Source organism: Elgaria multicarinata, chromosome 5 (genome assembly GCF_023053635.1).
Source record: "Elgaria multicarinata webbii isolate HBS135686 ecotype San Diego chromosome 5, rElgMul1.1.pri, whole genome shotgun sequence".
Taxonomy (NCBI): domain Eukaryota; kingdom Metazoa; phylum Chordata; class Lepidosauria; order Squamata; family Anguidae; genus Elgaria; species Elgaria multicarinata.
The window spans coordinates 126,142,313-126,272,339 of NC_086175.1; the positions used below are offsets into that span (position 1 = coordinate 126,142,313).

At 44.2% G+C, this 130,027-nt stretch overlaps 1 protein-coding gene across 1 annotated transcript; it reads left to right on the top strand.

The window, feature by feature from the left end:
• Positions 1 to 7,608: 7,608 nt before the first annotated feature.
• Positions 7,609 to 120,213, top strand: ME3 (malic enzyme 3). Its single transcript, XM_063127193.1, has 15 exons — positions 7,609 to 7,687; positions 7,864 to 8,090; positions 49,210 to 49,343; positions 50,779 to 50,928; positions 67,601 to 67,676; positions 73,584 to 73,745; positions 84,720 to 84,823; positions 101,736 to 101,845; positions 108,306 to 108,403; positions 111,112 to 111,225; positions 112,319 to 112,424; positions 115,152 to 115,294; positions 115,476 to 115,649; positions 119,144 to 119,242; positions 120,029 to 120,213. The coding sequence occupies exons 2-15, from the start codon at positions 7,899 to 7,901 to the stop codon at positions 120,188 to 120,190; spliced, it is 1,824 nt and encodes a 607-aa protein (XP_062983263.1). The 5' UTR covers positions 7,609 to 7,687; positions 7,864 to 7,898; the 3' UTR covers positions 120,191 to 120,213.
• The last annotated feature ends 9,814 nt before the right edge of the window (positions 120,214 to 130,027 follow it).

Here is a 130,027-nt window from a genome sequence, read left to right on the forward strand (position 1 = left end):
ACCTCTAGGTAACCCGATTCGTCTGAAATATCGTGAGATTTCCTATCGTGTGCAGCCAAAGTTGTGCTACAAAGCACCCACTAGAGGAGGCTGTCCTATTCAAGGCTATGGGCACCAAGTGCAGGGGAAGTTTTCAATTACAGACCACGTGATTGCTCCTCTCTGCCCATGTAATGCAACCAATTACAACTGCACAAGAAAAGCAGGAAGCAAAACCCTGGTAAGGCAACGCAAATTCCCCTTAATCCCCTGTGAATGTACTGCCTTATCTACTGAGGTGGTGATGATGATAACATATGATCCATATGGGAGATGATGCCATGTCAAAAAGTATGGCTCTTCCAACAGCCATGATAGTTAAGTGTCTCACCTTCCAACTACAGAAAGCATCGACCTTAGGCTATGACTTACTCAGCAAAAAAAAAAAAAATGTTTCAGGTTTATTGCATGCCACAATGCTTTTTCAATGAAGGACTAATTTGCACAATTTTTGGAGATGTAATACATCTAATGCTTCTTTAACTCAAATGTTTCAGCAATGTCCTGTAGTTGTCCTTTTTTGGGAGGAGGTTATGATATTCTCCTCTATCATCTCACACTATTGCCCCGCTCGCGCTCTTCGCTCCTCTGATGCCATGTTTCTCACCTGCCCAAGGGTCTCTACTTCTCTTGCTCGGCTTCGTCCATTTTCTTCTGCTGCCCCTTATGCCTGGAACGCTCTTCCAGAACATTTGAGAACTACAAGTTCAACCACAGCCTTTAAAGCTCAGCTAAAAACTTTTCTTTTTCCTAAAGCTTTTAAATCTTGATTTTGTTCTGACTTTATACTGTTAGTTTTACCCTACCCAGTGCCTGTTTACCCTACCCTGTGCCTGTTTGCATTCTCTTCCCCTCCTTATTGTTTTATTATGATTTTATTAGAATGTAAGCCTATGCGGCAGGGTCTTGCTATTTACTGTTTTACTCTGTACAGCACCATGTACATTGATGGTGCTATATAAATAAATAAATAAATAAATAATGATGATGATAAACTTCGTATTGAAACAATCTATAATGTGGAACGATGTGCACGTCCTCCTAAATTTTGTTGTTGTTTATTCGTTCAGTCGTTTCCGACTCTTCGTGACTTCATGGACCAGCCCACGCCAGAGCTTTCTGTCGGCTGTCGCCACCCCCAGCTTCCCCAAGGTCAAGTCTGTCACCTCCAGAATATCATCCATCCATCTTGCCCTTGGTCGGCCCCTCTTCCTTTTGCCTTCCACTTTCCCTAGCATCAGCCTCTTCTCCAGGGTGTCCTGTCTTCTCATTATGTGGCCAAAGTATTTCAGTTTTGCCTTTAATACCATTCCCTCAAGTGAGCAGTCTGGCTTTATTTCCTGGAGTCTGGACTGGTTTGATCTTCTTGCAGTCCACGGCACTCTCAGAATTTTCCTCCAACACCACAGTTCAAAAGCATCTATCTTCCTTCGCTCAGCTTTCCTTATGGTCCAGCTCTCGCAGCCATAGGTTACTACGGGGAATACCATTGCTTTAACTATGCAGACCTTTGTTGTCAGTGTGGTGTCTCTGCTCTTAACTATTTTATCGAGATTTGTCATTGCTCTCCTCCCAAGAAGTAAACGTCTTCTGATTTCCTGGCTGCAGTCAGCGTCTGCAGTAATCTTTGCACCTCCTAAATTACCTACTGGCTTATTGGAACATATGGTCAATGCAGATGGATCTTCAAGGCTCTCAAGACAGCCCAAAATCTTATATTATCACATTGGAAGGACAAATGCTCACCACCCATAATGCAATGGACTGAGGACCTAATAACACTAACAACTTTTGAACAGGTGTTATATAGGCGTAACTTGCAAGTGGATAAATACCAGGATATCTGGTCTGCTTTTCTTGAAACTTATGTATAACTCTCTCTCTCTCTCTCTCTCTTTGAATGAATGGTACGCATGATGGGAAATGATGTTTCGGGTCTATTGGACTCCACAACGCCTTTTCAATAAGGGTTTGTCTAACTTGCATAACTGTTGGAGATGTAATACATCTAATGCTTCTTTAACTCATATGTTTTGGCAATGCCCGGTAGTTGCCCTCTTTTGGGAGGAGGTTATAATAAGGATGAACTTTGTACTGAAATAATCTATAATATGGAATAATGTACATCTCCTCCTAAATTACCTACCGGCTCCTTGGAAGTTAACACATGGTCAGCGCAGATGGATCTTCAGAGTCCTTATGACAGCCAAAAGACTTACATTATCACGTTGGAAGGACAAATTCACACCTCCCATAATGTAATGGATCAAGCACCTGATAACATCAACTTCTGAACAAGTGTTATATAGACGCAACTTGCAAGTGGATAAATATATGGATATTTGATCTGCTTTTTTTGAAACCTTTGTATAACTCTCGCCTTTTTTGTTTTAATGGTTCATGCAATGGAAATGATAATTCTATATACACAATGTATGCCCCCCCCCAGTTTTCACGGTGTATTTTCTGTTTTGTTTGTTGATATTTGTACCCCAAAAAAAGTTTATTTTTAAAAAAATAATAATGTGTGAAATGATGTATAAAATGCTATGATTAGGATCAGAGAGAAGCAGGGAGGGGTGTTGTTTTGATCCACTTGATGGATATTTTTATCACTCTTATTTGCTCATTCTTCAACTGAAAGGGAAGGAAGATTAAATGTATAATAATTATTATTATACAGCATCCAAAAGAGCCAGGAAATGGGTCTTTGAGTCTAGCCAAACCACTTTGCTTAATACTTACAGATGTTTTCTGTCTGTATAATGAATACGTTGGCAACTACTAAAACAACTTATCTAGCAAAGATATCCAAGACATCCTCTATGAATGAAGGACTTCAATGACATAAGTATGAAAATGGGAGAGGGACTCTATACAAGATTTATTCCTGGCTTGGATGTTCATTTCATCTATGACCTTGAACATGTTCCCTAATCTCTCTGCATCACATCACGCCTCATGTATTTCCTATTGGAACCATACTTTTCCGTATCACAAATTGGATTCTCATGGCAAGCTTTAAATGCTGAGAATACATTGGAGGAAATAATCACTGGATATTTATGGCATCTAATAATCTGCTTATTTATAAAATGTCGAGTTTGAGCAGGACTGCACGCGATATACGTGTCTTAGTGAAAACAATGTACAAAAATGCATTCTATTAGGGGAAATTGCTTGCACTAATGCACATATTAGGAAAAATTGCATTCAAAAATGAGTATGAATTTTCGTGGGGACTTTTTTTTAAAAAAAAAAACATACAGTTGTAAAAATGAGAAACTGAGCAAAACTGAAATTGACATTTCTTCCTGTTATGGAGCTGCCACAAAAGGTTGGTGGCACAGTTCTTAATGAGCTCAAAATGATGAAAAATACTATTTCCCTTGCTCGGCTTCGTCCATTTTCTTCTGCTGCCCCTTATGCCTGGAACGCTCTTCCAGAACATTTAAGAACTACAAGTTCAACCACAGCTTTTAAAGCTCAGCTAAAAACTTTTCTTTTTCCTAAAGCTTTTAAAACTTGATTTTGTTCTGACTTTATACTGTTAGTTTTACCCTACCCAGTGCCTGTTTACCCTACCCTGTGCCTGTTTGCATTCTCTTCCCCTCATTGTTTTATTATGATTTTATTAGAATGTAAGCCTATGCGGCAGGGTCTTGCTATTTACTGTTTTACTCTGTACAGCACCATGTACATTGATGGTGCTATATAAATAAATAATAATAATAATAATAATAATTTCCCCAACCCCACACACAATTTCCTGCAAGCCCCGGGCAAGTAAGCATGTTGCATTGAAGGTAATTAGGAATCCAGAGAATTAAATAAATAAGTTAACAAGTACCAATAGAGAAGACACAAGGTAGTTCACAATGAATTCTGGGTAATTGGCATAAAAATAATGGTTAAGTTGACCTGGATGTTATCCAAAGAAAAAATGCTGATTTAAACTCCTATCACTTGGGCCAAAAAGATAATTGAGTAATGAACAGGTGTGAGACTGTATTATTCCAGGTCAAAGTGTACTTAAAGTTTCCACTTATCAGTTAATGAGCACAAAAATATTGTGTACGGTATACACATCAAAAAGCTTGATATACAGATGTCTAGAAAAATTCATAGACTTAAGTTTAATTGGCAAATTTGAGTAAGGCGTTATCTCCCCAGAGGTATAATTCAAAATTGATCTTATCTAGCCTAAAAGATGTACATATAAATCTTTTATATATGTTTTAATTTTTAACAATAACAATGAGATAATTAAGACTGTGAGCCCTACTTTTTGAGACAGTAGATAATATTAGTAATGAGGTAATTTCTACACACAAAAAAGGTATAAAATGTGCTCATTTTAGAATGTGGGAGCTTCTTATTAGAAACTATCCAGGCATAGAGTCATAGAATAGTAGAGTTGGAAGGGGCCTATAAGGCCATCGAGTCCAACCCCCTGCTCAATGCAGGAATCCATCCTAAAGCATCCCTGAAAGGTGGTTGTCCAGCTGCCTCTTGAAGGCCTAAAAAGAAAATCCAGTGGACTACAGAAGGATTATTTGATGGACTACAGAAAGAAACCAATTCTCTACCTGTACCAACTAAGTGTTCCTTCGCCCAGCCTTACCTTCTGCATAATCTACTGTAGTTGTTCTTAGGAAAACAGGTTCACAGCAGGGCTAAGGGTTTGTTTGTTTTGGTGGCGGGTGAACTTGGCAGTGGACACTTGTGCTATGCTGCTTTGGCATCGGTTAATGAGCTTGTATCTACAGAAGTGAGGCGCAACCTGTGGAGAAGGAGTTGGAGGAGAGAGACCATTTTCCCCTTGTACACATAATATAGGAAGAACCCCAAATGTAATGAACATAAAATAAAGTTTAACCTGGAGAAGAAGACCTCTGATGACCTCTGACATAGGGTTACCACCTTTTTTCTTTTACTTGATTCTGGATGGTGATTATTATTATTATTATTATTATTATTATTATTATTAGCAGCAGCAGCTTGTTACACAAATATGAGCTGTTGATAACACTTATCTCCATGCCATGAAAAACTTCACTTGCTGATTTCGGCGGATGAAGCTGCTGTTAAAGGCACTGAAGAATGTGAGCTCATTTTTTTCCTGGTCAGTTGGCAACCCTACTCTGCACCCTGAAGCACCTAGTCCATTGTTGACTGGAGAAATGAAACTACTCCTCTCAGGGATGCCCCCTCCCAACAGAATAACCCCCGGTGTTGTTTTACTTTGCCTCTGTGGGCCTCAAACCTTCACACCATATTATTGCCAGCCCGGCCCTTCCACTATCCCATTGCACCGGTGTGGGAATGCACAATTAAGCCCACAGCACCACCAGTTCTCTGCCACACTTCTTCCGTTGCTTACACGAGGCCTAACAATTACAAGTCCTGACAATCCAAAAGGCAAATCAGCCCAATTAAAACTAATTAACAGGCTCAGCAAAAAGGTATATTGATGAGGACTGACCAAGCAGCAAAGTGAACAGCTGAGCTTTCCCTCGACCTCCTTTGGAGGGATGAAAGCTGTTTACATAAAAATTATTTCAGTCATTCTGAGGAGGTTTAACAAGTATCCCACTCCAATTACTGCAGGGGCAAGAAAGCAGTGAAATAAATCACCCCTTTCCCATTTCATTTCCCTAGCAGAAGTATCAACTCAGTGCTACTGCTTTCCTCAGTCTTCCCAGAACATGGTCAGAAACTGATATAACTTCTTAATTTATCTATCACAGCCTTGTGCTTAAGCACCAGCTAGTAGCTATAGGCATCAAGGAATTGTGTAGAGGTAAGTGCATGGAATTCCCTGTAGCTGACCAGATACAGAAGAGGGCAGGGCTCCTGCAGCTTTAACTGTTGTGATGAAGGGGAATTTCCCCAGGTGCCGCACGCATACAAATAACACCTTCTGAAATTCCCTTTTCTATACTAGTGTTAAAGATATAGGAGCCCTGTCCTCTTTTCCATATGGTCACCCTGTGTAATAGTATCCTGGAGGAAGACATGGCTGGCTGGGGCTCTGAATAGGAGGAGTCTTATTATGGGGTGAAGATATACTGCAACCTTGTGTTGGAGGCCCCACTTATTATATCAATGACTAAATGGAACCACATCTAAAGTGGGGAGGTCAGGCAGTCCTCTGTTTGAAGGGCAGTCCATTCCAAACCCAGTTTGAAGACAAAGAGCCATGCAAAGGAAGAGCTGGGTTTTGAAGTTGCCCATCAACAGTACCTGGACAGTCACAGTCTTCCACCCTACGGTGAGATGTAAAGCTTCATCCCACGTACCTGTTTCCCTCGAATTATCCCCTACAGTGCTAAGCTGGCGTTGTTGTTGTTGTTGCTAAATCACACCCCAGGCAGAAGCACGCCTAAGGTCCTTTGCAAAGGGTTTAAGGGGGGAAATGTAAAAAAATCATTAAAAAATCAACAGATGACCCAATCTGATTCAAATTTGGTATGCTTAAAACTCTCCTTAATATCTATTACTGTGCCAATTTTGATGTCATTATCTTTAAAGCTTATGCAGATGTAAGCATTTGTTTACATTTTCTTTAAACATCAAATCCTGCTCCTACGCCCCAGTGGCCGCTTGGAATAAAACAAATGATTCGCTCGAAAACTACTAGCAAAATACCTCGATTCTTTTCCCTTTATAGCACAATTAAAGAAGGATGCATGGGAGTACTTCACAGCCAAAGCAGGCTATAAACTGGAAAACTTCAGAGTACTTCACAATAAACGCAGATTATAAACTGGAAAACTTCGGAGTCCTCTGCACGCAATTCGCAGTGATTGCACAGTATAACGCTGGTGTGATAAAGCTAGTATTGTATGTTGATTTAAATTATAATAATTTCTAAATTGGCATCTATGGATATAAATTAGCACATGCAAACGTTAGGCAAATGGATCAGGTGGTCACTTTGGGTGGGGGTCAGGTGGCCATTTTTGAATGGCCAAAAAAAGGACACGTGTCACCAAAACAAAGAGATGCCAAAAGGACACACCTATGTGACGTGTTGTTCCCTCTCTGTTTTTGGCGATTCATAAGCGGCCACTCTAAAGGCAGGACACCTCCCAGTACCAGATACTGGGAAGCAGCAACAGGTGATGCCCGCTGAGTACCACTGGCATCCAGCTGACTGCTATCCTGAATGCAAAAAAAGACTGGACCAGAGGCTCCTTCGAGCAAGGCAGGTCTTTCCGGGTGCAGCTCTGCCCCCCCCCCCCGCAACATCCCTAGCCACTGAGCCCCCAGTTTCTCATCTTAAAGCCGCAGCCTTGGAGACAACGCCAGGTTCGATGGCTGCAAAGCTCACACAAACGCGGCTTCTCATCTCTCTCTGCTCCAACCGAGGCGGAGGCAGCCCCAGCGAGACCAAGACGCAGAGAGCTCCTGAGATGGGGGGGGTGGAGGAGGGAGAGAGGGGAAAGGGCGGGGGGGGGGGGCGGAGACGCCGTAGTTTCGCAACAGCCAGTCTCCGGGTTGCAAACCTTGTCACTCGATCTGCTTCCTGGGGTTTGCTTTCGTTTTTCCCAGGGTCGCCTCCTCTATGCGCTGCTGCTGGGTGCAATTGCCGGCTGATGAGCGAGGCACCTTGATCTGAGCAAAGGAAGCGCGGTAGAGCCTAGTAAGCATCGCCTTTTTGTTTCCAGCCCTTGCCAGGGGCCAAGGATCCAGCGGGTTTGGGGGAAGGGGACCAGCTTAGCCCTGTTACAGAGAACCCCCCCTCCCCATCTCTTGGTGCTGGCAGGACCCCGCCTGGCTCAACGCGCCCTTTCGCATGTGTGCCTTGTTTCGAAACAGCTCAGGTGAAGGATCTCCTCCAGGTGAAGGAAAGGATGCTGATGCCCGTTTGCAGGAGAACCGGGAGCCACCTTCTTCAGATGGTGGGGGCCACCAGCACAGTCCAAGGCCTCCGCTTCCCCCAGAATAGATGCTGCTACTCGAGAGAATCCTATCCTTCGCCCACGAAAGCCACGGGGATTAAAAAGAGGGGCTATGACATCACCAGGAACCCCCAGCTCAACAAGGTTAGACAAAGTCTCTCTGTTCTTGCCTGAAGGTGATGGGAACCAAAAGTAGTCACCACGAGAAGAGTCGTTTATTTATGTGTTTATTTCCTTTAGCATATTTATAAATCACACATGAAATACTCATACCTGTCTTTTGCGGACTGTTGCCTAGGGTGACCATATGAAAAGGAAGACAGGGCTCCTGTGTCTTTAACAGTTGTATTGAAAAAGAAATTTCAGCAGGTGTCATTTGTATATATGGGGAACCTGGTGAAATTCCCTCTTCATCACAACAATTAAAGCTGCAGGTGCCCTGCCCTCTTTTAAATCTGGTCACCCTAGTATAGCTCCTGCAGCTTTAACTGTTGTGATGAAGAGGAAATTTCACCAGGTGCGACATGCATACAAATGACACCTGCTGAAATTCCCTTTTCTATGCAGCTATTAAAGATACAGGAGCCCTGTCCTCCTTTTCATATGGTCACCCTACTTTTGCCTCCACTTTGCACCTCAGGGCATGTCTACACCATGCCTCCCCACCCCCACCCCCAATCGTCCCGGGATCTTCCCTGTGTATCCACATGATGTACAGGGGATCCCAGGAGCAGGCAGGGACAGTCCCTCCATTTCCCTGGGATTTCTGGAACCATTTTTCCCCTGGGGTTTCCTGCCAGGATCTCTTCTCGATCCTCCCAGAGTGCAGGACACTGAATAAAGGGCTCAAGTTAAAGAAAGCCAGATTCCAGCTGGATATCAGGAAAAACTTCCTGACTGTTAGAGCAGTACGACAATGGAACCAGTTACCTAGGGAGGTTGTGGGCTCTCCCACACTAGAGGCCTTCAAGAGGCAGCTGGACAAGCATCTGTCAGGGATGCTTTAGGGTGGATTCCTGCATTGAGCAGGGGGTTGGACTTGATGGCCCTGTAGGCCCCTTCCAACTCTGCTATTCTATGATTCAATCCCGGGACAATCCCGAGGAACTTGGGCGGTGTGGGCACCCATCCCAGCTTCTTCCCTCCTCACCGCAAGTAGTGGAGGTCAGTAGAGGGAAGAAACTGGGCTGGAGGTTGTCCAGGGACTTACTTTTTCGCTGGAGCGCATGTGTGCTCTGGCTCCTGTCTTTTTAAAATAAAAAAAAAATGGCGGCCATGATGGCACAATGTCCCTTTTCCTTTCCATGATGTCGTGCTTCGATGTAGACAGCCAGGGATGATCCTGGAAGCAGGTAAGTCCAGGATCAACCCCCTCCCTCTACACCCTGTGGTGTAGACACGCCCTCAGTCTGGTTTCCCGGGATAAGACGGCTTTTTATGCTTAAGTCATGGCTTAATTTTTAGACTACGATTCTTGAGATTGGTCTTATCAGTGGGTCTGTGTTATTCATGATGGCTATGTAGTACCGCTTGCTGGGGAACAACAATGGAGTGAACTAGCACCTTTATGTCCTATTTGTTGGCTTCCTAGAGGCGTGTGGTTGGTAAGTAGCAGCTAGGCCCTTGGTCTGATCCAGCAGGGCTCTTCTTATGTTCTTATGAGCATGCTATTCCCACATTACCTTAATCGTGCAAGCTGACCCTGAATTATGATCAATAATTTGTGCAAGCGAGTCAGTTCTGTGTTTCTAAGAACCCAGTGTGTTCCTTCCTAAATTAGGGCTAGTACACAAAAAGTAGGGTGACCATATGAAAAGGAGGACAGGGCTCCTGTATCTTTAAGAGTTGCATAGAAAAAGGAATCTCAGCAGGTTTCATTTGTATGTATTGGGAACCTGGTGGAATTCCCTCTTCATCACAGCAGTTAAAGCTGCAGGAGCTATACCTGAGTGACCAGATTTAAAAGAGGGCAGGGCACCTGCAACTTTAACTGGTGTGATGAAGAGGAAATTTCACCAGGTTCCCCATATATACAAATGACACCTGCTGAAATTTCCTTTTCAATACAACTGTTAAAGATGCAGGAGCCCTGTCCTCCTTTTCATATGGTTACCCTAACAAAAAGCAGCAGATGAAGTGTTAAAACTGTTCCTGGGCTGTACTGCTTTCAACTGCAGCTGTGAGAATCACATGATCTGATGCCTTTCCTTGAAACAAATGCACTGCGCATACAAAACAATCTAACCTATGAAGCAAAAAGCTAGGCTGGAATCCTTCTCTCCAGCATTCATTTTACTATGGACAAGGGATTTTGTTTCTTGAAGAATCAGACAAGCTACAGTTTGTTTGTCCAACTGCAAGACAATTTGCAGCTAAAGCAACAAACCATGGCTTAGCACTTCATACAAATGCAGCCGGTGTGTGTACAGATCAGCCTTGTATTTAAGTCTTAGCGTGGTCACCATAGGTGACAAGGAATTCCATGCAGGCGAGTGAGCAAACTGACAGAGGAGGGATGGTATATTGTACCCAGCATAGCAATGCAGCCAACCACTCTTCACCCTTCCTTTGCCAACTCCTGACAGGCTTGTAAAACTTTTTTTTTCTTTTTGCTTGCTAGTAACTTTTGCGGGGTTATTTACAAGGCCTATATAATTGATTGCAGGAGGAATAATTTAACGTACTTTGGAGTGACGCTTTCCCTATCTTTTGGAGAAGTTCCAGTGCAAGCCTTGCAGCTCTATAGTTCAGTCGTCAGCAATTTTATTTTGTTTTGAAAGAACTTGACAGAATATTGGCATAATAGTGGCTTGTCAGCTCTTTCAAATGGGTCCGTGCGCAACTTTTCTGAGTACTGCAGCAGGCACACGGCGTAGAACTGCAAATTAGAAGCGCGTCGTCTTCTGAATAATCGGGTTTTTTCATGTGTCTGTGTTTCTGTATATTTATTCATATTCCACTCGAGGTGGCTGTCAGTCTAAAGACCATCCATGCAGAATCGAACGAAGGCAACAATGAAGTAAAAATATGTTATTGAGGGTTTTAATCTCAAGATCGCCACAGTTCTGCAGCCAGCACTGAAATTCAAATTGTTTATTATGAGTTTAAAAATCCTCTTGAATGTGCACCTGAATGCATGATGGGGAATAAACTATCCATCTCAGCAGAACTGCAGACTTTGGCTTACTTAGTGGACGTGCGAATCCATACTGAGTTTGACTATGGGAGACAGATTGGAAAGCTTTAATAATGTGGCTATGGAATTATGGGGGCACTATAGTGGGGGCAAACCCCACCCCTCACTTCTAACAGCAGGTGCCACAATCTCTACCAGATGGAACACCATGCCAGGATGCGGGGTGGTGGTCGTTTGCATTAATCTTTGCAATATATAGACCCTCCCCAATCGTTTTGCTAAAGTATATCAGCAGGTATCTTCTTATCTAAGAATACAGTAGTGTAAGGCTTATTATTCAAGATCTGCCAGACCGATTTTGCTCGTTTATGTATTAAACTGAAGCTTAAACAGTGTAGATGTGCAGAAAAATTTGAAACTTCATAAAAGTTCAAAGCTCGGCTTGGGAAAGGAAAGGGATGAGGCAAGGGGCTTATGACCGTGGCTTACTTGGAAGCAACAAACGAGGGCCTAATCTACACCAAGCAGAATATTGCACATGAAAGCGTTAAATAAAAGGCAGGAGCCACACCAAGCAGGATATAGTGGTGTGAAAGCGGTATATGGTACGTGTCAATAGGCCTAAACAGTTTTCAGTGCACTTCAATATCTCTATAACACAGGAGTGTGGCTCCTGCCTTTTATATACTACTTCCATGCCACTTCCATAGTGCAATACCCAGCTTGGTATAGATTAGGCCCAAGATTCCAGGTTTATATGTCACAATAAGTGGTGGGAGTGTGCTGTTGCACCATGTCCTGCTTTGTTGGTCCCCGGTTGACAGCTGGTTGGCCACTGTGTGAACAGAGTGCTGGACTAGATGGACCCGTGGTCTGATCCAGCAGGGCACTTCTTCTGTTCTTATAAGCTATCTGCTTTAATTTAGTTCTAGCTCTTTTACCCAACAACCAGACAGAAACAAAACAACAACAACAGAGGTATACTTTAGCTCTTGTTTCCTGATGGTATTTTTTAACAAAATGGGCCTAATGAAAAGAAGCCCGCTAAAACCAACGTGAAATATATAAATAGGGCAGAACATCCTGAAAATACTTCGACAGTGCAGTCCTATACATGTCTACTCAGAAGGAAGAAAGGAAAGCCAAATGAACATGTAAGTATCTTGAGATTTAGCATTTGTCCAGAATGCAACCAAAAAAATCCATTCCCCTGCAAGTCTTTTCAGTGTATTACTTTAATATGCTGTAGTTTCTTGTATTTTATTTAAATTTTTCTATCTTATTTTTCGTAATTCACCCAAAATGTTTTGCTGGTGATGAGCAGTACATAAATACAATCTTTTGAAAGTTGTACCAAGTGTGTGGCAGACACAAAAGACGTTCAGTTTGTTCTCCAGGAAACCTGTGTCGTAGTGTTTAGAGAGATTATACACAGTATTAGCCTGCACTGTGCAGTGGTGGAGCCGTGAGTAAATGGATTTTAAAAGTTGTTTTAGAGAATCTGTGGCTTCAGTTACAGGGGCTTTCCTTATGTAAGCAAAAGCAAGGTAGCGTGTCAGGCTGAATAACTGAATTGTTCTGAATGGCCATTCGCCGCTTTCTTTCCCCATTCAGGGATACGTTACCAGTGCAACTATCAAAGACTAATAGATCTAGATCTACAGCATTTAAGAACTGCTGCTAACAAATCTTGCTCTCCACTGCTCTACAATAATTTTAATAACTATGGGCTCACTGCAGCTTCATATCTGTATGCTTTAACCATTCCCAAGTATAGGAGAGCATTTACCCTCGCTCGCTTTAATGTGTTGCCATCAGCATTACTAGAAGGATGATTTAGTAAGATCCCGGTTAATGAACAGATATGTCCCTGTGGTTCTGGAGCAATTGAATCTGTTGAACGTGTCATTTTGCACTGTTACATGTACGAAGAATGCAGAAAAAAGTTAATCTTTCCTTTATTAACAGCCTTTTCTGGATGTAGCCCCACAACGTTGGTATTAATCTGTTTAAGGGATGTGTCCTCCCATATTACTGAAAGGGTCTCTAAGTTTCTCATGACCTCAATGCAAATTAGAAAAATAACATTGCAATCCTTCTGAGAGAAGCAACTCACCAAGCTGTATTTTGATTTTATGTCACTTTTTATCTATCCCTTGTATGTTTTGGTGTTGATTTTGCTGGTCTGTGACCATAATAAATAACAATGAATGAACTATCAAAACTTGACCATAGCTGCTGCTGAGATGCTTTCAGCCTCTCCTTTGGAAGGGGTTAATTTGAGGACAGCCCCTAAATAAGGACAGTATGGACAAGGCTAGGAACTTTGCAAAGGACTGTGCTTAGTAAGTTGGAGAAGGCACTAAGTTAAAGGAGTGCACAGCAACAAGAAGGTTGACTGAGAAATTTATCCGAAGGGAGGGGAGTTTGTACCTTGGGTGAAAAACAGGAGAGTAAATTGGGTGTGGGTGGGTGAAAGAGAGAGAGAAAGAGAGCACAGTCCAAGGGCCTGTCTATACGTTGTCTTTGCCCTGGGATCGCTCTGAATCTGTGCTGTGTTGGTTATATGATGCAGCCACTGATTCGGAGCCACCCTGGGGCAAAGAGCCAAAGATCTGCAGCTGAAATGTCAGGCACTTACCCCAACTTTTTCTGCCCATGTGAAGTCTCTTCCGCCATCTGCCCTCACTCCATGGCCAATCCGGGAGGGCGGTCCTGGCGAATGGTGACCAGCGATTGGTTGCTGGAAGCCAGGAAGTGGGTGGAGGGTAGCTCTACTTCCTGCATAACTGCCAGAAACCCCACGCTATCTCTTTGGTGTTGGGATTAGCAAGTGTAACCCTATAGGAGAGAAACCGCGGGGTTTAGGGGGAGCACAGTGCCAATACACCGCTGTCAGGGCGGCCCCCAGGGCACTTGGCAGCCAAAGGTGCGAAATCCAAATGGGTTCCTCCATCCACACACATAAATAAATAACCAAGCATTTTCCAGCCTTTATTGGCACCCAGTGTTTGATGCTTCCTTGGATTTTGAGGCCGTTTCTACACCTGCCTTTTTCCCCATTTGGATGCCCAGGATCATCCTTGAGCATCCAGATGACACACAGGTGATCCCGGGAGCAGGCAGGAACGATCCCTTCGTTTGCCTGGGATAATCCTTAGGTGTAGAAAGGGCCTGAAATTGCACGGATTTCTGCCTCCTTGCTTTCAAGCCTATCTTCAAAATCTTAACGACTAGTACGTTTGAGATTATATTTCATTTTGGATAGCATCCAAGTGACAATGGCTAGCATCCTAAGAAAAGAGGACAATCCTGTGGAATTAATCCTTGTTCTCAGGGGGCTTCTGTCTTTCCGAAGCACGGCCAGCAAGATCCAAGCAGGGCTGGAGGAACGAATGAGGCTTTGACATCCTCTCCACCCTCCTTTGTTGTAATTTGAGCTAGACGGGCCCCTGAGCCTGTCTAGCTCACCTACCTGGCCGGGGATGGGAACAGAGGAAAAGAGGCTTGTGCATCCAGTGGATCCGCGGCTTCTTCCTTCCCCGTTTTGCCTCCCTTAGTTGTTTCTCATCGTCTTTCAAGGCTGCAACAGCAATATCAGGAAAGGAGCTTTGCACGGTGTCTGGGAGGAAAATCAAGCGGGGATTTCCCCCTCTGAGGCTACAGCTCTCTCTACAGTTCTGGAGGGACTCCTGGCTCTCTGGAGATGCTTTTCTGAGGTTGCAGGTGGCTGCAGAAAGAGGAAAGGTTGGGAAACATTCCTGCCGCAAACCGCCTTATCTCCTATGGCTCCCAGGGGGCTGCAAGCGGGGAGAAGAGGGGAAAGACTAGGGCACGCTGGGAGTTGTAGTACATTCTGTCTAAACATGCATATAATTGTGTTCTCACTAATCTTAAGATCCAAGCCATTATGCCTTGGTTGCTATAAAAAAAAACAAATATCTACTGCTCAGTTAATAGATGCATTTGGTATGTGCTTGCAGTATTCTTTTTTTAAAAAAAAAACTACTGTTGCTAGATTGAACATTTTTATTATCTCATTTTTATTATCTCAACTTACTCCCTTAACATGATTTCACTGTGCAATTTTAAAAATTGGACTAAATGATCCATGGAGTCCTTTCCTTTCCAAGCTGCTGGCAGCGCTCATGATGGATGAATATTGGCATTTCAAAGAGGACTCTTGCTACAGCAGGTCAGGACTGTGGTGACTCAGAGAGCATCTTTGAGAAGCATGGATTGAGTTGTCGTAGATGGTACACAATAAGCGATCTGTTCTTCTTGCTGGAAAAGAGTTGATGGGATGATAGAAACGTTGGAACAGGATGGCCACAGATTGGACCTTGCTCCAGTGGGATTTTATCTGAACCCTGGTAAACCTACCAAATTTTAATCAAGGCATAATACTACATTTGCTCACAGTTCCACTTGTAATGAAAAGAAAGAAAGAAAATCTTTTCAAGGTGTAAAAACTAGAAAAAGTCTAGTTATTCTATATACCAAACAGGCCTGTATACATTTAATAAACAGCATACAGAACAACTATGTAAGTTCACACCTGACCTGACTCCTCACCATTTCTTCTGTTGTCAAACTCACTACACCATTCTATGCCCATCAAGCAGCTTAGTCTGCATGGAGCTGTTTTGGGCTAAACCTCCCCCCCCCCTTTTGCGTTTTTGTTCTAAAGATTTTTTGTACGTTTGCAGGCCATGGTATTTCCCCAAGCCTGCTGATGCCTCCCTCTTGTACATGGGTAGTGCAGTTTTGGCTACATAAGGATCATGATTAGTATATAGGATATGCCTATGTATATATTACATGTCTGTTACATAAAAAAATCCAAAAAAGAGAGGGGAGATATAGACCTGGTTCACACATAACGACAACCCCTGAATATGAGTTATTGTTGAATCATAGTTTAAGAACATAAGAGCCATGCTGCATCTAATCCAGTACTCTGTTCATACAGTGGCCGACCAGCTGTTGACCAGGGACCCACAAGCAGGACACAGTTCAGGGTTTGCATGTAACAACAATACTGTTAGCTACTTTAATACCTTTTCTTCTGATAAGCAGGTGGGATATAAATATTTTAAATAAACAAACCAGAAGCTAACCACCATATCTTTAGCACAGTGTTTCTCAAACTGTGGGCTGCAAACCACCAGTGGGTCTCAGCTTATTTTCGGGTAGGGCAGAGTGCTGCAGCCCTCCCAGTACCTCTAGCAGGAGGGAGGCACGAAAGAAATCTGCAGGATAGGGGAAGAGGTTATTAGTTGAGCGAGAGAAGAGAAAGGGACAAGAAATGACAGCAGAAGAGTCAGAATACTTTGAGAGTTTTCCTCTTTGAGCCTCTGGATCAGAATACTCTGAAGTGAGGAGGCTGTCATGATACCTCCAGAGCCCATGTCTCTACTTCACTTCAGGAAAGTTGAGTTATTGAACAACTTGCTTCAAGGAAGTCACTGTGGCAAAAGATTTAGCCATTTCCAAAGTGGGATTACAGAGCCGTATAAAATTATATCAGTTATTTATTTATTTATTTTATTGCATTTACATCCTGCCTTTTTTCCTGCAAGGAACCCAAGGTGGCATACATAATCCTCCTCCTCTCCACTTTAACCTCACAACGACAACCCTGTTAGGTGGGTTGGGCTGAGAGTCTGTGACTGGCCCAAAGTCACCCAGTGGGTTTCCATGGCTGAGTGGGGATTAGAACCCGGCTCTCCCGGCTCCCAGTCTGACACTCTAGCCACTACACCACACTGGCCATTACACTACAATCATTGTGAGTGATTGTGCCAAACTCTGCCTCCAAACTCTGCCACCATTTTGTGTCTGGTTCTGCTATCTTTTTCAGCTCTCTCAAAGGGTCCCTCAGGGTAGAAGGTTTGAGCGCCCCTGGACAAGATCTACACTACTGCCTTAAAACGGTTTATAACAGTAGTGACAACTGTTGGGGCCCATGACACACTCCATATACAGTTTTCAAAATGTTTTCAAAGTGTTTTATCCTGCTTGATAAAACAGATCTGGCCCTGCTGGTCTAGGAATCAAGTGTGAAAGCTCTGGCCCTGCTGGTCTAGGAATCAAGTGTGAAAGCTGAATTCATATTTTATTGTGCTCTGTAATGTTTTCCATATCACCGTTATCCAACAGTTTTTCTTTTCCTCAATAAATTCCTCTTGGTTAACTATAGTTCAGTGTGAAATGTTGTGTGGTTAATGAGGTGAGGACCTGAGGTAAACAGATCCAACTTTGCGGAGTGCTGTCTCCACAGAGAGCAGCTCTTTTCTTTTACATCGCTCAGAAGATTTTAGAGCAGGAATAGATGTAGCTCCCCAGAGAGCAGAGGCAAAAGGCACTTGCATCTCCCTGACACCGCATGGACAAGGATTTTAAATTAAGATCTTTGAAGATTTGTTGCACAAAGCTCCCTGGGTCTCTGTTTTGCACACCCTAACCTGGAGCATCTTTTTGGTATGAGTAAATGAGGAAGGCATATTCTAATTAAGTGTAGTAATATACTAATGAACAACAATATCTGTGGCTAGGAAATTAAGCCCTGTGGATCACATATGCTGATATGTGGAGGCATTTAGATAATTAGTTACTAATAGTAGCAGGATGAGTAAGGGCCCCAAGATACCACTGTAACAAGATCATTTTATATATTGGGTTTCTGTGTGATGTTTACTATCTTGTTCACTGGCTGTCAAGCAGTCAGCTTTGCCTGCGTGGATGTAAATGATATTTAGTTCAGTGTTGCAAAATATGTTCCCAGGCGATGCCATTAAAATATATATATGGGGGTAGCCCCACGTCAAGCACGTTGCAGTAGTCTAACCGTGATGTAACCAAGGCATGATCAGACTGCAAGATCAGACCAACTCAGGAATGGTCAGAGCCAGTGCATGAAAAATAGTTGTACGAATGCGCTCTTCGCCACTGCTACCAGCTGAAGATCCAGAGACAGCATAGGCTCCAGGAGCCCTCCCAAGTTATGAACCTGATCTTTCAGGGGGAGTGTGACCCCCTTGCAGAATAGGTTGAATGCCAGTTTGCGAGCCAGGTTTTCTACTGTCCAATTGGACCTCTGGTTTCCTGGATTTAAGCTCAGCTTGTTTAACCTCTTCTGATTTAGGCATCGGGTTTAGGCAGCAATCAAGTGTGTTGAACACTTCCTTGGAGTCATGTAACAAAGAGCAATAGAGCTGAGTGTCATCAGTATTTTGATGGCATCTCACTCCAAGGGGGGATCTACACTATTGCTTTTAAAGCGCTTTAAAGCACTTTGAAAATGTTTTGAAAACTGTATATGTAGTGTGTCCTGGGCCCCAACAGTTGTCAAAACTGTTATAAAGTGCTAGCGTAGATCCCCCCCAGAGCATTGGATACCCCTCCCAGTAGTTTCAGGTAGATGCTAAATAATAAAGGGGACAAGCCAGAACACCTCAACACCAATCCCTGATGCCAAATATGCCCCTGTGGTTTTTCTTCTTTGAGTGTCTTAGGAATTTTTATTAATTCACTCACTCGTTTCTGCCCCTCCCCCCAGCATAGTTTCAGGGAGTCCTTAGAGGAGATTCCGGCAAATAAAAATGGACAATAAAATGCCTTTCTGTACTAAAAACCATTAAAATCCCAAAACAACGAACCATACAAAACATAAAAGCAGCAGTAAAATTAATCACAAATCACTTCCCAGCAGCTGATAAAGATTCAATTCAAACCAGATTCCTGTAGTCAGATGCCTGCTTTCTTGTACCAAGTTTGTCTTTCCAAATAACTATTTCATTGTGCTTCTCAGGTTGGAGACATTAATCCAACAGCAGCATGAAAGAACCCAGTATTGCCCGACTGGCTTCTGATATTCCTTGTCTGCAAGACTAGAAGTGCAATCCTGTACATGTTTAAACAGAAAAAAAGTCCTACAACTCCCAGCATGCCCCCAGCCCAGCATGCTGGGAGTTGTAGGACTTTTCCCTCTCTAAGCATGCATAGGATTGCGCCCTAAACCCATTTATAGGTCTGAGGTCTCTTCGTTCAACTGCTTGGGAGAAAATGGGGCCACACCTACACCCTACAATTGAATAAGCTTGTTCAATATCCCTAGGGAAGCAGCAGTTCCATAATGTGGGTGCCACCACCGAAAAGATTCTGTGTCTTCTTCAAGGCAGTCTGATATTGGGTAAAGAAAGGACTCAGAACTGAGTCTCTGCTGCCAACAGTACCATATGGGGGGCAAGGATCATATGCAAGCACTTTTGAGGAGAAAATCTTGTTTGGGATTTTTAGTCTGCCCCAGTCGCTGGTGCTACGTGTTAAATGGGGGCCTGTGGTCAAACTCTGGCAATGTTTGCACTAGTCCATCTTGCTCTCTCTATGTTAATTCCCAATATGTGCTTATAAGAGTGTCTGGTTTTCAATACATGTGAGCTTGAATGGAGAAGACCCACCTATGGAGAGTGCCAACTGGCTCACACACACACACACACACACACACACACACACACACACACACCCTCTCTAATCTCTTTTTTAAATGTTTGATTTAAAAACAAAACAAAAGGGAAGGGAAGTATACTTGAATAAATGGACAAAGGGCAGTTTTTAAAAAGTGAAGGCAGTTTTTAAGACAGTTTTTTTAATAGGGAGGTCAGATTTTGGCTCAGTTCAGACTGTAAAGGAGACTGGACCCAGCCAAGCTGGCCTTCCACTGGATTTTGCACAGATCCCCAGAACAAAACGCACACAGCTCACAGTTTGGAGGTTTAAGCCCAATTTATTTAGGAAAGAGGCAAGCAAACAGGATTAGCAACTAAAACTATAGATACATGCAGATATATATTGAACCCAGAACCAAGCAAACTAAAAACTAAGTTACAATATCATACGTCACCCAGCCATGGAGTCAGCCAGCTCAGAACAAAAACCCCCTTTCAAAGTATACCCTTTATAGATACTCTTTCCACTCCTTTCCCCCTCCCTTCGGCTCTCCCTGCGATGATCTTTCACACCTCTCCAGAGATGTTAATTTCTCTCAAGGTCAGCCGGCCTGGCCCCAAGCGGTTCCAGGAAGTACCAGAACGCCCCCATACATCTGGCCGGTTATCTACTCCACTCCTAAAACCATAACAATAGAATTTATTTATTTATTTATTTATTTATTACATTTTTATACCGCCCAATAGCCAAAGCTCTCTTGGCGGTTCACAAAAATTAAAACCACAATAAAACACCCAACAGGTTAAAACACAATTACGAAATACAGTATAAAAAGCACAACCAGGATAAAACCACACAGCAAAGTTGATATAAGATTAAAATACAGAGTTAAAACAGTAAAATTTAAATTTAAGTTAAAATTAAGTGCTAAAATCAATAGAACACTTTAACATATTTTAAGAACAGCCATTCCATGTGTGAATTTACCCCTTCCTTACACAGACAACATGTTTTAACTCCACCGTTGTGTGAGTGTGAGCTACCATGGAGTTGAGTAAAAGTCAATGCAACATTTGATTGGCAGTTCCTCCACCCCAGTGGTTCTCAACCTTCCTAATGCCACGACCCTTTAATACAGTTCCTCATGTTGTGGTGACCCCCAACCATAAAATTATTTTCATTCTTCTCTACACGATCCATTGTCATGGGATGGTTTGCTAATGAAAATAATACATAACAATAGCTTTAATAATACAAAAGATGATACATGACATAGTTAAGTCAATACAGTTTCCTAAGACCATCGGAAATATGTGTTTTCCGATGGTCTTAGGCGACCCCTGTGAAAGGGTCTTCCGACCCCCAAAGGGGTCCCGACCCACAGGTTGAGAACCGCTGCTCCACCCTCTCTCCTCCAGCAGTCCTCCCAATGGTATCCCATCAGCCATAGCTGAGGGGAAAAACCAATCCTGGCGGCTTTCCTAGAGCAGCACTTGCTCCTTTGGCCGCTCTTGCCAAGGAACTCTGTAGCCAGTGGGGAAACCCCACTCAGTGCAGCAGGAAACTCCACGGAGCCCTCAGGACAACACTCAACACAACGGTTGTGCAGGAACTCTCCTCTGCACATTGTGGGTATTCAGGGTGGAGTGTTTTTCAAACAAAACTCCATCGTGGGATGGAGTTTTCCCTCCAGACAACACATTTCTCAGTGTTGGTGTAACAACTCCACAGTGGAGTCCTAAAACCACCATTGAGAAATGTGTTGTCTGAACTGAGCCTTTAAAAAGGGAACCCAGATTTTAAAAAGGGAAGAGAGTTTGGCTGATGGCTGACAGCTGAGCCAGTGTTCCCTTCACTGGGAAGTACAATTACGGTGACCATATGAAAAGGAGGACAGAGCTCCTGTATCTTTAACAGTTGCATAGAAAAGGGAATTTCAGCAGGTGTCATTTGTATATATGGAGAACCTGGTGAAATTTCCTCTTCGTCACACCAGTTAAAGCCGCAGGAGCCCTGCCCTCTTTTAAATCTGGTCACTCTAGTATAGCTCCTGCACCTTTAACTGTTGTAATGGCGAGGGAATTTCACCAGGTTCTCCATATATACAAATGACACCTGCTGAAATTCCCTTTTCTATGCATCTTAAAGATTCAGGAGCCCTGTCCTCCTTTTCATATGGTCACCCTAAGTACAATGGGTTTGCAGACTATAAAGCTAGGAGGTCATCTGCTGTGACTCTTCTTCCCTTTTATATTGCATCTGCCTTCATTCAGCCGTTATCATTTTTTTTAAACCTTAATATTACCATCTGACTTGAGAGGCATGGCAGAGGGTGCAAATGCTAATAATGTCACATTTTTCCTGGAGCTATTTGTGGAGCAAGACAACAATCCGAAGCTCCCAGAAGACACTGTTCTTTTTTTTAATTTTTACATTTCCTTTAACGCAATGACCCTTCTTTAGCATCCTCTTCCTCGCAGATCTCTCGTGATGTGTCATTTCCACACCCACCCCATCCCCACAGCATCTCTTTTAAATACCAAGAATACATTCATTTAGAACATCCTGTTCTATCCCATTGTGTTATCTGATAGTCCTTTCTCCCCTTTTAACTTGTGTTGGATAAGTTTCAAATTTACAGCTATTTTTCCTTGTGAGGACATTCACCATAAGCTTCTGGCGCCATTAAGACATTTCAGAATTTACAGGTTCCCATGCAGGTATCACATAAAATGTGTATTTGCATTAAAGGTGCAGGTTTTGTTTTGTTTAAGGTGCAAATAGCATCAGCAGAAGGGGAATTCCTTATTATTGGGGTAACAGCAGACATGGAGGAGGGATGCAACCCAATTTCCATTGGGAGGAAATCCCCCTTTAACTCCAATGGGGACAGTGGAAGCTAGTGGCTCCAATTTCAGTGGGGCTGAATTTCCATTTATTTACTTATTCATTGCATTTCTATACCGCCCAATAGCCAAATTAACCCACGGTGGGCTGTCGTGTTGTTCAAACTAGCCCTATGTCTCTTTTGCCTGCATCAATAGAACACTTCAGGAGAAGAAGATGGCCAGACTTATGTTCAAGTAAGTTCAAGACAGATGTGCTCACCAGCCAGCATGAGAAATATCTCAGCGTATCGAAACATGCATAGGATTGTGCCTTTAGCTAGTAATCCACATTAATGTTAACTGGGCTCTCTAGACAATAGGCGTGTTCTTGGATTTGCTTCCGTTAGCCAAAAGTGTAGAAATCACATCTGTTATTAGGCAGTGGGATATAATGCTAAATTCCAGACTCAGCAAAATTCTTTTGCAATAGGATGGCCTAAAGTTCTTATTCTTTTTGGTTTGTTTTCCTGAGTTAGCACTGAAGATACTTTTTGACACATCAGCTCATTCATTTTTGGGATTTTTAAAAGGGCCAGTCATTTTCGTGCATGAGGGAACCCCTAAAATATGCATGACTCAAAGTAACCCTTGTGAATTTCCTTGTAGCCAGTTCATTGGAAGTGTGTCTCGAAAATCTATTCTCACTCCCAGAATTGTAGTTCTTAACGCCATCTATTTAAGCATCATGCAGAATGAACCCAGGTGTTCTGAGTTGTTTGGGAGGGACCTTACAGTGCAATCCTATACCCGCCTACTCAGAAGTAAGCACAAGCAAGCTCTCAAGTAACTGTGGGTCCTATTTTGTAATCTGCTTTAAAGGGGGGCTGTCTGTTTTACAGAGTCAATAAATTTTGGAAATAGGATGTCAACCTTGACCAAGGGCTTTATTGTATTAATATAGAGGACATAAATTAGACTTAAAGATTAACAAAAGAACCTGCAGCAAAATATTGCAGAGTGAGTGTTCCTGTCCAGTCAGCCAGGTAGCCAGCATAGCCCTTTCTAGGATATTCCATTACATTTCCCTGGTTTTCTCTTTCTCCCTCCTAACAAATGCTCAGTATTCCATGGCTGCTAAGCTTGCTCATTGCTCATTGGGGTGTTTTTGGGGGGAGGCACTTGCCCTTTAGGCCTTTTCTTTAAGGTGGGGGGGAAGAAAACATGTACTTCTGCAACCCTTGGCTTTTCCCAAACCTGCTGAGACCTTCCTTGTGCATAGATGGTGCCATTTTGGATGTACACGTAATGGCACTCACAGCCTGGACATTGGAAATAGAAGAAATGCTGAAGTCATCGAGGTCACCTCTGAGCATAGTTCTTTATATATGCCTGAATTTAGGGGAGAAAGGGCTTGGAGGCTGGAGGCTGGACCCCCTCGACTCTTCCCTTATCTGTTTAGAAATTAACCTCTGGGTAACCCTCAGATGATGACACCTCCCTTTCCCCATTCTGTCCTCTCTGCTTCCAGCCAAACTTTCCAGGCAAAATAGGAACAACTGGCTACCCAACAAATCCCAAACCCCCCAACTTGGTTTCTGTCCATAGAACGTTGGCTAGCCAAGCTGACTCTGCTATATTCAGAATCCACCCAGTCTCTTAGCTATTCTTCCCATTCCCCAGGCTTGGGAAGGAAGTATTTTAAGATGGAAGAAATCCTCTAAAATGTGGCATGTTAGTCTCATTGCTCCACCTTTCAAGACTCAATAACTCTCTTAGATTAATGGTAACAAGTAAGTGTAACATAGAGGTATGATGATGATGATGGTGATGGTGGTTTTAAACTTGATTTGCTATGAGAAAAAATTACTCTCATTATGGAGTACTGTGAGGCAGAGATGTTTCAAACCTTTTTTTTTTTTGCATGCTATTTTTGTGTGTTAAAAAACCAAGACATACTTCAGCCTTATTAGGTGATCCTACTGCAGGCCAGAAATCTAGTAAATGCAGAGTTCCAAATTACTGAGCTGTATCCCAGAGGGACTTTAGTTAGTCCCCAGCTGGGTGGGAATCTCTTTAGTAAGTTGGTGAGGAATGTCACGGGGGTCAGTGGAAGTGGGAACGGAGTGTGGGGAGAAATGCAGTTGTTGGTGTGTGTGTGTCTTTAAAAAAAAACAGGAGTTTATAATATGAAACAACAATGATTTGGTTTTTTGCTTTGTACATTTTATGTATGTCTCATCGGTCATGTTCCCCTTCTCAAGTTTAGGATTGAAAGAACTGATGTAGCATTTACTTTCTATGTGACATGTTCCTTGTATGAAGGGATGATTCTCTCAGAGCAGTTTTATACAGGCGAGATTCAAAATCAGGACTTGAAATGTCCAGTCGTTGGTTGTGCCCTACTTTGGGATTCTTTTATAATGAAAAGTGGGTAATACATTTTATAAAGAAATGATAAATAAGTGGGTTTCTGGTTGCAGTTTGGAGGCAAAATTTGTTTGTGTAAAACCCGTAGGTTTGTCCAATTCCAAACCATAGGTTTGTCCAAAATATATTTTGTGCAAAACAGGAAGGGAGGAAGGGAATTGGAGCAGGAAGAAATAGTGCCGGCTCTTGGGCGAGACACCCTCAATAGGCCCCCTACCTCAGTGAATCCACCTTCTCGTTGTCATTGTCACCAGCTGCTATTACTCCACCTTCCCTTTCCCGTCATTGCCACCGCTTGCTTGCTTGGCAGGCAGAGAGCCAGTGAGCTATTTGGCAGGGGGATCTACTGCTTTTCCTCCTCACTATCTCCAGCATCTGGGCCAGAGCGAGAAGTAGGTAAAGAAGCAGCTTGCAAGGCTGAAGAGGAGAAGCAACTCCAGCGGGCTCTTGAGGTCCATCAGACAAGTGTTTTATTGCACTCTCGCTACTGCCCACTCACAGTTTTTCACACATCCTTTAGACGACGCCATCCGCCTCCTGCTCCTTCTTGCCTTTTTTCCGTCACAAAATGGACCCCTTTTAATCCAACTTTCTTTTAGGAAACAGAATGTGCCGCCATTTCCTGTTGTGTGCAGGAAAAGCGGGGTGATAAAACCCGCCCGTGAATGGGCCACGTGGTCTTTGTTTACTTCCTCTTTGTTCCCCCAGGAAGAAAGAGGAAGTATGATGGGACAGGAACGGGGGTGGAGAAGTGACGGTAGGGAACCGCAATTCTCCCCCCTCCCCATCTGATGATGCTACCTGTCAGTGAGCCTCTGTTGGAGTGTAGACCCTTGGCAGGTGCCCAACCATGCGTACCGTTGACGCTGGCCCTGGGAAGAAACACATGAGAATTAACCCAATTCACAATTGCCAAAACATTGGTTGACTGTACATCAGGACACATTAGGCCCTCTTCACCTAAGAATGTTATCTTAACAGAAAAAAAGGCTAGTCTTTCCTGAGTGTAGAAGAGAGCTCACGGACGGTAAGCTCTAGAGTAGGAGTTCATATCCTGCGGCTGGCATGCAGTTGTCTTCAGTGCTCAGAGGACCCTCACCAGGGAAAAGACCATTGTTCTGCATTACTAATGGCCTACCCAGCCAACCCAGTGATCTTGAGATGGATTGTTGGAATTGCAGCAAGGTGTGTGTACATTTCTGACCCTCAACCTGCCACCCGGCCTCAAGCCGTGCATCCCTGCCTTTTCGGAAAGCAAATCTAAAGCAACATTAAAAATAACAACCACTTTTCTGTTCTCTTTTAGTGCATGATGTATGTTTTGCCTTGGCAATAGTGCCCCGTTCTGTAAAATCCATTTTGCAAGGGCGTTGCAAGAGTTTACTGGGTGGTAATGTTATTCCTTTCTTAATATCTGGAGCATGGGAAACATTTTTTGCAGGCTTGTGTACTGGCGATGCTGTTTCTTCTCCCTCACATGCGAAAGAGTCACATCTCTAGGGATTAGTCTTGTGAGTTCCAGACCCATGCGCTTGAACTTCACGTGGCTCCTTCTCTCTCTCTCTCTCTCTCTCTCCACACATCATTCTATGTGAGGCCATTATAATGGAAGCAGTCCATCACAAGAGCGTCCAATCAGGGGTACCCAACAGCACTGAGCAGCCTGTCACTCCTCTGTGGTCTGGATTTGAAGCCAGCCCAGAGGGGGGAAAGAAAATACTTTCTTAAGGAAAGTGATGGGTGGAGTAGTTTCACTGTGAAGTTTCCAGAAATCTGAAGGAAAGAATTTTTCTTTTTCCTAACCCTCTTTTTCCCACCTCTCTCCAAATGGATCAAGAATATTTTCTTTAGGGTTTTTTTTAAAAAAATTACAGTATTTCTCTCCCATTTTTACCCTTTTGGGGTCTCCACACTGGCTTACCAGACAAATAATATAAAGCAACACAATTAAAAACCCAAATGAAAATGGAGCAATTGAAATTTACAGCGAAGTGGCCCAGTGCTCCCAACACCTGAAAAACAAACAGTTTTGTGTTTGTTTTGGATTCCTTTTTTTGCATTTTAATGACCTGGGAGACCACTGGTGTTTTTAAGTGACATCAGAAACTTAACAGAGTGGTTGACTGCGGAAGGTATTTCAAAATCTGGAAGGCCCTGCCTCAGCTGGAAACCCACCTCACTTCTGAAGGCGGGGCCACCCAAATCAAGCCACTGCAAATGATTCATTTTTGTATTTATACCCCGCTTCCTAGCCAGAATTCTTGAGATGGTTTATCATATCCAGGTAAGAATACGGTAGTGAAAAGCTTATTACTAGAGCTGTACCAAACCGATTTTGCTCATTTTTTTTTAAATCTGAAGCCATGCAGAAAATTGCAAAAGTTCAAAAAAGTTCGAAGCTCAAGCTTTAATAGCTAAACTGTACGTTTCTGAGCTCTGGCCAGGAGTCTGAGGCAATCGGGAACAATAGCTCCACATCGCGTAGGTGTGCAGGGAGAAAGCACAAAGGCTGGGACAGAGGGAGGTCTTTGGACTTTGCAAGTAGAGCCCACTCTTGGAGCGGCCGTATTGGCGGCAGGAATGGTGACAGAGGTGGTGGCGAATGCTCTGAGGTGGCAGCGGAGAAGAAAAAGGAGAAGCCCTACAAAAAGCCGGGGAAGAGGGAAGGAGGAGGGCTTGAGACCTGAGGGAAAGAAGCAAATGTCATTCAGCAGTGATGGGTGTGAGGAAGTGAAGGCTGTATTGAAAAAAAGTCACCTCCACAGCTTCTGGAGCACTGACACAGTGGGAGTCAAGGAACAGGAAGTTTCACCTTCACATTACAAGTCTTGGTGGCATTCTAATATCTATGATAACAGAGGATTTGTGTCAGTCCGTCTGTCTGTCAGCGCCATAGCACCAAGACCATAAAACCTAAACCCCTGGAACATGGCATGTATACTAAGGGAACCCTAGGGGTGTGCACCTCAGGGTTATTTTGTTTTTAAAGTTCGTTAATTAATTGATTTTAATGTGTCCATGTGGTTGAAGCCTGCAGTAACATCCTCAACTGCTAGGGGCAGATTTCCCTAACCGGCACATGGCTTTGCAATCCATACAGTTTGAAGTCAAGGAGATGAGAAGGCCAAGGGACAATTAAATGCCTGCACTCTCCCCATTGTTGTGGGGCAGCCCCTCCTCAGGGAAGTGCAGCAGACAGACCACTCCCTCAGGAGGTATAGGGGTGCACCATGGCAGGGGCCATGCCTAGGGGTGACAGTGGCATGGCTACACTCAGAACAGCCTAATGTGTCCAGGTCTGGCTGCTATTTCCACCCATGCAAAGCCGAGTGTCTTTGCTAGTTTAATATATATGGAGGGAACAGGAAGCTTCCAAAGTGCTCCAACCCTTCCAAAGCAGTGAGGGGGGCATAGATATTGCCATGTCCATGCTATGCCAAAGGCCTTACGCTGCACGAGGCAGGTTGCTTTAGGCCTCAGCTCACATGCCCAGCGGCCTCCATTGAAGAGCTGATGTCATCGCTGGATGGAACAGATCCAATCCTGGTTCCACCAAAAAGCTCAACTTGTCCCTTGTTTGTTTATACAACACATTTTCCCCTTTCTAAAAGTATTTATTTATCATCATCATCAGATATTTATTTGGAGGAATATTTACCCTTCCAAAGAGCTCAAGAGTGACTTCCATATGGTTCTCAAGGAGTCTCCCCTCCAGGCCTCTTACAGTGTAGGAGGCCTGCTCAATTTCAGCAGCAGAACTTTCTCACGGTTCTTTGGACCATTGTCCCGTCTGTGCAGTTCAGTCACGCCGGCCAGGTATAGGAGGCAAAGTGCTGCAAGGAAGGGAAATGTAACGATGTCCAGGTGGCAGGTAAGACACAGAAAGTAAGGACTTGATGGGTGGAGCAGCACCTGCACTGATCCGAAAACAATGTACTTGTATGAGAACTGAACAAGGGACCATCTATCTTACAAAGGCAGGCAACTGTGTCAATGGTAGGCGTGGTTGGGCGCCTGCTGAGGGTCCACACCCCAGCAAGGGGCCCATGGCTAAGAGCCCTATAGAGATGCTTCTCCTTTTTGCCATTGCAACCTGCGGGACATAGGCATGTGCAGCACATTTCATTAGTATGTGCACCCAGAGATTTTTTTTAAAAAAATTATTGAATACTCTATCATAAAGGATATTGTTTTTATTTATTTCTCAAACACTGTAGACACTGAGGCCCTACTCCGTGTTTGGCTTGCCTGACCGCAGGAGGGCCTTTGCAGGTGAAGGGTGGGAGAATGGGGAGACGCTTCTCAAGCCCCATCATTGTTGGGGCTTTGTGGTGACACAGGCCAGAGGAGGGGCTTACAAGGCGATATTAGCCTTCAGGGTCCCTCCTCCTGGCCTCTTTGAAGCGTGGCTCCTGGCAGAGAGGCTCCCAGCAGAACTGTTCCTTTTCGCTCCCAGCAATGGCATGCTGTGTCTGGATCCCTACTCAATGGCCTCCTCAATTTGGCCCTTATTGCTTGAGACATTAGTGTATGCCTGGGCACACTTGGCACACCCCTTGCACATGCCTATGCTGATGGATCACCTACTTCTCGCTCTGGCATAGACAATGGAGGTGGTGAGGAGGAGGAGGAGGAGGAGCAGATGCCCTGGCCTACTTGCTCATGGACCCTCTTCCTATCAAGCTAGCAACTGATAGTAATGATGAGGAGTAATAGCGGCTGATGGCACTGGTGGTTAGAAGGTAGACTCACTGAGGGTGTCTTACCCAAGGGCCCACAAAAGCCTGGATCCTGCCCTGGCTATATCATATCAATTTAGATGTAAGTAGAGTTAACGTTTAACAAATGAAACCTATTTTGGCAATAGGGTTCAGCACTTTGGAGAGCTCTTTTAGAGTTCTGTCTGGTTCTGACGGAAACCCAGAATGGATTCACAGCTCCATCGAAATTGAAGCTGCCAGCCTCCACTGGACCTGCAACATGTTGCTGTGTGGAGTAGTCCTGTTCGAGTAGTCCATTCCATTTCTTCCCTTCCTGGTTTTCCCTTTTCCCCACCTATCAGCATTCCAAATACTGAGCATGCTTACTCCTCCTTGGGCTGATTTGGGGGAGCTTTAGTGCGTTTTTTTCTAAAGATATTTTGTACTTGTAAACCTTCAGGTTTTCCCAAGCATGCTTATATCTCCCTCTTGCCTGTGGGTGGTGCAGATTTGGTTGCATAAGGATTAGCGCGCACACACACACACTGAACATCAGTAATAGAAGGAAAGATCTCTGAATAAAAGTATTGTATTGTTTATCTCTTTGCAGACATGGTTGTTCAATGCTGGGCCCAAGCAAAATTATTACAGCTGACTCGATCATTTGTGGATCCTGAAAGAGCTCCATTCTGGCCATTCTTTTCCCATGTTCTCACTGTAACCTTTTAACAAATAATTTCCAGTGAGGCTACTGGGCTCTTCTGAGTAATCCCCTCCACCGCCTCTTCAGGGCATGAGAAGATTCACATTCAGATTTCTTCATTCATTTCCCCAGCAGTTAAAGGAGATTCGAAAAGCACTTGGGAATTATATGAAAATATGGAAAACCCAGTGACATCTTTACCTCCCAACAGCCCAGAAAAGATTCCCAACCACCACCCCACCCCCTGACAACATGTCCTTAATTATATTGTACTTTTGTGTGCATTGTAGAGCTCCATCAGATGAGTGTTTTATTGCACACTCATTACTGGGCACTCATGGATTTTCGTGGATCCCTCTCATGCCGTTGTCTGCCTCCCGCGCGCCTCCCAACCCTTCTAGTCTTCTTCGCACGACAAAAAACCACCCCAGTAAGTTTGACTTATTTTTAAATTCGGAAGTTGCCGCTGTCTCCTGCTGTGTGCAGGAGAAGCAGCGGGATCAAAACGGCCCACTGAATGGGCCACGTACACGTTGTTTACTTCCTCTTTCAAAAGAGGAAGTAATGAGGGACAAACGTGCAGGCGGAGAAGCGACGGTAAGCAAATGAGATTTTCCCCTGTGTGATGATGCTCTTAGTTGTAAGCCAGTTTGGGAACCAATCTTGGTTTTAAAGCGGGGTATGAAGTACAATAAAATGAATAAGATTTTTTTCCTGCACTGAATGGGATGTTAAAAGGAATGAAGCTCAACACAGCTCATGCAATTTCTTGCTTGAAGGTGTGTGATTTCCCCCGTTCATGTGAAACTCAGAGCTTTTATACGTTAAAAAAAAGAATCCTGCTTCCTTACCAGGGCTTTCTGCTTCCACTTTCTTTCTTGGATTGCAACCGGCTCAATTACATGAGTGGCCACGGGCGGCCATGTGGTTTGATTCGAATACTTCATCTCTCTGCATGCTCTGTTCACTTCCATTGAGACAATGCCATCTAGTGGTGGAATTATTGCACAACGCCAAGATTACACACTGGGAGATCCCGCTTTTCCCAGATATTACCACATCATCTGTCATTCTTTTAAAAGCAGGATTTCCAGGAGATAGCATGGGGGACATCTTGGTCATTCACAATGACGTATGATAGACCAGCAAACTTCCGTAAGTGTCCAATCATGAGCATGCAATAAATCGCTCATTTGGAGGAGCCCTCAGAGCTATGCAAAAATGATACTAGGGTCACTTGCATGTATTTCATTATCAGAAGCAGAATGCTGGGGAACATGAGTGGGAGGATGCTATTGCACTCATGGCCTATTGAGGCTTCTGGTTGGCCAATGTTGAGGTGGTGGAGTCCCATGTTGCCTCACTAATGCTAGGATGATGCATTGATCGGAGCAGTAGACTAGCACTGTGGAGATCCAGGATTAAATCATGAAGCTCCCTAGCTGTCCTTAGGATACTGTTTAAGCCTAACCTTCCTCGCAGGGATGTTGTGAAGATAATATGGAAGTGTATGTGTGTTGGGGAACTTTATATATAACTCTGAGCTCCTTGGAAGAAGGGTGGGATAAGAATATAATAAATCAGCCTTCCCCACCCTGGTGCCCTCTAAATGTATTGGACTACAACTCCCAGCTATGCTGGCTGGGGATTCTAGGGATTCTAGTCCAATGCATCTGGATGGCAAAGAGATAAGAAATCAGTATAACCTTTCTTGTGTTTCTGCCACATGCATTTCATGCCCAGGTTAATAGATTTCCACATGATGCCTATATGGATCTAACTGATTCAGAGAAGATATTTCTCTGATTATCAGTTACTAGAGTACATAAACAGCTGGGTGTGTCTTAGTGCCTTTCTGTTACTCCTGTGGACTTCCCAGAACAGAGTGCTGGACTAGATGGAATTTTGGTATGATCCAGCAGGACTCTTACTGTTTTTAAGATGGAATAACACAGGTGTGGGCAGCCATTTTTTCTGTCTAGGGCCACATTTCCTCGTGGGTAATCTGTTCAGGGCTGGAGGCCAGCAGCAAGTGGAGCCTGAGCCAAAAGTGGGTGAGTCACCCCTTGTATTTTTCTCCCACACCCCTTTTCCTCTCTGCCACCTCCTTTGCTCTCTCTCCCTCTTCCTTCCCATGCAGCAGCCTGCCAGGGAAGGGAAAGATGGCTCTTTCCAGAGGTGTGAACTGATTGTATGCAGAGGCCTTATGAAACTAGGCCGAGGACCACAGGCTGCCCCGGCCTGAGGTAACAGAATGCAAAGGATGACAGAAACTTCCAGAGGTGTATGTCTGTTGCAGCAAAAACACAAAAGAATCTTGTTCTAGCGCCTTGAAGCCTAACTAGGGTGACCATATGAAAAGGAGGACAGGGCTCCTGTACCTTTAGCAGTTGTACAGAAAATCTGCAGGAGCCCTGCCCTCTTTTGTATCTGGTTACTCTAGTATAGCTCCTGCAGCTTTAACTGTTGTGATGAAGAGGGAATTTCACCAGGTGCTTCATGCATACACATGATACCTGCTGAAATTCCATTTTCTGTACAACAAATTTACTATGACTAACCCTAAAAACTACTGACTTCTATTTGTTTGTGCAACAAATTTACTATGGCATAAGTTTCTGTGGTCAAGTTCACTTCCTCCTCAGTTAGCAGGTACAGATGGATACAGATGGTCAATTGTCATGAAATGCCAAAACGGACATGCTCTGGAAGTTCTGTTGAAGCTCATATGTATGTATGCAAAATAAGCAGTGACCATTCATAACAACAGTCTCTTGTACTTTTAATGCAAATTCATTCTACCGGATGGCTGAAGATCAGTAGTCTGGCAGTTCAGTAGAGGAATCTAGTAACTTCTTTTAGCAATGTTGCCCCAAAATGGGGGGCGTATGACATTCTGAGAACTTTATATTGGGTGGTGATTCCGATTGGCCCATTGGTGTCACCTGACAGAGGCCTAAAGGACTGTGGGCTGCCTGTGGATGTGTCCTAGCTAGAGCAACTTACCATCCTTCAGTCAGGAGTGCTGGTGGCACAGAGAGAGCCAGTACTGTAATACTTGTCCTGCTGGGAGGAGCCAGAGTGGTAGAGCACGTGGTTGAATGCAGGAGGTCCCAGGTTCAGTTTTGGCATCTTTAGTTGGGGAAAGAGGCCTCAAGAGCTGTTGCCTTCCAGAGTAGACCAGGGATGGGCAACTTGTGACAAAAAAGAAAACACCTCATTGACATAACAATATCTAGTGACAAAAATGTTGTAGAAAAGGAAGAGGAAAAGAGAGAAAAGTATACACCACTGGCCATGGAAGTTAAAGAACTATGGCAACAGAAAAATGTCACAATTATTCCACTAGTCACATCAGCCACTAGCATCACATAAATTTTTTTTAAAAAAAACTTCAGAAACTGTCTAGCAAACTACATCCACACCAAAGCCCATGATGTCCATCTAGAAAAACTTCCACATGCAAGAAAAGAGAGATAAAAATCATATTTAAGAGAAAACTGTTGCTTTCTTTTAGAGCCCCTCAACTGTCTTCTTCTGTGAAGCTGGTTCAATAATGTATACAGAGCAAGTAAATGTATCTTAAATCAAGAACCATAGCTTAATAGCCTACTCACATGGGTCAGAGCAGATGGGGGCTGCCTAAATGGAGTAATAGAAAAAGGCTGATGGAAGGGAACATTCACTTTGCACTTTTAGTTTTTTATGGTCATTGGCGAAGACAGCTACCCATCAGGAACTGGGCCAAGAGGATTACTGTAGCCAGAAACTCTTACTGTTATTAAGGTGTAGAGGGAGTTGCGTGTGAGCACAAAAACCAATATAGGGTCTGGCTCTGACTTCTGAAAATGCCAGTTTCTTCAGTACAATCCTAGCTAGAAATATCTAATGTTTTCCCAACGTACTGGAGCTTCTTCATCACTTCCCTCCTCCCTGCAAAAACGGGATTCATCATCGCTAATCACGTCTCTCTTTCAAACTAATCACGTTTCTCTTACCAATCTAGAAAACTACATATACATATAGTTGATTCCATTCCATATTTAACAAAAAAATTAAAACCTCAATGCCTCGATTGCATCCATATGTATGCCGAAATCCGGGATAAAGTTTCTCTCTTCTTTAAAAACACCACTCATTTTATTCCCTTGACATCCAGCGTGCTTACCGCATGAGTCAGGAACAGAAGCACTTTGAAAATGAACTCCTCCTCTGTTCAAAATGTTAATATTTTCCAACATCTTTATTCATTATTCTGTTCTTTTCACCCTCCTCCACACATATAAAATGTTCCACTTTGCACACAACACTAATGGTTTTCCGGGTCACCTGTGAATGTCATCAACCCGCATTCTATCTCTTTCAGTTTTATTTGAGTATTTTCATACCCTGTCGGGTTACCTATTCACTATCACAGCAGAAGAGCAAGTAAACCCAAATAATAACCTATTAGTACTAATTTTGCAGCATTCCCCAAACTACTAGTCCTCACATTTAAAGCAGCCAGCCAGCCTGCTACCACTTCCCCCATTTCTCTCCCATTGCACTTTATTTCCCCTCTGAGTGCACATCTTCGGAGAGTGGGGGAGCTATGCCAGAGCTGCTTTTCGCTACATTGCCTTAAGTATACTTCAGTAATTTGAAATATACACTTAAGAAAATATACATGGGAGTGGTCTTGTTCAGACAACACACTAAACCATGATGGTTAAGTGTTTTGAGCTAAACATTATGGCTTAGCATGCTGTATAAACCATGAATTAGTGTGTCATGTAAACCATCCCTAACCATGGTGGCTACATAACCACAGTTTAAACATGCTCACTCACCACTTTTTGAAAAAGGGTTAATGGCCTAACCATGGCTTAGTATGTTGTCTGAACAGGCCCAGTGTATGAAGCTAAGTTCATCCAGCTCAAGGGTTTGTTAACTTTTGGCCTTCCAGATTCAGATTCCTTTATTTGAATCGGCCAAAGACCTTTGCTTTTAAAATATAATGTATAAAGCATAAAAGCCACTCTAGCTATACTAGCGTGACCAGATACAAAAGAGGGCAGGGCTCCTGCAGCTTTAATTGTTGTGATGAAGAGGGGATTTCACCAGGTGCTGCATGCGTACAAATGACACCTGCTGAAATTCCCTTTTCTACACAACTGTTCAAGATTCTGGAGCCCTGTCCTCCTTTTCATATGGTCACCCTAGTTCTTATTTTTGAGTAGGTTTAAAATCAATAAAAACTACACTTTGCCTTTGGCCTGCCCACAGATAGAATATGGTCCCCATGACCTTGGCAGGATCTACACTACTGCTTTAAAACGGTTTATAACAGTAGTGGCAAATGTTGGGGCCCAGGACACACTCCATATATAGTTTTCAAACCATTTTCAAAGTGTCATATCCTGCTTGGTGTAGATCTGGTCCTTTACAAGTTTGGAATTTGGCATTCAGGCTGAAAACGTATATAGGGATGCAAGCAGAGGCACATGAATAGCATAATGTGCAGGCTGGCTCTCCTGTATCATGGCTTTGGACCCAGGATTTGTGCAGGGAGCCACAGTGCTATAAAACCTAAAGAAGAACACAGAAGGGCACAGAAGGATTTGGCACATGCAAATCTGGAGCTTGCAGTCTCTGTGTTGAACATACAGGTCAGCGGGTCACATTGGCTTTAATTAGGAAGTCAAACTAGATCCTGATTGTTAATGGACTTGTTGGCCGTCTGGGTGGATTTCAAAGCATTCCTGTTTGCCTCTCCCAGGGGGATGTCTAGATTTGGATCTAACGCAGTTGATGAAAAATGACAGGAAATGTTTGCTTGGGGTGTATCTGTTCACAGCAAATGCAGCCTGCCATCACTAGGAGATGCAAAACAAAGCCAGGGAGATTCCAAATACTGCATAAGCTTGCCTACGTGAAAGCCTTTGAACAAGGCGAATCGTGTCTGCACATTACTAGAATCTCCAGTGTGCTCGCGCACCATTTCAGCAGTGAAAAGGAATCAATTGTCTGGCTGTTGTTGGCCTTGTTCACAAACTTTGACAAGAAAATTAAACAAATTCCGTCATTACCTGCAATCGGAAATGGAATGGATTTCAAATTGCAGCTGGCAACGCTACAGGGAACAGACATAAATAATTGTAACGCATCTGTCTAGTGGAGGGAAGCAGAGACGAACAACTCCCTTCTAATTTTTGGTTTTTGGATTAAAATCACACTGTTTTAAAAATGCCTCTCCAAGGCTGCTGGGAGTACACTCTTCACGGAACAAAATGGGGGCAGCATCGCTGCGACCCACTTCTGGGTCATGGGCCATGGTGTGTTTTTTTAATTAGTTGCATTTATATCCCAACTTTTTTTTTCTCCAAAGAGCACAAGGCAGCATACATGATCCTGTCCCTTTTATCCTTACACCGACTCTGTGATGTAGATTAAGAGCGTCCTCAGACGAGCATTTTATCACATGCTTGCTACTGCCCACTTACGGATGTTCGTGCGTCCTTTAGACAACAAAGTCTGCTTCCCATGCACTTCCCGCTCCTTCCACTCATTTTTTCTTCACAAAATAGACCCCTTTTAATCCATCTCTTTTTTTAAAAAAAAAAATGGAATGTGCCGCCATTTCCTGCTGTGTGCAGGAAAAGTGGTGCAATAAAAACAGCCCCTGAATGGGTCACGTGGTTGTTGCTGCCTCCTCTTTCTCTCCCTGTGTAAAGAGATTGTCGCTATTGTGGGACAGCAGCAGGAGGTCATAGCGACGGTAGGGAAATGCAGAAATCCACCTGTCTGATGACGGTCTAAGCTGAGAGTCAGTGACTGGCCCAAAGTCACTTAGTGAGCTTCCTGGCTGAGCTGCAGTGCAACACTACAGCGCACTGAAGACCTCTTCTCTAAAATGTGAGCCACACCAGTTTTCTCCAACTTGGTGCCCTCCAAATGTGTTGGGACTACAACTCCCATCACCCCAAAACAATGTTGGCTGGGGATGATGGGAGCTGTGTTTCAGTACAACTGGAGGGCACCAGGTTGGAGAAGGGTGAGCTATGCATTCATCCGAATTATGGCTTGAAGTGATTCCTGAACTGCACTACTTCAGAATGCAGGAGAAGGATTTGCTTTTTTAATACACCCCCACTTAAAAAAAAAGCTCTCTGTGTGCGTGTAGTTAACTAGCATGGCAGGGACAAAAGGTGGAGGAATTTTCTGTATATACATATATTTCCAGCTGAGGATCATTCAAATATGTGATCCTTGAAGTAGCTCATATGGTACGATCTAAGAAGGAAAATCCCTGTACCTTTTGACTCTAACGTGCTAGTTATCTACACACAAAGGGCTGTTTTATTTAAGCAAGGGGGTATTTAAAAAGCAATTCCTTCTCCTGCCTTCTGAAGTGGTACAGTCCAAAAGGTACTGTGCCATACGTACCCTATGACAGCAGTCTGGCTTTTGGGAAGTTATGCCATGGAAACATGAGGATCCATAGACAAAATCAACGTTAAGAACCACAATTTCACTGAATGATGGGCAGACCATATGACGGATGGAGAGCCCCAAAATGCTCATTTTTCACATATCCTTAACAGGCCTCGATGAAAAGTTGTTCTGAACCTACACATAGGGGAAAGTCTGTGGCATGTGCTGCTATGTTCATTTACACATGCACATTCAGTTGTGTTTGCAACTGCACAGCAAAGAGCAAATAAAAAATGTGTTCACATATCTAACTATGTGCAATGTACGGCTTAGAATCCACAAATTAAAAACATGGTACTGGGATTTAAAACACATAATGCAGTATATCGAAACGTCATCAGTTAGGTAATTGTTTTGAAGAACTTTTTAAGATGCTGAGTGTAAGATGCCTTGTTGTGAAACGCAGCATATTTATCCTCAAATAAATAAATGCTGCCCTTACAGACATTTCTATGAGGGGTCCAACACAATAGTTAATATTGGGGTAACCACACAACATGATAATAAACTGTGATGGGGATTAAGATCAGCGTTGAGTTGACTTACTTATCCCTTGCCCTCTCTCCCCCCTCAGTCCTCCCGCTAGTATCCCATCAGCCATTGCTGCCGAAAATCTATCCTGCTGGCTGGACTAGAGCGGCAGCCGCCACTTTGACCACTCTTGCATTGCAACTCTGTGGCTGATGAAATAACCAGTGGTGGCCGAGAAAATAATCCACGGTGCCCTCCGCACACACGATAACCAATGGTGGTTCAAATAGCCAACTCTGCACAGCGTTGGTTATTTGCGTTGGTTATTTCAGCCAAATAACCAACCATTGGTTAAAAAACTCCCTCCACCCAACACGATAAGCCATAGAATCATAGACTAGTAGAGTTGGAAGGGGCCTATAAGGCCTTCAAGTCCAACCACCTGCTCAATGCAAGAATCCACCTTAAAGCATCCCTGACAGATGGTTGTTCAGCTGCCTCTTGAATTCCTCTAGTGTGGGAGAGCCCACAGCCTCCCTAGGTAACTGATTCCATTGTCATACTGCTCCAACAGTCAGGAAGTTTTTCCTGATGTCCAGCCGGAATTGAGCTTCCTGTAACTTAAGCCCATTAGTCCATGTCCTGCACTCTGGGATGATCGAGAAGAGATCCTGGCCCTCCTCTGTGTGACAACCTTTTAAGTATTTGAACAGTGCTATCATGTCTCTCCTCAATCTTCTCTTCTCCAGGCTAAACATGCCCCTGCCTCCAAATCAAGTAAACTAATGAAAAACAGCTCTTACTAGAGGTCAAACTGTGGGTTAACCCATAGTGGGTTAAATAACCAACCGTCGACTATTTAAACCACCATTGGTTATGTTGTCTGAACCCAGTCACTGTCTCAGCAGTCGGCCCCATAAAGAGCCTGAAACCCAAAGTCTCTGCTGTGTTGCTTGTGGAGGAAAGCTGGATGTGCCGTTGAGTCTTCTGGACGATAGCACAGAGGCTCGCAGGTTGGCCTCCAGTGAGAGCTGTTTTTCATTCGTTTGCTTGATTTGAAGGCAGTCCCTGTTTTCCTCCCCAAGGTCAAAATGGCTTGGATGGAAAATGCCTTTCCAGGCCTGAGCGCATGCAACTGCTCCATATGCTTCATGTCCTAAACTGAATGTGTTTGGCAATTGCTTTGCTTCCCTGGGTTTCTTAACTCCCATCCTTCACCCGCCCCCACTGCCGCACTAGATTTGCTTGGCCACACTAAGTTTGCTAAGGGTCAAAACAAGCTATGCACTGTGATCCGGCCTCCTGACCTCTTTTGTTGTGGTTGGCTCAAAAGCGGCAACAGGGAACTCTGATTTTATCTGAGCAGCAGCACTGCAGCCCTCTCCCCTTCATGCCTTGTTCCCAATCTGCTTTCCTTCTCCCGTCCCCAAAGTTTCTATTAGCCCCACTGGGGAAGAATTCGGGCAAAATAATACACTTCCCCCCTGTAGCTGTACTAGCAAATGCTTAGGATAGATTTCGATCAATAAAACTGCATAGGGGACGGTCAAACATAACATATTCTAGCAAATTGGAATATTCCATAGTTGCTTTAGAGTGTTAAAAAAAAAACCCACCCCAACATAGATCTTGTCTGTTTGGGGCCAAGGTGTTTTTGATTTTAAAGCTACTGGCCCTCTGGATGGGGCCAGAGTAGAACCGTAGCAGAGTAGAAGTGTTTTGTTTTGTTTTTAAGAGAATAATCTGCGGAAGGAACGGGAGACGTGCAGAAGGTGCACAATGTCATCAGAAGGACTTGTGAACTTCTGTGAGTGGCCTTATTTTGCTCATGTGAAGAAGCCCTTCAAGTCCTCTTGCAATTCTGAAATCCCCTTTATTTGGGCAACTTTGGGACATGCGCTCTGGTCTTTCGGCTTTAATCCAGACCGCAGATGTCCCACGTTTGCACACCCGTGCACTATCTAACAATGCTTTTATGATCTATTGCTCCCAGTTAATACGTGTCATTTAAAAAAAAAAAAGCTGAATGGTATAGAATCTTTTCCTGCTTGATGTGAGATCATTTTTATGATGATCAAACACACTGTTCTACTACTTTGTACCAACATTCCTTCTTATTTATTTATTTGATTTATACGCTGCCTTTCTACCAAGAAATGGCACACAAGGCAGCTTACAAAACCATTTGTAAGCCACCTTCTTTGAAATAGAATTTCTCTCTCTGGCTGAAAGAGGTTCAACAACACCAGAATTTTTTTAAAAAATGCACTCGCTGGTGGCAAGTGGGCAACTGCATTTGTCACACACACATGCACACAAACACACACACACACACACACACACACACACACACACAGGGCTCATCTACACCAAGCAGGATATTACACTATAAAAGTGCTATGAAAGTGGTATATAAAAGGCAGGAGCCACACTACTGCTTTATAGCGGTATCGAAGTGCACTGGCAACTGTTGGGGCCCATTGACACATGCCATATTCCGCTATTATACCACTTTCATAGTGTTATATGCTGCTTAGTGTGGATGTGTCATGGGCCCCAACAGTTGTCAGGGCACTTCAGTACCACTATAAAGCAGTGGTGTAGATACTGCAGTGCACTTCAATACCGCTATAAAGCAGTGGTGTGGCTCCTGCCTTTTACATACCGCTTTCATAGTTCAATATCCTGCTTGGTGTAGATGAGCCCACCCACCACCCACACACAGAGCATTCATGAGTAAGCCAGGGCAGGATCTACACTACTGCTTTAAAGTGCTTTATAACTGTTTTGACAACTGTTGGGGCCCAGGACGCACTCCATATACAGTTGTCAAAACTGTTATAAAGCGCTTCAAAGCAGTTTAAAGCAGTAGTGTAGATCCAGCCCAGGCTTAATTCCATATTAAGTCCACAACGAACCAATTTTTAGCAGAGTTGCAATTGATTTTGTTGTGGGGAGGCTGCTTGACGGTTCATGAGGATCTTTTTTTAACCCAGCCATCTCTTCCCTGCCTCAACTGGGATTCAGTTTGAATTGTACAGAAGCAGTGAAGGAGGACTAACAAGAAGCGCCCTGCTGGATCAGATCAAAGGTGCATCTTATACAGCTTCCCATTTCTCACAGTTGATAGACAAATAATTCCTTAAAATACACAAGCAGGACATCTTTCTGCTGCTGTTTGCCTCTCAGCAACTGGTATGGAGTGGCACCCAGGGTCAAAATAGATATTTCTTTAAATCCGTATCTCTTAGCTAGGTCTTCCTTTTCCTTTTTTTTACTGTACAGTAGGTGCAAGGCTCTGATCTGGATTGGGACCCCAGCATGGGGGAGTAGGGGGCTTAGGTATATATGTATTGGAGGCCATGTGCCTACTCATGAGTAAAAATGAATTTTAAAAAGATGTAGCTGCTAGACTTCAGATTGAGGGGAGACATGAGAGCACTCTTCAAATACTTGAAAGTTTGTCACACAGAGGAGGGCCAGGATCTATTCTCAATCATCCCAGAGTGCAGGGCACGGAATAACGGTCTCAAGTGACAGGAAGCCCGATTCCGGCTGGATATCAGGAAAAACTTCCTGTCAGAGCAGTTCGACAATGGAACCAGTTACCTAGGGAGGTTGTGGGCTCTCCCACACTAGAGGCCTTCAAGAGGCAGCCGGACAACCATCTGTCAAGTATGCTGTAGGTTGGATTCTTGCATTGAGCAGGGGGTTGGACTTGATGGCCTTATAGGCTCCTTCTAACTCCACTATTCTATGATTCTAGACACAGTTTTAGGGCTTCTTCACATGAGCGAAATAAGGCACACTCGTGACTGACCACTCACAGAAGTTTGCAGGTCCTTTTGATGACATCGGCAGCCTCCTGCATGTCTCCCACACCTTCCCCTGGTAATTCTATTTTTAAAAAAACCAAACCTGTGATATCCTGATTCTGCTGAAATATCATACAATTTCCTACTGTGTACTAGGGAAGTTGCACTTACAAAACACCCACTAGAGAACTATGTCCCATTCAATAATAGGAAAACAGAGAGTAGGGGAAGTTTTCAATTAAAGGCCATGTGGCCACCCCTCTCCACCCGTGTAATGCAGCCCCATTACAATCGCACAAGAAAAGCAGGAAGCAAAGCCCTGGTAAGGAAATACAGTTTGTCCTTAATGTAAAGAAGCCCTTAAAGGTTTTGGCTCCTAGCTTCTGAAACGAAAAGTTCTCATCAAGGTGCCATTGCTAATAGCAATTGATAGGTCAGTCCTTTGTGAACTGATTATCCAGTCCTTGTTATTCAATTCTTAGCATCTTGTGTGCTGTAATAAAAGAACCCACTGTACTGGAATAGAGCTCTCTTCTGTAAAACAAAATTCACAGTGCCAAATGAATCATCTAGCGGGATTCTGGGTGAGCGGCACACTTTGGTTACAGCCAAATCCTGGTCCCAATGAAGAAGACAAAGGGTTCAGCGCCTAGATGTGGTTAAGAGCTGGGCCTGGCCATACCAGTTGCTGAGAGGTTCTTTGCACTTTGCTGAAATACATCAGCATGATTCAAAGGCGAGAGAAGAGAGAAAAAGCTAGTCGTCGTTTCCAAGGGGCAAAATGAACAGCAAGCTTGAATTTATGTCCAAGACAGGCAAAAGGTTTGTAGGAGGTCACTGTAAATGCTTGTCTGTCCATTTCTTCGATGGCTTCATTACCAAACTGAAAACGAAGAGCCCTGAAAAAGAGAGGCTGAAAGAATCGCATTGTTATTTTGTTATTTCGTTATTTATTTTTTTTAAAAAAAGGCAAGTTGTTTTCAGCAACTAACCCTTCGTGTAATTTGGCAGGCTATGGGGAGAAACAGAAGGATCTCTCTTTGTTGCTGCATCTGACCTGGAATACATTTCGCTTTTATCAGTACAGAAAACAGGCAACACACTAGCTCTTTGTCAGCCTTCAACAAAGGTGAAAGTGAAGAGTTTTTGGGGGGACGAGGGGGGCAGTTGTAGTAGATGCACCCATCTCCAAGGCAATGTTTTCATGTGGGCTGACAAAAGCCTTCCTTTTGGTCCTCTAGTTCAGCCTCGGAAATTTAAACTTCTCTCATTAGGGGCATTTGAGCCCGTTCAGCTCATAAGAACATAAACCCTCCCTGCAACAGACCAGAAGCCCATCTAAGAACACAAGAAGAGCCATGGCGGATCAGAGTGAAGGTCTATCCGTTCACACAGGGCTCATCTAACACCAAGCACGATATTCCACTATGAAAGCAGCATGAAAGCAGAGTATAAAAGGCAGGAGCCACACTACTGCTTTATAGCACTATTGAAGTGCACTGCAGGATCTACACTACTGCTTTTCTCCAGTCAACAAAAACTAGGCTGACAACCATTACCCAGAGGACCTTTTCTACTGCCACTCCCAGATTGTGGAATGGCCTGCCGGGAGAGATTCGTCAACTTTAAAAAAAAAAAAACTTTTGTGTGTGTGTGAATATCAACAAACAGAACAGAAAATACATCATGAGAACAGTGGGGGGGACACACACACCATTCATTGTGTGTATAGAATTATCATCATTTCTATCGTATGTACCATTCCCCCCACCAAAAAAGGGAAAGAGTTATACAAAGCTTTCAAGAAAAGCAGACCAGATATCCATACATTTATCCACTCGCAAGTTGCGTCTGTATAACACTCATTCAAAAGTTGATAATGTTATTAGGTCCTTGATCCATTGCATTATCGGAGGTGTGAATTTGTCCTTCCAACGTGATAATGTAAGTCTTTTGGCTGTCATAAGGACTCTGAAGATCCATCTGCGCTGACCATGTGTTAACTTCCAAGGAGCCGGTAGGTAATTTAGGAGGAGATGTACATTATTCCATATTATAGATTGTTTCAGTACAAAGTTCATCCTTATTATAACCTCCTCCAAAAAGGGGGCAACTACCAGGCATTGCCAAAACATATGAGTTAAAGAAGCATTAATTGCATTTCATCTCCAACAGTTATGCAAGTTAGACAAACCCTTATTGAAAAGGCGTTGTGGAGTCCAATAGACCCGAAACAAAATTTGAGATTCGTCAACTTAAGAGTCTTCCAGAATTTAATAAAGTCATAAAGACTGATCTCTTCCAGCAAGGGTGTCCAGTTAAGTGTTGACTTTGTTGCTTTTTTCTTATTGTGGTTTCTTTTTCATTGATGTCATTCTTCCTCGGTTGTCTCATTGCCCCTGTAACTTCCTGGGATGTAGGGATAACTGCTCAGGGCTTGTGGAGAGCAAATAAATATTGGGCCTTCGTTGTCTGCCATTGCTTTTTTTTATTGCCCACAGCAGGCGTCTTAAGAAAATGATGACAACTTTGTTTTCTCTTGGGGAATCAAAACATTGGAGCGCACAGCCCACATGGACATTTTTTGGTGGGGAGAAAAGAGTGGTATACCACAATAAAATTTTCAGGCGGTGGTAGACCACTGGGGAGGGAGTGAAATGAGTGCTCTTTTGTACATAGATGGTAAAGGCCCACATAGTGCTAACCAGATGCCATATGAATCAGAAGTAAGAGAAGCACAGAGTATAATGAACATTCTCCACATCGATGAAGCTGTTGGTGATGGAAAAAAGGATTGTCTTCTCCCATATGGTCCTGGCTAAATCTGCTGGATAGGATCTACACTACTGCTTTAAAACAGTTTGTAACAGTTTTGATGGCCGTTTGGGCACAGTTTTCAAAACGTTTCCAAGGTGTTTTATCTTGCTTGGTGTAGATCTGGCCCTGGAGACATCCTGCCTCCTTCAGAGATATGTTTGTCAGGCAAAAAGGAGAGAGGTCCACCTGGCGCCTACACTGTACTGCTTTCGTCGCCAGCTGAAGACCTTTTTATTCACTCAGTATTTTAACACTTAATTTTAACTTAAATTTAAATTTTACTGTTTTAACTCTGTATTTTAATCTTATATCAACTTTGCTGTGTGGTTTTATCCTGGTTGCGCTTTTTATACTGTATTTCATAATTGTGTTTTAACCTGTTGAGTGTTTTACTGTGGTTTTAATTTTTGTGAACCGCCCAGAGAGCTTTGGCTATTGGGCGGTATAAAAATGAAATAAATAAATAAATAAATAAATAAATAAATAAATAAGGAGCGGACCTTTTCTCCTATGGCACCCAGATTGTGGAACTCTGTGCCCTAGGAAATCAATCTGCCCCCTTCCCTGTTAGTGTCCTTGATGCCAGTTGAGATCCTTGTCATTCTGGTAAGCCTATGACCTGCCCAGATCTTGAATATTATTATTCTGGCTTTTTCACTTCAGTTGATTTTTATCTCCTGCTTCTGTGTTTTACATACTAATAGCAACCTCCATTCCCTAAGTGTGGATAAATAAATGGTATCATTTACGTGCAAAAGGGAGGTATAGGAAACTGCAGGGGAAATCTGAGTTTTGCAGAAGTAAAGCAAAATAAAACCCCTAAGTGAGCAAAAAAGAAAGAAACCCAAACCAGCCAAAACCCACTTTCTGGTTCATATGGAGAACCTCCACAGATAGATCTGGCTATCCTCTCACCGTCAACAAGGAATGGGCACCAGGATTCAATGAAGGAGAGGGGCGGAGCTTCCATACTCCCTAACTGCGTGTTTACCCTATTCAGGTACAGAACACCTGAATAGGGCTTTGGCTATCAGGTTATTGTCATCTGCTTTGACACTGTGTGCTCTCTGACCTGCGTTGTCATTAACCCACCGCTATGCCTTTTGGCAACAATACCCCTACTTGGTTGTGCCACGTTGTCTGTTTATTTTGATGACAAAGTCAAAGGGGATCAAAGTTCACCTTGCAGGTTTGGCTGTTCCGACCCACACAACTCTCTGCATCGACATTTTCAGAATTGTAAAGCTTCATCAGGAAATCACCACAGGAAAACTCATTCCTTATGGCTGCCCTACCACGCATATTTCCTTTGACATCAGTCACAGTTCTGGTGCCAGGATCTAGAATTTTTGGATCCTAAACTTTCGTTAAAAATTGCCTGTTAGGAACAAGATGATCTCCAGCTCAAGAATCTCTAGCAGCAGGGCAAGCAAATCTTCTGCTTGAGGCTCGGAAGCTTTTGTCAGAGTCTACACTGTGGAAGCCCATGTTCGCTGATTGGCTAGCAGCCCCTAGCATGGGCTGCTGACGGTCAGCATATGTTTGGATGATTTTGAGTGAGCTGCCTCCCTGTATACTGCTGCCTCCCAGGGCTGTAGATTTAAAAAGGGTCAATGACATTTGTTTCGGTATTTGGATCTGTGGAATAAAAAGCAGGAAATAACACTATGAAAGCTGTATATGGCGTGTGTAATGTGTCCCAACAGTTATCAATGCACTTCAATACTGCTATAAAGCAGTTGTGTAGATCTAGCCTAGGCCTAAGAAGCTTGAAGCCTACTAATATACAACATCATCCACCACCATCCCACAGATATGCCGAATCTAACCCACTTTTATTTTTTACTTTAGCTATCAAATCTTACATGAATTCTAAGCCTTGCTAACTGGATGTCAATTATTCTATTCTACAGTTCTGGCTCACCTTTTGCTACACTTGGCATATTTCTGTCATCCGTAGCGACTATCTGTATCTAGAAGAAGGAAATTGCTTTGCTGGCAGATTCAGCCTCACACAACCTTCTATTGAGCCAGCACATGCTACGGGGATGACTGAACAGATTGGGATGGGCGACAATCCTGCCAAAAATAATATTGTTTTCATTTAAGTTATTGCGTTTGGGGGAATCGAGAAATGAAACATGCGCATTATTATTATTATTATTTAAATCCCATTTAAAGGATCGCCAGGAGATGCCTTGACTCATGGCTTCCACATAACAACAAACAATTTCAGCTGTCTTGAACAGCTTGTGGTATCATATTAGGGTGAACTGGACAAAAGTATTTTTCTTAAACTATTGGATTTGATTTCTGTTCTCTGGAAATACTTGTAGAATGATTTCCAACATTTTTTTAAAAAAAATCTGTTTTCTCTCAGAACCCCCTTTTCTTTCTGATTTTATCGGCCATCATAAACCATTAATCACAATGGGCTGGTTAGGTAATGGTACCTTTAGCAACTTGCTTTATCACCAGATGGCTAGTAGGCTTCTGCCCTTAAACCAGAGTTAGGCAACCTGGGGCTTATCTACACCAAACAAGATATTCCACTATGGACTGTTAGAGCAGTACGACAATGGAATCAGTTACCTAGGGAGGTTGTGGGCTCTCCCACACTAGAGGCCTTCAAGAGGCAGCTGGACAAGCATCTGTCAGGGATGCTTTAGGGTGGATTCCTGCATTGAGCAGGGGGTTGGACTCGATGGCCTTGTAGCCCCCTTCCAACTCTGCTATTCTGATTCTATGATTACTTGGCCTTGGAAGCTGGATTCTCCCCAGCCAAGGTGCAGAGATGAGTATAAGGCATGTTGTAGTTAGGAGGTGTCCAGCAGCCAACCCCTAAGGTGCTTAACTGGGGAGGGTACCACTCGAGCTGAAAGCTCTTGATTATGATGTTATGTCATTGTAGAGCATATATGCATATGCATATATGTCTACTGTAGGGTGGCCATATGAAAAGGAGGACAGGGCTCCTGTATCTTTAACAGTTGTATAGAAAAGGCAATTTCAGAAGTTGAGGGCAGGGCTCCTGCAGCTTTAACTGTTGTGTTGAAGAGGGAATTTCACCAGGGGCTGCATGCAGACAAATGAGACCTGCTGGAATTCCCTTTTCTGTGCAAATGTTGAAGATGCAGGAGCCCTGTCCTCCTCTCCATATGGTCACCCTAGAAGACACACCTTTTTAATTTAGCCTTTTAAATGATGTAGTTACTTTAATGTGGGTGTGAGGAACCTCAGGCCCACTAGAAAAATCTTGCCAAGACCCCTTTTATTGGCCACACTGCTGACCACTAATCATTCAGTAGTTTTCCATCTTTTGCACTGTTTCCTTTTCCCCTTCTAAAAGCTTCTCCTAAGCTTTAGATCCTAGCAACAAAAGCTTTCAGCTAAAATATGCTCGTATTTTTAGTATTTTGGTCCTACCCCTTTTGCCGTTGGCTGTGCTGTCCTCTGGAATGTGGCCTCTGAGAGTTTAATATTTAACCTTTAATGCTTAATGTTTTGAATGTTCTTGGGTGTTTGTTTTTTAAGGCTTTATACTTACTGGGCAGCAGAGACACCATGATCATACTTTGTTTTATTATTTTTAATTTTTGTGCACCACCTTGATGGGGTTGTTGTTGTTTAGCAAAATAAGGCAGTACATAAAATGTTAATAATAAATAAATAAAGGTCCTCTTGCGCATTTAGCTATTCATGATGATAGCTAAATGGAGCCTCCAGATTCAGAGGACCTGTACCCTTTTGCTTTCATAAAAGCCGGTGGTTGAAGGAAGTTCATTCTAGAAACATATTGCCTGCCACACAGAGCACAGGCTCTGATAAGTACATTTCGGTGGCTTCGATGTGTTTAGATTGGCCCGCAGTTACCCTCAATCACCCGCTCAGTTTTTATAAGACTAAATTTATCTTCTTTCACATAAGAAACTCTAGTAACTTGGAAACTTATGGAGGAGAGCAGCTCACCAGGGTAAGCATAGGATCACACGGTTGGTTAGTTATAACAATTTTATTAAGGTAAGAACTAGAATATGATAAGCGCAGCGTATCACAGGAAGCCATAGGGATAATTATAAGTATACGACGGAGCTTGATTCTGTTTTCAGTGCAATAAATTTGTTATCGTAGCATGCTAGGTTTATAAATCAAATCATACCAGGTTGTAAATCTGCTCTGAAATAACAGCTATGAAACTCCCTGGTGGACAAATGGCCTGCAACTCTCAGCATAACTTATCTCACTGAGGTGTTACGAGGATACACAGAGTGAGGTGGTATTGGTGGGGGTAGAAGCATATATGTTGCCCCTAAGAAGCTACTCTTATTTGCAGCATATCTTAAAGAGAGTCCTCTGAAGTGGAAATCTAATTATGCATCTTTTTATTAAGAGAGCAGTTCTCTTGGATTACTTCAATGCCTCCTCCTCCTCTTCCTTCCTAGGGAATGGCCTTCACCCTTGAAGAGAGACTCCAGCTGGGAATTCACGGTCTGCTTCCTCCTTGCTTCTTGAGCCAAGACGTTCAAGTTCTCCGTGTCCTCAAAAGCTATGAGACCAAAGCCAATGATCTAGACAAGTAAGCAGACGTGAGCCTGAGAGTGTTTTAGTAGAGAGCCTGTGGCTAGAGCTAGACATTATGGAGCATGCGCAGAAGGAGAGTCTGCCCACCCCTGATCAACTCCATTGGCTACCTCTTGTGGCAGTGAAGAATCTTGCCATGCAAAGACATCATGCCATGCACTTGGCAGTGCTCAAAGGTTGCTTGCATAGCTGTTTCCAGTGCAGCCCCTTACTGCACTGTCACTGCCCGTAACTGTATTTTTGTTTCCATGGAATAGGGACCCCACTACCACCACATCCTCACTATTCCTTGGACAGTTTCTGGGCTCTCCTAAACGAGCAATTTATTGCATGCTCGTGATTGGCCATTCACAGACTTTTGTGGGTCCATTACACGATGTCATCAACAACCAGGGCGTCTGGTTTATAAAGGGCACGGAAGCCCCGCTCACTACAAATCTTAGGGTGCAATTCTATACTACAGCATAGTTATCTGGAAGGGAACCCCATTGAACTCAGTAGGGCTTTCTTCTGAGTAGAAATGTATAGGATTGTTCTGTATAGTGCCTATGATATTTCAACAGGTGTGGATTGCATACTTTGGAGTATTATGTTGCAATCATAAGAGCTAGAAACTTGCTTTAAAAGGAAAAAAAGGAAAAAGAAAAGAAAGCTTAGATTTGTAGAAAGATGAGTTCTGCGGCCTTCCTGTACTTCTGTGAAATTGCAGCATATACAGAGTACATCAGACGAGCATTTTGTCACACCATCGTTACTGGCCACTCATGGTTTTTCGTGGGTCCTTTTGACGATGCCATCTGCCTCCTTCACGTCTCCCGTTCCTTCTACTCTGTTTTCCGCGACACAGTAAGAGCCGGTAAATCCAATTATTATAATTTTTGAGGCAAAACTTGCCACCATTTCCTGCTGTGTGCAGGGAATAAAAACACCCACTGAATGGGCCATGTGGTCATTGCTGCTTCCTCTTTCTTCCTCGGAAGCTCCTTGTACCTATTGTGGGACAGAAAAGCGATGGTAAGGAAACACAACTACCCTCCGTCTGATGACGCTCTTACTCAATCCTCTCAATAACAACTTTGAGCAGCGCTGGCTAAAGCGTTTTGCAATCTTACAGAGGACTAGCCAAATTGCCTATTCAGAACCAGTTAGGTGTAGTCATTTGAGTGTTGGACTGGGACTCGGAAGACCTGGGTTCTACTCCCCACCTGGTCTGGAAGCTCACTGGATGACTTTGGGGCCTGTCACTGACTCTTAACCTAACCTACTTCACAGGGCTATCATGAGGATAAAATGGAAAGGAGGTGGAGGGTTATGTGTTCTGCCTTGGACTACTTGAAGGAATGGTGGGGTATGAATGTAACGAATAAATAAATAGCAAATACTATAACACCTCTAATCTCCTCTCACTTTTCTTCCACCCCGTTCCCCAGATACATTATCCTCATGACGCTGCAAGACCGAAATGAGAAGCTGTTCTACCGTGTCCTCACGTCGGACATAGAAAGATTCATGCCAATAGTTTACACCCCAACGGTGGGTTTGGCCTGCCAGCAGTACGGCCTAGCGTTCAGAAGGCCACGGTGAGTAGATAGAACTATTTTTATCTTCCTTACACTGTCATTCTGCCTCCCCACACCCTGCCCTGCCCCACCCTTAATTGCAAACGAACGTTTGCTTTGTAATTGGGACACAAATTTCTGTGGGTGGTCTCCAAGAAAAGGGGGATTCTTGCTCAAGTGAAGCAGCTATCAAGCAGTGAGTGTGTGGGTCCATTTAATGACAAACTGGGGAAAATTCTCGCTCTCCTCCCCTCAAGAGCAAAACAAAAGTAGTTTTGTTCAAGAACAGTACAGCACAGTACAATCTGGCTACACTTAACCGCAAAATGTCACGATAAATTCTTCTTTTAACTCTCTTCTGTCAGCTCCATAAGGTTTAGAATTCTTATTGCCTTGCTGAGCAACCCTTGGAGGTGATAGCAGTTGTCATCTTCTCCCTCTCTCTCTCTCTCTCTCTGTTTCGTCCTAAAATGCCTTTTGCAGAGTCATTGTCCCACAGGTTAACCTTTTTCCTCCCAATCTTTTACATGGGACTTGCCAACACCTGGGTGGCAAACAGACTTGGTGAGATTTAGGAAGACACAAGACAGAGCAAGGCAAAAGAAAAGCACAAGCAGGTTTAGGACAGCTAAGGAGCGCTAAGCTGGAACTGATAAGCAGTCTGCCAGCAGCCTCTTCCTGCTTCTTTTAATAGGGGCCGGAGCCAAAGAAAGCAGGAACCGTCTGGCGGCCTCCGAAGCAAGTATTTGAGTCACAGCCGGGATGACGAGCAATTTATAGCAAATTCTACAATAAAACGCATTTTCTTTCAGGAAAACAAATATCTTTCTGCATCACTTTTAATAGTGCAGCAAATTAAAAAAAAAAACATGCTTACTTTACATTACTTATTTTTAGAGCGGCATCAGACAAGCATTTTATTACACACTCATTATTGGCCACTCACAGTTTTTCGTGGGTCCTTTTGACAATGATGTCCACCTCCCACATGTCTCCCTCTCTTTCTGGTCTTTCCCCAACAACATAAGACCCTGGTAAATCCAATTATTAATTTTTGAAGCAAGACATGCCGCCATTTCCTGCTGTGCACAGGACAGCGTGATAAAAACACCCACTGAATGGGCCACGTGGTCATTGTTTAGTTCCTCTTTCTTCCCCGTGTGAAGGAAGAGGAAGTATTGCGGGACAGAAGCGGGGGCGAAGTGACACTAATGAAATGTGATTTCCCCCCTCCCTATCTGATGACACTCAGATTATATCCTTCTTCTAAGAAGCTCAAGGGGGCAAATATGAGGGGTGTGTGGATGATATCCCCCCCCCATATTCACTGAATACATGAGTGGGTGCTGGGACCACCCCTGCTAACCTCACCCCCCTACTACTGATCCTCTCACTGGCCAAGCCCCTCTGGTGGGTATGCATTCACCATTAATGAGAAAGGGTCCTTGTGATGTTTTACTGCATGTAGCTATGTTGTTAGGTGTAATATGAAAGTTTATTAAGGTTTGCAGAGTTTAAAGAAGGTACTCGCTGTGTGAAGCCATAGAGGGGGGAGTGAGTGCTGGATGGAAGGAGAGTGCTGATTGGATGTTTGTGTGGAACGTCTGGATTGGCTGTGAGAAGGGGAGGAGTCGGAGGGCTGTGTGATATATATATGCTGCTGCTGAAGAGAGGAATGAGATGAGACAGTAGATGAGATGAGATGAGATAGATGAGATAGTATAGTATATTATTAGATTGTAAGCCTATGCGGCAGGGCCTTGCTTTTTACTGTTTTACTCTGTACAGCACCATGTACATGGATGGTGCTATATAAATAAATAATAATAATAATAATGAGAGAGAGGTTTGGAATAGAGATAGGAAGGGTCTGTGCGCTTTGTTGTTTTGGTGGATTAGAGTGCAGGAGAGAGAATAGTGTGGTTTAGAAGGCTGGAGTACTTATTAAGTTACATTGTGAAACATTGAAGAGAAATTACCATCTGAAACCATTACACATTGTACTTTGAAACCATACACTTGTGAACTGAGAGAAACCATTAAGCGTTTGAACCTGCATGTATTAAATTATTAAATTACATTATTATTATTATTATTATTATTTATTACATTTCTATACCGCCCAATAGCCGGAGCTCTCTGGGCGGTTCACATTCATTTACACCTGGTGTGGTCATTGGAGTATCTGGGGAAGGGTACAGGTCGATCATTGGTGGCAGCAGAAGGGAGAAGTTTGGGGCAAGGGTGCGGATCTGTATAGCTTTGGGGCCTAAGCAGCCACAGGGACGGCTTTAGCATCTCAAACCCCTGACGAAGGCCCTGAGCTGGGTCCTTTGGATTCTAGAACATAGAAGAGTGATCCAGAGTAAACCTAGTGAAGGGTGGGCGTCACAGTCCTATGCACAAACAGCTCTTCCATTCAAATAGGAACCTTTGGCCAATCAGGTTCCCTGATACAAGGAAGACCCCTATGTATGTAGGGGCCCTTTCTCATTAATGCTGAACTCTAGCTGCTAGGGGACGTAGGCATGTTGGCATTTGCACAGTGGACATAGTCTTGTCCCTCCCCAACATGTTGTGTGAGTGGGAGAGATATCTACATACTTAGAGGTCCATCACACCTACCCATTTTTCATCGAATTATCCCACTTCGTTCCTTTAGCGTATGAAAACTGTTGTTGTTGTTGTTGTTGTTGTTGTTGTCAGGGGCTGGGATCACACCAGATAGAAAAATGTGTCAAGCTCATCCTGAGTCAGTTCCTGGAGTGCCCACAGCAGCCGCCCTCTCGCGTCCATGGTGGCTGCTCACCTCTTCAGACAAGGGTCCAGGCGGCAGCAGCAGCAGCTCTTGCAGGCTGCCTGAGGAGAGTCAGAGCCGCCAGCTAAACTTCCAACCCGCCGCTGCCAGAGCCGCTCAGACTGACTGAACCAAGAGACAGCAGGAGCGGCTGCAGGAGGAGCGCGCGCACTCGCGGTCTTACCCCCTCTTCTCTCTTAGCTTACCCCCTCTTCTCTCATTGCCTGGCGTTCACGAGGAGAGGGAGGGAATTGCACTCTGCCCATTCCAGAGGCATCCCATGCAGAGTGTGCCACCTCTCCTCTGCAATTTGCTTGCCGCAAGGTGGCCATTTCGCGAGAGGCGGGTTCATGAGCCGCAGAGGCGGAGCACTCTGCCGCCAAGGGGCCGAGGCTTACAGCGTCTGCTCCTTGTTATGAAGTTCACGCCCCCAGTGGCAGTTCAGAGTCCCAGAAGAACCGGACTTTCCGCAGTTCTTCTGGAGGCGCTTTTTTGGCGGGGAAAAGCGCAATCAGGGCAGGACATGGGCGATGTCATCTGTGTCCTTCGTGGCGATAGCAGACTATAAAGTGGCCGTGATGGGAGTCTTTTGCATGGATTGCGCCGTGATAGCAGGTTATATAGTAGGTGTGATGAATCTCTTCGTCATTGGCACACCCTGCAAGGTAGGTTAGGCAGAGCGTGATTGGCCCAAAGTCTCCCTGTTAACCAGGAATGGGCAACTTTGGAGGTTTGTGGGGGCTACATTGCCCCCTTGATTTCTCAGAAGGGAGCGCGAGCCACCACCAGAAGCAGCCATGTTGGTGGGAGTGTCTGTGGTGCCAGAATGCCACTGATTCTGCTAGGAAGCAAGACACGTGCTCTGTGCAGTGAGTTTAAGCAGCACTGGTATGGTCCCACGGACTCTATGCTGCCCGCCACTGTGACTGAATGGGATTCAGACCTGAGCCTGCCTGCCTAAGTCCAGTGCTTTAGCTAGTATATTACCTAAGCTCAGTATATTTAGAGCTCTGAACACTTTAATGCCTATAGATTAAAGTATGACAGGTGAGAAGTCTAGAAAAGATGCTGGCTTTCAAAACAAACAAAACCCCTCAATTATTTTGTGCCTGCCTGCTTCAGACATATCAGACATGTTACTCATTTGTGGCACAACAGGAAGGGAAAAAAGGACCAAAGTTTCTTCCAAGTTACTCAGATTCTGTGCCTTCAACCCTTATAGGCCATGGACAAGTAATGTGCATAATTATTTATATGCTTGAAAAAAACCCTTTTTTTATAGGGAACAAAAGCATTGTTCAATTTTCTGGTGATATATTTAACTTAATTACTAAACTCATTGAGTGGTTTGAGTATTGGAGGACTTCAAAATGCCAAGATGACCTTTGAATAATGGAATCTGCATTTTAAAATAAACTTTTTGTTTATCGTAGCCATAACCCATAACAACTAAAATTCCATTTGTATGATGTATAGAAAAGATAAATACTAATAAAGTAGGTTTTTACTAAGCTTGTTATTTTCCCTCCTAATTATCCTTTTTGTGTGTGTGTAAGAGTTGAGTGCATCATCATAATCACATTGGACAGATTATTTATTCTTTGCACTTTGCCCTTAAAAGTTCTCATTAGACTTTTAAGTGCAAAATAATAATAGAAATCAACTGGAGAGAGAGTTATTTCAGATCCTAATTTTTATTTTAATCTGCCTTATCTTTGTGTTCTTTAGAAATAGCTCAGAAATGCGGGTGGTGGGATTAAGGAAAAATAGCCTTCAAATATCATAGCGTTGAGGTATCCAGAGTGGAATAAAGGTGGGTGTAAAGAAGCTACTTAACCTTTTCTGCTCTTATAGTTTTTCAGCTCAAACTCAACCACCTGAAGCTTTTTTTTCCCCATTTGCAGTGGGGAGGATACAGAAAATACAAGAAAACTACATCTTTCCACCCGCTCCCTATGGGTGGAAAAGCAAATTAGAGGGCAGCCCCATGGTCCCGGGAGAGCAACCCAACCCAGGGACCATAAGATTCTTTGGAGTTCCTGTCCTATTGTCCCCTTGGAAAGAACCGCGACACCTACATTATGAGGTCAGAAAAGCAGCCTCAGAGAGGTCAAAAAGGGGGCCTGCCAGTGGGCAGGGAGGGGAGGAGAGGCCAGGATACAAGGAATCCTATTGCCTCTCCAGCCCTAGTCTTTCCTTTGCCAGTGCAACTTCTCTTCAGAGGTCTGTCTAGAGAGAAAAAAAGCAAAAAAACAGAAGATGGAGATGAAGAAATCACCTCTGTCACTCCTCCAGCCCTGACTGCAGCAGGGCAGTAGATATTATTATTATTATTATTATTATTATTATTATTATTATTATTATTATTATTATTATTTACATTTATATACCGCCCCATAGAGCCTCATGTGGTGCAGAGTTTTAAGTGGCAGTTACTGCAGCTGAAACTCTCCCCACGGCCTGAGTTCCATCCCAGCGGAAGCTGGTTCTCAGGCAGCTGGCTCAGGTCGACTCAGCCTTCCATCCTTCCGAGGTTGGTAAAATGAGCACCCAGCTAGCTGGGGGAAAGGTAACTGCGACTGGGGAAGGCAATGGCAAACCACCCCGCTACAAAGTCTGCCAAGAAAACGTCAGCGAAAGCAGGCGTCCCTCTAGGAGTCAGCAATGACTCAAGTGCTTGCATGAGAGGTTCTTTTCCTTTCCTACCACCCCATAGCCGAAGCTGTCTGGGCAGTTTACAAATGTTAAAAACAGTGAACATTTAAAACAAGTATACAAAATTTAAAACCATAAAAAGCATAAAATACAAACAAAGGCCTTAGCTAGACCTACCTGTTATCCCGCGACAGAGGAGGGAAGATTTCATGTTGTGTTTAATGCAAGATCCCTCCTCTGTTTACACGCTACGCACGACGACCTCAGGAGAGGCATTGCGCCCGCCATTTTTTTTATTTTTTAAAGGACCAGCAGCGCACAAACACTCGTGCGCAAAAGGTAAGTTTTTAAAAAAATTAAATTACTTTCCCCGCTCCCCCCACCCTACCCCGGATGGGCACAGCGCTCCTGAGGAGCGCTGCGCTCCGTGCGTGACTCCTTGCGAGGAATTGCACAGAGCCGGGTCAACCCGCAGCATCTGCCCACACATTCCGCAGTCTCGGGCTCAGCCCAGGACCGCAGAAAAACCAGGGCCAAACACAAGGGCGAGATCCCGGGGCAAGGGAGGGATCATCCCTCCCTGATCCCGGGATTCCCTGTGCGTCATGTGGACACACAGGGACGATCCCAGGGTTTGCCCCGAGATAAAGCTCCGTCTAGCTATGGCCAAAAACAGACGATATCCGTTTAAAAGAACTATTCTGGGGTCAGTTAAAGAAATCAGCATATGCTATTCAATGCTGTTAAATGCCTGGGAGAAGAGAAAAGTCCTGACCTGGCACCGAAAAGATAACAATGTTGGCTCCAGGCGAGCCTCGGATACGCAGAAGCCTCCAAGTTTTTAGGTTTTCGTCTTGCAAGAGTGCAAGATTGCACCCTTAAGGGACAGGGGGGCTGTATCTGTATGACGCTGCATTTTAGCCGTTTCCCTCAAAAGCGATAAATTTAGACGGCAGGAGGGAGCATGGGTTGTCCAGCCAAACCCTCAATACTGCCAGCCGTTTGTCCCCTGCCTACTTGCATCCCTCCAGCAGCACCCATTGGTTCAACCTGAACTGAGGCCACCACTGAGAGATGGAGGAACAATGTGACAACCTCGGAGGAACTTAGCTAGACCTAAGGATTATCCCAGGCAAATGGAGGGGTCATCCCTGCCTGCTCCCGGGATCCCCTGTGTGTCATTTAGATGCACAGGGATGATCCCGGGACGATCCTAGGATATAGGCCTGGTCTAGCTATGGCCTAAGAAAATCACGCAAAAGTGCAGTTTTGGGGGTAGAAGCAATGCAGTGCCGCTGTGCAGTCACGGCAGGGTGAGTAGGCCGTATAGAAACCCCCAGGGATGTGCTGCTGAAAACACCTGGAGGTGGGAGGGTTAAGTAGCCTCCCATCACCTGCCCTCCTTGTGCTCAGAGGCATCTTTTGCTCAGGGCTGCTCTGACAAACTTCCAGAGGGAAAGAACCACAGAACAATACACACCATGCAGTTTGAGCCAGGGATTCTCTCCGGGCTCATCTATACCAAGCAGATATTCCACTATGAAAGTGGTATGAAAGCAGTATATAAAAGGCAGGAGCCACTCTACTGCTTTATAGTGGCGTTGAAGTGCACTGACAACTGTTGGGGCCCATTGACACATAACATATACCACTTTCATACCACTTTCACAGTGTTATATCCTGCTTGGTGTAGTTGTGTCATGGGCCCCAACAGTTGTCAGTGCACTTCATTATCACTATAAGGCAGTAGTGTAGATCCTGCAGTGCATTTTAATATCGCTATAAAGCACTAGTGTGGCTGCTGCCTTTTATATACCGCTTTCATAGTGGAATATTCTGCTTGGTGTAGATGAACCCTCCATTTGCCTGACTCGGACCAAGAACCGTTCAGTTCTTCCCCTCTCCAGAAGAGATTCCACCTGTGACTCTTCTGCCCAGTTATTATGAATGTACATAAACCAACCTTCTCCAATGTGGCACCTTGCAGTTCTGTAGGACTACAACACACATCAACCACACAGCCCAGCCAGCCAACAGGGCTAATGGCTGTTCTGGCTGAGAGTTATGGGAGTTTGGAGGTGACTGATCTAAACTCAGGGCTCCTCTAAATGACTGATTTATTGCATGTTGGTGGTTGGCTACTCGCAAAGGTTTTCGGGTCAATTACATGACATCGTCAATAAGTAGGACATCTGCAGAATCCTCTGGAAATCCCGGAATGAAAAGACCCACTTTTAAAATGGTAACAGCTAGGAAACAACAGGGTCTTCCATTATCAGATGGCGTTGTCTCAATAGAACTGAACAAAGGGGAAGTATTTAATTCAAAGCATGCAATCGCCCCTCTCCTCTCATGTACTGCATCCCATAACAATCGTGCCGAAGAACCAGGAAGCACAAAAGCCCTGGACAAACAATGCAATTTCCTTTAATGTAGAAATGCTCTCAGTTCATGAGCTTGTTTTCTTCTTCCTTTGCTCGTTTTCGTTTCTCTTGGATTGTAATTGACCCCAAATGTTTGCAATGTCTGTGCAGAGGCAAATTAGAATTCCAAACAAATCCATATGCATTTCAAGTGAGTCTGCTCTTCATCAAAATGTATTATTAAAGATGTATTATAAAAATATGAAAGGACATTTTATATCCAAAATGTTGAAGCTGTTCATGTATGTTTTCACAGAATCATTGGGAGTAGTTATTCATCTGATCATATAAAATGAAGCCTGAGAAATGTTCCTGTACACATTTCAGCTGTCAGAAAATAAAAATAGACTATAACGTCATTTTATTCAAATGATTGAAATGTCTATGGGAAATACCTTCATTTCATATAAACATATATGAAAAAGTTTCTTTCAACAAACAAAAAACCTGCGGTTTACAAAACAACGTTTAAGCTCTACAGCTTTCAACCAAGCACCAAAAAGCAGGGAAATTGGGAGTTAAGGCTCACAAGCCTTAATGCCACATGGAATCATAGAATAATAGAGTTGGAAGGGGCCTATAAGGCCATCGAGTCCAACCCCCTGCTCAATGCAGGAATCCACCCTAAAGCATACTTGACAGATGGTTGTCCAGCTGCCTCTTGAAGGCCTCTAGTGTGGGAGAGCCCACAACCTCCCTAGGTAACTTGTTCCATTGTTATACTGCTCTAACAATCAGGAAGTTTTTCCTGATGTCCAGCCGTAATCTGGCTTCCTTTAACTTGAGCCCGTTATTCTGTGTCCTGCACTCTGGGAGAATCGAGAAGAGATCCTGCCCCCCCTCTGTGTGACAACCTTTTAAGTATTTGAAGAGTGCTATCATGTCTCCCCTCAATCTTCTCTTCTCCAGGCTAAACATGACCAGTTCTTTCAGTCTCTCTTCATAGGGCTTTGTTTCCAGACCCCTGATCATCCTGGTTGCCCTCCTCTGAACACGCTCCAGCTTGTCTGCGTCCTTCTTGAATTGTGGAGCCCAGAACTGGACATCCTCCCTAAGGAGGCAGAAAGTGCCAGTGAAATTTTCATTCTCCCAAAGCAGATCAACCATGAGGACAGGATGAAGAATATGTTAAGCAGAGGTGACTGTGGGGTTGTGGAAAACTGATGATGAACAACATAGGGCCACCTACTTCTCTTTTTTGTTTAGTTTTGTTTAGAGCAGCCCTTCTCCAACCTGGTGCCTTCCAAAGGTGTTGGACTACAACTCCCATCATTGCAAGTCAGTATGTCCTATCAGTCCTCCCACTTGTATCTCATCATCCCTTGCTGCCAAAAATATAGTTCTGCTGGCTCAAGTGGAGCAGTATTCACCACTGACTGCTCTTGCCTAGCAACACTATAGCCAATGAAAATAACCAACAGTGCCTTCCATCTGACATGATAACGGTGGTTTAAATAACCCACCGTGGATTATTTAACCCATCATGGGTTATCGTCCAAACCCTATCAATGAGTAACTATTGAAGACAGGACCTTTTCAGCTGTGGTGCCCCAACCATAGAACAGCTGTCCCAAAGAGGCGCTTTTTGTGCTCATGTTGTTCACTTTTTGGTTCGTGTAAATATATTTATGATAACTTTCATATGTAGTTCCCTCTGTTTGTCTAACTCTTGCTTTGTGATGGTCTGATGACTGGATACAAACAAGCACATTTCCTCTGATCACATTCAGATGCCCAGCTAAAACCCATTTAATTCTTTTGCGGTTGATCTTGCTGGGAGATTTCATGCTTTTATTGCTTTGGTTTTACTGTTCTTTTTATTGTGTGATGTTTTGTCATATGATGTTTGGATTGTTTTATGGTTAGTTTTATGGGTTTTATACTGTTAATGTAAGCAACATTGAACTATAAATTGGAAAAACATGGAGTGACTGTATTAAAGGAATCAGTAGACTTGTCCTCTTGGCATATTTTATTAGATTGAGAGACATTCTGATAGGGACCTATCTATTTTATTCTTAGTACACTGCTTAGTAGAATTTTAAGTGAAGTATCAGTAATAAGTAATCTTAACACCTGCATTGTGTAAAAGACAAAAGTATAACCAGCTCTGTATCTTAACTTTGCAGTTAAGGACTCCGAAGTTTTCCATCTTATAATCTGCTTTGACTGTGAAGTACTCCCATGCATCCTGCTTTAATTGTGCTTCTTAGCCAAAAGAACCGTCCTATTTTACTACCTCTTTAGGAGCGAATCTTTTGTTGTTCTCCGAGCGGCCACTGGGGGTGCAGGAGGATTATTTTATATGTTTAAAGTACAAATTAAACAAATGCTTACATCTGCATAAGTTTTAGAGATAAAGACATCAAAATTGGCACAGTAATAGATATTAAGGAGACCTTTAAGCATACCAAATTTGAAATGGATTGGGTCATCCGTTGATTTTTTAATGATTTTTTTACATTCACCCCTTAAACCTTTTTCCTGGTATGCAAAGGATTTTAGGAGCGCTGCCACCCTGGGTTATGCGTAAAAGGAAAAACTGGCTGTATAAAGACCCCCATTTAAATCCTGAAAAGGAAGTAGTGGTAAATTGCGGGAGGAAAGATGCCGTTAGAAGTATTCTTCCTGATTCCCATAAAACAAAACGGTGCTATTCTTCCCACTGCCGCCGCCACCACTTAAAAAAAAAAGTGCTTGATTTCCGAAAGAGCCTTTCTCTTTCGGAAATCAAACGAGAAATTGGCCTTAATTCCATCCTGGAGTTTGTGTGCGAGGAGCCAAGCTCTAATGTCTCAAATTACTGTTGTTTTCCTTCCTCACAGCCCTTCTTTGTAAAAGTTCAGTAAATAGTTGCTAAATTTCAGTTCCAACTGTTTTTGAAGTTGCATTCCCAAAACATCTTTTTTAAATTATCAGTTTTTCTCCTCCTGAACACCCCCCTGGAAACTTCCTTTTTTACCACCATTAAAAGTGACAATTTTCACATGAGAAATCATGTTCTTTGTTTATAGTAAACATTTTCCCCTTCTTTGGAAATGTTTTGTCCAGTCAGACTGGGTGGGTGAACGTGCATTCTCAGATCTCTGTTTCCTGAAGTTCACAAATTGGGAGCCACGTTTGGGAAGATTTTGTTCCTTCCCCTCAGACCCTCTGCTTCCTCAAGAAAATCCCCTTTCCCGTAGTGATTTTTTATTTATTTATCACATTCTGTATCCCATCCTTCTGCTAAGGAGCACAGAGTGGTATGCGTGGTTCCCAAAACGATTCATTTCTTCTTGTGTGGTAGCTTAGGCTGAGACAGAGATATAACATAATACTGAGTTCCGCACTGCAATTAAGCAAAACCATAATGTAACCTAGAAAGTTAAACAGAAAAAAACCAGCCCTATATTTCAATGATGTAAATCCCTGGCTAGCAACTAATTCTTAACAGAGTCCATATTGTGAATGGAGCAAGCAAGGGCCGGCATCATTGGCTCACTCCCATATGATTGTGGAAAAAGAGGGGGAAAGCACCACAAAAAGGCTATGATAAAAAAAAAAAAGGAGACTAGCTCTGGTGCTATGAAATGTCAAAAGAGGTTTCTTTATTTTTCTTAACCGAAATGCAAAAAATGTTCCAAAAACTTTCAACCAAACTTGTACAACGCTCAACGTTTCGGATCTGGAGGTCCTTCGTCAGGAGCTGTACAACGAAATGAATCACTTTTTGAAGTAATGATTAATTTGAAACCTTTCAGGTATTTTTTACAAGACCGCAGTCATGTTCGTTCTGTCTCCGTCGGCAGAACTGAATTTCCGATGATGGTCTTCTTATCAATCATGTTTGTATAGAAATTGAAAACATTCCATTGAGATTCGTCTGTATTTACATGGGGCGTGGAGAAGAAAAACACTAGAAACCTAATCAGGATCTGCCACTACTTTGGAAGTTGTTACCTAATGGCAGCACTGACTGTTTTACCAAATCTCTGAGGACAAATATTTTTCCCCGAGTTGAATAATGTGAAGGGGATTTGGGAGGTGGTAGTGTGGACTTTGGCAGGAATTCTTCAGCTTCTTGAGAGAAATAACTGTTTCGGTGGCTGGACGTATACAGAAAACAGATGTATCTAGAGAAAGGAAGCTATTTTATGAGGGGAAACGAAAAGGAATTTTGGCTCCCTTGTCCCTAAACATAAAACCACAGTAAATACATAAAAAATGCCCCCTATCTTAGTAGCCTTTTATTCCTGCAACAATTCTCTTTCAACCCACCTAGAATGTCTTGCCAATGAAGAACATTGGTAGTTGCAGAACTCTATTTTCCCTCTGTGCTTGAAATCACCTTAATGAATGTATGTGATAACAACCAGCCCTGAAAAGAAAATTACACATACAAACAAGGATCCCTCTGTAAAATTGCAGCACAGATGTACATAAGAAGAGCCATGCTGGACCAGACCAGTGGTCTATCTAGTCCAGCACTCTGTTCCCACAGTGGCCAACCAGCTGTCTATCAGGAAGCCACAAGCACAACACGAGTGCAACAGCACACTCCCGCCCATATTTCCCAGCAACTGCCTCTGATGCTGGAGCTAGCACATAGCCATTCAGACTAGTAGTCATTGGTAGCTTTCTCCCAGCTCCAGGAATTTATCCAACCCCCTTTTAAAGCCATCCAAATTGGTGGCCACCTCTACATCTTGTGGTAGTGAATTCCATAGTTTAAGTCTGCGCTGTGTGAAGAAGTACTTCCTTTTATCTCTCCTGAATCTCGCACCAACCAGCTTCATGGGATGACCCAAGGGGGTTCTAGTATTTTGAGAGACAGAGAAAAATGTCTCTATATCCACCTTCTCAACACCATGCATAATTTTGTACACATCTATCATGTCTCCCCTTAGCCTCCTCTTCTCCAAGCTAAACAATCCCAGCTGATGTAACCTTCCTTCATAGGGGAGATGCTCCAGCCCCTTAATCATTTGAGTTTCCCTTTTCTGCACTTTTTCCAGCTCTATAATATCCTTTTTAGGTGTGGTGACCAGAACAGTACACAATATTCTAAGTGTGGTTGCACCATAGGTTTGTATAAAGGCAGTATGATACTGTTCGTTTTATTCTCAATTCCTTTTCTGATTATGCCTGCTATGGAGTTTGCCTTCTTTACAGCAGCTGGGTTTACATTTTCATCGAGCTGCCCACCAACACGTGTAACTCTCATGATGGTAACTGTGATTATAAGATGAGCAGGGTGGATTCATGTACTCCTTCCCCCTCCTCCTGCCCTCTTGAATCACCCACCACCTATCCAAGGTTTACTCTAACCATGATGCGGTGTCTATGTCTACATCAGTACCCAATCAATATCACTAACCAGGATTGGCCTTGTAACCAGGATTTGAAGTGTATCTGCAAACTCCGGCCTTAGCTAGACCTAAGGTTTATCCCGGGGTCGTCCCTGCCTGCTCCCGGGATCCCCTGTGTGTCATTTACATGAACAGGGATGACCCCGGGATGATCCTGGGATAAACCTTAGGTCTAGCTAAGGCCTCCATTTATGAGAGAATCTGTAACTTTAACCATGGATTTATTGGTGTAATGCAACACTGTGTTTCTGGCGTGCTATGTAATGGAAAGGAAATTCATAAAAAGACCTATGGGAGCCTATGGGTTGTTTACAGACCATGATCGGGAATTACATCAGCACCAGACCACAGAATGCTTCTAGTTATGTCTAATTCAGATAAGAATATGACGGTTGTGCTGATCATCAATTGCAATGCAGAGTATTTGCATGTAGCTTTAAAACTCCCCCATGAAGCAGAAAATGAGGCAGCTGCACTTTTCCCACTTGGCCTTCATGCCACCCAGTTCTTCCACCACCCTCCCTTCCCTGTCTGCAGCAGGGGTGTAGTGGAGCCGGAACTCACAGGGTTGGAGTGCTGGGACTTTTTTATTAGCAAGGATGATGCCATCAACTGTCACTATCTACTCCTCAGATTTCCCTGTTCCCTCTGAGAGCTCCATCAGACGAGCATTTTACTGCACGCTCATTACTGGGCACTCACGGATTTTCGCGGGTCCCTCTCACAATGCCGTCTGCCTTCCACGCGCCTCTAGCCTTCTTTGCGCAGCAAAAAAACACCCCAATCTAAGTTATTTTTAAAGATGGAAGTTGCCACTATCGCCTGCTGTGTGCAGGAGAAGCAGCGGGATCAAAACGGCCCACTGAATGGGCCACGTGCACGTTGTTTACTTCCCCTTTCAAAAGAGGAAGTAATGAGGGACAAAGGCACAGGCGGAGAAGCAACAGGAAGCAAACGCAATTTCCCCCTTTGTGATGACGCTCTGAGTTGAACTGCAATCCTCTCAATAGCTGGGGAGAAATTGATTTTTCCAGCAACAATACATCCCTGTTGTAATGCCAAGTGTTTTGTGATACATTAGTATCTTTCTTTGATTCATTCTCTGCTATATGCCAGGGAGGGAAAAACATGAGATGGCCATGACTTTTGCATGACTTTTTTGTGACTTTCTGGAAGCAGAATGCTGCACAAGATATAGTGTTGATCTGATCCTGTGGGGCAAGACTTATACTCTTATTTTATTCCAGTTGCTTGTACAGAAACAGGTGTTATTACAGACATGGGGATGCCAAAACTTGTCTCTTTTCCCTTTTTTCCGACAGAAAATCTAATTTAACACACATCACACACAGGCATGACGCCATGTTCTCAGTTGCCCCGCCCCCACTGCCAAAAGCCAATGACAGCAGGCATAGGGTGACCATATGGAAAGGAGGACAGGGTTCTTCTATCTTTAACAGTCGTACAGAAAAGGGAATTTCAGCAGGCGTCATTTGTATGCATGCGGTACCTGGTGAAAATCCCTCTTCATCACAACAGTTAAAGCTGCAGGAGCCCTGCCCTCTTGACTAGATACTGGCCACTGTGTGAACGGAATGCTGAACTAGATGGAACCTTGGTCTGATCTAGCATGGCTCTTCTCATGTTCAGGACACACTGTCCAGAGCCATGTTTAGGGAGCTGCCAAGGGCCCATAGCCAGAGCAAGCCCCCTGGATGTGCTCTTCTTCTTTACCATTGTTCACCTGTCCCTCATTGTCTGGTCATTGGCCTAATCTACACTAAGCAGGATATTGCACAATGAAAGCAGTATATGTTGCATGTATGATTTGTTTTGTTTTGCAACATGCAGGAGCCAGCAAGATTTTTCAAGGAGTTAAGGTACAATCTTAACATCCTACAGCATGGTTGGCTGAGGCATGCTGGGAGTTGTAGTAGTTTCCCCCCCTAAACATGCAATGGATTGCACTCTTAGAGCATCATCAGATGGGGGTGGGGAATTGCGTTTCCCTACCATCGCTTTTCTGTCCCACAAAGGGGATGAGCAGCTTTCTCTTTCTTCACACGGAGAAGAAAGAGGAAGCAACCAATGGCCAAGTGGCCAATCAGTGGGCATTTTTATCGCGCGCTGCTTCTCCTGCACACAGCGGGAAATGGTGGAAAGTCTCGCTTCAATAAAAATAATAATCAGATTTACCGGGTCTTATTTTTTCACGGAAGAAAGAGCAGAAGGAGCTGGAGACACGCGGGAGGCAGACGGCGGCGTCAAAAGGACCCACTAACATCCCTAAGTGGCCAGTAACGAGCGTGCGATAAAACACTCATCTGATGACACTCTTAAGGGCCAAACTAGGCATGAAGTTACTTGCAAGAATGCAATGAAGGCGAGAGTTTTTAAAAAGCTACATAGCAGCCACAGGAAGAACCAAGCAGCAGCACAACCGCAAGGGGTTGGGAGGGAAAGTTTTACTCACCCATCACCACCACAGTGCCAACAAAATCTCCCCACCCTAAGGTTTTGTTGGGATTGTGGTGGGATGGGGAGAAGGGTAAAACTCTCCCTCCCAGACCCCTGATTTTCTGCTGCTGCTTCGGTCCCCATATGGCTGCTATTTACTCCCCCCCCCCCCCCGAAACATAGGACAAAGAAAAACGAGCTTCCCTGACCCTCTGAAACAAATCAGTGGTCACCATCCAGTCCATTATTATTATTATTATTATTATTATTATTATTATTATTATTATTATTTTATGTTAGTTACTACAGAATACATGGATTTTTGCACCCTGCTGCATTAACTTTTTCATGCATACATACCCTGCTTTCCAGATCAGGTGCTGGACCTATGATGCTTACAGTCTAAGGCCTTAGCTAGACCTAAGGTTTATCCCAGGATCATCCTGGGGTCATCCCTGTTCATGTAAATGACACACAGGATATCCTGGGAGCAGGCAGGGACGACCCCGGGACGATCCCAGGATAAATCTTAGGTCTAGCTAAGGCCTTAGTTTGCACACCAAGTTATTATTTAGGGTGACCATATGAAAAGGAGGACAGGGCTCCTGTATAACAGTTGCATAGAAAAGGGAATTTCAGCAGGTGTCATTTGTATGCATGCAGCACCTAGTGAAATTCCCTCTTCATCACAGCAGTTAAAGCTGCAGGAGCTATACTAGAGTGACCAGATTTAAAAGAGGGCAGGGCACCTGCAGCTTTAACTGTTGTGACAAAGAGGAAATTTCACCAGGTTCCCCATCTATACAAATGATACCTGCTGAAATTTCCTTTTCAATAAAAGATACAGGAGCCCTGTCCTCCTTTTCATATGGTCACCCTATATTATTTCTCTGTCCTTTTCCTCCACATACCCTCCAAACAGATTGTAACTACTGACTAACTTCCTCTCTTTCATACTCAAGCTGATTTTTCTTAGACTTAACTATGGCGATATATGCTTTTTCCTCCAGTGGGCTGTTCATTACCATTCATGACAAAGGACACATTGCAACGATGCTGAATTCGTGGCCTGAAGAAAACATAAAGGTAATGGATATTATTATTATTTATTTATTTATTTATTTATTTATATAGCACCATCAATGTACATGGTGCTGTACAGAGTAAAACAGTAAATAGCAAGACTCTGCCGCATAGGCTTACAATCTAATAAAATCCTAGTAAAACAATAAGGAGGGGAAGAGAATGCAAACAGGTACAGGGTAGGGTAAGCAGGCACAGGGATTCATTTTTAATGGAACGGAACCCAATATGAAAAGGATTACAAAGCCTCGTGCCATAGAGCAGGTGTGTGACATATTACAACTGCCAAGATCAGGCCATGATTTGGGCTAGGACTTTGCCCCAAAACTTAATTTAGTGTCAAGGGTCGTCTCTTGAATATCTATATCAAATTATACCCAAAAGCCAGCTCCTGGGTTCTGTCTCTTTGTCACATGTCGGTGTAACCAGGATCTAATAACCAAGCAGGATATTGCACTATGAAAGCGGTATATTAAAGACAGGATCCACACTACTGCTTTATAGCAGTATTGAGGTACACTGACAACTGTTGGGGCCCATTGACACATACCATATACCGCTTTCATTCCACTTTCACAGGGAACGAAAGGGAATCCGGAGAAGACATGCAGATAGGCTCAGATCTCAAAATCTGGCTGTAATTTGATACAACACCACTCTTGGGAGATATCTCTACAATATCTCAGCCTCTTCTCTGCTCTTCCCATCCGTCACAATGATAAACATTTTGCTAACATGACATGATAATGAAGAAACTGTCTCTGAGCATGTGGAGATTGCCTTTCCTGGATCACTGAGTAATTGAAACCCCCTTTCCGACATGTAGTATTACCGGATTGTACCTTCTAGGCAAAATTGCCTCCTTACCCTTTTTATACTAGAAATTAAGCACATCCACAATACTAGCTGTCCATTGTGTTCTATGGGAGCTGAATTTCACACTTGCCAAGTCCACCAGCATTCTTGCCAGCGCAGCCTGTTGAATTTCTTTGCAAGAAATTACTCCTTTCAACATTTACAAATTATGAGTTTGCGCAATTGAATGATGAGAACATTTAGGAGTCTAAGCGAATCAAGCTAAGAGCAATCATGTGGTTAATTTGGGTTTGGTAGTCTTAAAACAACAGTTTCCATGGGTAGAATTGCACACATCCAACTGAATTTGCATTGATTTCGTCAAAATTTAACATCAAAGTGTGAGGTCCGTTGTTTTCTGCAGTCCCACGCTTGCTAAATTCCTGACTCATTTACTGTTACCATCTGGCCCGGGACTGTCGTCTTGGGACCAAAACCCAGTTCAAAAATGCACAGAGGCAAACCAGGTTAGAAATCCGAAGAGTAGAGACATGTTGCAGGTTGGCAGTGTACATCCGGAGGGTGGCTGTCTACATGCCAGGAAAGCCCCGCCGTGTGTGCGGATCTGTGCACAATGCAGGCGCAGCTTCACAGCCACCGCCGGGGGCTTCCCCGTGTTGCTCCAATTTGAAAAAGTTGAGGGTTTACCCTGACTGTTTCAAAGGGAGTGATGTCAACACAGGGCTTCCGCCATGTAATGTTGCTCCACAGCCAACCTGGGGGTGGAGCTTGGTGGAAGGTGACCAGCGATTCATAGAATCATAGAATCATAGAATAGCAGAGTTGGAAGGGGCCTATAAGGCCATTGAGTCCAACCCCCTGCTCAATGCAGGAATCCACCCTAAAGCATCCCTGACAGATGCTTGTCCACCTGCCTCTTGAAGGCCTCTAGTGTGGGAGAGCCCACAACCTCCCTAGGTAACTGATTCCACCGTCGCACTGCTCTAACAGGAAGTTTTTCCTGATGTCCAGTTGGAATCTTTAACTTGAGCCCGTTATTCCATGTCCTGCACTCTGGGAGGATCGAGAAGAGATCCTGGCCCTCCTCTGTGTGACAACCTTTTAAAAGATTATTATTTATTATTATTATTTATTTATATAGCACCATCAATGTACATGGTGCTGTACAGAGTAAAACAGTAAATAGCAAGACTCTGCCGCATAGGCTTACAATCTAATAAAATCATAGTAAAACAATAAGGAGGGGAAGAGAATGCAAAGGCACAGGGTAGGGTAAGCAGGCACAGGGTAGGGTAAAACTAACAGTATAAAGTCTGCACAACATCAAGTTTTAAAAGCTTTAGGAAAAAGAAAAGTTTTTAGTTGAGCTTTAAAAGCTGCGATTGAACTTGTAGTTCTCAAATGTTCTGGAAGAGCGTTCCAGGCGTAAGGGGCAGCAGAAGAAAATGGACGGAGCCGAGCAAGGGAAGTAGAGGCCCTTGGGCAGGCGAGAAACATGGCATCAGAGGAGCGAAGAGCACGAGCGGGGCAATAGATTGATCACCTTCCACCAGGAAGATGGTGGGGGTGGCTCTGGGACCCAGAAAACTTGCACTCTGGCCTCGGGATTACTGATGCCATGGCGGAAGAGAGAAAGCATGGGGTTGAAGAGCAAGGTGGTGACAACCTGGCACCGTGAAGACAGCCTGCAGGTTTTAAAAGAAAGCTGCCTTATACTGAGCATGACCATTGGTCCAGCTAGCTCAATATTGTCTTCACTGGCAGACAATAGCCCTGCCCTATTGAGAGATACCAGAAATTGAACCTGGGGCCTTTTGCAAGTTCCCATATCCAGGCAGTGGATAGAGGTTAAAAGCAGGAGCAGTGAGATGGAAAGCAACAACTCCAGAAATTAGGATTGCAAACTTTGGATACTGCATGAATCAGATGAAGCTGTAATTCATTAATTGCTAGGGGCCCATTTTAATTGGTGGTGGTTCCAGTTGAGTTATTTTTGGAGTTTATTCTTTCCTGCTTCCAGTGTTTTACTATAATAGGGTAATGGATGTAATTAAATTTAGCCTTCCCATCTAACAAGTGGTAATTTTTGCTTTCGAGATAGTAAATTATCACACATTTCTTTCAAATATATCAAAAAGGCACCTGAATTGGCATTTGTGGTAATAAGCACATCTATTTAAACCTTAATTAACTGGCTAAATGACAGGTAGTTAATCAACTCGGAAGTCTTGACTCCATCATTAGTCTGACTTTTTTCTGAGCGATGCTCAGTTCCAATTTGCAAGTGCAACAACCGTAGAAAGAGAGAACTCCAAAAACACATGGGGATGCATGCATTTATTACAAGACGAATACGCCCCATTCTCCTTTAATCAAGGTTCCACCGCCACAAAGGTTGCCTGTTTAAGTTCATTTGGAGTCTGGCTTTTAGGTTGGAATGGATTTTTGCCCTGAGAACATCTCCAGACCTAACTTCTTCTGATTAGGTGCAATCAGGAAACTTCCGATGAACAAGCACTGCATTGGATCTGCGACGTGTTTAATAAGGCCAACGGGACGCAGATGTGCACCAGAGTTGGCTAGCAAATCCAACCCATCTAAGCCACAAAAATACACACACACACACACACACACACACACACACACACACACACACTGTCTGGAGCAAAGACAATAGCTTTCCTCCACCCACGCCCATGCCACAAACAATTATCTGTAGATAAGCTTTTGCATAATTTATCTAAATTAAAAACGACGGACGGACCTGGAAAAGAAGGAAACGGTCAAATCCCTTGGCGACGCTCATTGCTTTAGACTGAATAGCACCGCCTATTTGCCTTCCACAACATTTTTTTTTAAAAAAAATGCAAGACATATGGCATAAGTTTAAATCCTCCGATGATTTCTCCCTTTAATCATCTGAAATATGTTAAGAGTATTTTGAACCAAATTCCCTCTGAACTAGGGGAGGGGGGGATCCTCTTGATGTCTGTTATTCTGTTCCTAAGTAAACACAGCTTTTCTTAGTCCGCTCCACCCACTCCCTTAAGCAGGTAAATCGGTCAAAGTCATCTGTAACCTCCTATTCTTGGTGTTTTTTTCCCCTTAATATGCATGCAAGTTAGGGGGAAAGTGTGTGTGTGTGTTTATATCTCCTTTAGGTTCCTTAGGGTGAAAGAGGAACAACAAATTACCCAGGCTACTGCCAAAAATAGCAGCCTTGTGTTAAGCTCTCCCCACCGCCTATAATGTCTAGATCAACTTACGTCATGCCCCATTTTCCTTACAATGTATATTTCTCTGGCATCGTTGGCCTGACATCGTTGGCTGGCTTACTGGGGAAACTCATATCACAATGACATCAGGGGGGGATCTACACTATTGCTTTCAAAGCAATAAGGCACTTTGAAAACGTTTTGAAACCTGTATATGCAGTGTGTCCTGGGCCCCAACAGTTATCAAAACTGTTATAAAGCGCTTTAAAGCAGTAGTGTAGATCCCCCCCCAGGACAATAGGCAAATAAATCTAACTAAAGTTAAGGGATGAGGACCTTAAGAACCTAAGAAGTGCCCTGCTGGATCAGACCAAGGGTCCATCTAGTCCAGCACTCTGTTCACACACGGGCCAACCAGGGATGAACAAGCAGGACATGGTGCAACAGCACCCTCCCACCCATGTTCCCCAGCAACTGGTGCACACAGGCTTACTGGAGATAGCACACAACCATCAGGGCTAGTAGCCATGGATAGCCTTTGCCTCCAGGAATTTATCCAACTCCCTTTTGGACCTTGCCATCTGTGTACATTTATTTATTTTCGTTATTTATTTAATGCATTTTTATACTGCCCAATAGCCGAAGCTCCCTGGGTGGTTCATAAAAATGGCTCTTTACAAAGAATAAGAGGAAATGTTCCTGCCCCAAGGGGCTTCCAATGTAGGAAAATGATTCAAGGGACATAACGGGACAGGGGAAGTAAATAGAGGCAGCCTTAAACTAGGGTGACCATATGGAAAAGAGGACAGAGCTCCTGTATCTTTAACAGTTGGACAGAAAAGGCAATTTCAGCAGGTGTCGTTTGTATGCATGCAGCACCTGGTGGAATCCCCTCTTCATCACAACAGTTAAAGCTGCAGGAACCCTGCCCTCTTTTGTATCTAGTCAAGAGGGCAGGGGTTGTGCAGGAGTCTGCCCTGGTAGATTAAGCCCTAAACTAGCATCAGCTCCTGCAGCAATATTTTAACATTGAGACATCACTCTTGGTTAAGTGTAGCAAGAATGACAAGCTGCTTAGTACCACAGTAAAGAAAAAGGACTTCGCAAAACAAAATAAAACCAAAAACAATTCTCCTTTTGATTTTGGTTTTCTGCCGTGGGCTATACCGGGTACCAAATTGTAACTGGAACTTGTCCCAGTAGCTGAAGGATAAGAGCTAAATTACACCACTTAAAAAGAAAAACAGGATTAAAGCTCTTTTAAATTGTATCTTGCCCTTCCTGTGGATGACAAAGGCCGTAGCAACTCATTTCTAAAGCTGCCAGCCAGATGTATGAGCATAAGCAAATAAAATTGCTTCCCTGAAATCACAATTGCGTCTTGTTCCTTTCTGCTGTTAAAGGGCATGCAGAATGGTAGTCTTGGATTTTAGAATCCATCTGCCTGGTGCCTTTTCCCATGCTTTGCTGATTTTGTACCCACCTATTTCCTAATTTACTTAAAAGAAAGAAAGAAAGAAATCTGGTCAAGCCAGAGTCAGACTATAGTTTTAAAGGGACTTCAAACAACTTATTTATTTTGTACCGTTCCTGCTGGTGGTGAAGTAGGCTTTTGAAACAATACCAAAACCCTTCAGACTTGTTTACCAACACCATTCAAACCTGTTTATCAGAGGGGAAAGTGGGATAAGGGGACCAGACCCTAGAGAATAAAAAAAAAATACATTTGCTTTCAAAAGCAGTCAGGGCGCTTCCAAAAACAGTCCCACTGCTGTACAAATGTTATGTCTACCTTCACCCTGTTTAAGAACGTTTCTTGGAATGCCACCTCAATTGCTTCTTCCAATAAACAGGCACCTCTCCCCCTCTTCATTTGCAGGCTATTGTGGTGACAGACGGAGAGAGAATACTAGGTCTGGGAGATCTAGGAAGCTATGGCATGGGAATCCCAGTCGGAAAGCTTGCTCTGTACACAGCTTGTGGTGGAGTTCACCCCCAGCAGTGCCTCCCTGTCCTTCTAGATGTTGGCACAGACAATGAGGTAAGGTTATTTCATTTAATACTGTTCCGTAACCTCAAATATATGGGTGGTGTTCTCTTACTATTCCATCAACGATGTTAAGTCTATTGCATTCGTGTTGTACCCCGCCTCGATCCAGAGGGAGAGGCGGGTAACAAATAAAATTATTATTATTATTATTATTATTATTATTATTATTATTATTATTATTATTTTGCAGCAAAAACAACAAAGGCTCAGTTCAGAGAACATGTTTCTCAATGGTGGTGGTTGAACTCCACAGTGGAGTTTTTACATCACCGTTGAGAAATGTGTTGTCTGGCAGGAAAACTCCACACAGTGTTGAAGGGGTTTTTTTTGGAAAACATTCCTTACAGAATATCCACGCTGTGCAGAGGAGAGCTCTTACACAACGGTTGTATTGTGTGTGGCAGGCTCTGTTGAGTTTCCGTTGCGTTGCACTGACTTTTCCCACTGTCTACAGAGTTCCCTCTATTAAATGCATGAAGCGTGATATTCCGGCCAACTGATTACAAGACTTCGTGTTCAGAGGAGGGCAACCAGGATGATCAGGGGTCTGGAAACAAAGCCCTATGAAGAGAGACTGAAACAACTGGACATGTTTAGCCTGGAGAAGAGAAGATTGAGGGGAGACATGAGAGCACTCTTCAAATACTTAAAAGGTTGTCACACAGAGGAGAGCCAGGATCTCTTCTCGATCCTCCCAGAGTGCAGGACACGGAATAACAGGCTCAAGTTAAAGGAAGCCAGATTCCAGCTGGACATCAGGAAAAACTTCCTGACTGTTAGAGCAGTACGACAATGGAATCAGTTACCTAGGGAGGTTGTGGGCTCTCCCACCCTAGAGGCCTTCAAGAGGGAGCTAGACAACCATCTGTCAGGGATGCTTTAGGGTGGATTCCTGCATTGAGCAGGGGGTTGGACTCGATGGCCTTGTAGGCACCTTCCAACTCTGCTATTCTGTGATTCTATGATTCGTATATCTGGTGAAGTGGAGCTGTTTGCTATGGGTCTCCTCCTGATTATGGCAATTTGGGATCCGATTAGTGTGGGTTCTTCTGCAGAAACCAGCAAGACCTGTCAAGAGGCATGATAAAATGTGCACATCACAGACACTGACTGGGTTCACATGATTTGCGTAATTACCCTCACCGGTGCGAACACAGCAACGGTGACTTGTTGCCATGTTTAACAAGCCACCCAGAACTCATGGGCTGTTGCAGCGTTCTGGGGTGGCTTGTTACCATGGCAAAAAGCCACCCTCGCTGGCTTTGCACGACGGGGCAAATCGTGCCACCAAGGGTAATTACGCAAATCCACGTGGCATGCAAGTACCACGTGTAGCAGTTGCTTATTTCCGCCACCATGATTGTTCAAACAGGCCCAGTGCCTCTGTCATATGAACAGCATGATGCTGTACACGTCTACTCAGAGATAAACCCCGTGGAATTCTAATTGGACCAACTTCCAAGTTAGGGATTGCAGCTTAAGACTCTTTAATACATAACAACTGTATGTCAGCAGCCAGGGCCAGCTTTAATGACAAGTTTGAAATCTACGACAATCTCTGAGACACTTGAGAAGTTTGGAAGGTTGTCTGAATCCACGCACAGACACAGATGCCAATTGCAACACAGCTGGCAATTCTTGTCAACTTATTCAGGCACTTGGTGGCAAACACTGGGCTTCAGCAATTGTTGTGAGAGCAGAGGAATGCTGGATACCCTATTGTTCCACTGGTCAAAAACTGGAACGCCTTTCCTGGCAGTGGAAGTGGTAGAGGTCAGCTCCATCTTTCAGCACCATCAACCAAGTTAAAAAGATCCTGGCCAGGCAGATCCAGATTTTATTTTTCCTGTGATAATCACAAGGAAACCAACACATCCCCGTGCCTGTTCGGAGGAGATTGTATTTCAGCAAACGGAGAATGCCCCTGCGGGTGGTTAGAATCTAATTAATCTCAGTTTTGTCAGATCACACACTCAGCTTAGGATAATAATGCAAGAGAATTGCATCTGTTAGCGGTTTTCTGCCATACGACTCCAAGGGGAGTCGTCCAGCAGTTTTAGCCCATGCCAGAAGGGACATCTGCAAAAGAAGAAAATTGCTTGTTTTTGGACAGGACATATCTCATGATTCAATGATGCAGTCAAGTTTAGTCAGCAAAATACTCTTTAAATAAAACACGCAAACACAAAACAAAAAGCAGCTTTTGTATTAATTGGCAGATTGTTATCCAAAATATGGAGTGACAAAGCAAAGATTGAGTGATTTGCATGCGCAAGATCAAGGCTGCAGTCCGGAGCAAAGTTACTTGGAAGTACATCCCATTTAAATAAATTATTTACTGCATTTATAGCCCACCCTTTCTCCAAGGAGCTCAGGATGACACGTATGGTTTCTTTATACTGAAAAAGCAAACAAAAAACCTTCGTTTATCCTCAAGCCCAGCCTGAAAAGATGGTTAAATGACTGAGGAAAAAGTGCCAGACCTAATGTCACCCAGGGGGGTTATCGAATGAGTAGAGATTTGAATCTGGTTCCATGTGTTCTTACTCTAATACTCTGCCCCACTTTTCCCCAACCTGGAGCCTTCCATAAGAACATAAGAAGAGCCCTACTGGATCAGACAAAGGGTCCATCTAGTCCAGCACTATGTTCACACAGTGGCCAACCAGCTGTTGTTGAGGAACCCACAAGCAGGACATGGGCACAACAGCACCCTCCTGCCCATGTTCCCCAGCAACTGGTTGTATATAGACTTACTGCCTAGCCTCCCGCAACAGACATGTTGGACTGCAACTTCTAGCAGTTGCAGTCCATAATTTCTGGCCAGCATCACCATTGGCACAATTCAACATGCTGGTTTTGACCTGCAAAGCCCTATACAACTTGGGACGGAGCTACCTGAAAGTCTGCCTTCTCCCATACAAGCTTGCCCAAGTTTTAAGATCTTCAGGGAGGCTCTTCACTCAATAGTGCTGCTCTCAGAGGCACATTTGGTGGTGACAAAAGAGGGCCTTCTCGGTGGCTTCTCCGAGGCTGTGGAACTCCCTGCCAAGGGAGGCTAGGTTGGCTTCCTCTCTGCTATCTTTATGCTAGCAAACAAAGACACTGTTATTCAGGCAGGCCTTTGACATGCAAGCTTGAATGTTGGTTTGGGTACTGTTTTTATTCTGTCCTTATTGTATTTTCAACTGCGTTTTTAATGTATTTCTTTTATTGTTGTGTTAACCTAGTTTTTAGTTCACATTTCTTTTAGTTCCTATGATGGTTAGTCGCCTTGAGCACCATTTTTGTGGTGGAAAGGCAGGCAGGGTACAAGTCAAATCAAGAATAAGTAGAGCCACTGCTGAAAGGTAATTTTAGAGGGAGAACATGGATTATTGTGTATAATCACATATATTAAAAACGCTAAGGCGCTGCATGGCAGTTTGTGGCACAGTGGTTCTGAGCTATGACATGCTGGAGGTTCCGAGCTATGAGAGGAACTTTGTACGCTGGAGGTTCCGAGCTATGAGAAGAACTTTGTGTTGCTAAGCAACAGGATATATAAACACAGTGGGGAGTGGGGAGCCCAGGGAGGAGGCCGGCAGCTTGCCGGTACATGCAAAGGCTTCAGGTAAGTCCCGCGGATCAGCGGGCAGTCGAGCAGGGGGTGTGGCTCGGTGTGTGTGTAGTAAATACTGAGTAATAAAGTACTAGCAGCAGATGGTCTGCACGAGTCAAGCAAGTGATAGTAATTTTACAAATGATGCCTATTTGTATTATTCATTTGTTTGAAGACATTTATAGCCTGCCTTTCCATAATAAAAATGTGCAAGGGTTCATAGGCACAGTGCCAAAATTAAGAAGACTAAAACAACCATCAAAAAGCAAGATAGAATAAAATCAGCAAGGCTTAAAAGACATAAGAAGAACCCTGCTGGAGAGGTCCATGGGTCCATCTGCTTCAGCATCCTGTTTCCCACGGTGGCCAACCAGATGTCTGTGAGAAGCCCTCAAGCAGCACATGAGCCACCACCCGCTGCTGTTCTCCAGCAACTGGTGTTCAGAGGCATGGTGCCTCTGATCCTGGAGGTAGGATATAGCCATCATGACTAGGAGCCATTGATAACCTTAACCTCCACGAATTTGTCAAAAACCCCTTTAAACCTATCAACGTCTGTGACCATCCCCACCTCCTGTAGCAGCCCATTCTGTAAATTAGTGATGCATTTTATGAATAGAACATGAGAAGGGCCCTGCTGGATCAGACCAAGGGTCCATCTAGTCCAGCACTCTGTTCACACAGTGGCCAACCAGCCATCGGCCAGGGATGAACAAGGCAGGACATAGTGCAACAGCACCCTCCCACCCATGTTCCCCAGCAACTGGTGCACACAGGCTTACTGCCTCTGATACTGGAGGTAGCACATAGCCATCCAGACTAGTAGCCATTGATAGCCTTCTTGTACATGGATTTGTACAACCCCCTTTTAAAGCCATCCAAATTGGTGGCCATCACTACATCTTGTAGTAGTGAGTTCCATAATTTAACTCTGCGCTGTGTGAAGAAGTCCTTCCTTTCATTTGTCCTGGATCTCCCACCAATCAGCTTCATGGGATGACCCCATTGGGTTCTAGTATTTTGAGAGAGGGAGAAAAGGGTTCTTTCTTTTGTCCATCCTGAACCTAGTGCCAATCACGCTCCTGGCACTGGTTGTAGCCTTAGGCGAGAGGGAGAAACGCTTCTTTCTATCTGCTTTCTCCACACCATACATCATTTTATCAGCCTCTGTGAGCCTGATTGGTGCCTGGATGAGAGGCCGCAGGGGGGCCCCATGCAAACATTTCAACAGCTATTGTGAGAGCAGCTAAATGCTGGACACCCTCCAGTTCTGCTGACTGGAAATTGAGATTGCTATCCTGCCAGCAAGAGTTGAGGGGTCAACTCCGTCCTTCAGCATGATGAAGCGAGTTGAAAAGATCCTGGCTGGACAGAAAGAAACGTTACTTTCCCTGTGATAACTGTAAGGAAACCAACATATTCTTCTGCCTGTTATGAGTTTTACAAGGCAGATCTGGATGGAGAGCCAGTGTAGTGTAGTGGCTAAGGTGTTGGACTGGGAGTTGGGAGATCCGGGTTCTGGTCCCCACTCGGCCATGGAAACCCACTGGGTGACTTTGGGCCAGTCACAGACTCTCAGCCCAACCTACCTCACAGGGTTGTTGTTGTGAGGATAACATTGAGAGGAGGAGGATTATGTACGCCACCTTGGGTTCCTTGGAGGAAAAAAGGCGGGATATAAATGTAATAAATAAATAAAAAATAAATAAACCTAAGGAATGAAAAAGGGCATCCCCCAATTTTGTAGACCTTAAGCATGAATTGCCATGATTAGACTTTATATTCCAGGTTTAAACAGCTCCCCAGGGCTCTGCTGTGACAGCACCAGATGGCTGCCATGTTTAAGGAAACCCTGTGCTTTCTCTGCTGCGGAGTGGCGGCAGGTAATCCGATGCAGAGGGAGCACGTGGGCTTTCCTGCGGCCGTTCAGCTCACCGGGCCCACCCCCTTGCCCTCTGCCTGGGCAGACAGTGACCAATCAGGAGTTGCCATTTACCCAGGAATGCCTCTGCTGTGACACCGGAGCAAGGTTAGACAGTGGATACGGCGTACTCACCTTGCTCCAGTGAAAAAGTCAGAGTAAGCCCCTGACTTTTTTAATTCGTAGTTTTGCGAGAAAGCCCCAGAATGGCTGCGAGGTGGCTGCTGCGTCATATAAGTGATGCAGTGCCTCCACGCAGCCATCGCAGGACTTTCAAAGCAGACCCCAGTTTTCTGTGATGCACTAATAATGTAGGTGTTGTTCAGGTTTCACTATTGTGAAGGTGGGGAGAAACAGCGAGCGAAAGCAAGGGGGCAGATTAACAGCAGAGTTCAAAACTATTTCAGCAGATAAAGTCAGCGAGTACAAGAAATAAGGCCTGGAAATGTGCCACTCACTTAAACAAATGAAAAGTGTATGTGTTATAAGACACACATAAAAAGCAAAGGAAGCTATGATGGTCCATAAGAAATATTCCAAAATCCATGGTAGGATTTTTATTAGGAGCAAAATGTCACAAAATACTGATCAAGCTTTTGAGTTTTGCAGAACTCTTTATCAGCCTGAAAGTTAAGCAAAGCAGGGAGTGGAAGGTGGAGGAGAGAGAAATGGCTTGATGTTGAGCTCAGACAAGCAAACAAAAAGTATTTAGTCACAGTCTGAAAATGGAGTGTAGGAGGGGATAGCAAATTAGGTCCAACTGGTACCAAACAGGTTTCAGGTTGTGCCTAGGACTGCTGGGACAAAGAAACACAGAAATGGCCAATCCCCAATTTTTGAAAATTTAAAATCCAGCAATTACCTGAATCTGTCTGCAGCCTCAAGCAAAACACACAGATTCTTGTTAGGTATAGAATGGATGCTAAAAGAAACACTGCAATTTTTATAGTAGCAAAGGTGGAGTATGTTATAAGAGCAGTCACACTGACTGGGGAATGGCGGGAATTGTAGGACTTTTTTTCTGTCTAAGCATGCACAGGGTTGATCCCTAAATCAATGCAACCAAATCTTTGGTCCCGCTTGGATTTCTCTGCAGAAGATTCCATAGCACAGCCCTATCAGACAATCGAATCTAGTTCACTTCAACCTTTAGGAAATTCCTTCTGATATCCATCCTGATATTATGATGGTCAGAGCTGGCAGTGTAATCAAGACGACTTGGGCCTCATCTACACCAAGCAGGATATTCCACTATGAAAGTGGTATGAAAGCGGAATACAAAAGGCAGGAGCCACACTACTGCTTTATAGTGGTATTGAATTGCACTGACAACTGTTGGGGCCCATTGACACATACCATATTCCGCTTTCATAGTGCAGTATCCTGCTTGGTGTAGATGCGTCATGGGCCCCAACAGTTGTCAGTGCACTTCAGTACCACTATAAAGCAGCAGTGTGGCTCCTGCCTTTTATATACCGCTTTCATACTGCTTTCGTAGTGGAATATCCTGCTTGGTGTAGATGAGCCCTGAGAAAAAGACTGCCCATATCTATGGACTGCCTAGATAGAAACAAGAACAGCCCATCAGCTAGACAATGTTGCCTATATCCCAGAGACTACAACCCAGAGTCTTTTGATCCTCACAGGTAGCAATAGAAACCCCCAAAAAACCTTAGGCTGCCCTAATTGTGGTCCCACAGAGTGCTGGTGCAGTTTTGGGCCCTTGTCTTTATTTTCTACCCTTGAGCCAAGAGGCAGCTGGCTCTTCCTTGTCCTTTGCATGTGCAGAAAATATTGTTGTAGAATCTTTCCTTTCCCGTTATGGCACAGTGGAGAGGAACATGAGTCACAGTGGAGAGGAATCCCCTTTTATGTTTCCTGGTGAAGGAACACAGCTGCGTGCCGGCAGCTTTGAAAAACAACAGAGAAAAATGAGGTGAGACAGTCTGCATGTCAGCCACGTAAGGCAGGAAACAATGGGTCACTTGATGGGATGCCCTCGCATCCCTCATCTTTGATCTGGCTCATTCAGCTACCGATTCCTTACAGGATGAAAACAGAATCCTTTCCCACTTAGTCACCAGGGCCAATTAGTGATCCCACCAGTCAACACACCTGCTCCTGTTTCCATCACTTGATTCAGGATCCTGATTCCCACCAGGCTAAACCGGCACTTGCTTCCTATGAGTCACTGGTCAGGCTAGACCTTCCCGTTGGCATGACCGCTGGGAGGGACAATCATTTTTCGACAAACAATATGATACATCTGTGAGGTTTGGCGCTGCAAGATAAGGTCTAAATACCTCAGCCCTTGAAAAGTCATCTGGTTGGCCACTGTGCAAACAGAATGCTGGTCCACATAGCCCTTTGGTCTGATCCAGCATGACTCTTATGTTCCTTAAACATCTGGGTGTCTTTTGCCATTATGTTAACTTAAGAAGAGCCATGCTGGATCAGACTGAGGCCATAGCTAGACCTAAGGTTTATCCCTGGATCGTCCAGGGGTCAAACCTGTTCATCTAGGTGACACACAGGGGATCCAGTGCTCAGGCAGGGGCGAACCCTGGATGATCCCAGGATAAACCTTAGGTCTAGCTGTGGCCTAAGAGTCCATCCAGTCCAGCCCTCTGATCACACAGTGGCCAACCAGCTGTCAGCCAGGGACCAACAAAGCAGGACACAAATGGAACAGCGCACTTCCACCCATGTTCCCCAGCAACTGGTGCATATAGACTTACTGTGTCGGATACTGGAAGTAGCACATAGCCGTCAGGGCTAGTAGCCATAGGCCTCATCTACACCAAGCAGGATATTGCAGTATGAAAGTGGTATATAAAAGGCAGGAGCCACACTACTGCTTTATAGCGGTATTGAAGTGCCCGTATATCCTGCTTGGTGTGGCTCCTGCCTTTTATATACCGCTTTCATCGTGCAATATTCTGCATGGTGTAGATGAGGCCACAGATAGCCTTTTCCAGGAATTTATCCAACCCCTTTTTAAAGCCATCCAAATTGGTGGCCATCACTACATCTTGTGATAGGGAATTCTATAGTTTAATTATGCACTGTGTGAAGAAGTACTTCCATTTATTTGTCCTGAATCTCCCACTAATCAGTTCCGTGGAATGACCCTGGGTTCTAATACTTTGGGAGAGGGAGAAAAATGTCTCCCAAAACACATTCTCCACACCATGCATCATTTTGTACACCTCTCCCCTTAGCCTCCTTTTTTCCAAGCTAAACAATCCCAGCTGTTGTAACCTTCCCTCGTAGGGGAGATGCTCCAGCCCCTTGACCATTTTAATTGCCTTTTTATGTACTTTTTCCAGCTCTACAATAACTTTTTTTTAGGCGTGGTGACCAGAACTGTACACACAGTATTCTAAGTGTGGTCGCACCATGGATTTGTATATAAAGGCAATAAGACTGAGCCTTGCAGATGTTTTGACCTACACTGGCTGCCTGTATGTTTCCGAGCCCAATTCAAGGTGCTGGTGTTGACCTATAAAGCCTTACATGGCTTGGGACCACAATACCTGATGGAACGCCTCTCCCGACGTGAATATACCCGGTCACTACGTTCAACATCTAAGGTCCTCCTCCGGGTGCCTACTCCGAGAGAGGCTCGGAGTGTGGCAACGAGAGACAGGGCCTTTTCGGTGGTGGCCCCCAGACTGTGGAACGACCTCCCTGACGAGGCTCGCCTGGCACCAATGCTGCTATCTTTCCGGCGCCAGGTTAAGACTTTCCTCTTTGCCCAGGCATATGGCGGCATCTCTTAATCACCCACATGTTTAGTTTTTTTAACGGTTTTTAATGCTTTATGTGTGTGTGTTCTGTGTTTTAGAATGTTAAATTTTATATACTCGTTTTTATCTTAATTTTAGAATTTCTGTAAACCGCCCAGAGAGCCCCGGCTATGGGAGTGGCATATAAGTGAAATAAATAAATAAATAAATCTCCCATAATCCATAGGCAATGGTGAGGGATCCTGGAAGTTGTAGGCCAAAATGTCTGGAGGGCCACAAGTTGCCCGCCCCTGTGCTAACAGATCTCGAAAACGGAGACCACCTTGAGGCCTTTTTAACATTGGGTTTTATTTCAGAGACCTGTCCTGTAGTAATTAAAAATCCCTCCCATGTGGTCAGATTTGGGGCTGATCCAGATTTGCTCCTGCTCTCGCCACACAGAGCCGGGAAGGGAGAGAGTAACAGATATCTCAGCCTGGCTGCTTCATCGTCGTTTGAAACTTAACATGGCAAAGACTGAACTGCTAGTTTTTCCTCCTAAACCTTCTCCTCACCTCTCATTCTCCCTTACTGTCAACGATGTCACGCTTACTCCGGTCAAGGAAGCTCGTAGTCTTGGCTTTATATTTGACTCCTCGCTCTCCTTTACTCCTCACATCGAGGCAGTAGCTAAATCCTGTCGTTTCTTCCTGTATAATATTGCCAGGATTCGACCATTTTTGTCTGTCTCTTCTGCCAAGACTCTCGTTCACGCACTGGTTATCTCTCGGTTGGACTACTGCAACCTTCTTCTCTCTGGCCTTCCTTCGTCTCACATCAGTCCGCTGGTCTCTGTCCACCACTCTGCCGCTAAGATCATCTTCTTGGCCCGCCGCTCTGACCATGTCACTCCACTTCTGAAATCTCTTCATTGGCTTCCAATTCACTTCAGAATCCAATATAAACTTCTCCTACTGACCTTCAAAGCTCTTCACTGCCTAGCTCCTGCCTATCTCTCCTCTCTCATCTCACACTATCGCCCCGCTCGGGCTCTCCGCTCCTCCGATGCCATGCTTCTCGCCTGCCCAAGGACCTCCACTTCCCTTACTCGGCTCCGTCCTTTTTCTTCTGCTGCCCCTTACGCCTGGAACGCTCTTCCAGAACACTTGAGAACTACAAACTCAATCACTGCTTTTAAGACTCAGCTCAAAACTTTTCTTTTCCCTATAGCCTTCAAATATTGAGTTTGTTCTGACTTTACACTGTTGGTTTTGCCCTACCCTGTGCCTGTTTACACTTCCCTGTGCCTGTTTGCATTCTCCTTCCCTCTTTATTGTTTACTACAACTTATTAGATTGTAAGCCTATGCGGCAGGGTCTTGCTATTTACTGTGTTATCTGTACAGCACCATGTACATTGATGGTGCTATATAAATAAATAATAATAATAATAATAATAACAAATAATCCTGTTATGCTGGAATCCTGAGACCTCAGGCTGCAAAAAGCATTTCCGTTTGCTTTGTTCCCCAGGGGACTCATTTAATCACAAAAAAACCAAGTAGGCTACAGACTGGGCCTTATTTAGCGTTAACTGCTTGAAATGGAGATAACCATCAGACATCCTGGTAACTCGAGGAACACAAATTACTGTCTCGCAGGGCGAAAAAGCAGTCGGCAGGCAGACAAAGTTTGTTTTCTCTTGCTCTGTTTCAGGCCCTCCTGAACGATCCGCTCTACATCGGTCTGAAGCACAAGAGAGTTCGTGGGAAACAGTACGACGCCCTGATTGATGAGTTTATGCAAGCAGTGGCTAACAAGTGAGTGGAATTTTGAGCGATCGTGTTTTCTCCTGTTAGCTGCTTTACTTTGCAGCCGCTGCAAAGAAGGCAAATTCTACGTTAGGCATTATAAGAAAAGGAATTGAGAATAAAATGGCCAGTATCATACTGCCCTTATACAAATCTATGGTGTGACCACACTTAGAATGCTGTGTACAGTTCTGGTCACCACACCTAAAAAAGGATATTATATTGCTGGAAAAAGTGCAGAAAAGGGCAACTAAAATGATTAAGGGGCTGGAGCATCTCCCCTACGAGGGAAGGTTACATCAACTGGGATTGTTTAGCCTGGAAAAAAGGAGTCGAAGGGGAGACATGATAGATGTGTACAAAATTATGCATGGTGTGGAGAATGTGGATAGGGAGACATTTTTCTCCCTCTCTCAAAATACCAGAACCCGGGGTCATCCCATGAAACTGATTGGTGGGAGATTCAGGACAAATAAAAGGAAGTCCTTCTTCACACAGTGCATAGTTAAATTATGGAACTCATTACCACAAGATGTAGTGATGGCCACCAGTTTGGATGGCTTTAAAAGGGGGTTGGATAAATTCCTGGAGGCAAAGGCTATCAATGGCTACCAGCCCTGATGGTTGTGTGCTATCTCCAGTATTCGAGACAATAAGCCTGTGTGCACCAGTTGCTGGGGAACATGGATGGGAGGGTGCTGTTGCACCTTGTCCTGCTTGTTCATCCCTGGCTGATGGCTGGTTGGCCACAGTGCGAACAGAGTGCAGGACTAGTTGGACCCTTGGTCTGATCCAGCATGGCACTTCTTATGTTCCTATGTTCTTTTAAAAAAAAAAAAAAAAAAAAAGGTTAAAACAGCACGTAAACATTCAGTTTTCAACGCATTTTGAAACAGAGAACATCCATTAATTGGGTGTCCCCATGGGTGTTCTGAGAAGGACACTTTGTACTTGAACACTCTTCAGTCAAGGTTATTTATGTCCAAGGAAATCTGATGGGAGGCTGGCATATCTGGAAATATTTCCGGCTGTTATCACAGGGGCCTCCCAGATACAGCTGACATAGACTTTTGACCCAGCTGCTGACTCACTAGGAGCTTCTTTAAACCAGCGATTTATAGCACACTCATCATTGGCCAATCACGGAAGTTTGTATGTTCATTACATGACATCCCCTGGAAATTGCGGGTTTAAAAAACCCAGAGATAATGTGAGAATATCCAGCATGTAATCTCGGCGTTGCACTGTAATTGCGCCACCAGAAGGCACTGTCCTATTAAAGTGAATTGAGCACATGGGGCAAGCAGACAGAGGAAGTATTCCATTTCAAACCACATGGCCGTCCGTGTAATGGCACTGTTCACTTCCAAGAAAGAAAGTAGATGCAGAAAGCCACGGTAAGGCAGTTCTTGCTCATATTAAAATCTGAACCAGAAAATAAATCTGGGCTTTCCTACCTACTCAGCCCCATAATGCCCCATCAAACCCCTCCACCCTTCTGTTTAAAATATGCTTGCCCAGATTGGACCCAGATTCAGTCATTTCAGTGTCTCTTTCCCCATTTCTGGACTTCAACAGCTGCTGATGTTGTATTTACATCCCCAACCAAGATGTAATAATGACCATTAATTTGGATGGCTTTAAAAGGGAGTGAGATACATTCATGGAGGATAAGACTATTGATAGCTACTAGTCATAGAGCTCTTCTTCATGGGGCTGTTAATTCACTGTATCTACTTTTAGTTTCATCGCAGAGTTGAAAAAAGAGCACTACATGAAGAGTGTTTCCTTTCCTGTTTTTGCTACATAACCTCTAGGTGGCACTGCAATATAGCAGAATAGCACAAATGTACAACTGAATAAAGTGTTTTCTTTCACTTTTAAATTTTCTTTTACAAATAAATACTGTATTTTCCCTGCTTTAAAAAATCCTCACCGAAAGTACTCTTTAGATTCAGAAGTGGAACTGGAGGCTGACATCTTCTAAAGAACCGATAAACAACTGCAAGGAGGGAATGACAAGCGCGCGATAAATGCCTCATGTAGAAAAACTCTTAATGGCTATCTGCTCCTTCCAATATCAGAGGCAGTATGTCTGTGTACCCCAGTTGGCTTGGAAAGGTGAGCAGGAGGGTATTATTGCACTCATGTCCTCCTTGTGGGTTTCATGCAGGCAACAGGTTGACCACTGGCTGAACAGAATACTGGACAACTCGGCTCTTGTTTCTGTTATTATATTCTTAAATCTGGATTGGTCCAGGAAGAAGCCGATATATTTTGCATTGTTTGGTAAATAGCTCCGCTTCTGAGCCCATCTGATCTTCGTAGGGATGGGAGGAGGCTCATACCCCTTCATTTTTTTTAAAAAAAAAAATCATTTTATTTTTACATTTGAGAACCTTTGCTCTAAGAAAGCCGGCCGTTGTGCGATTTAGGCTATTTAGGTCGCTCTATACTGCTAGATCTATGATTTCGGCCACTTAACCACAGGTGCATGTCAGACGACACCTTAAGCCAAAATTAGTGCCACTACCCTTGCTGCAGAACAGGATTAGTGTAGCTGGCCACAATGTGGTTAGCGGAGGCACTGGTTAGGGAAAACCCATTTCAAATGATATCGTTAATCCTTCGGCTTAATCGAAAACCCGTAACCAACATGGTTAACAGTGTCGTCTGAATGGGGCCATAAACATATCATAGAATCATAGAATCATAGAATAGTAGAGTTGGAAGGGGCCTATAAGGCCATCGAGTCCAACCACCTGCTCAATGCAGGAATCCACCCTAAAGCATCCCTGACAGATGGTTGTCCAGCTGCCTCTTGAAGGCCTCTAGTGTGGGAGAGCCCACAACCTCCCTAGGTAACTGGTTCCATTGTCGTACTGCTCTAACAGTCAGGAAGTTTTCTTGATGTCCAGCCAGAATCTGGCTTCCTGTAACTTGAGCCCGTTATTCCGTGTCCTGCACTCTGGGAGGATCAAGAAGAGATCTGGCCCTCCTCTGTGTGACAACCTTTTAAGTATTTGAAGAGTGCTATCATGTCTCCCCTCAATCTTCTCTTCTCCAGGCTAAACATGCCCAGTTCTTTCAGTCTCTCTTCATAGGGCTTTGTTTCCAGACCCCTGATCATCCTGGTTGCCCTCCTCTGAACACGCTCCAGCTTGTCTGCATCCTTCTTGAATTGTGGAGCCCAGAACTGGACACAATACTCTAGATGAGGCCTAACCAGGGCCGAATAGAGAGGAACCATATTGGTGGCAGAGATATAAAAAAGTGTGACAGTTACTTGCGTTATTTCAAGTTTTCTGCTCTTGAACATAAGACCATAAGAAGAGCCCTGCTGGATCAGACCAAGGGTCCATCTAGTCCAGCACTCTGTTCACACAGTGGCCAACCAGCCATTGACCAGGGACCGAGAAAGCAGGACATGGTGCAACAGCATCCTCCCACCCATGTTCCCCAACAACTGGTGCACACAGGCTTACTAACTTGAATGCTGGAGATAGCACACAACTATCAGGGCTAGCAGGCATTGACAACCTTCTCCTCCAGGAATTTATCCAACCTCCTTTTAAAGCCATCCTGCTTCATATTGATTTTTCAAAATGCTTGGTTTCGCAAGGTTTAAAAAATGGGCCTAGAAACCAAATTGCATGAGAATTTAAATTCTCATGAGAGCCTCTGAGCTCTGCCCGCTCATTCCTACCAGCTCTGATGAACATGGGAAAACAGCAGGCTGCGAGCAGGAAGTAAGGGAAAAGTCATTGCTCTGATATTGCAATTAATTAGCAATATCAGGCAGCTGCTCCTGTTTTCCAGGATTACAGTCCTTAGCCACTTGATAATGGAACCTCAGCTGGGTCATTACTTTTCAAGAGTTAGCAGTAAATACATTTTTTGGGGGGAAAACAATGCAACAGGAATTGTTAGGTTGCTTATACAAACCATTGTCCCAAAGCTGAATATATTTAAAATAACCAGAATATAAAAGAGTCTTGTGACCCTTTGAAGAATTAACTAATTTATTATGGCATAAGGTTTCGTGGACTATTTGTTTGTCTTTAAGGTGTCACAAAACTTGTTTTTGCTCCAGCAGGCTACTATAGCTACCCTTCAGGAAATAGTTAGAATATAGTATACAACCTAGAACCAAATTGTGTAAAGGAACAAACATGTGTACCCTTATCTTGCAGCACCGCTGATTTAATTTTTCCCTCACCAGTTAAAATCGGCTCCCTCTAATTAAAGAAATAAAGCTTTGGCTGGCTAATGTGCCAATTAAACTGATTACGGCTTGAAGCCCTGGTATTAATTCAAGAAAAATGGGTAGCAGTATTCAAAGGCTAAATAGACCATATCCCGTCTGTCTGTCTTTCCAACTTCTATCCTTTCTCTCCTTTCACAGGAGGAAGAATGTAAAAAATTAGGGTGACCATATGGAAAAAAGGACAGGTCTCCTGTATCTTTAACCGTTGCTTCAGGTCGCCCTAATGGATGACCTTTATCGAGAGAGCGACAGGAGGAATGCAACCCTGTTAATTCTGCTCGATCGCTCATCTGCTCTTGATACCATCGACCATGGTATCCTCCTGGATCGACTCTGTGGGATGGGCATCGGAGGCACTGTGCTACAGTGGTTCCGGTCCTACCTACAGGGCCATTTTCAGAGTGACCACTCCTCGGCCCCTTGGCAATTGAGCTATGGGGTGCCACAGGGCACCATCTTGTCCCCAATGTTATTTAACATCTATATGAAGCCGTTGGGAGCGGTCATTAGGGGATATGGAGCTAAATGCCATCAATATGCTGATGACCCGCAGCTCTATCTCCCTGTAACACCTGAATCAGGTGAGGCTGTGCAGGTCCTGGACCAGTGCCTAGACTCAGTAATGGGCTGGATGAGGGCCAATAAACTGAGACTGAATCCTGGCAAGATGGAAGCCCTGTGGGTAAGTGGTTCCCAAGTCCAGAGGATAGGCTCATTGCCTTTTCTGGATGGAGTTGCACTCCCTCTGAAAGATCAGGTTCGCAGTTTGAAGGGACTCTTAGATCCATCTCTGTTGCAGGAGGCTCAAGTGGCCATGGCAGCTCGGAGTGCCTTTTACCAGCTCTGGCTGGTTTGCCAGCTACAGCCACTCCTGGACAGGGATAGCTTGGCCACGGTGGTACAGGCATTGGTAGGGTGACCATATGAAAAGGAGGACAGGGCTCCTGTATCTTTAACAGTTGCGTAGAAAAGGGAATTTCAGCAGGTGTTATTTGTATATATGGAGAACCTGGTGAAATTCCCTCTTCATCACAACAGTTAAAGCTGCAGGAGGTATATTAGTGTGACCAGATTTTAACGAGGGCAGGGGACCTGCAGCTTTAACTGGTGTGATGAAGAGGAAATTTCACCAGGTTCCCCATATATACAAATGACACCTGCTGAAATTTCCTTTTCAATACAACTGTTAAAGATACAGGAGCCCTGTCCTCCTTTTCATATGGTCACCCTAGTCACTAGTGAATTACTTAGCATGATTTCCTCAGTAAGTAGCTAGGTCCAATGTATGTCTGCAAAGAAGACTTCTAGCACCACCAGCATTTGTCACGGCACAAGAACTGGCCCTAAAAGCTCTTTAAGGGACCTGATCAATACCACTTATCGCTGAATGAGCCTCCCTATCTATTAAGATCATCTGTTAAGGACCTGTTCAGAATCTGTTCTTCTAGAAATGTTCAAAGTAAGGATGGTGTTAAACTACCTGGATTGGAATACAAATTTGCCTACCACGCTGGTAATGGGTAGCATCCAAAGCTAGTCCTACATAGAGTAGGCCCATTGAAATGAATGGAACGTAAGTTGTGATAGAGTGGCCATATGAAAAGGAGGACAGGGCTACTGTATCTTTAACAGTTGTATTGAAAAGGGAATTTCAGCAGGTGTCATTTGTATGTATGGAGAACCTGGTGAAATTTCCTCTTCATAACAACAGCTAAAGCTGCAGGTGCCCTGCCCCCTTTTAAATCTTGGTCACTCTAGTATAGCTCCTGCACTTTAACTGTTGTGATGAAGAGGGGATTTCACCAGGTTCTCTATACATACAAATGTCACCTGCTGAAATTCCCTTTTCTATGCAACTGTTAAAGATACAGGAGCCCTGTCCTCCTTTTCATATGGTCACTCTACTAGTGACATACATAAAATAGTTGGGTTGGATCCTGTTGCCTTCCACAACAGGAAGGGTTCTTCCGCTAGAGGAACATTTCTGCTCACGTTAAGGTCCTTCCACCCAATTTGGGGGGAGTATTCCCCCCTCCCACACACAACTATAACCCTATTCATCAGGGTCTCCTGACTGTCTGTGTAGCATTTTCAGAGGGCTAAAAGGGCTGCCCAGGGTAGAAGGGACAGGGGATTCACTTCCACCAGAGTAGTTGACCCAGGATAAATCTGGATCCTGCCCCCAATGCCCTCCTTGCTTTCTTGTTGATTTTCCTCTACCTGATTGAGGACTTCTCTATATAATGCTTTTAACCCACACTTTTTCTGATTTATTTTATTTATTTATTTATTTGCTTCCAGATTCTTTGCAGGGTTAAAAACAGCTCCTTTATGTGTAGGGTTTTTTTTCCCTCTGGGGATGTTGGTTTTTCTCTGCCTTTCTATATGTTTCATAACGCAACCACTAGGTGGTACTGTGGTATAGTAGATCTGTGCAATTTCATAAGTGTTACGTAACGCCATTGACAAAATATACTCGACTTTCCCCATTAAGAAAGAAACTGTGGTAATGTTTGTACATAGTGGAATATCTTATATGATGTTGTTCTGACTTTTATACTGCCTGTTTGGTGCATTCTCTTCCCCTCCTTATTGTTTTATTATGATTTTATTAGAATGTAAGCCTATGCGGCAGGGTCTTGCTATTTATTGTTTTACTCTGTACAGCACCATGTACATTGATGGTGCTATATAAATAAATAATAATAATAATAATCTTGCTTGGTGTAGATGAGCCCTAAGTAACATAAATGGAATTATGTTAAGAATTAAACTTAAGAATTAAAGAAGCAGTTAATTGTAGATATTGGGGCAGGGAAAATTGATTAACCGATGAGTTAATGTCAAAATGACATCATCTGCATATAAGTGCTTTTTATTTGTGTGTGTGTGTTTAAATCCTTTTAAATCCCTTCATTTTCACATATTTTAAAATTGCGAAGGGTGCCAGAGCGATAACAAAAAGCGAAGCAGATCTTTGGCAAGTACTTTTCGATAACTTTGTAGTAAATTCATCATTACTCTGTACTTTGCATGCCTCTAGATTGGTACATACAGCTTGAATCCATGTTCTCAAATGAGCACAAGGATTAAAATATTCTAAATTTTTGAACAAGAACAGGCTAAATAACTTATCAGTTGCGACCTTCAACTTTAACATTATGTTGCGGGATGACATAATAGCAATTCCATGAGCAGTTCATTCATCGGTCGTTACGTGTAAGATTCACAAGTGATTTAATCAGAAAGAAATCTCTCCTTTCTCATGTTAGCATCATCATATTTCCAGTGTTGAAGGTGCAAACAGATTGATATCTTGTTGCTGTGCCTGGGAATTTTCCACCAAGCAGCTGTATTAATTTGTTTGCAGAGTCCCACTGAGAGGTTACAACCTTCTCTCCAGCTGAGTGCTGAGTCCTGATATGTGATGACGTGATAAATGTCAAGGCCAGATAGGATACCTTAATAAGACCAGGCACAGTCTTTGTGGTAAAATCCCACCTGATGATACACGTCATAAGAGGGTATCCCTAGCCAAGGTTGATTCAACAGGGGGGGATCTACACTACTGCTTTTAAAGCGCATTAAAGCACTTTGAAAACGTTTTGAAAACTGTATATGCAGTGTGTTCTGGGCCCCAACAGTTGTCAAAACTGTTATAAAGCGCTTTAAAGTGCTTTAAAGCAGTAGTGTAGATCCCCCCTGCTTTACACAAACTTACCCAAGAAAGAAATCTGTTGATATTATTGCTTTGATTGAGAGTTTTTTAATTGATTGTTGCTGCTTATCACAACGTTTTCTTTGTTTTGCCCCTCACCTACTACAGACTGTCTTGGGTGACCTAAAATTGTCAGAAAAACGGGATAAACATGTTCAAATAAATAAAACGATTAGACTTTTTCAGACTTGGGGAAAACCCTCCAACATTTAGGGAGGTCCATTTTAAAAATGATTTTATTCTTTAAAGCAGAGGTGAGTCTCAAGTACGCTGCACACGTTGGCCATCATCCAGCAAAGGTTTAGTCACAACTAAGGATGAAAACATGCATGTTTAGACAGCGTGGCTGGCTGAGGAAAGCTGGGAATTGTAGGGATTTTTTTCTGTCTCAACATGCATAGGATTGCAATCTAAGCCACAAGCAATGGCTTAGTTGAGAAATTAACTTAAATACCCTTGATCTCAGAGTATACGCTTGATTTCAGAGGAACAAAGGCCTAGTTCTCACTGACGTTATAGACTGTGAGCGGCTCTACATTAAGGGAAATTGCAGTGTTTACCCGGGGCTGTTGTGCTTCCTTGTTCTTTGGCATGATTGATATGGACTGCATTACACAGGAGGAGAGGGGCAACAAGGGGAATATCCTGCTGTTTCGAGGGAGTGCCTCCCTCCCTGCCTGGCATGTGTGCAAAGGAGAGCTGCCGGGCGGGGGGGGGGGGGGTTTGTCATGTGCCATAAATCTGGAACTCTTGGAGTGTAATGAAGGCTCTCCCTTATTTGGGAGTAAGCCAGATCTGCCTCCCTTTGTTGGAGAGAGGCATTTTACCCTCTTCTCCCTCCAATATCAGGGAAAGTCCTTCATTGGCAAGTTTATAGCACAATGTCAGCTTTACACACTGCCGATTTTGTGCTGTTAGGGGTTTATTCCAGCTTATCTCTGATTTTTTTAAAAGCAGAATAAGGGGGGGAAACCACGGGAGACGTCCTGTTTGTTTACAGCCTTATGTAATCCACCTAGGAACTTCCGTGAGTGGCCAGTCACAAGCTTGCTATAAATGGCTTGAAGCCCTGAGCCTCTGCTGCACCACTTCAGACGGGGTTTCACATCACACAGTGCCCCTCCATGCAAAATAATTCCTTCTGTGTAGAAAACTAGATGACGGGGGAAACACTTTGGCCTAGCCTTCTGCCTGACATACTAGTGCCTGTGTGAGAGGAGTTTTTGTGGGTTTTAGCCTACTCTAGAGTTCTTTCTGATATTCTATTTTTTTCTATATGGAGTGGATGTTTTTGTACAGAGGAGTATTCAGTCATGTGAACTCCACCTGCAATTATATGCATATAAAAAGAATCATGCTGAATTAGGCCAAAGTCTAGCATTCTGTTCACACATTGGCCAAGCAGCTGTCTGTGGGAAGCCCTCAAGGAGCTAAAAAACCAGGAAAGTGAAGTTAATAATTGATTTATAGCGAAGTTTCGCATTAAAGTAAAATACAAAAAAAAATTGTTTAAGGAATATATAAAGAATATAAAAATGTAAATGTACAATATACAAAAACTTTAAAATACAATATAAAGGTGCTCTGTAAACTTGAAGGTCTTGTCCAGACGCGTTTCGGCTGGAAGTCTTCTTCAGTGGCCTATTACTACATAATATATAAAAGAAAAACAAACAAACATATGTGAGGGTCCCAGATAAAGATAAAGGAATTCTGGTGATTATTTTCATGCACTAATGAAGGTATTGTATTAATTAGTGCTAAGATAACCTACCACCGCTATTCCACATTCAGGGAACTAGCTTAAAAAATAGGGGCTAAGGAATATGTCACTCCCCCTATAAAATACCTTTATATTGTATTTTTAACTTTTTGTATATTGTACATTTTGAGTGCTCTTTATATTCTTTAAATATTCCTTTTTTAAAAAAAAAGTATTTTACTTTAATGCGAAACTTCACTATAAATCAATTATTACCTTAACTTTCTTGGTGTTTTAGCATATTTTGTTTGGTTAAGGCTAGCACCTGCTTTATGTGTGAGAATAAGCTCACAAGGAGTACATAAGTACTATAGTTCATCTTCCTCAACACCTGGTGTTGCCCCCAATACTAGAGTAATACAGCCCAGACACAGAATTAGCACCTCATTTGAGAACTAGAACTCAGGTGGGACAAACTTTTGGTGGATTATGCCCATTAGGATTACATTGGTTGTTTGGATAATATATCATCTGCTGCACCTACTGTGGGTTGAGTTTGAACGTACATCAAAAACATGTGGTTACTGAGTCTTTGTTGGGCTATACAACTTTAGCATTCAGTGAGACAGTTTCACATTCAAATACTTCACCGTGTTTAAAAAAACAAAACACTTTCCTGGACAAAGAAAGCTCATGGATTATCATAGAATCATAGAATAGCAGAGTTGGAAGGGGCCTACAAGGCCATCGAGTCCAACCCCCTGCTCAATGCAGGAATCCACCCTAAAGCATCCCCGACAGATGCTTGTCCAGCTGCCTCTTGTTTATGCTAAGTTGAAACCATTCTTCTAACATGCTGGTTTTCCACAAACAGGAACTTCTTTCATGTGAAGGAACATTCCATCGTAGAACTTCCCACTTGCAATCTGAATTGGTACAGTCCAGCAACAACTGTACCATGTGCTATTTGTGCATGTTTGCATAGATAGCTTTGTCTAGTGCTGAGGAGTTTTAAATGACCTTTTCTTTTCTTAGCCATGTCTTTTTCTGTTTCTGATTTTTACATCACCTGCCAAATAAGAATGTATACTATTTTTCCATACACACATACAGACACACACATACTTGCCATATTATTCATTCTTTCTTTCTGCTAAATCCATCACTTAAAACTGGGCTGCCTTCTTCATTTACAAGCTTGAGTGAAGAGGAGAAACTTGAGGGAAGCATCTCTTTCTTTCTTTTTTTAACAAGCCTCAGTCAGCAGTGAGTATTTCAGCAGGAATTTTGACGTTGAATACTCCCTCCATAAATGTCAGCGCCTGCAATGTGAAGAGCTTATAAGGGCAGTCGAAGCAGAACTTGTAACTGGACTGTTCTGTGATTAATATGCAGAAGGTTGCCAGAAGACAGAACTTTTAAAAAATATTTCTTGCATTTGAATTCTTCGAAACCCGGAAAAGTAATTTGTTAGAGATGCTGCCACAGAGCATGAGTGCTTTTCTTGCAGATGCATCAGCAATTCCAGAATTTCTACCAGAAGCGTTCAGTGCATAAAGACATTATTTGCTGTAGGAGAGGTGCAGCTGTTCGTACAAATAACCAGTGGTGGCACCAGAAAAATAATAATCGGGGGCACAGAAGAGGCACAGTATATTTCTAGGTGGGCAAGATGTGCTCCATATGCTAATATCGGGGAAGGGGGGCGAATAATGGTATATTCACATTAAAATTCCAATCATAAACGTATTATTTCTGAAATACATTGTGAAAAGGTTACTTGAGGCCTATACCACAGAAGTGGAAATTAACTTTAATTTTGAAAAATATCAATTTGTGGTTAGAACTCTTTTTCTTTTCTTTTTTCTTTTTTACTATAAAGAATAAATTGAGTGAATTCTTTCTCCTGCACATCAGATGCTTCTCCTTTCCCCTCAGTGGATGGCCACTGGCGTGTTGGCATATTGAAGAGTATGCCAATAGCTGTGAAATGTGTAGCCTTGGTTGGCTCAAGGGCTGCATCTGAAAAGAAGAACAGCTGCGGAGATGATATCTGAATGTACTTGTGCATGTGAAAAGTGCCTTTCCTTCAAGTAGTGACAGGAATCCAGCAATGGGAGTGGGGAGTGAATGGGGCGGCAAGTTCTTTGTTTGGGGAGGTGCTTGCCCCCTGCCCCCCTCCAGCACCGTCCCTGTCAATAACCCCTCCCCTCCCACCATGCTGTGGCCCCAATCTTAATCCTCCTCCCACACTTATTAACAACAACAACAACATTAAATGATATCACATATATAACATTTCGTGTAACTTGGCCCTCAACATCCAAACATTGAACAGAGGCCATAGCTAGACCAGGCGAAATCCCAGGGTGATCATCCCTGTGCATCCACATGACACACAGGGGACCCATGATCAGGGAGGGATGATCCCTCCCTTGCCCTGGGATCTCGCCTTCCCCTTTAGGCCCGGTTTTTCCACAGTCTTGGGGCTGAGCCCGAGACTGCGGAACGTGTGGCCGGGCGCCGCGGTTTGTCCCGGCTCCTTGCAGTTCCTCGCGAGGAGCCAGGACCTGTGCACAGGGCGCAGAGCTCCTCAGGAGCACTGCACCCATCGGGGGTGAGGTGGGGGAAGCAGGGAAATTATTTTTAAAAAAATCCTTACCTTTTGCGCACGAGTGCTCGTGCGCATCTTCTCCTTTAAGAAAAATTTTTAAATGGCAGACGTGACTCCTCTCTCTCTCTCTGAGGTCGCTGTGCGCCGCCTGTAAACTGAGGGGGGATCTCACAATAAAAACGTCATGAGACCTTCACCCCTCCATCGCGGACTAACAGGTAGGTCTAGCTAAGGCCATAGCCATGTGGGCCGCTCTGGACTGCATGTGCTAAGGCCTCAAAGCCCTCTTTGGGTACGGACGGGAAAAGCAGGATGCCAAATTGGCCCCTGTGATTAGCAGGCAGCACGAAGCTTCTGGTTTGGCTGGCTTTCGGCCTTAATCTGGGACCCAGCCTTTACCCCAATTTGTACCATGAGGCCCACTTTCTCATGGTCCCTTGTTCTCCTCTTCACCTGCTCTTAAAAAGATTAAAATGAAACGAGGAGGAAGTGATGGTGAAGACACTGGGGCAGGATCTAAACTACTGCTTTGTAATGGTTTATAACAGTATTGATAACTGTTGGAGCCCAGGACACATTCCATATACCACTTTCAAGCTGCTTTCAAAGTGTTATAGCCTGCTTGATGTAGAACTGGTCTGGTACAACCCATTTTAGGTAGGAGGTGCAGCCTTCTTATGGGTCCTTTCCTTCCAGTGGAAGACCACTTATTTCAGAAAGGCTCTGTGAAACATTGCAGTAATGATTCTAGCATCCCGGCAGGAACTTGATGCGATTTTGTCGTTAACAAAAAAAAGGGGGTCATGTCTCATGAGAAGCTCTTCAAAAAAAAATGATGCCTGTCTGGAGAATGCGTGAGATGATATGTCTTGGTAGGAGGCGAATCCTTTTTTTTCTTCAAAGCAGAGAGGTTGACGACACAAGACCGAGTTAGTTGTCTGGATCCAGAGAGAAAAGGCCCTAAATGTACTTTCCACTGTCTGCCTGTTGACAGACACTTCTTAGCACTGTGAAAAATTGTTAACAAATGTCAACAACAGAATACCTCACCTGAGACAGGCTGACAAAGACCGGGGTCCCTTTTAAAGCTGTGATGAGTGGAGCCTTCAATAGTCTCTATAAACGAAGTGCAATTTGTCCGGTGTCAGTTTCTGGTTTAAAGCCCTCGGTGTATCCTGCTTGTTCACATGGGATTTCTCAGGGAGAGGCTGAATTGAGGATTTTCCCATGCCAAAGTTCTCTTGCAGTGTTTGGGGTCCCAAACATTTCTTTTTCATTTACTGCAGCCGTTTCATCTCCCTTTTTTTTCCTTTTTATAAAAAAAGCAACAACGAAAACATTACTCAGATCACTGAACATGCTAATGGCTTGCTTACCAGTTCCATATGCTTTTCTTGCTGCTTATTGAGGTACATTCGAGAGGGGATGATTAATTTCACCCCTCCTTTGAATATAGGCCGCAAATACATAAATGCTGAAATTGTAGACCTGCCTCTCAGAATATCAGTTTTGTATGCCCAAACCATCAGTTTTCAAACTATCTGGTTTTGGAGAACATCTACTATATCGGTGTGTCTACCAGGAAACCCCTGAGAGTGTGCCACAGAATCCACTGCAAAGGATTCTGGGTCATAAGAACATATGAAAAAACGTGCTGGGTTAGACAAAGGATCCATCTAGTCCAGAACTCTGTTCACACAAGTGGCCAGCTAGCTGTTGACCAGGAACCCATAAGCAGGACATGGATGCAACAGCACACTCCCACCCATGTTCCCCAGGACAGGTAGCCATTGATAGCCTTCTCCTCCATGAATTTATCCAACCCCCTTTTAAAGCCATCCAAAGTGGTGGCCATCACCACATCTTGTGGTAGTGAATTCCATAGTTTAACTCTGCGATGTTTGAAGAAGTCCTTTTTACCACTCCTGAATCTCTCACAAAACAGCTTCGTGTGATGATCTGGGTTCTAGTATTATATGAGAGAGAGAGAGAGAGATGTCTCCCTATCCACACTCTTTATACTGAGTTTCCTTACACTGAGCCATGCCATTGGTCCATCAAGATCACTGACTGGCAGTGGCTCTCCAGGGCTTCAGAGAGGAGTTTTTCCCAGTCCTGCTTGGAGATGCCAGGAATTGAACCTGGGACCTTCTGCTTCCAAATCTCTCCCACTGAGCCATTTTCTGAGGTTTCTTCCTTCATGTTGTACTGCCGGTGCTCAGTTCATATAGAGCACTAGCCAGATCTGTTTGGCCTCAATTAACCCACATGAACTGGAAGTGTGGCATTATTCCTGTGGCTCTTGTTGAAAGACCCATATTGAGCTGCCTTTAAAAGAAGGACGATGCTTCCCTTAGGGGAAAGAGGTGACTCCCACTAAGTTCTTTCCATCCTCAGCTATGGAAAGAAGGGGGTTAAAATTCATCTGTCTCTTCCTACTGCTGCTTTTCACTCAGTTCCTCCCAGTAATGCAAGAAAGTGATCCCACAACCTGTACCGTCCATCTGAACCCAACCCCCGTATATATTCCTGTTACAGAAGTATGAGCAATTCCATCCTGCAGATGTAGAAAACAGAGGTATTACCCTATTTCTTCGATTCTAAGACGCACTTTTTTCCCATATAAACATCTCTAAAAATGGGGTGTGTCATACGGCTTTGCTAGATAGACCTACTGGGTGTTCCGTCGTTGAGGAGCGGTGAAAGCGGCTTTTCCCGTTCAGCCATGACGCCTCATCATCCACATCTGCCTTCGATTTGTGGCGGAAGTTTGCGCCATTTGTGCTGCTGCCGCCGCGAGCATGGTTGCGCAGCCACAACGGCCTGATTGCCGCGGCTTTTTTTCCCGCTCAGCGCACGGTTTGCGCAAGTCCGAAAGACCGCAAACTTGCGCAGCCGTCAGCGATGCCGCCGCCGGCCCCAGCGGCAACGGCGGTGCCAGTGCCAGCTGAAGTGCTGCTGGTGCTGTTGAGGGTCAACATTGATGCGGTCACTTCCTGATGGGGGTCGTGGCGGGTGTAATATGACCCGAGGTCAATCGTCTCCATGGGCACTCTGTGCCTACATCTCCCATCATGCCTCTGAGGTGTCAGCGCCGATGACCGCCTCTGTGCCCCATCCCAAGGAGCCAACCCACATCTGGCCGTAGCCATGGCAGCAGCCCACAAACAGCTCTGCCCTCTGCCAGCCTGGTACGCCCACCGCGAGGAGTCACCAACTCCCCATGAAGGCGCACTGTGGGATGCCCGGCTTTCCGAAAACTGACCCACGCAGAGGTTGCAGTAGAAAAAACAGGCGCACATGCCCCAGCAGCGCACCAGCCACTTTTCTGGTCCTCTGGTCCTGCGCAAATTGTCACTGTGGAAATAAAAAAAAAAGCCGCTCCGCCGCGCTGCCCCAGCTGGCGGGCTGGGCGCAAATGGCGGAGGCGGCTTGACCGAAGCCGCTGGCCACTCCCCTTAGCACGCCTTTTCCTGACCAGTGCGGACTGCAGTGACCTCACATCCTCCCACACATACTCCAAATTAGCGCGGGCCGCCAGGAAAAGGCGCACTAGAACTCACTTTTTTAAAGTCGGGAGAAAGAGGCTTCACCGCAGGATAACGACGGATCCTGGTGAACGTCATCTGGAAGCCTCGACACGACTGCGGAAGGTAACGCGCGCTACACCCTCGTCTAGTAACGCCCTTAGAATCGCGGGTGTGTCTTAGGGTGTTTTTTTTCCTGTTGGTGGTACTGAAATTAGTGTGCGTCTTACAATCGAAGAAATATGGTAGTAAATTTGCTGAAGTTGATGTGGTAGTTAGTTGAAGACCCTGATGGAATAATTCCTGGCATTTATATAGCATTTTCTTTCAACACATGATACGTTCATTGGGTTGGATCCAGATTTTGTCATGTTTAGAGTAGACCCATTGGAATCAATGGGACTTGACGAACTTAAGCCCCGTTGATTTCAATAGGGACTAGGGGAATTGAAAACTTCCTTTTTATGTCTTTTCCATTATACAGTGCTATGTAGTGACTGAATTCTAGCGCAACACTGGCATTTCATACAGCTGATCAATCGGAATAACACTCATCGTGCTATCTCCGACCTTTTTGTAAGTGGGATAAAAGTCATAAACCACAAGAGGGGCCCTGGGGATTGACAACATTGTGTAAAGGACCTGCAAACTTTTGTGAGCAGATTGCACGATATAAGTAAAGGGCTCAAACACTCCTGAACAAACTTAGCAGTCATGGAATAAGAGGAGAGGTCCCTTTATGGATCAGTAACTGGTTAAAGGAACAGAAAGCAGAGAGTAGGAATAAATGGTAAATTCTCCCGGTGGAGCGAGGTAAATAACGGTGACTGACAGAGATAGGTATTAGGACCATTGCTTTTCAACTTGTTCATAGATGATCTGGAATTAATAGTGAGCAGTGTAGTAGCCACTGATGACCCCAAACTATTTAGGGTGTTTGTTTGTTTGTTTTTTAAAAAGGGGATACAGGGTGTGCTCCAAAACATGCATAGGATTGTGCACCAAAAGCTGCACAACTTTCCTCAGCAAGTTTGGTTGCACTAGTACCAGGTTCCATCTTGACTATTCTGAGTCTTCCTTTTTCACCCTGCAGGTACGGAATGAATTGCCTCATTCAGTTTGAGGACTTTGCGAACGCCAACGCATTCCGACTCCTCAACAAATACCGTAACCGATATTGCACATTCAATGACGACATTCAGGGTAAGAGGTTCAAATGTTCATTGATGCCCTATTTTCTGTCTGGTCACGCTAAGCAGGGCTCCTGCAGCTTTAACTGTTGTGATGAAGAGAGAATTTCACCAGGGGCTGCATGCATAAAGATGACACCTGCTGAAAATCCATTTTCAATACAACTGTTAAAGACACAGAAGCTCTGTCCTCCTTTTCATATGGTCACCCTAGAAGGTGGAGGAATATCTTGTCCCACACTGGCTCAAGGCAACAGTTAAAGCAAGAAGAGCATAACTTACAAACAATGGCACATTAATTGACGTGGGGCAAGTTTCCCAAGAGACAATTAAAGCATTGATTCTGGCCTTTCTCTCCCCTTTCCAAAGATCCTTAATTATACAGAGAATAAGTCCCATTGAAATTAAAGTGATTTACTTACAAGTAAGCATGTTGAGGACTGGGCCATTAGCCAGTCTAGCTCCCCTTCGTTAATTAAGGAAAGCTTTGTTTGAAGTAGAAACTTTCAAGTTCATGGAAAGCAGAGAGGCCAGTTTACAAAAGAATCTCTTTAGCCATCTGTGACAAAATCTATTTTAATTTTTTGTCAGAATGGCCGTTTGGGATTAAACAAACATCAATTAGACAACGGTTTATTCAAAGCAGCTGTGGGCTCTTAAATTCTTTACTTTTCTTTTCTTTTTTGCTTTGAGATCAGCAAACTCTAATCCTGTTGATAAATAATTCCTCTGCAGCCAAAGCCGATTAGGTTGTGTTATGAGTAACTGAAGAGCGGGATAATAATTTGTGGACATAATGGAGGATAAGAAACACATTTTAAGGGGGGGGGACGTATTTCAGGGCTTGTCATTGCACCAAAATATTTCACCCTTCCCATCTTATTTGTAATTGGAATATGGGATTTATGAGTATCGGCACACCCTGTCTCGCAGGAATATGAGCTTCTTAAAACCACATCACAGAAGAAACTGAGTCATAGCATCTTCTAATCTTCACCACCACCCTCCATTTTCTGCAGTCTTTATGAGAACATGTATCAAAAGCTCCAGCGTTGTTTGGAAGGTGTCCACCTCGGCCGTATATGGGGCTAACTGCTCTGTTGAGGTTGAAGGATTAATCCTTAGCTCCCTCTAGAGAACAGAGGAGTGCAGAACAGTTTTGAGAAGATGAGGATTTTTAAGGAGACGTTCCAATTGTTTAAACCTTATTAAGAAGACTTTTAAGAACGCGAGAAGAGATTCTGGCATAAATACCTTCTTAAGCAATTGAATGCAGCAGTAAAGTCATGTATAGCACATAACTGGAAGTCTTCCAAACAACCTTCTAAACAACAGTAGATTGATAATACTTGGGAGATTATGTACAAACTTACTCAGCAAGTGCAACAAGCAAGGAATCCTAATTCTTAAAAACTTGTAGTAGCTGCATGTGAAGCTTCTGCTCACTTTCCGATCAAGTCTATATCCAAATTCTTTCAATAGCTAGTGAGCTTCTCATTAGGCTGTTTAATTCTAATTGTCCCACAAGCTCACCTATGAACTCAAGTGTCTCTGCATTAAGGAAAAATCCCCCACCCTTACAATTTTTTCTTCTTCTGAGGCCTTTCTGAGTTCATCATCATCATCATCACTTTATTACGATCCATAGATCCATCAAAGTCAAAGGTCTTTCTGAGTTGACTACAGCTCCTTTAGATGGCAACCACGTGATTCAGAATTAAAAACATCTACTCTTGGCAATGCCGCATAAATTTAAATGAAAAAGCACCATATAACGGCCTGCGATATCCTGTGACAACTTTAAATAGTGCATTATCTCTGATCTTTTTAGAAGTGAGATTACTGAGGGAAGGTCCGGGAGACATCCTAGAGGTTAGCTGTGTCTTTTAAAGGACTCTCAAACTTCCATGAGAGCGAGCAAAAAAAGAATTGCTCATGTGGAGAAGCTCTACATCTTCCGGTAGCAAATTCCATCGTTTAAAACAGCGGAGCTTGCTTCTGAAGTTCTAAGTTAACATGTTTAGGATCCAGGTGTTTGGGGGAACCATGTAATCTTTCCTTAAGCAACCCACATAAGAACATAAAAAGAGCCATGCTGGATCAGATGGAGGGTCCATCCGGTCCAGCACTCCATTCACACACTGGCTAACCAGCTGTCAACGAGGAACCCACAAGCAGGACACAGATGCAATGACTCCCTCTGCCCATGTTCCCCAGCAACTAGTGTATGTAGGCTTACTGCCTCTGATAGTGGAGATAGCACATAGCCCTCAGGACTAGTAGCCATTGATAGCCTTCTCCTCTGGGATCAGTCTTCTGTTTCCCTAGTAAATTTAATCCAATATACAAGAGACTGGGCAGACTTTGGTATCAAGAGCTCCTTGTAGTTTCTTTACATAACTTGCTAAAAAGTTAAGGTGGCAAAAAGCAAAGCAACCGCATCTCAGTGAACATCCTTAGCCAGGATACCATCTGTCCATACCTAGCCTGAGTCCCGACCGATACTACATTTGTAGAGCAATAGGAAGAACTTTCACCACATTGTGTTGCCCTGAAATCTAATGTAAACAGATTAAAAATTTAAATAAATAAATACTCAGTTTGTGTAAATGAACCTTTTTCTCTTGTAGGCCAGGCTCTGGTGGGGAAAACAGTTGTGCATGGTTTGATTCGAACAAGGGGAAATCAAAGGGGGCAGCAGTGGAGAAGTTGAATGGCTAGCATAAGGTGACCATAGGGAAAGGAGGGCTGGGCTACTGCATCTTTAACAGTTTTATAGAAAAGGGAATTTCAGCAGGGGTCTTTTGTATGCATACCAACACCTGGTGAAATTCCCTCTTCATCACAACATTTAAAGCTGCAGGAGCCCTGCCCCCTTTTGTATCTGGCCACTCTTCTAAACACCATGACCTAGGCAGTTTGAAAAGGCTGAGTCCCGGCATATTTTCAAAGGGGAGTGACACCCTATACCACACAATTGTGGGAATTGTAAAGTTATCCCAAATAAATCTTCAAGGGAGTACACAGCAGCCCGCATTGGCCACTGACGAAGATTTCTTGTCGAAACGCATTTGGCCTTTTTCTATGTTGTTTTAGCTATACATTGGTCTGTGCAATATGTTATTGCACTTTTAATGCAATATTATTGTTAATCTTGATAGCTTCATCCTCCATTAAGGACGTAATCCTATGCATGTTCACACAGAAAAAAGTCCTACAGCTCACAGCACTTCCCATCCAATATGCACAGGGTTGCACATATGCATAGGATTGCACTTTAATTTGTTCAATCCCCTTCTAAAGCTATCTAAGTTGACTCCCACCACTGCATCCTGAGGAAGCAAATCCTATAGTTTAACTATGCCCTGTATAAAGACGTCCTGCCTTTTGTCTAGGGTGGCCGCATGAAAAGGAAGACAGGACTCCTGTATCTTTAACATTTCAGCAGGTGTCCTTTGTAGGCATGCATCACCAACAGTTAACGCTGCAGGAGCTCTGCCCTCTTGAGCAGATACAACTGTTAAAGATACAGGAGCCCTGTCCTCCTTTCCATAGGGTCACCCTACTTTTGTCTGTCTTGAATTTCCCATCACTCAGCTTCCTGGGACGGCCCTGGGTTCTAGTAATATGAGAAAAGGGAGAGGAGAAACATCACTTTCTCCACATCCTGTCCAATGTTATAAACCTTTGTCATGTTCCCTTTCCAGCTTACTCGTCTTTCTTTTCAAAACAAAATAGCCCCCAATGTTGTAACCCAGGGGTGGGGAACCTCCAGCCAGGGAACCCAATCTAGCCCCCGGGGCTTCCTCGGATAGGCATGTTCCGAACCCCTTTAAACCCAATTACCTGCCATTCGGTTGTTTCCTGGGTTCTGTGCCATTTTTCTCTCTTCAAAAATGCTGGACTGCCTCTCCCAAGGCTTAGCTCCTGTGCTGTTCTTAAAATGTTTGCATTCAAAACAAAAATCAGATGACAGGTGAACATACAACGGGACAAACATAGCTGCTTTTCATCTATAGCAGTGGTTCCCAAACTTTTTCAGGTAACCACCTGCTTGGTTCCACAAACTCATGCCCTGTGCCCCCTACCCTACACTATAAAAATCATTATTCAGAATAGCGGGTTTCAACGACCCACTAAGGAAGGTAATAAAAATAAAATTCATAACAGTAACAATTAATTGAATATTTATTCAAAATCCGAAGCACCCGCTGCGGGCTTGCCAAGGGAGGGAGGGAAAAGAGAGCAAGTGACTCTGTTTTGCAGCCGGCGTGGCAGGGCACACCAAGCAGGGTATGTCGCTTCATTAGCGTTTTGGTGCTTTTGAAACATTTCAATTCACCGTTAAAATGACTCTTCTTAAATGGTATTAATACATGTGTGGATTCTTCCCCTATATGGCTTGGGACCAAACTACCTTCTCCCATAAAAATGTCCCTGGGTTTTAAGACCTTCTGGAGAGGTGCTTCTCGGAAAAGACCACCTTGAGCACCCCCTGCTGCCCCTTTGCCTCTTAACGCCCCCTGCCACCCCCTTTGCCTCTTAACACCCCCTATGCAATCCCACCGCCCCCAAGGGGGCAGTACCGCCCACTTTGGGAACCACTATAGCATAGGGAAAAGGCAAAATTGACCACTGAATCTCATTCAATTTGCTGGGATGTCTGTCGGTCGTGCAAATTAGAAATGCTGGGCTCACACAGTGGGGAAGGACCTCCCTCTGTCCTTGTTATTTAAATCCTATGTCTGATTTCACTCTTTGGTGTAAAGTTTCTTAACATTTAAAAGGAGAACAGTAGCACCTGCTAGGGTGTTTTTTTGTGTGTGTGTTTTGAGCTACTGTTATGTTGTTCAGGAGTACGGGCTTATCCAAGCTTGTGTTGAAATCTCACCTCCCCTGAACTATTCGTTATAGATTTCTCTGTGGCTGATTGAGACAAGCAGGAAAGAAAAAAAGAAAATGAAGTGGGGGAAAGCTGAGTTCATTTAAAAACCCAGCTGGATAAATGTTTCCTAAAATGAAAAGCTTTCCCTTTTCATCGATATTCAGTGCTGAACATTTTATGAATAACCTATCCAATACACAAGGTAACTTGCAATGTACGGGAACACACAGGCACGGTAGCATCTTTTTTGAACCTAGACCGTTGGAAGGCTGATAGCAAGTACCAACGGCACGATCGTAGGAAACAAATTAAGTTCTTTTTCCAAGCAATCGCCGTGAATGCTCGGAAGTACCGAATGAGTTCTGATCGAGCTGATGGGAGCCTGCCTGTCATTGGCCCTGTTGTACGTGCGTTTATCATTTTTCTTTCTTTCTGAATTTCTTTACCTGTCAGGCAGGTGCTCACAGGCAAGTGAGGGGGAAGGAGGAGGATGGCTGTAGGGGCACCAACAAGTGGTGCAAGGGGCTGGGAGAGGGGGGTCAGGCAAGGCATCAGCTCTGTCAGACCCTGCTGGGGTGTGGGCCCCAGCAAATGCCCCACTATGCCTGCTGCTGGTGCCAAGGGCTTTGCCTATTCATTCTCCCCAAACCCTGCAGCGTCACTGCTACGAAGTGGCATCAATAGGGTTATATGGCAGGAGTGATCGCAGGCAATCCAGCCAGGAAAAATTGCAGCGCCGTTGTCAGACGGCGGTAACAGGCAGCCAAGATCAAGGGACCGAAAACTGCGAAAACCTTTTTTGGCTTTGTTTTCTGGGAACTCTGTGAAACGTTGAAAGCAGAGCGCTGCTGCAGTTCATTGAATGTATGCAATATTCGTCATAACTGCCGTTACTTTCGTTCCCCAGACTTTAATATTGCCATAGTGGCTATTGAGAGCCAGTGTGGTGTAGTGGCTAAGGTGTTAGACTGGAAGTTGGGAGATCTGGGTTCTAGTCCCCACTTGGCCATGGAAACCCACTGGTTGACTTTAGGCCAGTCACAGACTCTCAGCCCAACCTACCTCACAGGGTTGTTGTTGTGAGGATAAAATGGAGAGGAGGAGGATTACGTAGGCTGCCTTGGGTTCCATGGAGGAAAAATGGTGGGATATAAATGAATGAAATAAAATAAATAAATTACTAGGCTTGTCGATCCCACCCCCCTGCCCCACATTCCCACGCCTACCATGCACTCGATTCGCCCCTAACTATGTTCACTCTCTTAATTCGAACTGAAGCCACCACTGACAGACAGCAAACAACCGTGGTGACATCGGAGCAATGTAAAAAGTCATGGTAAAGTGACGTATCAAAAAAGCGCAGTTTCGCGGGGAATAGCACGATGTGGCTACGAACTGGTGAACAATGGGGCGCAACTACGCAGCCACAATGGGGTATATAGAGCATATACAGTAGGTAAGCCCCAGGTCTGTTCATATGGGAACCTTTGCCTCAATTTACTTCCTGGAACCAACCAACCCAACAAGTCTGTCTGTCTGTCTGTCTGTCTGTCTCTCTCTCTCTCTCTCTCTCTGTGTGTGTTTACAGGAACTGCCTCTGTTGCAGTAGCTGGGATCTTCGCAGCCTTAAGGATCACAAAGAACAAGCTTTCTGAACACAAGTTTGTCTTCCAAGGAGCTGGAGAGGTAGGATCCGTGTTGCTTTGGGGAAAAGCCGAAGGGAATCGCCAGGTTCAATGTTTCATGGGGAGAAATATAAAAGCAGTGAATTTGCTCCAAGACTTGGGAGCAGGGTGAGTTCTGAGCTGCTGGCCCTGCAGGCCGGCCTCACAGAACGAGTTTACCCCGCTGTGAGTGAAATGGCCCAGAACGACCCTTGTGTTTATAACTTGGGAAATGAGCCTATAGCTGTGCCAAATCCTTAAAGAACCAAGGACCCTGCAGTGTTTTGCAGAGAATGAGAAATGATCAATGGCTACTCGTCAGCTTTTTTCACTGGCTTCTGTTTTGTATCTCCGCTGAAATACACAGTCCCTCGGGTCTTTGTGGATTTTTTTTTTTTTTTAAAAAATGGCAATTGAATCTGGGCCTCCCTCTCCTCTGGTGGTTTACATGAGGGAATGCAATGATGGTAGAATCCTGGAAAAGGACAGTGTGATATCCCTAGGGTTCCCCTACAAGGCCCTGGCCCTTACCGAGTCTCTGGCGAGTCATTCAGCCATTCCACTGAGTCCAGACTTTTCCTAATATTCCCCAAAATAACCCACCGCTGCCACCACCACCTACGGATCTGCAGAGAGCATGAAGGCTCTCTTCTCTCGATCCAAGGTTGTGTACTTCCAAGCCAGCACATGGGGTTGAGATATGCCAATCTTAGAAAACATGCAGTGGTTAGACATTTATTTATAGAACGTGACAACATCCAGAACAAGTTGTCAACTGATAACAAATAAATGAAAGTTCTAATAACCTAGCACTTGTGATCTCGCTAACTCTTCTCCCTGTCTTCTAACCACTCCCTGCCTCTCATCCTACTCACTAATTCTGCTAACTCTCTCTGCCATCTAACCCACCGACTTCCCCCAATGGTCACTTTCTCTATCCATCGGTCCATGCTGGCTCTGCTGTCAATCACTTCTCTAGGCATTCCTCTATTAGAGACAGTGGTGGGGGGCATTACAGACAATGTCATCATTCCCTTGTAATCTCCCTGTGTTTCCCCCCCCCCATTTTTCTTTTCCACAATAGTTCCACAATGCCTTCTGATAGCTAGTGCTAGGACCCTTCCATCTGGAAACATCCCAAGGCCCCCGTCGATACGACAGCGGGATTGCTTCTCTTTTAATTTTAACCCAAATTTTTGTTGATTCAAATCTAGGTAAAGAGTGTCACACTAGAGCAGCAACAGCGATTTATCTCCTGAATTTTTTTTATAGTGCAGTTAGTAATGCGCATATGTGCACATACGCACATTTGCACATACGAGGTTATGGATTATAGATGAGGCAAGCTATAAATTTTATCTGCGGAGTGCCGCAGATTCATAGAAGAGGAAAAACGAGTGGGGAAAGGAACTAGGTAGCAGAGGAGGATGCGAGCGGGGGGCTGAACACGTCTCCTGTCTCTCGCTGCCAGTTCCCCCCTCTTTGTTTTCATTTTAAAAGCTCCATCTTAATTCAATATGAAACAAGGGGAAAGAAAGAGGCAGCGTGAGGACACAAAACATCGGTTATCCTGGGAAAATGGAGGGATCGTCCCTGCCTTCTCCCAGGATCCACTGTGCATCATTTGGACACCCAGGGACAACCCCAAGGGAAAAAGGCAGGTGTAGAAAGGGCCTTAGACTAAGTGAGGCTTTTAGTCCAGGTAGCAGAGTACTCGTTTCTCTTCCTATGCAAGATTCTTTTCATCAGAAGACATCAAGGACTGAACCTGGCATTTTCTGAGCTACAGCCTGTTCCCTCTTTCCTTTTCTGTTTCGGCAGCCCTTGATCACTTGCACATCTGCCGTGAGGTTGTGCAGAGGAGTGCCCAGCTTGGTTTGGTCGCTGCCCTCTCTTCTTCCTCCTTCCTGGAGTTCTCCATCACAAGCTTCTTCATCATTTTGCCTTCCAGCCAGCACAAATCACCTGATTTAGGAAGGGGGGGAGGGATATTTTTTGCCTCTGAAGCAGCACAATGGAAAAGTCATGGCTCAATGGGGAAAAAATGCTTGTTTTGCTTGTATAAAATTCCAGTTTCATCCCCTTGACTCTCCAGTTACAAGTCTCCAGTAGCAGGACTTGACACAGGACGATGCATAGCTACTGCCAGCTAGAGTAAATGGGCAGTCCTGGGTTGGATGGAACAATGGGCATGTCTAGACCTCCTGGCGTTCTGGGATGGAGGGGGGAGGATCTCACGGTATTCTGCTCACAAGATCCTCCCCCTCAGTCCACACGCGGCGCACAACGTCCCGGGAGAAAGAAGGACATCACGCCCATTTTTTAAAAAAGAACAGGAGCTGAAGCGCACCTGCGCTCCATTGAAAAGGTCTGTTAAAAAAAAAGCCCTGCTCCCCTCCCCACCCCCAGTGGGTATGGAGCGCTTGAAGAGCTCCGTGCCTGGTTCCCGGCTCCTTGCGTTTACTTGCAAGGAGCCGGGACGGCTGCCCACACCTCCCGCGGTCTCGGGGCGATCCTGAGATCACCGGAAAAGTCAGGATTAAAGCCATCCCAGTTATCCCGGGGAAATGGAGGGATCATCCCTCCCTGTCCCTGGGATCCCCTGTGTGTCATGTGGATGCACAGGGACGATCCCCGGGATAAGGCATGGCGTAGACCCATCCTTGTACCCATCCTTGTATCCCTCCACAGAGGAAATTACTGGTTTTCTATCTTGTCATATGTTTTCAGGCCGCTATGGGCATAGCTCACCTGATTGTCATGGCCCTGGAAAAGGAAGGAGTTTCAAGGGAAGAAGCTATTAAAAAAATCTGGATGGTGGATTCCAAGGGACTCATTGTCAAGGTATACCTGCAGATATAGTCCTCAGCTTTCATTCGCTGCTTTGTCTGTAAGAACTCTGGCAGTTGTTCTAGTGAAGACAAATATAACCTATTAAGGATGGTGGGCGTGGTCTTTGGAAGTGCTGTTTCTGCCTTCCAGAGGTACCTTTTCTGTTGATAACGACTGACTGCTAAGTCAGTAATTAACCAGGCTAAATTAATTCTAAATGTATATTTTTTATCCTGGGGCAAGTTTTGGCCAGACAGTAGTTTTGCACACTTTTGGAATGGTTCAGTTTGAATAGGAAAGAAGATGGTTGGGTTGGGCACCTATTGGCTAGCACCTGTGACATCACCCTCGCCCTCTCATTCACACACACCCATACATCAATCTAACTTGACAATCTAGCATTTTGGCCTGTTGTCATATATGTTTATAACACAAGTTCATTCATTTATTGCTATTTATTTATCACAATGTGGGTGAGGAACCCAGTGCTCACTGTTTCGGCATCACTATACGATACTGATGTCAAAACTCACTGTTTTGGCATCAGTATCTGATGTTAATAGATCTCGGGTTACGTCTTATTCAGCAAAAATTGCCCTTAGATTCCTCTCCATCTTCATCCTCTGACACCTTTGAAATTTGTACCCAATTTCTGAAGGCCTCTGAGCATAAGTATATATTTGTTTATTTTGATTTCTTAACCTTTACCCTGCAATCCCAAGGGCTTGGGTGGATTGTAAAACTTTTTTTTAAAAAAAAAATCCTTAAAAACAAATGAATAAAGTATCCAATAAATACAAATACCGTATGTCAAATTTTAAGTGATTCCATCTCCCTTATTTAATATGGCCATCAAAAGTCAGCACAGGGAATGTCTACCTTGCAACACTTTCAGATAATGCCCATGCTTTCTTGAGTCTCCAGGAGAAAGGAGTTTTCCACATTTCGTAAGACACTTGCCAAGAACATGGCCACCAAGAACAAGACACAGATTTGATGCACTGATGGAATCATCTCAGCAGCTCTGCAATGCTAGAAAAAGTGATTATTTCATTCCTTTCCTTTACCCACCACGGCTTCTGCCCGTGCTTTGTTTGACTCACAGGGCAGGAGTCACCTGAACCACGAGAAGGAGATGTTTGCTCAAGACCACCCCAATGTGAAGACCCTTGAGGAAGTGGTGCACACAGTAAAACCAACAGCCCTTATTGGTAACTTTTAGGCTTGCTTTCGTCTGTAGCTTTCCTTCATTCCACCCTTGCATCTTCTTGTTTTTCCAGTAACACGTTGTTCCTCATCTGCTAGCCATGGTGGTGGGGTGTGAATTTCCAGTTCCCTGTAATGGGACACAGCACAAAATCCTTACTCACCTGGGGGATGCAGGCAGCAAGTGCCAAGACACAGCAGAGACAGGATGGGTTCTTACATGCAAAGTACTGCTAGATGGTGGCAGTGACAAGGGGCTTTCTATATGCAGGGAAAGCCCCACGGTGGCTGTGAATGTGCACTGCATCGGTTAGACGACGCAGGGGCAGCTTTACAGCCACCACGGGGCTTTCCTGCAATGCTGCAGTTTGAAAAAGTCAGGGGTTTACCCCGACATTTTCAATCGGAGTAATGTCAATACGGCGCTTCAGGGTCTGATCTGGAGGCAATCCAGGGCAATGCCTGGTAGAAGGTGACTGACGATTGGTCACCTTCCACCAGGAAGAGGGAAGGGGCAGCTCTGGTAACAGATGGCCACTAAGAAACCCCGTGCTCCCCCCTCGACGTCGGGGATTCCAGGACACAGCACCAACCTGGCGCCGTGAAGGCAGCCCCCTGGCTTCGAATCCTCAGAAATATTCATGGCTACCCCCAGGATGGCAATTTGGAGCATCTTTTTGGGAAGTAAAATGTTCTCCGATTCTGGAATGGCTCCACTCACTGAGGCTGGCTATTGGGGGCCTCTTAGGCAGGAAGAACCACACACAAAAAGGCTTCTTGTGTGAGCTGGGACGTTGCTTGGGCAACGTGCCCTATTCATTGGATTCTAGGAGTATGGAAGAGAGAGGGACAGTTGTAACCTGGAAAGAAGGGCTGCAGGTAGGATGACCATATGAAAAGGAGGACGGGGCTCCTGTATCTTTAATAGTTGCAGAGAAAAGGGAATTTCAGCAGGTGTCATTTGTATATATGGAGAACCTGGTGAAATTCCCTCTTCATCACAACAGTTAAAGCTGCAGGAGCTATACTAGAGTGACCAGATTTAAAAGAGGGCAGGGCACCTGCAGCTTTAACTGTTGTGACGAAGAGGAAATTTCACCAGGTTCCCCATATATACAAATGACACCTGCTGAAATTCTCTTTTCAATACAACTGTAAGAGATACAGGAGCCCCGTCCTCCGTTTTATATGGTCACCCTACTACAGGGTACTATGAAATTCTCCAGCCTGTACAGTTTCTCAGTTTGTTTCAGTGGAAGGGATGTGCCAGCTATAGCCCTCTTCTTTGAAATGAGCTGAGAATCCCAAGAAAATTTGCATTGTACTCTACACAAATCTATGAATCCAAGGAATAATATGTATTTAAAAAGTGCTAATCTGAAAAAGTGCTAATCTAAATATTGCCAGATATCTGCACCCCCATAGAACAGTTATTCTATTCAGGACTCCAGCCAGCCTGGAACTGGAGCCCTGATATGGGAAATTCAGACCTGATATGGGAAATTTCAGGCAGGGCGAGGAGAAAAAAATGAGGCTTTTTTTCTTTGTTGCACTATTTAGCACTATAGAGCTCAGGTTTTAGATTGCCTGCCAGCCCCCAATGTGAGCATTTATAGCTATATAGTATGTGCATGTATGTGGGTGGGATTTCTTGAGAGCAGTTTCCTTTTCACACAACCTTCACCTCGATATTTGGCATATTTTGAAGGCTAACAGGTTGTTGTCAGTTTCTTAAAGTGTAAAATGTCTTCCTTTTCATCTACAAATTTAGATATTTCTGCATGTCAAGGGATTCCCAAAAAATGCAGAAAACACTCCTTTATCTTTAGGTAGCCCGATTTTGCTTCCAAATTCATCAGCCTTCAACAACCTCCATTTGCTGTTAGAGGGAAGAATGAATGGAGAACTAGAAAATGTCAGCTGTTAAGAGGCAATGTCAGATATACAAGAGGCCTCCGCCTCCCACCCACCCAATTTAGACAGCTGCTAACAATATATTAATCCACTTATTATGTATTTGTATCTTCTCCTTCCTGCAAGGAGCTCAAAGCCATGCTATAGCAGCACAACAAGCCTGCAAGGTAGATTAGTCTGAGAGACAGTGATTGGGTTCAGACAACACGATAACCCATGGTGATTTAAAATAGTCGACAGTTGGTTATTTAATCCACCATGGGTTATCGTGTTGTGTGCAGGGAGTTTTTTTAACCAATGTTTGGTTATTTGGCCAAAATAACCAACATAAATAACCAACGCTGTGCAGAGTTGGCTATTTGAACCACCATTGGTTATTGTGTTGTGTGGAGGTCACCATTGGTTATTTCCTCGGCCACCATTGGCTATTTTGTCAGCCACAGAGTCACAATGCAAGAGTGGTCAAAGCGGTGGCTGCTGCTCTAGTCCACCTGACAGGATAGATGTTGGCAGCAATGGCTGATGGGATACTAGTGGGAGGACTGAGGGGGGAGAGAAAGCGGGAGGTGAATGAGTCAACTCAGCGTGGACTAATAGTCAACTCAATGCTGATCCTAATTCACACCACGGTTGACTATTATCATGTTGTGTGGGGAGTACCTCCTAGATAAAAACTGTTGAGTTGATTATTACCACTTCGTTGACTATTGTGTTGTCTGAACGCAGCCAGTGACTTGCTTACATCTTTCCAAATCAGTGATGGGTTTTGTTTTCTTCTGTTTGCTGTCTCTTTTTGTTTCATTTTACAATGGCCGTAGGTGTGGCTGCCGTTGCAGGCGCTTTCACCGAGCAGATTTTGAAGGACATGGGGACGTTCAACGAGAGGCCAATTGTGTTTGCCCTTAGTAACCCCACGAGCAAAGCAGAGTGCACGGCCGAACAGTGCTACCGCTTGACAGAGGTAAGACGGTCTTTGTCACCGCCGCTAAATATGCCTCTGTGTCATTTTGCTGCCACAAAGACCACCCTGCAAAGTGAGATTTCTTTCTTTTTCCAATTCCGTTCGAGCTGCTTTGAATGCTCATAAGACGGAGAATGGGCATTGTTTTCAGCAGCCCAAATCTTCCTTGCTCTTTCAACAGGGACGAGGGATATTTGCAAGTGGTAGCCCTTTCCCGAAAGTGACCCTGCCAAACGGACAGACTTTCTTTCCTGGCCAAGGAAACAACGCCTATGTCTTCCCGGGAATTGCTCTGGGTGTGATCGCCTGTGGCGTCCGGCACATCTCTGATGACATCTTTCTCACCACAGCAGAGGTTTGGGATCTTTTTACATTCAGCCACAGTTATGGTGAATGAATGTCTTAAAGTACTGCGCCCACTGTCCCTTGCTGCCACTTCCTGCTCTCCCTTCCTTCAACTGATTGCTCAAAACCGGCTTTGTCTGTGTCAAAGATAAAAATACACTCTCATTGTAAGGCAACTCTGTTTTCTTGAGCATCATACAGCTGTATGGCGAAAGTCCTACAGACAAAGAACTTCTCAATTGGCAGTGTGAAAAACAGGTATATTTATACACAGTAGCATCTTAACCAATTAGCAGTCAGCAAAATTCTGAAGCAAAACAAAGACAGAGCAAAGAAAACTTCTTCATTATACCTTATCAGCAGATGGCTCATGACTCTTCTGGCAATGTCAGATGGACCTGGATGGTCAGTTCTCCTTATCAAGCTAGCTTATTTGTCTTCTACTATGTCAAGAGGTCTTAACAGTTAGAAATTCAAATTAAGCATTTCCTTGCTGATATAACAGTTTTAGCATTGCAGCACATTCGGGCACATACGTTATCCCAATCCCATCATGCAGTTCACTTGTGAGAACCAAACTACATACACAGGCCTACATACAGGCCAGGTGTATCAAGGCTTCTGGCCTTGTTTTCTCATCTGTGAAGCCTTGGCTTTACCTCCGATGGTCCTTTCACACATTATGCAGAAGCAAACCCAAGTTTGTCCCCCTGTGTAAAGGCAATAAGTGCATCCATTAAGGGCGGGTTAAGGAGAGACGTGATAGAGGAGTACAAAAGTATTCATTGCGTGGAGAAAGTGGATAAGGAAACATTCCCCCCTCCCCCTCTCTCTTTCTCTTCCTCATAATAATAGACCAAATCAGGACCATCCATGAAGCTGATTGGTGGGAGATTCAGTACAAATAAAAGGAATGACTTCTTCACACAGTGCAATGTTACATGATGGAATTCACTCCCACAACATGTAGAGATGGCCACCAATTTGGATGGCTTTAAAAGGAGATGGGACAAATAAGTGTATACATGAGAAATAAGTGTATACATGAAAATGGATAAGCAGGTGAAGGGATCTTAAGCCTTGCTGATGTTATCTCCCTGCACTCTGCTGCATCAGGTACTTTATCCAAGCCTAGCACACTTCCAGTATTAAAGCCAGGCTGCGAGTGTTTCGACAGGAGGGTTATATTGTGTGCTCATAATTGCTCGCTTACGGTAGTGTGTGGGTCCTTTGCACAATGCTGTCATCTTCCAGGACCTCTCCCATGCTTTGCAAACATTATCACTGTTTTTACCTAACAAGGAAAGTGTGGCATTTTTTTCTGAAAGCTCTGTGTAATTGCGCAGTTCCACTATACCACAGTGCCACCTAGCGGTTGGGTAATGGAACATACTGAAAGGCAGAGACAGGAAAAACCCTGGAAAGAAATATGTGTAAAGGTGCCGATCTTAACCTAGCAAAGAATCCGGAAGCAGAAGTAAAGTTGCAGGATAAAAGCCCCATGTAGAAATGCCCTGGGAGAAAAGTGCCAGGGGTAATGTACTGCAGAAAGGTAAGGCAGAGCAGAGGTCAGATTCCCTCACCCGTAGAGCCCGTTTGATACAAAAATTGAAACACACCCAGCCAGATCCCATAAGAGTATCAGAAGGGCCCTGCTGGATCAGGCCAAGGGTCCATCTTGTCCAGCATTCTGTTCACACAGTGGCCCACCAGTTTATTTATTTAAGGATTTTTATGCCGCCATTCAGCCAAAAAAGGCTCTCATGGCGGCTTACAAAAGTATTTCTTGACAGTCCCTGCCCACAGGCTTACAATCTAAAAGACATGACACAAAAGGAAAGGGGATTGGGAGGGAGGAGGAGGAGGAGGGAAAGGAAAGCAAATTCAGGCACTACAATCTTAGTTGGAAAGTTCAGCAGTTACAGGTGACAGCAGGAGGGAGGGGGGCTCTCAGCTGGAGCTGGACCCAGGCACGGTGGAGAGGTGCCTGGCTGCTGCTTCCTCCATCACTGGTGGCCTCTGCAGAGACAGTTGGTAGCAGGAGAGAGGGGGCTCTCAACTGGAATGTTGTCAACCAGGAATCTCCAAGCAGAAGATAAGTGCAACAGCACCCTCCCACCCATGTTCCCCAGAAACTCGTGCATACAGGATTACTGCCTCTGATACTGGAGGCAGCATTGAGGCATCAGGACTAGTAGCCATTGATAGCCTTCTCCAGGAATCTGTCTAATCCCCTTTTAAAGCCATCCGAACGATGAGTGTCATCAGATAAGCATTTTATTGCACGCTCATTACTCCCCATTTATGGATGTTTGTGGGTTCTTTTGATGATAACGCCCGCCTCCCATGTGTCTCCCACTCCTTCTTGCCTTTTTTCCCGTCACAAAATAAACCCCTTTAAATCCGCTTTTTTAAAAAAAAAAAATGAAATGTACCGCCATTTCCTGCTGTGTGCAGGAAAAGCAACGGTAAGGAAGCACAACTTCTCTCCCGTCTGATGAGGCTCAGTGTCTTGCTATCAAATTCCATACTTTAACTCTGCGCTGTGCGAAGAAGGACTTCCACTTAACTGTCCTGAATCTCCCTCCAATCAGTTTCATGGGATGACCCCATTGGGTTCTAGTATTTATTATGAGAGGAGGAGAAACTTTACTTGTGAGTGAGGCAGCTGTTCAGACAACAGATGTGTCAGCTCCATTACTTCTAGAGTAGGGCTTTGAGGTACACCTAAAAAGGAAGATAATCCGTGGCTGCTCTGAATGTTATCACTAGCTGAAACCTTGAATGGGTGTTGGTAAGTGGCGATGTGGCTGACAACACCTCTGGAAATAATGTAGCAAGAACTGAGGTTTCAGAAAAAATACCACACTTTCCTTGTTAGGTTAAAGAAACGTGATAATGGTTGCATGCAGAAGATCACATATTCAGTCCCCCACATCTCTATTTAAAGGATGAAATAGAAGGCAATTGGTAAAGTACCATGGAAAGAGCTGCTGCCAGTCAGAGTAAGGGCTGATCTACACCAAGCAGGATATTCCACTATGGAAGCGGTATATAAAAGGCAGGAGCCACACTGCTGCTTTATAGTGGTACTGAAGTGCCCTGACAACTGTTGGGGCCCATAGACACATCTACACCAAGCAGGATATTCCACTATGAAAGTGGAATGAAAGCAGTATATGGTCTGTGTCAATGGGCCCCAACAGTTGTCAGTGCACTTCAATACCGCTATAAAGCTGTAGTGTGCCTCCTGCCTTTTATGTACCCCTTTCATAGTGGAATGTCCTGCTTGGTGTAGATGAGCCCTAAGTCACACTGGGCTAGATGGAATAATAGTCTAACTTGATTTCAGGCTATTCCAATATAGAGCTTGGATTTCGAAAGCCTTCCCTACTGAAACATCACATTGAATGTTGCAAATTACACTGTGTTACCAAGAAAGAATCTTGACCTTTTTGAAAAACATCACCTAGAGTCAAGCACTCTCCCTTTCCTTTCCTCTAGTCAATTGCAGAAGAGGTCACGGAGGAGAATCTTGCCGAAGGAAGGTTGTATCCACCTCTGAGCTCCATTCAAGACGTCTCCTTCAAAATTGCTGTTAAAGTAAGAATCAACGACTGTTTGGTTTGGGTGCGGTTATTGAAGTATGTTGAACTCCTCTTCTCAAAAACCAACTCCTGTGTCCCCTGACCTCCAAAACAATGAGGGTTACCAGGTAAACATCCCTCCCTCCAGGGCTTTATAGAATCTTCTTCCTTTTCTCCAGAAAACTAGTATGGATAGCCCTGTGGGAGCAGCAAGCTAATTGGATGAATATACATAATGGCTGAGTTTGCATGTAATGACAACCCGTGAGTTGTTAGGGCTGGATTCAAGTGAATCCTGCATGCTCGCCGTTTCCTCTTTGCATCCACTTTCCAAAACAACCCAGGACCCATAGATTGTTGTTGGGTTAAAATTCTGGGATGTTTAACCAAGGTTCAGAAATCAGATGCAAAATGAAAGTGGCAAGCAGGGAGGAGGCAGTGTGCTCGCTTGCTCCTGTGCTGCCCCGTGCTTCTCCCCCTTTACCCCACTTTCAAAAAGATCAGAGATAAGCTGAAATAAAAATTAACGTAGCATATTGGCAGTGTGTAATACCAGCATAATGCTATAAAACAGACCACTAGATGGCGATGTTTCACTGAACATATGGATTATTGCCAAGAAAAGAAGTTTTCAATCCCAAATCACATGTTCACCATCTAAAGAAGTCCTGATGCCGTATTTTTGCTTAATGTAGAGAAGTTCTCAGTGACTTTGATATCTGAGCAGGGATTCGAGCTTCTGTAATCTGAGTCCAGACCCAATGCTCTGTCCAGTACCTTTTCTTCTCTCTCTTGTTTTTAGGTCGTTGACTATGCCTACAAACACAACTTGGCCTCCTGGTACCCAGAACCAGAAAACAAAGAAGCCTTCGTTAAATCCCTCATTTACAGCCCTGACTATGATTCCTTCATTATAGATAACTACCAGTGGCCACAGGAAGCCATGGAGACTCAAAATATTTAATGTTCTCTTTGGGGGAGGGGAGGGGGAGGGGAGGAAGAGACTCTTAAAGAGACTCTGACCCTTAAGATGCCTAGATTTCTACCACATTGGATATAAATAACGTCTTCAAGCTTGTAGAACCCTCGTCTATTAATGAAGGGACGAGCAAGCGCCCATCTTTCCTTCGTGCAGCTGCCTGTTGGTTGGTTTGTTCTTTACACATCTGAGCCGGAAATAGTGCAAAGTCAACAGGAGCTGTTTGTGGCCCCAAACCCAATGGACCGAGATGCCTAGGTGGGATCTAGGCGGTTCCATCCTACTGTCTTCCTTCTTAGTTTAAGCACTCTAGGAGGGTGTCTGTATGCTGGGGAAAGCCCCAGGGTGACTCCACAGTGGCGCTGTGTTGCCTATACGACGCAGAAGCCACTGTGGAGCCATCCCAGGGCTTTCCCCCGAAGCTCTGAAATAAAAAAGTTAGGGACTTACCCCGACTTTTTTATCTGGAGCCAGGCGATGACGGTGCATCTGCCGTCAGTTGCCACGCCGGAATCACGGCGGAAGGATGGCCAGGCAGAGGGTGACCCCTGATTGGACGCCAGGGGGGAAGGGGTGGGCCAACAAGCCGAACGGGCGCTGGAACACCTCCCCGCTTCCTCCAGCACAGGGAGAGAAACGCTTGGCGGGGAAAGCCAAGATGGGGAAAAAGGTAAAAAAACAAATGGGAGGGACGTGTGGGCATGCAGCAATGCTCGTGTGGTGACACGCAGTGGCGTGGCAGTGCACAGGACGGCAGTGGCTCCTCCTGCTCTGGTGTAAGCCCTGCGCTCGCTCTTGGCATGGGTACAACATCGCAGGAGCGCAAGCACGGGGTTTGGGGGGCTCACAGCGCCAACGCGTCACCGTCAAGACAGCCCCCAAGAGAGTTTGTGGGAAGAGTCCTATGCTAGGGATACCATCCTGAAAGCTCCCTACAACATGGGCATATCCCCCACTCTGGAAATAGCACTCCAACGTCTGAAGCACTCGTAATAGAGTTTTTGTTTTTAAAGGTGTTCTTTACACTATCCCATTAAGGGATATCCCATTTGTTCTGGATAAGAGGATAGGAAATGGATGTGGCATTTATAATAAAATATGAATTGCAGCTTCAACATGTAGCTCAGATTCAGGGCTTCTACACATACGGCTTTTATCCCGTGATTGAAATTGGTTACTCACAGAATTTTGCAGGACCTTTACATGACGTCGTCACCCTCCAGGGCCTCTCCCGTGCTTTGTGACCATTTCCGTAACTTTATTTGTAAAGGGGATCATGAGCTATTAAAAAGATGGCAGTTTGAATCAATTTGAATCTCGACATGTAATGACAGGGTTGTGCTACAACCACAGTGCCATCTAGTGGCTGTATAATGAAACCTATAGAACTTGCAGATTAATGAACTCCCGAGAGGGTGGGGGGAACAGGGGGAGTGCACTTAAAGGGTTGATCTTAATCACGCAAGGAATCCGGAAGCAGAACCTCTGGTAATATGGGATAAAAAGCCTGGTGTGGAGAAGCCCTCTGAGAAGCTATTGCTCCAGACTTCATGCTTCATTTTCCTTTCCGTGGCAGAATAGACAAAAACAGCCCACAGGGATTTGGATGTTCTAGAGAGCCATGCACTGAAAAGCCGAAGCCTTACCAAGTTCAGAAAGTACACTTAGGGGAGGCAGTTTTGAAACAGCTGCTGTAGCTGCACCAACAAACAAATGATCAAGTTTAGCTCCATGCCGTGAAAAGTTTCGCCAGTTGATTTCACCTGATCGTTAAAGGCGTATGAACTTTTTTTATTTCTTTTTCTGACTAGTTGGTAACCCTAGATTCTAGAGGCAGTACCACTTTAGACTGGGGGGGGGGGTTGTATTTTTGAATGCCTCCTTGTACCTAGAAAAGTAGCTCATCAGGTTGAGGACTACACTAGAACCTTTCTCCTTGATGTGTTAGCTTTCTATAGACAAGGATTTTTATTTTATTTTTAACATGGGGGAGTAAATGTCTTGGGAGATATTACCTGTTGCTTTTGCAGGTGCTCGGGTAAAGAGGGACCACCCTCTTGGCTCATACCAAGTAGAAACAACCTGCAGTCCTCTTCTATAGTAACTGCAGCTCAGGTTGGCAAATTAATTGCTGCTCTACACTAATACCCCCATTTCCTTTCAGCTCTGGCCCCACCCGCAACACACAAACATAATCTGACACCAAGGTTCTCGTCTTTGATGAGATGCAAGGAACCTTTGAGGAGTTCTTTGCTAGACTATCACAAAGCCACTGTATATCTGCAGGATATCATCAGATGTTATCTCAGGGACTGCAATTATTTTTTTATTTTGTTATTTATTCTACTTAACACAAAGCAACATCCAAAGTATTTCTTGAATCCAATAAGACAGAGGTGCAGAACATCCAGCTCTTGAAACACCCAGTCTGGCCTGTGCTGCCTCTCGGGGTTACTCCGGAAGGGATTATTTAGCAGTGATACCTACTGTTAGAAAGGCAATTGGCAGAGTAAAAACAAAAGGCAAAACCGAATGAGTGTTTACCAGTCCCACATGCACACAGGCTATAAAAGGGGACCCCAGTCTTCTTCAGTGAAAGAAAAGTTTATTCACCAATATTCTTGCATAAAAATGCAGGTACAGCATAGACTGTCAAAGGAGTTTCTTCAGTCCATTTTGTGTTCCATTACACAGGCAGGAGCAAGATCAAATACATGTGCTCCCAGCAATGGTGGAGGTTGGAGGGGGGGAGGGGAAAGAAGGGGAGGAGCAAAAGGAAGAAGACACAGGAAATCAGTTTGTAGGCTATAAAGATCCCAAGGCTAGCTGTGGCCAAAATTCCCCTGAACTAACTGCAACTCTGCCCCCTTCCAGTAAGTTGCAGATGAGGTTGCAATATTCCCAACACTTCCAGCAAGTGGGATTTTAGGCTCCAAGTCCCGTGCCCTGGAGGAACCCCTGAGGTGCATCCCCACTGCTTTCTCTGATCTAATTCCACCAGCAGTGCAGCTCCTGCTGTTACCTCCAATTTTAGATTGGAGATAACAGCAGGGACATGATGCAACTTGGGCCTGACTCACTCATGCCAGTCTTATCGGATCCAAGCACCAGAACATTGAATAAGAGGGAATCTGTATGCAAAAGGAAAACTACATTTATATTTTCCAGGACTAAAAGCCTGATTCATGAGCCCCTGTCACATAGTGCTTAAAGCCACCAGTCATTCATTCTAAGTTTATTCTCAGGGTTAGAAGTCATAAGATCCCAGCCGAATCAAGTCCACCTAGGCTAGCATCCTGTTTTTACCTGTGGCTACCTGGATGTCTCCAGGAAGTTCACAAATACGGGATAAAGACAATAACACTCATACCGCTGTTGCCCCCCAACGACTGACATTCAGTGGTATACTCTCTGAAGGTCATATTATGTAAAAGTGCAGAAAAGGCCAACTAAAATCCTCAAGGGATGGGAGCATCTCCCCTATGAGGGAAGGCTACAACAACTGCAGTTGTTTAGCTTGGAAAAAGGGAGGCTAAGGGGAGACATGATAGAGGTATACAAAATCATGCATGGTGTGGAGAATGTGGATAGGGAGATATTTTTCTCCCTCATAATACTAGAAGCCAAGGGGCTCACCCCATGAAGCTGATTGGTGGGAGATTCAGGACAGATAAAAGGAAAGTCTTCTTCACACAGCGCATAGTTAAACTATGGAACTCACTACCACAAGATGTAGTGCTGGCCACCAATTTGGATGGCTTTAAAAGGTGGAGTGGATAAATTCCTGCAGGAGGAAGCTATCAATGGCTACCAGTCTAGTATCGGAGGCAACAAGCCTATATACATCTGCTGCTGGGGATCATAGAATAGCAGAGTTGGAAGGGGCCTCTAAGGCCATCAAGTCCAACCCCCTGCTAAGTGCAGGAATCCACCTTAAAGCATACCTGACAGATGGTTGTCCAGCTGCCTCTTGACCTGTTCCTGCTTGTGGGTTCCTGGTCAACAGCTGGTTGTCCAATGTGTGGACAGAGTGCTGGACTAGATGGGCCCTTGGTCTGATCCAGCAGGGCTCTTCTTATGTTCTTAAGTAATTTAAGTGATTTACAGTTCCAATGCAAAATTTATCCACCAGTATCTTTATTTCTCTTGATAACAATTTGCCACAGTTCTGAGCCGAAGCAGAGAGAAAGATAGAGAGGGGGGTTCAGGCACAGGGGAAAATTGGGGGGGCTTACTTGAACAAGCACCAGCTGCAATATTTGTCTTTCCATCCTTTTTTAAAATGTAAGTTTGTCTGAAGGCACAAGCAGCAGTGAATATAAGAAGATAGAAAGCCATGCTGGATCAGGTCTATTTAGTCTAGCATTTTGTTCACACAGTGGCCACATGACACAATAACCCATGGTGGGTTAAAGAAACCACCATGGATTATTTAACCCACTGTTGTTTATCAAGTCGTCCGAACCCAGTCTGTAGCTGCCTAAATAACAAAAGCATTTAAATTATAAAGACTCAGGTTACAAAAGAAAGAGGCCTCACTTGCCCTCAGAGGAACCTGTGACTCTTTCCTAAAGGAAACAGAAACTGTAGTCTGTTTTTAACACAATATGAAAATTAACCCAGGATGAATGATGATCACATTGTAATCAGCCCCCAACCAAATTGCACCTCACCAGACCAAACGTCAGCATTACTGAAGTGTTTAATGATCTTTTGCATTTTTAAAAACAACAACACAGTGCTTCAAACCATCAGTAATTTTCTACACATGCCGAGCTTTGAATAATCCTTTGTCAATGCCAGTTGACCTGTTCCACATAGTTTTTTGTTTCCTGTTGCACTGATGTTAATTTGAAATCACGGAGTGTCGTGCCTGAAATTAGAATGTGAATTATAAGAACAAATGCACAGCACTTATGTCATTTCATGTGACAATGGAGAAGCTAGTTCCAGCTACAGTATGTGTGATGGCCGCTCATGACTGAGTTTGCAGCATGACTTTTCTCACTTGTGATACTCAAAATGTGCGGTGCAAGTCACCTAAAATTACTTTGCTTCCATGAACTTTATTGTTCCCACTCGAGTTACTTAGTTAACTGTTTTTTACTTGAGGAAGACTATTTGCCAATGCCATAACAAAAAGGTCTCAACCACTGAATGACTCAGTTTACACAACACAACACAACAGCCCACTGTTTAGCCATTAGGTGTTGTGTTATGGGAGCACTTTTTGCATGGGTGCCCTTGCTTGCTGCGGATTGCTGTGCCTTGCAAACACAGCATTGTAGGTTGTTTGAGGAGGTAGATAACCCTCATATAACCTCAAAACATGCCACGGGTTATTTGAGGGTTGTCTACCCCTTCAAGCAACCCACAATGCCAGGTTTTCATGATACATTAAGCTATAAGCATGCCACCTCTTGCGTATTTAAAATGACAGTAGGCACAAGCTGCTAAGCCCCACAGGGAAATTAACCCATGGTGGCTTAGCGTTACATGCGAACAGCCCCATTGAATAAGGCTGCCTTCACACATTCAGTGCAACTTTACTGTGGTTCTGTCCCACGTGGCTGTGGTGTGTGTGTGTATACATGTACATGTACCATAACCCCTCCAGAAGGGAGATCCCCAATTGGGTGGCAAAGGCCCACACAAATGACCTACCTACACGAGTGCTGTATTCTCACACACGGACAGTGCACCCACATAGCAGAGCTGGAAAAGTGGCTCCCACCCACAAAACTTTTGTGTTTTCCATCCACAATCATCTGAGTTTATTACCCTTCCAAGCTCTATCATCATTTACCTCAGTTACCCTTCACTGGAAATGGTCATCAATAAGCCAGAACCCCTGAACTTTTGCCTCACCAAATATCGGTTAAAAAAGATTTCTTTTAACGTCTGCTCCTGCACTTTTCACTGTAGCCTGATACACAGCAATAAAGCAGTTAATACTTTCTGCAACATTTTTATTTACATGCCAAGGAAAGTTGACCTTGCTATAGAGCATCCTCCTCCAACCTGTCAATGCTGACTGGAAATAATGGGTGTTGTTGAAGTCCAGCACATGGGGGTGGGGGAGGGCACCATGTTGGTTGGTTGCTATAGAGCAGCCTTCCTCAACCTGGGGCGCTCCAGATGTGTTGGACTACAACTCCCAGAATGCCCCAGCTAGCTGGCTGGGGCATTCTGGGAGATGCAGTCCAACACATCTGGAGCGCCCCAGGTTGAGGAAGGCTGCTATAGAGGCTGCAGGGCCAGTAAAAAAAAAAAAAAGTTGACACACCTAAACTATCCAAAACCCCATGAGGGAAAGTATCGATTCCACTTTCTGGAATTGAAATGCATTTCTAAATGTCAATACAATTCAATACATCTTAAGAAAAGTATGGGGGCCCTTTCAGACAACACGCCAAGCCACGGTTAGGCTGCTAACTCTTTTGCAGCAAATGATTAGTGTGTTCAAACCATGGTTATGTAGCCACCATAGTTAGGGATAGTTCACATGATACGCTAAGTCGTGGTTTACAAGACACGCTAAGCCATCATGTTTAGCTCAAAATGCTTAACCACGATGGCTTAGTGTGTCATCTGAACAGGGTCATTATGGACCCATTCAGAAGACATCTTAAACCATGGCTTTAACAATGGTGGTTAAGCCAGAAAGTAGGGATGTGCTCCGCTTCTAATCGGACCGTAGAAGCAGGAGCGGAGCGGGGGGCTTCGCCTGCCCTTAAGGCGGAGGCGAAGAGGATTGGGGGGCCGGCGGAGCGTGGCGAAGAGGATCGAGGTGAAGGCAGATCCTTCACCTCGATCCGGAGCTCCGCTGGAAAGGTAAGTGGGGTTTACCGGGCCCTGCCACTGTCCCCCTGCCCTCCTCTCCCTTACCTGCCTCCGTCCGCAGTCCGTCAGCGTCTTCAATTCAGCCCACGGTTCCAGCAGGAAGTCTGGGCTGCTTCCTGCTGGAACCGTGGGCTCAATTGAAGACGCTGACGGACCGCGGACGGAGGCAGGTAAGGTCCCCCTCTCCCTTGGTCCCTTACCGGGCTCTGCCGCCGTCGCCGCATGGGCAGCGATGGCGGCAGGGCCCAGTAACTCCCCCTATGGGGGGGGAACGGAGCTCTGATCCGGATCCGGAGCTCCGAGCGGAGCGGAGTGGGCACAGGCGGAGTGGGGGCGGGGTGGAGCGGCCCGATCCGAAAATGGCGGATCTGAAAGTGAAGCGGAGTGGGGGGTCCGTTCACACCCCTACCAGAAAGCCTGGCTGTGTTCAGAAGACACCTTAAACCACAGCTTTAACCACAGTGAATAAGGCTTTTTGCTTTATTCATCATAGTTAAAGTCGTGGTTTAAGGTGTCTTCTGAACACAGCTCGGCTTCCTGGCTTAACCGCCATGGTTTAAGGTGTCTTCTGAATGGGACCTATGTCATGTAACATCATTCTCAAAGGCTTGGGTAGAATGCATCCACTATCTGGCCCTAAGGGATTGCCTTTTTTTTTTATCCCAGAAACTTTCATCAGAGTGATGCGGCATCACACCATAACATTGTTCTCAGTTTTTTGATGGGAAGGGGGGAAGCCCACTACTGGCAGAATCACCACATCATCCAGTCGGTGAGTTTCACACTCTATCCCACTCCTCCAGTTTTGCACACATACACCTGTTTTGCTTCAAACCATCCAAACTCAGCCAGACCTTCTCAAGAACATTCCTCCCAGCTCCAGACACCAATGCCGTACCTAGACGCTGCATACCCAGAATAATTTGCAAATGATTTTGCTGAGACCTTTTCCAGTTTCCTCTTTAACATGCCCAAAGGAGCAGGTTCGAGAAGGCCTCAGAGTATGTCATGGTAGCCAGGTGAGACCTCTATGATCTTTTGAGGATTGGAGCCTACAATTGTTTCGTAGATAAAGCACTTTCTAGAAATAAAATGGAGCCTCGTGATTCCAGAAGCTGTTATCTTAACTGGCAGCATAATTCTATGCATGTTTACTCAGAAGTAAGTTCCATTGAACTCAACTGAGCTTACTCCCAGGTGTGCATCGGATTGCAACCATAGCCAACAACCACTGTCATCATCCTGTCTTTTCACATAATGGTGCATAGATGCTGTTGGTCGCATTGTATACGTAATCTTGCATTAAAGCACATAAAACAGTACGTGTTTGTTTTATTATTGAAAACCTCAGACAAAGGTGAATGTTCTGGCTGTTTTCTTGTGAACTGAAAAAGCACAATATCAGACTGCTGGTACAGTGTTTTTTTTAAAGAGACAACACTGAGTATTTAAGTATGTCATGTGTGTGTACATGTCTATTAAAAAATATGATTACAAAAATGCAGTTATGTCCATGACTCACACCAAGAGTCTGGCACTTGTGTATGGACTTTGATTGACAGTTAAAACCAGAATAAAATTATTTCTATGTAAATATAGAAGTTTGGCTAGCTTCTCTTCTTTTAATAGATGAGGCTTTTATTATGCAGTCACCATTCCTCTCTTACGGTAGTTTGGGAGTGCTTTAGACAACTTTGCCATCCTCTAATATCTCTCCCATGCATTCCAAGCATTTTTGCAACTCCGCTATACCACAGTGCCACCTAGAGGTTATGTAATGGAAGGTACAAAAAGGCAGAAAAGGGAAAACACGTGTACATATTCAATCTTAATCCCTCAAAGAGTCCAGAAGCAGTGGTAAATGGCAAGTGAAAAGCCTCATCTAGAAAAGCCTTCAATGAAGCAGGAACTAATATTTATTGATTTCCTTGAATGTATAATTACATACAGAGTGGCTTACAAGTTTGATACCGCAAAAGGACTTCCCCTTTATCATTGAAGTTTGAGCTTTAAAGAATTATTTTATTGAGATCTAATGGGACACAGTGACTGGAAGAAGATCTGGCTTTAAATCTCACTTCAGCCACAAACTCACTAGGGCCAGATCTACAACAAGCAAGGTATAATACTTTGAAAGCGGTGTATGGTGTCGTGGGCCCCAACAGTTGACAGTGCACTTCATTACCATTATAAAGCCTAGAAACATAGAACAGTAGAGTTGGAAGGGGCCTATAAGGACTTCAAGTCCAACCCCCTGCTCAGTGTGTAGCTCCTGCCTAGGAGATGGTCTTAGGTGAGTTGAAATCATTTACCCCACCCCACCCCACCTATAAATTAAATATTTATTTTATTCATTTATTATTGTATTTATATCCCACCTTTTTTCCTGCAAGGAATTCAAGGTGGCGTACATACTTTATCCTCACAACAACAACCCTGTGAGGTGGGTTGGGCTGGGAGTCTGTGACTGGCCCAAAGTCACCCAGTGGATTTCCATGGCCCAGTGGGGACTAGAACCCGGATCTCACGACTCCCAGTCTGACACTCTAGCAACTACACCACACTGGCTCTCCACACCACACAAATGAAGATAATACTGACCTACGTTACATGGTTGCTATAAGGAGTACTGAGATAGTTATGTAAATCAGTTTGAACACTTGAAATATGCTATATAAATACTAATTATTAATAGGGAGCTGGCATATCCTGAGTCAGTCCTTGGTCCATCTAGCCCCTGTGTCAACACTGACCGGCAGCAATGGTTCCCCAAGGTTTCATGCAAGAAATCTTCCATCCCTACCTGGAGATGGCGGGGATCCAACCTAAATGCAAAGCAGTTGTTCCACCACTGAGCTACAGCCTTTCCCTACAATTATGACTATAATTATAGGTAGTTGTATAACTACACAACTATAATTAATAACAGGTGTTGTGTTCAGGTACAGGGATGTAACCATGCAGAGCTCCATCAAGTAC

Excerpts from the sequence above, each read along its gene's own strand:
- ME3 (XM_063127193.1), top strand. The coding sequence starts at position 7,899 with ATGCTGATGCCCGTTTGCAGGAGAACCGGGAGCCACCTTCTTCAGATG. Across the intron at positions 111,226-112,318 it reads CCAAGGGACTCATTGTCAAG|GGCAGGAGTCACCTGAACCA; the intron begins GTATACCTGCAG and ends TTTGACTCACAG. Across the intron at positions 112,425-115,151 it reads AAAACCAACAGCCCTTATTG|GTGTGGCTGCCGTTGCAGGC; the intron begins GTAACTTTTAGG and ends CAATGGCCGTAG.